The sequence below is a fragment of the Acipenser ruthenus genome, chromosome 16, assembly GCF_902713425.1.
Source record: "Acipenser ruthenus chromosome 16, fAciRut3.2 maternal haplotype, whole genome shotgun sequence".
NCBI classification, from domain to species: domain Eukaryota; kingdom Metazoa; phylum Chordata; class Actinopteri; order Acipenseriformes; family Acipenseridae; genus Acipenser; species Acipenser ruthenus.
This window is the reverse complement of record NC_081204.1, coordinates 8,603,009-8,747,187: the sequence shown is the minus strand read 5'-3', so window position 1 is coordinate 8,747,187 and position 144,179 is coordinate 8,603,009. Positions and strand designations below refer to the sequence as shown.

The following is a 144,179-nucleotide window of genomic DNA, read 5'->3' as shown; positions in this document are numbered from 1 at the left end:
AAAAAGCATTGGTTAAAGCAGGAAATGAGTAACCTAGGAGAGTAGTTAGGAGAAAAGATGTTTCTCTTTGTTTGCTAATTTCAAGCCAAAAATGAAGAACCTACTCTTTGACCCATAAACATGAGGCAAAAGCTGTTTTTATTCCTGCAGCAGAGACTGCAGGAATAAAGACTGCATTTTTGACTATTTTTTTTTTTTTAAAGTTTATTTGATGATGATTGCATTCTTACAAACCATTTCTCCCATAAAAAATATTTTCAGCTGAGTGGGTATGCTTCTTACTTATTTGTAAGCACCAGGAAGCTTGCTCAATGATCTGTCATTGTTGGATTCGCTAGGGTGCTGCTTTTTGAAAAGGCATTGGATTTCTGTGACCTTTAACAAACAAGCTCCCTTGAAGTGTTTTATGCTGTTTCTATACATATCTGAAGTGTGACTAGGAAAAGATGTATACAGTATACAGTATTTTACTCCCAGAGATTTAGATGGGCAAGTTTTGCCCCTTCTGAATTTCAGTACTGCAGGTAAATTACTGTTGTTGCATTTCACTAAGCACCATTGTGGTTTAATTTGGAAAGCGAAATTACTAGTTTGACATTTACATTTTAGACAATATCTTTTTTGTTTTATAGTTTTAAACAGTTATGTTGTCCAAACTACCAGCAGCTCTTACACAAATGATACAGCTTTTTAATGGAAGATAGAGCTTTGAAAATCATGGATTGATTTATTAGAGGATATTTGACAATGATAAACATATCTGGGACAGATAACATTATGCTTGATCATGCTTCACTCCTAAAACTACATTATGAAAGACAATTATACTGTGTATATATATGGGTGTTGAGAAATCGATTTTTCAACTCCAACTGCTTCAGTACTTAACTTTTTTTTGATCTGGGATTCCTATTGCAGCAGTTTACTTCTGAAGCTAATGCTCTTAGACCCCAATTCACAAATGGTTGAGTTCAAAGATCGCTGTTTGCATAATGAATTGAGATTTGTACAATGTGTATTTCTGTACTAATGTATTAAACATTTAAACGACTCGTTTCTTGGCCTCTGTTTGTAACTTGGATTTGCTTTTAGAAAGATGCAATTCATTGTTCTAGCTGTTAATGATTTTCAGAGGCCTCCCAGGACTCCCATCTAAATGATATTGATATCTCAAGGGTCTTTCTCAGTTCCATAAACACGTTTCACAATAAATTAAGTGACTTTATTGATTTTATTTCACTTTACTGGGCGGTGTGCTTTTTAGCAGCTAATAATAATACTTAAAATGGACAAGTATGTAGGTAACAGACTCCCCTGCCACCACTGTAAATTCAAAATTAGAACTATGAGGTTGATGAAAAAGTGAATGAGCATGACTTATCAACAGTACGGTATGTACAGAGTAAAATAGAATAAGAATTAGAAATGGCATTTTTAACCACAACGATTCTCTAGTGCAGGGATCTCCAACCCTGGTCCTGAGAGCACCAATCCTGCAGGTTTTCTAGGTGTCTATACAGCATCAATAGCTAAAGATCTGAAACACCTGTTAATCTTGACTAATTAATCCAATAATTGGTGCAATTAAGTAACTGAGAGCTCGGTTGAAATGAAAACCAGAAGACCCTGCAGCTTTCCAGGACGGGGGTTGGAGACCCCTGCTCTTGCGTTACAATATTAAAAAATGTAAGCGTGACATACAGATATATATCAATGAACGCAGACGGACAACTCCAAATATCCCCAGAATTGGATACTCTCAATAACTTCTGCAAAAAATGTTTCATGACAATTGAATAGGCTGTTCTCCAGAACAAAATACAACACCTAAAAAATTAAATATCAGCGTGAATACTGTAAATTTCAAAGCATTACTCATTATGGCAGTTTATAATAGAAATTGCTCAGCAATGTCTTTTGATAAATGAATAGAATTGCAGTACAGTACCATGCTGTTGTGTAGTCCTGGGAAATATAAGTATGCGAAGCTCCTGCCCCTCACTGGGTTTGTGCTTAAGGCGCTGAAGAATTCACTGAGCAAACCATCAACCTAATGCATCTGCAGTGCCGTTTACAATGACTCAGAGCAAAACAAACACAGGGATTAGGGGGGTCGTTTTCAACGTTATGCTGTGCGGCTGCAAACTAACTAAAAACCTATTTAAAAGTATTCCAGATTACAGAGGATTATAAATCATGCCAAAATCAAGAGTCGGGTTTGACATTCACAGCTTTGCTAAATATTAATATGACTCCCTGTGTTTACCCTTGTTGCAACAAGCATTTTAAAGTTTGCAACTAGCCAGTACTATCTTCAGTTTCCAGTCCTTAAAAGTAAAGCATTATATTAACAGAAAGAGTAGTGAAAAAGTTATATAATGACTTTACAAATTAACCCTGGGTTTTTAGTTTGATACATTAGCTATGGCATCTGTATAAGAGGCTCTAAGATAATAATTTTGTGTCAAGTCAACAAAATGTCAAATGTAACCTAAGTTTAGCTGAAGGAAAATGACAGGTTCATTGAGTAGTTGGAACTGAACACGAATAATTTCAGTCCCATTAGTTCCTTGGGAGTTCTTAGAATTTCTGGAATGGAAATAGAAAGAAATCCAGTTGGGCTCAGTAATCCAAAGAAAACTGAGGAAAAATGTAGAAGCAACCAGATTTTTTGAAATTGTACCTCAGGCACAATAAATAAATAAATAAATAAATAAATAAATAAATGACATACACTGCTGTGCAAGTCTTAGACGTTGCATTTTCCTACTCTGATGCATTATGAGCATCAACAATTTACTCAAAGCCTCCACTAGAGTTTTCCACTATTATAACAAACTTGACTTGCATAAAGAAGGAAAAACATTTCCAAGGTGTATCGAAGCATAATCAACAAGTACAGAGAAACATCATCAGTAATTGACAAACCCAGGACTGGAAGATCCAAAAAGCTGTCTAACAAGGATGAGCAATACTTAAGGATAATATCCTTAAGGAATAGAAAGAAGACAAGCGTTTAATTGACAACAGAACTGGCAGAAGGCAGAGGTGTTGTTGTCCATTACATCAACAGTACGAAGGTCACTCTTGAAATCAGGACTTAAAGGATGTGTTGCAGTAAGAATATCTGTTAAGGGGAACAAGACTAAAAGGCTAAAATATGCACAAGAACACAGAAATTGGACTATGGAACAATGGTCAATGGTGTTTTGGATTGTTGATGGATGGACAATGACACCTGTGCCTTCTGCCAGTTCTGTTGTCAATTCAATGCTTGTCTTCTTTCTAATTGTTGATGCTCAGAATGCAGAATAGAAAAATTGCAACATCTAAGACTTTTGCACAGCAGTGTACATATGCAGGCATGCAGACTAACAGAAAACTAATAGGTTAGCTTTCCTAGAAAGAGGAAAATCATGTGAAACTGAAGTATCAGTCTTGTCAACAGATGGAAATCAAATTAAGGTTTGATTACAAGTACACTGTACATCTAAATTATGGGCATTAGAAATGGAGATTAATAAATCAATATTTTTCAATTAATTTATGTAATTCTATGAAGCATAAAAACATGATAGATACTTGTACAGTTTTTATTTACTTTAGTTTAACATGCTGCTTAATAAATATGTTGCAGGTTGCTGGTATGGTTTTACTGCAGTACAAAAAATATGGATTTGAACCCTTCTAGATATGGAACACGTCGATTGGTTTTATATTGTAGCTAAGTATCAAACTGAGGATGTAACTTTCCTTGCTGGAATGTCTTTGCTTTAACCCAGAGATAAAGCCAGCCTTTGTGATGTCATGATGATAGAAACCACTTACCTGGTGATTAGTGACCTGTCCAATGTCATTATGAGTTGCTGCACTCAGAAGTCAAACAGCCAGAAAAGGTTAAGCCTTTCTGACAATGTGCCAGACATGTGTCTGTATAAAAAATCATTATTGTCTAGCAAAGGGTGATGAATAAAATATTTTATTTAGACTTTGTATATAAAGCTGGATTGATGCTGAATTCAGAATGATTTTAAAACTGAGAGAATAGGAATATATCATTACGTTTCTGTCAATATCCCACGAGATTCCTGGCTTCATATTTACTCCCAGTTACATAATATTTGCAATATCATATCTACAGTAATGTCTTCATAAAGAGTGTTCATAAAGAGAGTTTCTCAAAGTGGTTTGTATTTAACTGCTGGTAGTTTCTTTTCTTGGTTGAGAACAAGTGGAAACTGACCTTTCTGTAACATCTCATCCACATCGTGCTGTCTGTACACATGACATCATGTTCCACTATTCCCAAATAGAATGTACTCCTGTCAGCTAACAAGCAAAGCTGCTGGTGTATTTTGCAAGGCACTACTGGAGTTGATGGAGTTTGTGCCCATGGTAACGTGACAAGTAGAGTGCATCACTCTTGTTCTAGTTCATTTCTAGGTTGGTTTAGACAGGGTCCAGTTGTACTTGTGCTTGAGAGCTTTAATTTACACATTTTAATTCAAGAGAATGAGGATGGAGGGTCGATAATCTTGGTGGATCCATCTGGTTCACTCTCCCTGGCTATCCACGCAGGCATGACTCTTCACCCCGAGGAACAGGAACAGACAAAAGAAGAACCAAGGACTGGCTTTGCTTTGATAATCAATTATCAACACATGGACATCTGTTGCACATTCAGTTTCAATTAGGCAGCATATCTAGTCACACTGATCTGTGTTTTTAGAAATCCTTTAAACGATACAAAATTAAAATACATTGTATTTACAAACCAGACTGTTAATTCCTAAAACTTTTCTTCTGAATATGACAAACATTCAAAGTAAAACTGGGCCAAAAAAAAAAAAAAATCTCTGCCACAATTACATTTGAAAACAATTATTTGCTTCTTTACTGACACATCCTTTACATACATTTCCAATGCTGCAGTGAAACCAGAGGTCAAGTCCAGTTATTTCTCCACAATGTTAGGGATCCTGATGTAGAAGGTCTGGAAGTCTTTGCACAGTAGATAAGTGAATTACATTTCAATGTCCTGATGTTCCAATGGTTTTATCTTCAACATCCATGCCATCACTTGTGGATCACTTCTCATTTCTGAATCTTTTTTTAAGTTTTTGTTTCCAGAGTATTGTTAGTGTGGCTGTAAAACAAAGAATACACTTATTTGGAACAGTCTTGACACACCTTGACACACCATTTCATTTAATTATCAATCAATCAGTTCAGCATTTCAAGTATTATTATTTGTTTATTTAGCAGGCGCCTTTATCCAAGGCGACTTACAAAGACTAGGGTGTGTGAATTATGCATCAGCTGCAGTCACTTACAGCAACGTTTCACCTGAAAGACGGAGCACAAGGAGGTTAAGTGACTTGCTCAAGGTCACACAGTGAGTGAGCCAGGATTTGAATCGGGGACCTCCTGGTTACAAGCCCTTTTCTTTAACCACTGGACCACACACAGCAAGTGCTCTGTCATCTTGTATTAACAAATAAACAGAGGCATAGCTAACAGCTAGTGCAGAATCCTAATGCAGTACAGCAGACAGGTCTCCTGAACCGTAGTCCTTTATCATCATCTGAAATTCACTTAAAAGCAGTCTTTCTGCTAAAGTGTAGAAAGTTATACAGCTTTAATGTTTATTGTACATTCCTCCACTCTGTAGAAATTGCAGCTTAATACACAGGGTCCATGGTAAAATAAAAAGGCAGGGCTGACATGGTAAATGTTTAACTTGCATGTCAATTGCATGCGTGCTGACATTGTAAATGCGTGGAACACTTGTTGCCACTCCATGCTTCAATTATACTGTACATGTTTTACCTTTATCTAGCAATCAGTAAAATCTCAAAATATAGTACATCTGTAGGAATTGTAGAGTTTGTTTCCTATTTTGTATACCAGGAATTTCGGTTGCTGGAGATCCCTGAATAAGAATACAGTAAGTGTCAACCATAATGCATTTCTGTTTCAAAAACCTCTACTAAAATGACTCCTTGCTGTTTTTTTGAAGATGTTGATGTGAAGATAAATGAAAGCAATATAATACAGACAAGCAACTTACTCTTCATGTTCATCTGTAACTTCAAAATTGAAAATGTCTGAACAGGAGCTAGAATGAGAAAAAAAGTTGAAGAAGCATTAACACTGACAAGGACAATAAAAATTAATAGCTAGTTGAGGCACCTTTAGCAATAATAACCTCTTTTAAATGATTAGGATATTTGTCAATGAGCTTTTGGTATGATTAGTGATATTTGACAATTCTTCAATGCAAAATTGTTCTCGTTCATTCAAATTCAGAGGACTTCTCTTGTGCACAGCCTTCTTCAATTCATTCCAAAGATTCTCAATCGGATTTAGATTGGGACTTTGACTAGGCCATTCTAGAACCTTGATTTTATTCTTCTTTAAGATGTTGACGTGTTCTTTGGATCGTTGTTGTACTGGAACATCCAGTTGCTCTTTAAACCAAGTTTTGTAGCGGAGGGTTTCAGATGATTGGCCAATAACTTTTGGTATACTATGGAATCCATTTTTACCATGTATTGGAACTAAACTTCCTGTGCCATTAGATGAAAAACAGGCCCATAGAAGGATATTACCACCTCCATGCTTGACAGTAGGTATGGTGTTCTTTTCTTTGTATGCCTCAACTTTTTTCAACTTTCTGCATGCAAAACAAATGAAATCTGTGCATATCCAATAAACACAGGAAAAACATTGGAAATGGCAATTAGTTGATTTGACCCCTTTCCCCATGAATAAAAAATAAATTGTATCTTGCATTGAATTAAACCCACCCAAACTACTGAGTGGCAGCACATGCCTACATTTCTATTGGAGGACTGTAACACGCTTGCAAGATTTAAAACGAGATTACAATTACTTGAAGTATAGGGTTGTTCTTGCCCGTGAGATTTAAAGCTATATTACAGTACGATAGTATTTACATGCTCGTGGCGAAATGTAAAAAAATGCCTAAACACAATATGCCCGTGTCCATAAGGATTTCACTGTGGAAGACAGCAAAGGAAAGAAGGTACAATTGAAGTGTGCAAGTACTGTCAAGTTAATAGTATGACAGAAATAAAATGCCTATGAATTTTGTAGTAACCGAAAACAATAATTTCATATAGTATATAAAAAGCGAAAGCCCCGAAAAAAAAAAAGATTTACAAAACTCGAAAATAGCTAAAAAATAAGCACCGAAAAATGAAATAAAAAACCAACAGAAGCCTTAAGTATAATGTAGCACTTCAATTGAAATATTTTGTAAAGCCAGATACAGTAAGTACTTTTGTCAAACGAAATGCTGGTATACTATAGTATCCATGGTAATGTTTTTTCAAGAAGGTATTACTACCATTATAGGGGTCACCTGTTTTTTTAAATTTATTTTTTTACATACCAGGTCGATGGTAAGGTAATGTGCTATATTAGCGGGTTCAATGACGGCTTTAGCCATTTGCACAAAAAAGTAAATCAATACTGTACATTTCATTTTGTTGGTCCCACCTATTCATCCACAAAGAAAGCTATTATTTAAACTGATTATGCCCTTTATTCTCTGATAATTATGTAGTTTAAGATTCAAGGCAAACCGTGCACAGACCCTTATAAAAGTTCACTGTAGTAAAACATAGGGGGAACTTTTACAAGGGGATAAACCTCAAGGTTATGATGAGCAGGTGGCTATCTTCATTTTGTCAATGTTGTACATCTACAGCTTCTGACAGCCCAGCACATTATGCTGCATGAATCTTCCATTTTAAAATCAACAATCAAGTTTCTAATTGTAATCAATTATTACAGAGGCACTAGCTCCCACCGTTCATCCGCATTAAGGTTCATCAGTCTAACTTGCCATTCCATTATGATCATCATTAAAACGGGCACACTGTGGCTCATGATACTAATTGCAAATTTCTACAAAACCAATATGAAATAACAGAACCTTTTTAGAGGAAATATGGTTTGCATTTAGCAACAGCCACAAAGCTCCAATTACTCACAGCCCCATATGCTGGTTTATAAACACAATCAGAAGGTCACTTACCTTATAGCACCTGGATTTTGGCAGTGCTACCCCACTTTCAATCAAATGGCTAACCTTTTCAAACAAATTGTTTTCATGCCACATGCTGTAAAGCGACTTATGTTTCAAAGTGTGCAGGGCAGAGATAACTGAATACAAAAAGCCTTGGCTTGAAAACATCAAATTGCTTTCAGTAGACGTTAAATTAACATTTATGGTCAATCATGCACCAAAATCACAATCGTTTCAGGATAATAGTGTTAAGGGCTTTTATCAGAGCAAGTGTGACCTGATCAAAGCATTTTAAAACTATACATAAAAAGCCAAGCTGGGCTCCCGAGTTGCGTAACTGGTAAAGGTGCTCTGCGTGGAGTGCAAGATGCACCCTATAGCCTGGACGTCGCAGGTTCGAGTCCAGGCTATTCCACTGTGGATGGGAACTCCCAGGGTGCGGCGCACAATTGGCCGAGCGCCGCACGGGGGGGGGGGGGGGGATTAGGTCGGCCAGGGTGTCCTCGGCTCACCGCGCACCAGCGACCCCTGTAGTCTGGCCGGGCACCTGCGGGCTTGCCTGTAAGCTGCCTAGAGCTGCGTTGTCCTCTGATGCTGTAGCTCTGAGGTGGCTGCATGGTGAGTCTGCAGTGTGATAAGAATTTATTCTGTTTATTATGCCCAGCAAAACAATTCTAATGCATGCCTTGTTGCTTCATAGCCAAGGGCAAGTCATTGTATCATGTAATGTTCCATGCAGCAGTAGAATTCAAAATCAGAGCCAGTTACAGTAAATGTGGAGATATTGGACTTGTCACGCAGAGTCTTCAATATAAAGTAGAGTGTACAATTCTCACGGGGGTTTGCCTTATTTAGAGAGACTACTTGGATTACATTGGGGTACTGTACAGTTTGCTTCCTTACAATAGTGACCTTTGTGTGCTGCCATTATACAACCACTGTTTCTAACAGTACATGCATGGTTCTTTGCAGTATTTAAGTCTTTAAAAGAATGTAAAACACCAGGTTGGAGCACATTAGCAGATTTGATCCACTCTCATTTAAGTCAACCTCCTAACCCTTCAACAGGCTACTGCTATCATTATACTCCACAAGCTTAAAATCCTTTACTAGATGCTTGAATACAATGAATATTAGGTCCTTGTTTTTTTTTGTATGAAATGATTAATAGACCAACTCTGGTACACTAGCTCAAGTTAACATGAATATACATTACACATGGATTACAAGAACTATTCCTCCCAAACATACAGTAGGCTTATTTATCTTGTTCTTTGTTCCTCAGACTCTAAACTGTACATAATTACATTTTAAAACATAAAACCAGGCTCCAGTCACTGAGAGCTAGTGCATATCAGTTCTGTGGGCAAATTTTTTATATTTAATTTAAATTCAACTCAAAATAGCTTGTGTCATTAATCATAGCTGTCCATTGCCAAGCAAACAGTGCACTTTTTGCATATATCACTGTCTGGAAGGTTTATTAAATTACTTTTAGAATATTTATAAAAAGGGGTGAATTTTAAGAAACTGTCAAATAGACAAAGATTTAGACATAAATGTGATGTTTTTGTTTGCTTAAATGGTTTTTATACACAAAATGATCCTAAAAGTACTCCAATAAAATAACTCAACCTCGTATTACAGATTGCAGTGTCTATTTAACTGATGTAGACAGGAGTGGATCTACACAACCCCACCATTTAAATATTACCAGTCACAGCATTTACTTTTAAAAGACAAAGAAATATACTTGACTCACTGTAACAGTCCCCTCATTTATTGATGTTAACAGCAGTAATTACATCTGCCACTGTTCAGATAAATTGAACTGACCCTTGCACGTTTAAAGTGACCTCTCGTGACTTGGTTAAACTCTGTATATTACCATCCATAACTATTAAAACACTCAATAGTGCTACATTTAGAAATACTAAAAGAAACTTGACAGCCAAAACATTTGTAATTGAATTTACTGAGTTTCTTTTAGTATTACTGAACTTCATATTAAAAAACAGTCCTTGTAAGCAGGCTTGATTACACACAAATATTTCACCAGACATCTATTTCTGTGTCGGCTTCTTCAGTTGTTAAGATGACAAATGTACCTGTAACGCTATTTAGGATTTGTATAAAATTATGATCCATCAAATCGTGTACAGACTTGATGTTGCCAGGCACTCATTTGTAGTCAAGATCAGAAATTTAATGGAACGTTAATAGAATTTTTAATATTACTTTCAACTCCCTTTTTCCATCTTAATTACAAACTCACTAATAGGAGAAAGCGGTGTCATAGAGCAGACAAAATGTAATTCAATCTCCTGTTCAGACAGCATCTGTAACCCTCACAGCTCTCGCCTAAACTAGACTACATAGCACCCAACTGTATCAGTACTTGCATCATACTACTGAATTTATTGTATTTTATAACTGCTTTTATCTGTAATGTGACATTTTGTAATGTGATACTTTGTAACACCTGTAAGTCACCCTGCATAAGGGCATCTGCTAAGAAACAAATAATAATAATAATAATAATAATAATAATAATAATAATAATAATAAAAGCCTCACTGCCTGCTTTTAACTTGGAACATTCTGCTAGGAACCTTGGATTTCAGAGGTTAGAATTATGACAGTGAAAATTGAAATAAACACCTGTTTATTATTAGATTTTTGGACAGACAATTAATTGTAACTTACAGAAGTGCATTGCTGCCACATGGGAAAAAAAAAAAACTTATGTAAATTCGTGAAAACTAACGCGCAGTTACATGAAACTTATGTAAATACTTGAAAACCAACACGTAAATTAGGTAATACGGTAAATTGTTTTGTTTTTGCCCCATGTGGCAGCAATGCACTTCCGTATTAACTGCTACCATATGTGTCTGAATCAAATACTGTAATAGCAATACCTCTGGATTACAGGGAACATTGTAAATGAGGTTAAATCCTACTGCTACCCAAGGAATGTGTTGAGTCAGGTCAAATTAAAATGCCCGCCTGCATGAATCCTGCTGGTCACATTTTTTTTTTAAAGGAGAAAGAGCAATTGAACATTTCTGCAAACCCCTACAACTTGCGGAGAATATGCTTGATTTCATGACCCAGTCCCTGTTGCATAATAGAACATTTAGTGCCAGAAGCGGTTTCTTATGATTTATATTTTCTAGGTACTGAAGAGTCATTTTTTAAATTACACTAGCAACAGGATGGATTGTGTTAGATTTGATCTCTGTGAAACTGGGAAGGAATTTACAGTACCCTCATGACTACTATACACAATGCTAACCACCAAGGCTGGATCTTCTGCAACTGAAATAAATGAAAAGAAATGTTTGGGTTTATTTTGTGCATGAGCTTGCAGCAAATATGCTGTTTTTACACCATATCATCTTTGGCTGCTTGTTTACTTCTATATAAGATTGTGATTTGAAAATGTGTGTGTATGACTTCGTAATGGTGGAGGAACGGAACACGCAATAGAAGACTGTTATAAGAAAGCTTCCTCCAATACACAGACATAGTAGCTCTATTAGCACACGTTGGAATATTTCCAGTGAGATAAGCTTTTTAAACTAGTGGTGACTTTATTTGCAGTTCTTTTTGATTGTGGCAGGATTCTTTTAACTTTTTCCCCTCTAATCATGTTAACTTTATAAAATTTACCGTCAACTGTTAGGTGAGCGGTTTAGCCTCCCTTAATGTGGTCTTAAATCTGACTTGCTGTGCAGATGTTAGCTGGATATGTCAAGCTTCTACAGTACACAAAAGAAGACTTTACCCAACAGGAAATGACTTTGACCTAACTAAAACCCAGATGTTACGTATGCAATTGTTTTCTTGTGGATGAAAGGGCAAGTAACCTACTGAGCTGCAGTAAGAATTGTGGAACCTTTTGTGAGTCATCTGTTTCAATCATAACAGTCAATCTTTATCGTCCAAAGCTTATTAACTTTTCTGCCTGGAGAAAATAAAGTTGCAAGTCTTTTCTAAAACTACTGTAGTGTGCTCCTTGTGCCTGTGTTTGTAGAATTCCCATAGTAACTCTATGAGTCACCAATTATGAATCTGACATTTGCTTAAAATAACAGATGAGGCTGTGTTAATAATCTAGACAGCAGTCTACCTTCCAAAACCTTTTTTAGAGATGTTAATAAAGGGTTCAATAAACCAGCCACAAGTTAATATAATCTTTTTAAAAGGGCCCAGTAATCCCTTCCACTTCAATATAGAACACATTTGCTTTCTAAGCTGCAGGTCAGGTTTGTGATGGTGGTATTGAAATGATCTGCATGTTCACATGTTTTATAATGCATGATAAACACACAGGATAGTTGTGATCCTACCACCAACCTGTATGTCCTTTTCTTTATCATTTCAAGAACTTGTGTGACAATACCAAAATGATACTACACTTGGCACTCCTATCAATTGAGCCGTACTACAAACTAGATTCAGTAAAGCTGGTATAATTTACTGCACATTGTGGCAATGTGGCCACGCCCTTGTGCGTAGTTTGTGTTATATGTTGTATGTTACGTGTTGCGTGTAAATGTTGGTGTATAGAGATGGTACATGGGACATAAACGGGTCTGTGTTTCACGTGTATTTAAAAATGTAGATTTGTATTTAGGCACGAGGATGGCACAAATCACTTCAAGTGCTGGTTAAAATGTAATGTGTGGTCACGGGAGTGCACTTTAATTAATTCACGTGCAGTTGTACTGAGATTCCAACTGAATGATTGACTAGCAATCGAGTCTCGGTACAACTGCATAAAAGCAGCATGTTTTCACTCACTCGGGGTTGGGTGTTCGGTGAGTGGAGAACGGGTGTGGAGAGGAGTTAAACGAAAAGAGTAATAAAATAGTGTTTTCACTCACCGTGTTTGTTCGTTTGTCTGTGCATCCACCGTTTGTTAATGTTAGTGCGTTTTGTTTGTCTATTTATTTTGGCGCAGAGTGCCGTGTCCTGTTTTTGTGTTCTCTTGTTTTGTTTATTAAATGCTGAGCACAACCAAGTGCTCAGCTTCACCAACCTCGCTGTCTCTGTCTGTCTGTTTCTTCCGGGTCTGACGTGTCACCACTCAGCCAACGTTGTGACAACATATACAGCTTTTAAAAACACTGCCTGTGCTGAATTTCATTTCCACTAGCATGCTCACCTAAGATGTCAGCAATCTGTTACACGTCTTACAGTATATTTAAAAGGTATTTGCACAAGGTAGGTCTTTAGCTATTGAACCATTATTTTCATGTTGGAGATGAGGTTTACCTGCTAATTGAAATCATAGATAATGAAGGACTTGAGGGTGCCTGGATTTCATTCATAAGGAGTGATTCATCTTTCAAAGAAACTTCCGATTCAGACTTGGGTTTGTAAGCCTCTGGTGTCGTCACGTCTCTGTATGGCTTCTTACCGTCTAACACTACGATAAAAATGAAACAGCAGATTTAATGTTACTGTCGTCTCTTGTAATAAGTCATTATAAGTGCAAAACATAAAAAAGGTTGTTTCAGTCCAGCTGGATATCTCCTATGCTTTGTGAAATTTCACAAGACATTTCCATGGTTAGGTGGTACAGCAGACACATTCACTTGTCTCTGAAGCCTTTCGCCTCTGAAGGCATGAATTTGTGGGTCTCAACCAAGCCATCAGATGATATTAGTCCACATCACAAAACCACCACACAATTTACCCAATGGTCGGACTGCGGCTTCTGCTATTATCCTTCACCTTTCATGAACCCTAAATTCTCAAGCACCAAGATTCAAACAAAAGCATGCATTCCATGTTTCCCCATGAAGTGTCGTTCTTTCATAACCAGGATTTTGAAACAAGCATAACATACTGCACCACATTCAAGGTCATATTTACCATTGGCTTTTACAGTACTATAGTTATTTTATTCACTTTTGTTACGGTCAGACAGGTAAAACATCTGGGGTTACTCGATGATTTAGGACAATCATATGATTATTACTGAACCCAAAAGCAAAGACACCTGTTGAGCATTCTCCTTCATAAGATCCTTCTTCTATTGGCTCTTCTTTAATCTTCCTTTTTCCTGAATTCCAGCGACCTCTCACCTTCTCAATCAGATGATGAAACTCGCTCTTGTGCTGTTTACCTGAAAGAGGACAAACAAACCATTTCAGCTCCATATGGTCTGGTGGATTTTTACTGCACGTGCTAACTGTTTAAATATTATACTAATTACTGAAGGCATCAGCTTATTCAATTAAACCTGAACACATATATTTTAGTGCTCCTATTTCTGTGTAGTATAGCTTTATTGAACATCTATTTAACATTCTTTAATTCTGTTTTTTTATTTTATTTGGTATAGTTCCAAAACAAAACTGACACTGTAGACTGATGGTGAAGTTAATTTACAGTGAGATTGATTAATAGTTCCAAGTTTCAAATTGTCGTTTTCAACTTTATTTCTCCGGTCGACAAGCAGACCAACAGTGAAGGCACAGTTAGAATACATTACCAACAGGCAACCCTAAGCCTGTCATACCAGTTTCAGATCAAGATGGCCATGGTTGATAGGCTCTGCTTGCATATCCCACAGTGTTCACATCAAAATAAGTGATTCATTTTAATTGGGCCATTACATTTTTGCTTCCTCTTAAGACTAATTTATATAATACAATATGAAAATAGTTAATGCTAGGGCATTTTAAGCATAAGCTGTTATTTCTTTCAAGAAACCTAGAAAACTATGTTTGTTTATTGTGTTTTAGAAGTCAACCCTCTAAGTTTCTGTTTTTTGAAAACAAATGAGCAGTTTTTATTTTTCAGATAAACTAGTAGGATTTTAAGGTTGTTTCTATTGTTACATTTCCTTCAAAAAAAAATACTTCAAATGTCAGCTTTGTATATATAATGTTATAGTTACCTTTGTTATTTAATAGTGCTTGTAGTCACTCTATGCTCTAATACTCGGCTTTGAGCTAGCTAGAGGATCCAAAGGATGACTAACTAGTCGTCCTCATTCTAATGAAATCATGTGACAATGTGACCTTTTATCATTGCCAGTCCCATCTACAGTCTGTATAAATGTCCACAGGCCTGCCATTTTAAACAGGAAACTTCATACCTAATATGTTTCTACTTACAACATGTCAAAATCATTTAGTGACAATGTGCAACTTGTAGCCAAAAACCTGGTAAATGTGCACGCATCTAATGTAACTAGTGTTAAGAACAATTGCAATGGGGAATAATGTTTAACTGAAAGCTGAGCCTTTAAAATGCAGGATACAATTTGACACATCTGGTTTGCAGGCGATGTTTTATGGTTCTCAGAACCAGTCTTGAATACAGAAGCACTTGCCAACTTTCAGACCTGCTGTCTTGCCCGTCACAACAAACTGACTTGCTGTAGAATGCATACCAAATACCAATGACAGTGAGGAACACTACCTGCATAACAAATTCATGGGTCTTGTGAAGGGCAGTCAGTTTACACAGAAGTGTATACTATATTGCAGGAAGAATGCCAGCCCACCATGCCCATTGCAACATATTGCAACATATCTCAATGTATCTATTTTCCTGCTAGGGTTTACAGAAAATAAATAAATAAATAAATAAATAAATGTACACAATATTTCTTGCCTTGCAATATGATTAAAAAAACAGATGCCATCTATTATTTTACTTTACAAAATGGGCTTTGGTTAGTGTTTTGCTAAGCCTGGTTAAAATTGCTTTTTAGAGTTATTTTGAAAGATTAAAATCATAAATCAGGCAGGAGACAGACATACACTTCAGCTTTCATATTAAAATTGACAAATACAAAAAAAAAAAATCTCAGAATCCCGTTTTTCATTTTCAATACAATCTATTAATTCAGATTGTGAATCTATAGCCGTGTACTATATTCTGTCTAATGTGGTACAAACACCCAATTGGCTGACAGGCCAAAGATTATTAAAATTAACAACCTACTGCAAAGGCCTCGGCTCAAAACAGATCAACCAGCATGTAAGCTGCCATCATATACCACCAGATTAATACACGCTCATAGCTTGTCCTTACATAGAGGTTACACCTCACTAGGCAGTAATTAAACACCTTTTATAAGCTTAACATTTTGAGAGTCACATTAGAACTTTTTGTAGCTCCTATTGTATGCACAAAAAATGAAATAAAAATAAGACTTACGGTATTGTGCATGTATTTCATCAATTTCTTCTTCTGTTTGATTCTTTGAAAACACCATCACCTATAAAGATTTTTTTTTTTTTACCCTACAGTAAATCAAACGATCAATGTAGTAAATTACCGTTCAAGACCACATACATAGTACAACACAATGAACATTATTTGAAGATAATTTATAACAACGAACTATGCGATAAAACAAAGCAAGCATCATTCAAGTAAACTGAAACAGCCCATAAGCTTTCCTCGCTTGCATCTATTATAGCAGTGGTACTCACTTTTAACTCTTTCAGTTCATTGCAATACAGGACCTGCTGTATTAGGTAAAGTGAAACAATGGTAAAAAGCCCTTGTTGGACCAGTTAATTGTTGACATGGCTGGAACATTCTGGATTGAAATGGAGTGGTGGAGCCACTGGCAAGTATCATTGCTTAGAGAATCAGACCTACGAAAGACACTACTAGAAACCCTGGACAGAATATTTTCAAAAAACTGTCTTAAATAAAAAAACAAACATACACTATTGGATTGTCTGTCATATTGTGCCATCATCTTCTCATTCTTTTCAACTTCGTTTACAATTTCTTGAGCTGGAGAAAGAGAACAGGTTAAAAAAAAAATAACTCGGCAATCGTTTGAGAGTAGCATTTTGACACTGTACAGAACCACGTTGATACAGATATCAACGCTGATTTATTTAAAACTTTATAAGTTAAATTCCTGAAATTGAAAATTAAATTTGACTCGCACATGGTTTATAAAAACATTATATGTTCTGTTGCTGTAGTCTTTTTGTCTTATATTGTAGTAACACACTTGCAATGATAGTTGAAGCAGAACATCGCTGTACTGTTTACAGCTGTTACCACTGTATAACTCCATTGATCATATACTTCCTTACAGTTGGTACATTTCTTTAGTTATATTAAAAACAAATCTATTGCAAGCAAGTTAGTAAAATTAAAAACAAAAACAGCTGTCATCCAGCTAACAATAGTTTCTTAATAATGACTTAATTACTGTGCTGGAAGAGAAACACAAAGTCTCTTGATTTAAACATGAATTGTTCTTGGTTTGTCCTGTTTGAAACTTAATTGCTGTTTTCTCTTAAAACCGCACCAGTTTCTATTGTTTTAGGCAAGTTACTTGGTATTAATTTATGATTTAAAAGTTGTTTCTATTCAATACGTTAACGTAACAGCAGGTTTCATTTGAATTTATGAAGCAAAATTTGTTAATTCTGTAGGGTGAAGCAAACAGAGACCTGTCTGTTTTTGTATCAATGTAATTGTGGCAATGTGCCCCGCCCGTGTGCATATTATGTGTTGTATGTTGCGTGCGTGTGTTAATGTTGGTGTATAGTCATTGGTACACGGGATATAAACGGGTCTGTGTTTCACGTGTATTTAAAAAAGTGTAGATTTGTATTTAGGCACGAGGAGGGCACAAATCACTTCACGTGCTGGTTAAATGTAATATGTGAGCACGGGGTTGCACAGAATTAATTCACGTGCTGGGATTCAAGTGAATAATTAATTAGTAATTGAATCCCAGCACAACAGTATATATAGAGACACGTAGCATTCAGTCGGGGTTGGGTGTTCGGTGAGTGGAGAACGGGAGAGAGAGAAGGAGAAAATAAAACAAAGTAAGAATGTAAATTAGAAGTGTTTTTCACTCACTGTGTTTGTTCGTCTGTCTGTTTAAGTGTAGTACGTTTTGTTTGTCTTTTTGTTTTGGCTCGAGTGCCGTGTCCTGTGTTTTGTGATTACAACCTTTTTATTTTGCTGTTCTGTTTATTTATTAAATGCTGAGCAAAACCATTCGCTCAGCTCCACCAAACCACACCTCTCTGTCATTTTATTTCCTGGCTCTGGTCTGACGCCACCCACTCCGGCCGTCTTTGTGACACGTGGTGTCCTGAGTGGGATCTACAGCGCCTCCAGGACAGGCCAGAGCAGGAACCACATTTTTGGATTAAAAAAAAAAAAAAGAAAAATGGCAGAAGACGCCATCAAACTGCGGGACTGGATTCTGGAGAATGCTGGGCTGGAGGCCCAGTCTATACCAGTAGCCGTCCGGTTCCTGCGGTTGGTGGACAGCGAGCGATGGGAGGCGTATGCGAGGGAACAGACCGTAAGCACCTGGGAGGAAGGTGTGGAGTTGGTCCTCAGCTACCTGGAGGCGGTCATAACAGCCCAGGTAGCAGGTCCACCAGCAGAGGAAGAATGCCTGCTGTCCCCGTCTCCACCAGCAGAGGAAGAATGCCTGCTGGTTTTGCCTCCACAGCCCAAGCGGGAGGAGCCAGAGCGTCCACAGCCCGAGCGGGAGGAGCCAGAGCGTCCACAGCCCGAGCGGGAGGAGCCTGAGCGTCCACAGCCCGAGCGGGAGGAGCCTGAGCGTCCACAGCCCGAGCGGGAGGAGCCTGAGCGTCCACAGCCCGAGCGGGAGGAGCCTGAGCGTCCACAGCCCAAGCGGGAGGACCCTTAGCGTCCACAGCCCAAGCGGGAGGAGCCCGAACGTCCTACGCCTGAGTGGGAGGAGCCCGAACGTCCTACGCCTGAGTGGGAGGAGCCCGAACGTCCTACACCTGAGTTGGGGGAGCCCGAACGTCCACAGCCCAAGAGGGGGGAGTCGGTGCGTCCACAGCCCAAAAGGGAGGAGTCGGTGAGTCCACAGCCCAAAAGGGAGGAGTCGGTGCGTCCACAGCCCAAAAGGGAGGAGTCGGTGCGTCCACAGCCCAAAAGGGAGGAGTCGGTGCGTCCACAGCCCGACGAGAGGGAAGTCGGGGCTTCCACAGCCCTAGGACCCAAGCTGCCAGCAGAGGGAGAATACCTGTTGGTTCACCTGCTGCTGCCATCCCGAGAGCTAAAGGGGGAGGAGCCATCGCTGCCGTCCCAAGAGCCAGAAGGGGAGGAGTTACAGGCTCAACCCCCTGAATTTTTCTGGGGGGGAGAAGGGCAGGATGCTGGTGTCCCCCAGCAGCCTCTATTTATGCTGCTGAAGGGAGCACGGCGCACACCAGCCCAACCGCCACAGCCTCCCTCTGAGTGGCCAGCATCAGCCCCATGGCCTCTGCCTCCACCGCAAGGAGCAGAGCAGCAGGAGCTGCCTCTGCCTCCGCCACCTCCACCTCTTCCTCCACTAGGAGCAGAGGAGCAGGAGCTGCCTCTGCCTCCACCACCGCCAGGAGCAGAGGAGCAGGAGCTGCCTCTGCCTCCACCACCTCCACCGCTTCCTCCACTAGGAGCAGAGGAGCAGGAGCTGCCTCTGCCTCCACCACCGCAAGGAGCAGAGGAGCAGGAGCTGCCTCTGCCACTTCCAGGAGCAGAGGAGCAGGAGCTGCCTCTGCCTCCGCCACTGCCAGAAGCAGAACAGCAGGAGCTGTCTCTGCTTCCCGTACCTCCACCACAGGGAGTACAGTGGCCGGAGCCCCAGAAAGGGGAGCTGTCGGCCACGAAGAAGGGGGAGGAGGTCTGGAGACCACCAACCCCAGCAGCAGTTTCGCAGCCGGAGATCGTGGGGGAGGTCCGGAGACCTGCTCCCACTGCAGCTTCTTCGCTGCCGGCGGTGCTGTGGTCGGAGCCCCACCAAGGGGAGCTACCGGCTACGAAGGAAGGGGGAGAGGTCAGGAGACCAGCATCCCCCGCAGCAATTTCGCTGCAAGTGTGGACTAGCAGGCTGTCAGCCGTGCCACTACCGGCAGGGGTGCTGACAGCATGGCCAGCCATCGGCCCACTGAAGCCTCCCTTCCCAGCCCGAGACTTTGTCCTGGACTGCTGGATTTTTAAGGGGGGAGGTGGCCGTTGAGGCCATGTGTGCTTTGCACAGTAGGGGGTATATGTGGCAATGTGCCCCGCTCCTGTGTGCATATTATGTGTTGTATGTTGCGTGCGTGTGTTAATGTTGGTGTATAGTCATTGGTACACGGGATATAAACGGGTCTGTGTTTCACGTGTATTTAAAAAAGTGTAGATTTGTATTTAGGCACGAGGAGGGCACAAATCACTTCACGTGCTGGTTAAATGTAATATGTGAGCACGGGGTTGCACAGAATTAATTCACGTGCTGGGATTCAAGTGAATAATTAATTAGTAATTGAATCCCAGCACAACAGTATATATAGAGACACGTAGCATTCAGTCGGGGTTGGGTGTTCGGTGAGTGGAGAACGGGAGAGAGAGAAGGAGAAAATAAAACAAAGTAAGAACGTAAATTAGAAGTGTTTTTCACTCACCGTGTTTGTTCATCTGTCTGTTTAAGTGTAGTACGTTTTGTTTGTCTTTTTGTTTTGGCTTGAGTGCCGTGTCCTGTGTTTTGTGTTTACAACCTTTTTATTTTGCTGTTCTGTTTATTTATTAAATGCTGAGCAAAACCATTCGCTCAGCTCCACCAAACCACACCTCTCTGTCATTTTATTTCCTGGCTCTGGTCTGACGCCACCCACTCCGGCCGTCTTTGTGACAGTAATACACCGAGTGTCTGGATTAACCTAATTTTAGTATTAGCATCACTGACTTCAGGAGGTACCTTCCGTTACCGTGTACATTTTAAAGCTGTGCAAATTTCTAAATTATGTTAAAACTACAATGCAGGCAACAAGACACATGCACTCTCATCTGGACAGTTTTCTTCCATTGCAATTGGTTACAAACCCACATACCTGATTTGGGGTTTAATGAGTCACACTGAGCATTGTACATTTGCACATACTCCTGGTGCCTTTTAATGAGCTGCTGCCTGGTTCCCTGTGTGGAAAGGGTGAGCGCCTTTAGTCTTTTCTTTAGGTCCCGATCAGACAGCAGGTCATAAACCACTTTGGCCATGGGTTTCCTTTTGGCAACAGAGCTGGAAAGAGAGGTCCTTTTGAATAAGAGTTTTACTTTATTATATCCAGTAGCTACTTTATTATGATTATGCTGTCTCTGGCTCCTGTGCCAAAACCTTTGCAGAATAATTTATAAGTAGAGAGAACTTTGTACAGGAACAATTGTGTATATGATTTTAAAATGGTAAGGAAACAAAACAGGCAGTTAGAGATTTTTATAACAAATCATACTGGTTTTACAGTATTTGCCGTGCTAGTCAAAACACTCTTATAGAGTATGTTCATTTTGTACAGTTTTACAATAGAAAGATAATGCATCTGAACACAAATTGAAAGAGTAAAACAAATTGTATTTTTCCTGAATAAATCCAGCAAATAATGTCACAGTTTATACATTTATAACAAAATCCAAGTAAAACAGTTCATAGGGCTCATAGGTGAAAAATAGGTTTAGAAAATTAGAAATACCTCATCTACATTCTTTTGAAAATAATGCAACACTTTGCTTCTTGTGTAATGACATTCCCTACAACACTGTTGCCTGATACAGGGTATAACACAGGGTTGAAATGTGTTTCATCCAGATCACTTTACATAGTAACTTGTCTATTACCTTCTCAGGCTCTCCTTTTTCTCACTCTTCGTCAGACAGATGTCCAGATGTTTGTTGATATACTGCTCAGAAATGCCAAGTCCGCATGCTGGACATTCCACTAGAATGCAAAGAAAGGGAAATATTTTAGAATACCTTGGAGTTTATTAAAGGCACATCATTCTTGGTATCAACAAAATAAACTGGTCAACAACTGTTGCATAGTTCTGAATGCAAAGAGAATCTGGTGCATTGTATTTGTGCTTTTGTAAATTAAAACAACAACAAAAAAATAGATTTGTAAGAATCACCTTTTATAAATTGTTTAACTCCCAAAGAAGTTGAAGGTTGTTCAGGGTTGGAAGACATACTGGATGCAGATCCTGTAGGAATCTCCAGGGGCTCTACCTTAATAGTCTTGGGTCTTATGTCTGTACAGGAAGATTGTGATTCAGGGTTTGCTTTCTGAAGAAAGCTGTTACGTAACGTATTTTCCTGCACTTTTTTCCTGATGGGTCCTTTACAATTTGCCCGGCTTACTTTGCCAGGTGCCTGTGGGGTCTTTGGTGGAGATTCGGAATCAATCTGCAAAAACTGCTGCCTGGAACAAATCAAAAATACAAAACAACATAAAATATAGGAGGCGATATCATCTTAATTATTTGATTATCATCTTGTATAATGCTTTGAGTGACATTAATTATAATAGCCCAGACTTTTCAGGGTATTGAAATCAGGCCAAGTCGTCTCCTCAAAACCCAAGATCAACTCTCAACCACATTAAAATAGTGCAGTATTTCATTTGGATCCTGTTTAGAAGAGTTTTTGGCTTTGGGTCGCAAGTTAAAAGGGTGATCCCCTCTATTCAATTTGAACTACAATCATCTGTGCAGGATGGTTCTATTAATTATCATCTCTAAACGGTTTACAGAAAGAAGGAAAAGAGAGAAAATCATTTCTTGCCTGTTTTGATTCCCTAGAAAGGCAGTGTGCAAATTTCTACATGTCATCACTATGCAATCAACCAAGCAAATCATGCCAGAAGAAAGTCAAGATCCCTTTTTGGAAGTGTACTGTTGACCAGCTTCAAGTATTAGAAAACCATGACCTTCCCATCACTTTAGGAGAGCTGATTTTGAAAGCACTGCTTGCCACAAACACAGAATAAACGCCATGCTTATTTTAAAGAGTACTGCATTAGGACCTTATCTGACTTTCATTAGCTTTAGACGCTTCTACAATCATCAGTGTGTCACTGTTAGAAGTGTGGAATGAATATTGGCTGTTTTTTTCTGCAGTGTTTTGTTAACAAGCTAAGTCAGGAACTGTCGAATCAGTCATTCATTCGATTGCTTGTGCCTTTAAAGGGCGTAGTTTAGAGACTCTTGAATGCTTTTCTAGCTGTCCTTCAAACTGACTGCTGGCTTCAGTCTACCCATCAACATTGCAACAAGCTCTTAAAACCGGCTGACAGGTATTTACCAGTTAATGGAAACGCTGTATTTATTACCTCTCATTTTCATAATTACTAGTGGTTGGTCTCAAGTATTTTGCTGGCTTGACATTTTGAAGAAATAGAGTAGGCAGATTCCTGTTATTCTCCCCTGCACTTTTTCACCTCTGCTCCCCTGCAGCTAGATTAGTTTGATTCCCAATTTAAAAATCAGCATTTTTCTTTTTTTAAAGAATAAGTTAGGTCAGCACTGACACGAGTAGCTTACAAAAAACTGTGGTTTAGCCTGTGTCTAATTTGTATTAATATCACTATTAATTTACCTTTTGTTGTTTTGTTAAACTCATCTCCTGCTTCTCTTTAGCAGTATAATCCTATATGAAGATTACAATCTGTAGATATATGAAATAAAAACCTTGGAGATTAAGTGTTCATTTTAAAGAGGTTTATAAGAGGTAGCATTTAAAACACTTATGCATTCATTTAATGGATTTACCTACCAGGTGCACTGCACTTCAAGGCATTAAAAAAAGGAGATGGGCAAAGACATTTATAAACTGAACATTAAGGACTCCCAGTATTTAGAATTTGTATTATGTTTGTACATTTCAGCTACAAAACTATTTATTTCATCTGCTTAACTTCCACGAGTTAAGATGCTGACTCTTAGCAAGATATGCTGTGGTTCTGCATGAATTTCAATCCTATTCTAATATATCAGAACCCCCCCAGTGCTACCTTAGCCAAACCTGTACAATCCCAGACATTCAAGAAACACATTCTATTTACAGGAACTAATACAGATCTCTGTGCAGCCTTGTGAAGAGAAAATAAATGCAATATCCTAGCCATGGTGTGCATAAGTGCAAGGTTCAGTAGCTCAAGAGATATACTGCATCTAAACACAAACTGCTTACTAATCATTACAAGTTCAATTATACCAAATTGAATCGGTCTATCAAAATGCCAATACTGATGTAATAAAGCCATAAATACCAAATTAACAGTATTAAAAGGCCATGCAGCTACAAATAAGGTAATGGTTATATACAGATCCATTAAAATAATTGAAGTTATATGCTTGTCATCAGTGTGACACTGTTAGAATGTTTTCAATACACAATCTAGAACTATACATGAACATAAAAACCACATTGCATAATAATATGACTTATGTTTATGTATTGTTCTACATATTCAGGGGGAACATGAATCTGGCCACATACTTATATGTGGCACAAATAAACCTCCCCAATAAATGTATATATATATATATATATTTTTTTTTTTTAAAACAAAATTAGTCTGGAATCAGAATAGCTACATAGTTATCCACCCTAACTGTTTATCCACCATGATCAACCTCTTCAGCAACATTAGTATATTATTGAACAGAGAAGATTAGTTCAGATATTGTAGATCCTACCAACGTTTTCATACACTGTGTTGTATGTGCTCCGTGCGCTGCCATTGCTGGCAGTGTCACGTGAGCTGTTCAGTGTGTTGATATGTAAATAAATCCTGTTTGCCTGCGGGTGTATCAACTTCAACCTCCGACTCGCTCTCCTGCCTGTCACTCAGCAGCGAATGCACGCACCCACACGGCAGACGACTACTCTGTCAAAAGCATTAATACCCTGTGTCTTTCTAAACAAGGGATTTAGGGGAGATCCCCAATAAAAGCTGAATCTCAAAACAATAATTGTGTGAATATAGTAATTGTTACAGCTCTGTATAATGGTATTTAAAAAAGGATTCATTCATACGACTTTTTACATATCCGCCCTTACTCTGGTCCCACCACAGTCAGATATTCAACTGATTACTGTACTGCAAATCCAACATTTTGTGAGCCTTTTATTACGCAAATTTCACGACTGAAAAAACATTTTTGCCACTAATATTATCACACTGTTTTCAATAATTGTATAACATTGCACAATATTGATGTGGGTGTAATAGTAATGCTAATATTGTTCATGGGACAACTACACCTCAGGTATGGTGCGGCGGCAAAATGCAGTGTTCTATTTTTCCTATAGGTGGTCACGTGACGTGGGTGGGTTGGAAAGAGTGCGAGGTTGACGAGATAGTGAGATGGCATCGATTGAGCTAAGACAGTCCTGGCTTTGGGTAGTTATCCACTTACAGTAGGGTGGTCAAATGTAATTTCAGATAAAAAAATCAAAATCGACTTTTGTAAACAGTTTTCATCTAACAAACATATCTAAAAAAAAATATATACATTTTAAACGTGTAAGACATACTTTCTTACACACCAAACCTCGCTTTAACTTTCATCCAGCGGCCATCTTGCCGACTTTGAGCTTTCGTAATTAAAATTGGAAACATATAAATAAATTGTTGATGGGACCAACAAGACCACTGCCTACTCCTGGGATGTTGGAATAACTCAAGTCTTTATTAAAATGTGTTATTACCACATGCCTCTGAGTGATAAATAATAAACAGCATTTACACGCCATGTGCATACATTGATATCATCATCAGGTGGTGCTTCAATTTAAGATCTGTAGCCATAGTGTGGCTCATCAGCATTCTTCTAATATGTACAGCAGCCGTGCGCATGTTATTGTTCCAGCTGCTATAGTCGTATTAATAAAATACCCCTATCCTTCCAGGAAAATAATGATGTAATTCCAACTCATGTGACACATCAACAGAAAAATAGAATTCTTCTAATATGTACAGTAGCCGTACGCATAGCAACTGCCTTTTATTTATACCCCGTACTGTTTGGAGTTCCGATAGCTTGACCTACTGAATCGGCAGTATTTCTAGCAATCACTTACATACAGCAGGGTATTAACAAACTGGTGTTTGAAACTGGGTAATCTTATAACCATTTTACAAGTCCTTAGACAACACCATCTTGCATTTATACTGTGCCGTATCATGACATGGCATCTCAAAGCACTTCACAAAATACCAAGAAAATAAAAGATGGCAGTGACAGCATCTTTAATTTCTCCTGGCCTGTTCTTATTCTAGTGTGGTTCGGTTCTATGGGAAAACCAGTATTCTGAGATTATGTGCTTTAGCAGCTAAAATAGCTATCAGTGTGACAAAATAGCATACATTCTTCTTAACGTTCCTTTAAGATACATTCATCATATTTACAGATGCATGTTATTTTTACGTGTTAGTGTGAACATATGAAAGATGTCTACAAAACGATAGGTTGCGGATGCAACCCCGGTTCCCTGAAAGAGAAAATAACCATCAACATGAGATATTGCCGTCAGGCAGCACCGGTAGGCTGAGCTTTTATAGCAAAGCTGCCGATAGGCCCCCACGCCAGCTGCAGTGTAAGCCCGCCCCCCTGGGAGCTTACTTGACTGCGCGTGCGGGGATGCACTTCCTCTTTTGCTCTTCAGGCCGTGAAGGCTACCGGAGCGACCTCGCAGCTTGATGGTTATTTTCTCTTTCAGGGAACCGGGGTTGCATCCGCAACCTATCGTTCCCTTTCAAGTCGAAAATAACCATCAACATGGGATATAGTGTACCCTAGCTGTCGCGAGGGAGGATTCTCGGCAGTAGGACAGACTTACGTCATAACGCAACTGCGTAGGCAGTACATCTAGGCATATGCGGAGCTGCGCCTCAGCGTCTATGCTCGTAATGACACCTGTTTTAAAGGTGGAACAGTCAACACCATGCTATCAACCACTCTATACGTCCGCATCCTGAGGCGTCGTAGAGTGTAAAACAGATGCTCCAAACAGTGGAGCAGAGGAATCCAGTACATTTAACCTGTAAAACCTCATGAAAGTATGCGGCGTAGCCCAACTGGCTGCCGCGCAAATATCAGACACCGGCACCCCTCGAAAGAGGGCCCAGGATGTCGCCATACCCCTGGTAGAATGCGCCTTCAACTGCCCTGGTGGTGGAAGGCCTGCAGATTCATACGCTAATTTAATAGCATCCACTATCCAGTGGGAAAGGCGCTGTTTAGACAGCGGCTGACCCAAAGATCTAGAACCATGGCATATGAACAACTGTTCTGTCTGCCTCATAGTCTTTGTACGGTCAATATAACACCTCAATGCCCTCACGGGGCAGAGCATGTGTAACCGCTCTTCCTCTGGGGAAGAAAAAGGAGGAGGATGGAACGCCATCAACTCGACTGACTGGTTCATATGGAACGGGGATATAACCTTTGGTAAAAAGGCCGGATTAGGGCGCATGGAGACCTTAGAACCGTCTCCTGCAAAACGAGTACAAGAAGGATGCACTGAAAGTGCATGTAACTCGCTCACGCGTTTTGCTGATACCACAGCCAGCAAAAATGCAGTCTTAATAGATATGAGCTTCATATCCACGCTGTGGAGAGGCTCAAACGGTGCCTTGGTAAGGGCTTCTAGCACCACATCAAGGCTCCACGACGGTAAACTGGTCGTTCTTGGAGGCCGCAAGCGTCTTGCGCCTTTCAGAAACTGAGATGCCAAAAAATGGCAACCAGGTGATAAACGGTCAATGCGTACATGACAAGCCGAAATGGCGGCTAAATACACTGTAGAAGGAGATTTCCCTTCATCCAGCAGTTTCTGCAGAAACTGCAATATTACTGCCATAGGACAGGAGACTGGGTCGTGGCTCTCAGCCAGACACCAACTCTGAAACAACTGCCACTTATACGCATACTGCGACCTAGTAGAGGGCGCTCTCGCACTCTGGATGGTCGATATAACTGCAGTCAAAAGCCCTAAGGCTGACAGGCGCTCCCGCTCAGGGGCCAAACCCATAACTGCATGAGTTTGGGGTTCGGATGCCAAAGCTCTCCTTGAGCTTGGGACAACAGGTCCGCTCGCAGAGGGAGCTCCCTCGGGCGACCGTGCAGTAATTGCACTAGACTCGGGAACCATATTCTCCGAGGCCACCGAGGAGCGATCAGAATCACTGTCGCTCGCTCTACCCTGACCTTCTCCAAGAAGGCGGGGAGCATCGGAATCGGTGGAAAGGCATACAGGAGCCCTGGCAGCCATTCGTGAGCCAGTGCATCCACCCCCAGGGGGCTGTCGAGGTCCTTCACCGAGAACCATAGGGGACAGTGCGTGGTCTCTCGCGACGCGAAGAGATCGACTTGCGCTGTGCCGAACCATTCCCAGATGCGCTCTACCACCCGAGGGTGAAGACGCCATTCGCCCGCAAGAGGACCTCCTCTGGACAGGAGATCCGCTGCGTAATTGACTCTGCCCGGCAGATGAACTGCACGCAGAGAGGCTAAATGCGGTTGAGCCCAGAGCAACAGCCGCGTTACCATCCGGTGAAGACCGGGGGACCGCAATCCGCCCTGGCGATTGATATACGCCACTACTGTGGTGTTGTCTGACCGCACTAACACGTGCTTGTCTAGAAGCACTGGCAAGAAGTGCCGAAGGGCGAGGTCCACTGCTCTGAGTTCCAGAGCGTTGATGTGGGCTGACCTCCAGGGTCCTGACCACACTCCTCGGGTCCCTGTCCCGTTCCAGACTGCTCCCCAACCTTGGTTGGAAGCGTCGGTTGTGATAACTTCCCTTCGGAAGATGGGACCCAAGCGCACGCCCTGGCGGATGTTCGACTGAACTTTCCACCAGCGTAATGCTTCCCAGCAGGTTCGGGATACCCTCAACCTGCGGTGCTTGTCTCTCCGCGGGTGCAACGCGAAGGCATTGAACCAGGCCTGCAGAGGTCTCTGGTGTAGTAAGCCCAAAGGAAGGGCTTGCGAGGCGGCAGCCATCAACCCCAGCATGCGCTGACAGAGCTCCATGCTGACTGTTTCTCTCAACCTGAATAGGGAGAGACACCGCTCTAATGAGGCAACTCTTTGTGTCGATAGGGTCGCTTCCATGGACACTGAGTTCAGATGCAGACCCAAAAACTCGGTCTGTTGGCTGGGCACGAGGCGGCTCTTGTCTGGATTGACCTTCAGACCTAGCCGCTGAAGATGGTCTGTAACCATCACTGTGTGCTGTGCCAGCTGCTCCTTTGACTGCGCGCAGACGAGCCAGTCGTCCAGATAGTTCAGCAGTCGGACGCCTTGAGCCCGCAAAGGAGCTAAAATGGCGTCCATACACTTCGAAAAGGTTCGAGGAGCTAGAGACAGGCCGAATGGCAGGACGCAAAACTCGTAGACCCTGCTCTGGAATGCGAATCGTAGATACTTCCTGTGACCCGGACAGAACGTGAACGTGAAAGTACGCATCTGTCAGATCTATGGTGGTAAACCAGTCGCCCTGCCGGACAGACTGGACAATGTGCCTGTGCGTGAGCATCTTGAACGACAACACCCGTAGGTATTTGTTCAGTACACGCAGGTCTAGAATAGGGCGGAGCCCGCCGTCCTTCTTTGGCACAAGGAAGTATTTGGAGTAGAACCCCTGGTCGGTCAGAGCAGGGTCTACAAGTTGAATGGCATGCTTCCTGAGCAATGCCTGTATTTCCACATTCAGAGCTGAGGACTGAACCACGTCCTTCACCACAGTTACCACCAGGGGGTTTAACCGGAACTGAAGGGTGTACCCGGTGAGTATAGTTTTGCGCACCCAGATATCGCTGGTGCATTGTTGCCAAAACAGAAGCTGTGGAACAGTATAGGGTTGGGTTAATGGCTGCCTGGTTTTCTCAGGGCTGCTTAGGCTTCGCTCGCTCACGAGGGCGTGGTCTGCCGCCTCCTCTAGGTCGCCACCCTGTGCGCTGCGGTCTCCCCATTGGGATTTGGCCACGCGCTGCTGTACCCGCCGGGGAGGTCTTAGTACCCCCTGGACGCGGCTGGTGTTGCGGTGGTGTTCTACGCCACTGATGTTCTTGTGGGCGTTTGACCTGGAAAGGCCTACGCGGCCATATCGTAGCCAACTGCTGTGATGCCTCTCTAGCCTTAGCTGAGCTTTGCAGCATCTCTACCACCGCTGGGCCAAATGTGTGCCCCGGTGTAATTGGGGCATCCAACAAGGGAGCTTTGTCATGCTCCTGGACTCTCGCCTGCGAGAGCCAGAGCTGTCGTCTGGCCACCACCAGAGACGCGATGCTCCTGCCCTGGGCCCGCGCGCTAAGCTGGGCTAGCTTGACCAGCAGCTGGGCAATTAGCCCCAACTCCGCTCTCAGAGACACCGAAAGGTAGTCTGGGAGATCCTTTATTAACGCAGCCTGATAAACTGAGAGGAGGCTGGCCAGATTGGACAGCCTAACTGCCTCTGTAGCCGCCGAATAGCCCCTCTTGAGATGCACCTCAGTGATCCTGCACTGCTTGTTAGGGCAGGTGGGGTCCTTCACCAACCCAGAGAGTGTTGGTGACTTCACCAACGCTGCGAACGCAGCGCCAACTGGCGGAAATGACGCCAGACCCGCTTCACTCGCCCCTTGCATGGTAAAGGCAGCCGCCTTATGCGAGGTTGCCGGGGCGGAGGCTGGAGTCCCCCAAGTGGACTGCACCTCCTTAACAAAGTCTGGGAAGGCCGGAAGCGTCCTAGACTGCTGGCCCTGTGCCAAAGGCGACTCAAAAAGAGAGCGCCTAGGTTCTTCAGTAGCAGGCCATTCTAAGCCCAGGTGGCGAGTCGCCCGCTCTACTAGGGACCATAAAGAGTCATCTACGCCTACCTCCATCTCAGACTCTGAGTGGTGGGACGTGAGCTCTGCCTCCACACTATCCTCTCCGTGGAGAGGCTCACCCTCTGATGCATCTCGAGAGATAGCATCCACGTCCCATGCGTCCTGTTGCGCAACTGGAACGGACAGGGGTTGTGGTAGGATGATCGGCTGGCTGTCAACCGGTCTGACTGGCTCCTCTGCGGCCCGAGCTGTGGCAAGGGACATGAGCAGCGATTGCTGCCCCATCATAAGGTCCATAAACTGAGACATCTTATTAGTGAGCTCAGTTACACCACCTCGCCTGTCGCGACGAGGAGAACGGGAACGTCCTCTCCTTCGGGGCGATCTAGAGATCTGACGGGGGCGTTCGCCGCGAGGAGAAGGGCCTCGCATTACAGAAAGGCTGTGGGAGCGGTCTCTCTTACGCCTAACGTCAGGAGATCGTTGACCAGGGGTAACCTGGGAAGGCGAACTCCTGGAAAAAGGCAGCTTCGCTGGCGGGGAAGCCAAAGAAGGCTGCGGGGTGGAAAGGGTGTGTGACGACCCAGATGAAGGGGAGCGATCCCCAACTGCTCTCCTCGCCCTACGACGCAGAGTGCGCGTCTGAAAGCTTGCACATGACGTGCAAAAGGCTTTGTCTGCCAAAGCAGATGCCGCATGCTCCGGCCCCAGACAGGACACACAGTCCTCATGCGGGTCATTAGCCGGTAGCTTCGTCCCACAGGTGACACAGCGGTGAAATGACATGGTGCAGCACGTTGTATGCCGAAGCGTACCGTGCCAGTAATAGGAGCGCCGAGCGTTAAGCACTGAGCACCAAGCGTATAGCTTTAAGGTGCGTTGAGGCGCATGCACCAAGCACTGAAAAGACAATCGTCAAGTGCGTGCACTGAGGCACCGAGCATCGAGGTGCGTGCACCGAGCGTCGAGGTGCGTGCACCGAGGCACCGAGCGTCGAGGCGCGTGCACCGAGGCGCCGAGCGCCGAGCGTCGAGGTGCGTGCACCGAGGCACCGAGCGTCGAGGTGCGTGCACCGAGGCACCGAGCGTCGAGGTGCGTGCACCGAGCACCGAGCGTCGAGGTGCGTGCACCGAGCACCGAGCGTCGAGGTGCGTGCACCGAGGCACCGAGCACCGAGGTGCGTGCACCGAGGCACCGAGCACCGAGGTGCGTGCACCGAGGCACCGAGCGTCGAGGTGCGTGCACCGAGCGTCGAGGCGCGTGCACCGAGGCACCGAGCGTCGAGGTGCGTGCACCGAGGCACCGAGCACCGAGCGTCGAGGTGCGTGCACCGAGGCACCGAGCACCGAGCGTCGAGGTGCGTGCACCGAGGCACCGAGCACCGAGGTGCGTGCACCGAGGCACCGAGCACCGAGCGTCGAGGTGCGTGCACCGAGCGTCGAGGTGCGTGCACCGAGCACCGAGCGTCGAGGTGCGTGCACCGAGCACCGAGCGTCGAGGTGCGTGCACCGAGGCACCGAGCGTCGAGGTGCGTGCACAGGTGCGTTGCGTGCACTGAGCCCAAGCACTAGGCACCGAAGCGCTACACCAAGCGCCTAAGCGCTGACACCGAAAGCGCCGGAGCGCGTGTACAGCACCAGACGATCCACGTCAGCTGACCCGCAAAGCGGAGACGCTATGTGCTCTAGTACTGTGTCTGAGTCTCGAAAGACTAGGTGTTGTGCTGCTTATAAGGGCAACAGTTAATGCACTTGGTGGTCGTCTTCCTTATACTGTATGGGAAAAAAACTTTTTTTTTTTTTTTTTTTATTTGTTTGGACGCTGCAGCAGACACTACGTATAGTGTAAGAACAGTGGGGCTATACTCAATAGCAGCCACGTGGCGGTAGAACGCGCCGCGGTGGGGGGGGGAGACTGCAATGCAGGCTGCACGCACACACACACACACGCGGTCTAGCCTAAGCAAGACCAAGGCTGCAATAATGCGAGTGGCCTAAGGCCAACGCAACACGCGTCCCAAACAATATACAATAAAAAATATATATAACAATATATATATATATACACAAAAACCCAAATAATAAATATAATATAAATTATATATTATAATAATAACAATAAGAAAAGGAAGACGGGAGACCACGAAGACGCAATGCCGAAGCAAAGCGAAAGGAAAAATATATATTAACAAGAAAATATATATAATCCTAAATAACACAGTAACTGAAATAAACTCAGAGAAGGGGTAATTAACCAGCTTCTCAAGCGTAAAGCTTATCGAGTACAATCAGTTAACAAGCTCTATTATCTATTACCTACCGTACCAAGGCTGAAGACAAAAGAGGAAGTGCATCCCCGCGCGCGCAGTTAAGTAAGCTCCCAGGGGGGCGGGCTTACACTGCAGCTGGCGTGGGGGCCTATCGGCAGCTTTGCTATAAAAGCTCAGCCTACCGGTGCTGCCTGACGGCAATATCTCATGTTGATGGTTATTTTCGACTTGAAAGGGAACAGTAATGTTCTTTTTAATGTAATGTTGACATTAAGTCATGTATTAGAAAACAATTATTAGTGGGGCTTGCGAAGCAAGAGTCCCCACTTTAAATCTTCGACATACTTCTTATTATTCTTTGGCACGCTACTCCTCTTACACTGTTTAAGCTAGAAACGCCGTTCAAACTTTAAAACGTGTAGACCGGTCTGGAATAGTGTGCTTGTATACAACTTTTTGATATCTTTAATACTTTTTAAACTATTAAGCTTTTTGTCCTTTTTTTTGTCCATCTTCATTCACTTTAATGGGAATTTTTTCAACATTCTAGAGCTCCCCATTATTTAAAAACTTTTACCAATCAAGAGGTACACCTGTTTTAGTAACCGCACCAACTAAATTTTCTCTAACCTTTTATAAACAACTGAAATTTTGACCACGATCCCTAAAGCAAGCCCCACAACTTTACTTGTAAAGTTACCATCTAGTTATTATTATTATTTTTTTTTTAACTGGGATGATTTGTTGGGGTATTTTTCTGTTTTTCTGTTAATCAATGCCGCTTCAGCTCTTAAAAACATAAATCACTCGGAACATTTTCAAAATTGAACTAGATACCCTTCTAATATTTTGAAAGATACATTTTTAAATGCTTTGTAATTGTAGGGGGTACATATTTCCATGTAAATGTTGTAACATCAATAAATGAAATCTGCATAATAGTATGGGATGCCTTTTCTGACTGGGATGCAACATTTTATATACAACAATGCCAGAAAATACTACCGGGATGCATTTTCTGATGTTAAGACAAGACACAACCACCTTGCACTGCAAAAATCACCAGTGCAGGGGTAAAACTAACTGTTAAATTCAAACTAAAAATAAGAAGGGCAGAACAACAGAGACTGTGTGCTCTCACTTCACAAACTTACCACACTAAAGCACACAGCCTGTCTTAATTACCTGCCCCTCCCCCACTCTGCACACAGCAGAATGTGTTTGTTTAAATTAACTAGATTTTTAAAACAAAAACAGTTTTGTGTTTAAAAATAAAAGGAAGAAAAACTAAATATAAATACCTTTTAAGTGCGTTTAAAAATAGGGGAAAAGGGAAAAAAAACACACAGAGAGAACAAAGAAATGCCCCTCCTGCACTTACAAACAAACCAAGTGCAGGAAGACAACAAAAGAAAATGACAAAAACTGTTTTTTGGTTTTTTTTTTATAACAAAAAGCAACTAAATAAAATTGTTTTTTTTGTTTTGTTTTGTTTTTTACAAAAAAGGTGCAGAAAATACAATATATCAAAATATTCTGAAAATAAAAAAGTTTAAATAACATCACTAACTGAGGAGCGACACAAATGCACGACCCCCAAGAAGTCATTGTAGTACAGGTCACTCCACTTATAACGGACTCCAAGGGACAATGGAAATCAGGACTTTATAAATGAAGTATGTAGTAAACACAATTTGAAATGCTGTATGTAACTCCAAACATACATACCTTAAATATAAACAATACAAGAAAGCTTAACTGACAAAGAATGGGAGTTTATGATTTGTACAAAACACAACCCTGTGGACCGTATATAATAAGAATGACCATTTTACGAATTTATTTTTTCGCTAAATGGAATTAAAATTGTATACGTTTAAACCGTACAACGGCTGTGCCAACAAAAACATAGAAGAATAAAAGTAAACAGCAACTGTTTTTCCTGTCTGACGTCACAAATGCCGTCGTGACTGTCATTTACTGTCCCGGATGTACCTTATTTGTGCAAAATATCTACCTGTAGAACAGGAAAACTGTATGGATTAAACTGTACTGTATGGATTAAACTGCATGTATTAAATGCAAAAGACCTGCCTGTGGAACAGAAAAACTGTACGTATTAAACGAAGTATACGCTATAAACTAGTCTGTTTTAACCAGCGTAATTCCCCATTAAAACACATGTTGCTTGGCAGGGACATGCCTCCTCAATACGTTGTAAACGGAACTCCGTTTTAACAGGATCCGTTATAAGTGGAGTGCACCTGTACATTACTTCTAGGCCTATATGTCTACGGAAACATCCAAGTAAATCCCCTATTTAGAATTATAGTAAATGTCATAGTAAATGTAATTTCCAGTCTATAAAATTCAATCTCATTCCAGTATCGAACTGGGGCTGCGGTCAGTTTAATCTGCAGTATACCATCCAATCTACAACTGGCTATTACCCAAAGGTGAAAGATTGCCTCTGTATCGTGCTTTGTATAATTTCCATTCACTGACCTCCATCATTTCTTTGATAGTGCCGTATAGTGTTCTCCCACAGCATTAATGGTACATCCCGATTGTGACCCTTTCATTACACAAATGGCAAGCATTTTAAAAGTTATATCATTGTTTGGTTTTCCATTATTTTAGCAGGAGTAACAAAAAATTAAAGAGGTGTAATTTCAAACCACTGACTCAAATTCCATTATTTTTTTCGGACAAAATGAAGCTGTGGTGATTTTCACCAAAAATTACATTTTTTTTTCAGTTTTCTAACTGTAAATGAAAAAACAGACCATATTTTCATTTTTAGGAAACATTCTAAAAATTGAACTGATAAGCGTTACATGGACCGACGTGTTCGTTGTTTGTTTGTTGTTTCGTTTTTTCCTCCACATGTGACTTAACCAGCAAATCACGTAATCATGTTATTGTTTGGATCAAAACATTTCCTAATTTGGTAAGGACAGGAGTCGCTAGTTGCTGTGGCAAAATGGCCACTGCTGCCATAATTGCCGTGACATGGCCATTGCAGCGATTGAGAAGGGCACCCAGGGCAATTGCTGCATGGTCTGCGTTAATTTCGAACCCTCTTCTATACATACCTTACAGATCGGAAGCTCTTCACAAGGTCATCAAGTACTCTGTTATTTCTCAAATCTGATTCAGTCACAGTCTGTAAAGATACAAACCATTACATGTCATTGTTGATTTCACCAATAATGAATTGTTTCTAAATGCTAACAAAGTACATTCACAAGACTAACAGCTAGAGAAAGGATTTAGTTATGAACACAAATTATGTATCATAAATAAGGCTTCTGTTTTTCGGGTTTTATTAATTGTATTTTTCGGTGCTTATTTATAGCTATTTTCTATTTTTTTATGTAAATCGTGTTTTTTTCGAGGCTTTCGTTTTTGATATACTGTATGAAATTAATGTTTCCAAAATGCTTGAGCGTTTTTTTTGTGTGTGTGTGTGTCAAAATATGTATAGGAGTAACTCGACAGTACTTGCACTTGCTGTCTTCCACAACGAAATGGGCACAGTCTTCTGGGGTTTTTGTGTGTAGGCATTTTTGTACATTTTGCCACAATTCTGTTTTAAATAAGTCCGTATGTATTTTTTTAATAGGCCATACTGAAGCAGCAAATGTTTTTCAGCTTTAAAATTATGTGATAATTTAAAATAATGTCTGCAAAAGAAACTGGTAATATAGAACAGGATGAGCTGTTGGAAAGGCTGACTGCACATTGTGGGGAATCTGAATAGAGGTAGTAATCTTTGAATTTAAGACCTGACACTTCGATAAAGCACTTGTTATTGGATTGGTCTCTGTTCTATCGCAGAAAAAATGTCCGGTCTGTTCAAATCGTACTTAGGGTACTACAGTCCTTTGCATGTGTAAATATCCTGCATTTTCCGAAAACTTCAATCCATGTATACAGTTGAATTCTAATTAGACTTTTTATTGTTAATCATGTAAACACAGAAAAGTGACGTTTTAAGAAAATCAGTTTTCTGATTCAGTTTTCCGAAAACATTAGTTTTCGGAAAACGCTTTGTCATGTAAACGTACTGATTGACACATTTTAATTCTAATACTATGAACACCGGTGGTTGCATGGTTTGCTGAACCAGCAGGAGAGCTGCTTGAAAATGGCAATCTTAAAGAAGTACCACATGGTGTATATTTTCCCACCAATATTAATTTTAGAGCTACTTTGTACAGAGATTTAGTAAAACAACAAACAATAGTCTACTGTATATCAGTGGTACTCAGTCAGTGGACCAAAGCGATACAGCAAGTTAGAAACTGCTACAGAGATACCTTCTGCCACTGCCTCTGGGATCGAGTTGAAAGTTTTTTTGTTTGTTTGTTTTTTAAATCAAGTTGAAGTAAACAACCTTGAATTATGAGTCTGTCAGCCCCAGTTGAGGTTAGGGGCTGGCAAAAACTATGTATCCAACTCCTTCCAATGGAGGAAGTTAGCTCATGAGTGTCCGATGAAAAGGAAAAAGACACATATAGACAGAACAGATGGCTGTTAATTATACAGTACAATCAAATAAATACTGGAGATAGTGAATTCATTTATAAATGGTAATTATATAAAGCACGATACATTGGACTGGGTGTAGACTGGATGGTATACGGCAGATGAAACTGACAGCAGCACCAGTTTGATACTGGAATGAGATTTAGTTTTAGAATGAAATCACATTTACTGTGATATTTACTAGAATTATAAAATAGGGGAATTTACTTGGACATTTCCCTAAACATATAGGCCTCGAAACAATAGACTACTACGACTGGGATATCACGCGTTTGTGGTGCTCCTCAGTTATTTAAAAACTTTAAAAAAATAAATAAATAAATAATTTATTTTCAAAATCTTTTGATGTATTTTTTTTCTAAAGTAGTTAGTGCAACTTTTTTTGGAAAAAACAGAAATTAACAAAAAGCAACTAAATACAATACATAGCTTTTGTTTTTGTCTTTTGTTCTCTTTGTAAATGCAGGAGGGGCATTTCTTTGTTCTCTGTGTTTATTCAATTAATTTTCTTTACACTTTATTTTTTACTTCAAGGGTATTTGTATTTTGTTTTTCTTCCTTTTATTTTGAAACACACAACTCTTAGTTTTTGTTTTAAAAAGGGAATTACTAAAAAAAAAAAAAAAAAAAAAAATTTAAAATAAAATAAAAAAAACACAATACAAGAGCAATATTTAATACTGGAATGAGATTGAGTTTTATAGACTGGAAATAACATTTACTTAAATATTTACTTTAATTATAAATAGCGGAATTTACTTGGATGTTTCCCTAAACATATAGGCCTCGAAATAATATACTACGACGACTGGGATATCACGCGTTTGTGGTGCTCCTCAGTTAGTGATTTAAAAACTATTTTTTAAAAAAAGTTAATTTATTTTCAGAATCTTTTGATATATTTTATTTTCTAAAGTAGTTAGTGCACCTTTAAAAAAATACATAAATAATAAATAACACAAAAAGCAACTAAACACAATTCATAGCTTTTGTCTTTTTCTTTTGTTCTCTCCGTGCACTTTGTAAATGCAGGAGGGACATTTCTTTGTTCTCTGTGTTTATTCAATTAATTTTCTTTTACACTTTATTTTTTACTTCAAGGTTATTTGTATTTTGTCTTTTTCCTTTTATTTTGAAACACAAAACTTTTAGTTTTCGTTTTAAAAAGCGAATTACTTAAAAAAAAAAAAAAAAAAAATTCTGCCTTGTAGAGTGGGGGAGGGACAGGCAATTAAAACAGGCTGTGTGTGTTAGTGTAGTTTGGGGAGTGAGAGCAGACGGTCTCGTTGTTGTTTTGGTCTTTTATTTTTAGTTTGTATTTAACGGTGGATTTTTGCTCTCTCTTTTGTGTACCCGTGCACTATCAAGAACATATTGACGACAAATTCACACATTTATAAACGGAAATTATACAAAGCACGACACAAGTGCAATATTTCACCTTTGGATAATATCCAGTTGTAAATTGGATGGTATACTGCCGATTAAACTGAGTGAGAGGACCCCCAGTTTAATACTGGAATGAGATTGAGTTTTATAGACTGGAAATTACATTTACTTAGATATTTACTATAATTATAAATAGACAAATTTACTTGGACGTTTCCCTGGACATATAGGCCTAGAAATAATACGACTATCACATAATAATAATAATAATAATAATAATACTTACCAGATTGCACAGTGGGCACTGAGTTTTGAGAGACAAGAACTTCCTTATACATAATGAACAATCTGAAAGCAAAGTACATTATTATATAATGCAAGACTGCATCATTCCAGACAGCTTCATTAGCTACATTTGAGCTTGTCAAAGACTGCATGCAGTGCATGCTGATTAATACGGGCTCATACCAAAGATAATCTTACTTCAATGCACAAAAAAACGGAATTTCTTGACTATACTTACAGTTGTGTGAACACTGTTGAATCATCATGGCAATGTCTATGTAATCAAAACAGATAGTACACCTCAGCAGGGCATCTATATTCTAAAAGAGAAACAAGCAGACATGTTGCATGTTATATCTTGGTGGATTTAGCATCGCAGTTTTTTTTTTTGATAAACTGAATAAGAACGCCTATACATGTAATTCAGTAACAAGCGCAGATAGTTCACGTCTTATAAAACGCAATTGATTTATGTGAAAACTTTCTAAGTCTTCAGTTTCCTACCTTTATACTGTATTGCAAACGGTAACTGTGACTATCAAAAGTATGTTCCAGCATTACAGACACTGACAGGATATTGCGTTTTTCCCTAAGAAGAAAAATGCTTTTATAATTTAAATAATAATTAGGTAAACAAATCGATGTTTCAAGCAAAGACAAAGTTGAAGAAACAACTGTTTACACTTACTTTAAGACATGTCAAACTTTGGGGCCAATCCGGTTCAGTCAAAAACTGTGCCATTCTAATATCGTTAAATAAAACAGTTAACTCCTCATACTTGCTTTTTTAACACAATATTTTCAGTGAAAACCATTCAACAAGCGCGCGCCGTTTACAGACACAAGGAAGTGACGGTGGGGGAAAGTAAATACTTCCTATTTCTACTGTAAAAGGGACTTCTAGGATTTGTAGTTTTTTGTACAAGAGACAACATCAACCTGACGATACCATACACGTACAAATATGTTACAATGTATTATCGAATTGAACGGAGTTAAGTGCCATGTGATGATGTGTAAACAGCAGCAAGAAGCTTTCTCAGCTAATAAAAATGCAGTAATGATTTAAAGTAACTTGTTAATTTGTTGTCATCTTTTATTTGAACAATTTATGTATTTATTAATATTTCAATTCCTTGTACAGTTTCTCACTTTGTACAACAGAAACCCATGAAAGCCTTTAAGTCCCTAAATCTCAATAGCTGGCAGGGAGACCAGAAGATATGTTGCCAGCTGGTTATATGTGAACTTCACCACAAAACCTTCATCCTGATCTAAACACCCCCTGTCAGTTTAGTCCTGGGGCTCTCCGGAGGCTGCTAATTGTGGTGAGCTAGGTTAATAACACCAAACTCTTGTCTAAAAAGGTTAAAGGCATGATAAGCTTGTGAATTAGCCAGCTGCACCCACAACCTTGCCCACTATAGTCTTTCAATATTCAACCCATGCCAGGTTGTTTCTTTACACAACTAAGGACTAAGCAAACGTGGATGAGGGACGCAGCAGAGAGGCTTTTGAGGAAGAATCTTGGGGAGACCTTCATCCAGTAGTGGATTGAAAAAGGGTGAAGATGATGATTATATATATATATATATATATATATATATATATATATATATATATATATATATATATATATATATATATATATCCCTGCTGCAATCTGGATCATGCTGTGTCTCAATCAACAAAAATATGGCTAAACAGAGTAAACAGAAATGTTCCTTGCAGAAGAGAAACCTTCACGCAGTTGTGGCTTTTTGTTATTTTGTCGGCTCAGGAACGGCCCTCATGCATTATGCCTCGCTCAACTTGTGTCAAAGTGCGTCAACCCACATCCTTAGGTGGTCAACCTGGGTACAAACCAGGTATGTGGTTTTGTGACCCAGGCCCGGACCCGGGTAGGAGTGCCAGTGCGAAAGGGGCTTAATACCTACAGAATACCTAGATGTTACAATCTCTACCTTTTCAAGTCTAATTTATCAGCAGTATAACAATGTCAAAATAATTGATGCGATAATTGAGGTGAAATCAAGCATTGTATACCATTTAAATTGAATTACTATATTCATTTAATTTGAGTGAAAGGCAGTCCGTATTTGATACAGACACTTTAGATAACTGATACTCACCATACCATTAATAGAGCAGTATTTTTGCTGGCACACAAGGACACACAATTTCCGTGGGTTAATGGTGTCAGGCTTGCAAGTAGATAAATCAAAGTGCATTCTGTTTTCATGAAAATAAGTACGGTAATTGCATCAACAGAAATATGTCCTCCAAACGGGGCACCATTGAGACAACATCACATCATGCTGGGGCAAAAATGAAGTAAACATTACATTCTAACTGAAAAAGAAAGGTCAGCCTTCCCTAATGCTCCTTTCAATTTAAATACAGATGGAATACAAAGCCGCATTTCCTCATTTTCGTTACAAATGGAATACTGAAAAATAACCCTCCAGCTAAGACCTGTAAATAGGTTACCATATTAGAGATTCTAATTTCTATCTTACAAGACCACTGCATGTCAAGCATAAACAGCCCATTAAAGTATAAAGTTTAACCTTATTCACTGCGTGTCTTGAAATTACTTTTATAAAGTATGATTTAGAAACTTGTTTTTGCAACTGCCTTTATTCTACTGACTGAAAGATGACAGATGGAGATGCTGTGTAGACATTGATCATTTATAGTGAACAGTTTGCTTATTGTGTGCATCACACATACTACAATGCTTTAATAAGGGCCCCCAGGTATTTGACCTTCAGCTTTGCACAACAGTAAGTCAGTTCAAATGACATTGTCTTCTCTTTTTTGAGGTTTGCAATAGTTCTTTAAATATTGAAATAAGACACTGTTTTATTGTTCTATGACAAGGAGTTCAGAAGCTGCTCTTCAGTTCTAGTTGCTGCCATAGATATGTGTAAGGTAGGCTAGATCAGGGCAATGGGCATAGTGGTTCAAACTCTGGTGCCTAAATCTAGTGCTGCAGACATCAGATTTGTGGAATTCTTCCAGAAAGATGCCTACAGAGAGAAGTGATTAAAACCCATTTAGAGCAAGCTATTCCTACTCTGCTAATGAGAATTAACTAAGAAGACTTTACGTTGATTTATGTAGCTCTAGCAGAAGGAGTATACAACAATTAGGACATACACGATCAGTGTCTGGAGAAACTGCATTACATCAAAGTGAAGAGGATATCCAGAATCCGTTCTAAAGGCTGCACGTTTCTATAATGACAAGTAACCAATTATAAGAAGTCCTGTGTATACATGGCCTGTAAATCCCTGTCTAGAAAGATGACTTTTAGATGTCTCTATTGTAAACAGTTTGGATTTTATATTTCTGCTACCCTTAGATTGTTGCTCTACACAGTATATACCTAATGTTAAATAATTTTCGCAAAATAATTCAGAAACAATAGGCAGGCCATTTTACAGTGAGACCTGTAGATGTGTTTCAATAATTTCTAATGTAAAATAACTGGCCCTATATTCACAGGCTATTGCTGAAGATGTTTTTGTTATTTGCTTGCACCTACAGCACCCTGCTGTAGCAAAATAAAGTCCACATGTCTTACTTTTTTGTACTGTACCTACCTCTTTGTGTGGTAAAGGTACATTTCCCTGGTCTTGCCAAAGGGTCTCACTCTGTGCACCACGTGAGTGAGTCTGACAAAGTATTGAATTAAAGCACCAAAACAATGCATTTAATATGTAAAATATTTGTAAGTGTCCCAATAGATTTTAAACATTGCCATATTACAAGTCAGAGTTAATGCAACACAGCAGTGATGTATTAAAACTTACTGACCACTAATGATACTGTATATTAAGATGTGCAGAAACGAATATTTGAAAGACGTTATGCTACAACCTTCATAAATCATTGATTAAGAAGAAATAAAAAAAAAATCTGGACATGAAAATAAGTCTTCTATAAAGTCAAAAGATGCATCTTTTGGGATTTAGCTGGTGTAATCAATCATCCGATATGACTCACTGGAATCCATAAGAGCATGACGTGCACAGTGACTACTGATAACTCTGTTCCAGCAAAATGATCGTGTATTGGAATGGGCCAGAGCTTTCTGGCAGCTTGAAAATTATTATATTTAGCTAGTTCTCTTTTGATACTGTACAGCAGAGTATATATATATATATATATATATATATATATATATATATATATATATATATATATATTTTTTTTTTTTTTTAAGCATCCAATGATTTTGAAATACACATGTTTTAGTACCTTAATTTTGATTTGATTTAAAAAAGAAAAAAAAAAACTTCAGTATTTTGTTGTGTATAAATATGTTGAGGATATTTTATTCATTTCTTTGAGAGATCGATTCATGATTGATGGCGAGCCATAAACCTGTCTCCTGGCAAAATGATGAATGCAAGACATTTTTTCACACTTGCAAGAGTAAGATATATGAAATGTGGCATTTCCTACATCCATAGTGGGGAGAAGTTAATGGTCTTACATGTTACACTTCTGATTGAAGTCGAACAAATCTGAAAATGTGGTATTAGGTAAAGCGAGTTGCAGTAGATTTTTTGACTATGATGGTTTCTTTCACATTTTCATTTGTCATTTGAAACATAGAACTGTACGATTCTACAGCATTTACAGTTGTGCCTATTTGCTTGGTGCTGGCCAAGGTTGCCCCAAATCATTTTTACCTTACTTTGGCAACTTACTTCTCTTACTGTATTGAGTTTTGTTTTCTACATTTCACCTAAGAGTGTTGGGAACTACAAATTAAAAGTGAAATGGTGCTTTTGGCTGATTTATACTTTTGCTGCGCCAATACCCTGAAAACACGTAAACGATCCTTGCTGTATAGAGAGTCTCTGGCAGTTCTCGCTGATAACTTGGTGAGAAGAACTACCGTTCCTCTCATCAATTAAACCACAGAACAACTGGATGTTTCTGCTGAAGAGGCATTGACAACCTAAGTGAACGATGCACTGTTTTTCCAAGGATTGCTGTGTTATCCAGTTTACATCAGTAATCAGATTGCTAGATGTGACACAATGTTCTAAATATGTTTACTACACTGTGTGCTTCTCTTGATGAGAACATGAATTTGTGTGTGGGTGTCTGTACTGTTGGAGGCAATATGGTACATCTCAGTATGGTTCCTATATTTGCTGTCTCCATGTACTATTTTAGTTGTTTGGTAGTTCATATTCGCCTGTTAACACATACATATAAACACAGTAACACAGTATAGGAAAGGTTAAAAGTGTGTTGTCTATCGAAGTAGCTAAATACTTTAGAATAAATTACTGGTTTCCTGATTAAATATTTTAATGTATACACTATTGATTGCACCGATAAGCTCAGGGGTCCAGCTGAATGCTAACAACATGACCTTCACAAGAAGGGAGAAAAGACAATATGTCAGCTTTCCTCCTCGTAAGGCACCTCAGTGGCCTATTTAGACAAGCCGAGGAGCTACCTGGGTGGATGACCTTGATGTGAGCTCCTTTTGTGATTGCAAGCGGAATTGCTATCAGTTTATGCATCGTCTTGTTTTCCAATGATATAGCCTTAGCACACTGTAGTGAGAGTAGTGTGGGATCATTTCTGTTAAATGCAGAGGTGGTATAGAGTAATCTCGAATTAAAAGACCGTAAGTGCCAAGCAACAAACAGAAAATAGTTGGAGAAATCACCCTCATCAGTTTTTGTTCAGCCTCTGGTACATGTAGAAAAATAACCATTTCATTTTTGTCAGAAAAGGGGCAGTAAAATGTTCATTGTCAAACTGTAAACACTCACTGATATTGTGTACACTTCATCATTTCATAGAATAGGCAATTATTTCATGTCAGGCATTTTGACATTTCAAAGGAGAAGTCATTTATTTCTCTTGCTTCAGTTCCTTCTCTCATATTTATTTTAAACATGAATTATAATGACTCACATCTGCACATAGACGTTTTGTGTGAGGTATAGTTTGTTTCCATCTTTATTTTGAGATGGCATTTTTGGCCTACACGGCATTTATGTTTTATAAAGGCATAATATTTGCCATTTATACAGCATGACTAAAGTCTCAAACATTCAGTTTGGGATCTTAACTTATGTACATATTTGTCATTAGGGGCATATCATGTTCTATAGAAGCTGCATTATTTCATATATTTCCCTACTAACTTCATCTTTTTACTTAAAAGTGCTTAACATATTTATTGTCACCCCATAGTAGACAGCTTGTTTAGGGCAGTGATATGTGGTTCTTTCAAGTCCAACTGTATGTTTCTGACACAGACATAGGCAATTTCCAAGCAGGCAGTTCTGCCATATGTATATTTATTATAGCAGTAATTAATGAAAAGGTAGCATGTGCAAAGGTTGTTGGATACACATGCACACAAGGACTACAGGTGGGGGTGAGTTCTATCTGGTTCTGTTTTATGGGGGAGAGGGGGCGACGTGTCTTTAGTCATTCATTTGACCTTAGTTTCACACTGTGAGCTCTTGCCTGTGCCTTTCTTCGGATGCGCTCCACGATAAATAATACTCTGTTCAATAGTTATCATTGTTTTTATCGTTTTACCACCAATCAGCACTGAAATTCTGATATAATAAATCACTTAAAAGATTTCTGGTTGAGTTGACAAACTACTTTATCTTCATTCCAAGTGATCTTCACCTCACTGAATTATTCATGAAATCTCACAAAACTTTAGTCATCAAGAAACAAAGATTAAGTAATAGAACCCTAGTTAGCAGGCATTACCACCTGGTAATTGACTACAGGTATTCACATACCAGTGTAAACAGTTTCACCTCTAATCATATGCAGGAGGACATAGCTGCAGATTGTACTCTGTATAGAACATAACGGAGAACCAGTGAGGTGTGTGTTTGCTTGCTGCGGACACCCTGTAAAGACAAGGTCAGCTGTCGACCTTGGTTTAAAGAACGATGAAATGTCTACCATACCTGAAAAGAGATGGCATACTATACAATTTATACCAGTTCAATGCTTCAAAGATATGAAATGAATAATGGATAAAAACAGTACTAACTGATGTGGTTTTAACTGGAGCTCAGCATGCATGGGCTCCCCAAGTGTTGCTAAATCTTGACGTTCCAGTAGGTATTGACAACCATGTTTTTTGTTAAATTTAAACTCTTAAGTCCCAACTATTTTGACACAGATGGTTATTCAGAACCAAGCAATAGTTAGCAAGTACCTGATCCCATCAGAATAGTTGCTGCCTGCTTTAACTGTTACTAACATTTAGAAGCACTGAAGATACTGCTCTGTCATGTTTGACTTTGAAGACATTTCACAACCACATGAAACACCCTTTGATTAATGTATTCATGTGGAAAGAACTTGAAAACAGGCCGGATTTTAATAACCTGCATTCAAACTTTCACCTTTCCAGCAACGTATTGCCTTAGTGCACAAAACAACCAACTACAACTGAACTGAAGAACATAATTGCTGCAGTGAAATACATAATAGTAGTGCAGATTAGATGGCAATGATACATGATCTCTTGGTTAAAATGCAAATGAACATATTCCGAAGGCAACAATCTTATATCATCTTATATAACAGCTGAATGTCAATACTATTTATTTATCCCGCAGCCCCAAAGCTGTCACATTGATTTCAGAAAGCTTATTAGTCCAGGTGAATTCCTTATAATGCTAGCATGGTCCGGGTAAACAAACAATATTAAGACGAGCATAGCATAACTTGTTCATGGTCTTAGATCAAACTGGATGTAACATCTATGGGATTTGTGCGCTTTCAAAAGATATGAATGAACACAGGAAAGACAAGAGGGGTTCCCTACCCATATTATTACTAATTCAGTACAGTACTAACTTCACAGTAGTTACTTGTAAAGCAGCCTATTGGTGCAGTGGTTGGAGTTAGGTACTTCTGATGAGGAGGTACTGTTGTAGCCCTTGGCTGGGATTAGATGTTTCACCTTCTCAGTATTAATCTAACATGCATGATGTGACTCCACTTAATATATTCTTGGTAGAATCTTCACCCAAAACTCCATGTTAATGTTTTAGGTATGGGCCATGGTGAACTCTATACTGAGGCTCACCAATCTCCGCTCTGCAGGCAACCAGTTCTCTATCCTGAACAATGATAACTAAAAACATTAAACGACAAAGAGATAACTGCAATAACCATGGATTGCTCAAAGGGAAGATTATTAAGCCAATCTTTTATTTCTGTTCTTCAGCATTCCAAAGCCTTGGGTAATATGTGGTTGAGGTACAGTACATTAGACACTGACCCTATATGATAAAATAAAATAAAAAATGAGCTGTTAAGACAACAACTGCCAGTTGGCAAATAAAGGCCATTTGCAGACACTTAGCTTTGCCATTGCTTTTAATTAGCTCCCCAGATCCATTAGTGAAAACCTAAATTACTGTTGGCTGTAGATGTTTCATTAATAGCTAATGTGTGGGGGCGTTCTCCATACCCCCATGCACCCACTATCTGTGAATTGGCAGGAGCCAGACTAATCCATTTGTTGTTGGTGCAGCTTTTGGTTTTTCTCCCTCAAGTGTTGGCTCCTGTGAGAAGAGACTTTCGTCTAATATCTTTCATGAAAAATAGAGCTGCCTTCTGACTGTCAACATCATTAGTCTTATCTTTCCCTTCACTCATTGCCTAAAGTCTTCTGAGAAATTGACCTGACTCATTTATTTCCATTAACTATTTGTTTTGGTCAAATCTGCAAAAATAAGCTCCAACTTCTCGTTCTCTCTGTAGGAGCCTTTGTCGTAGCTGCTGCTCAATGTAATTATGTGACTTGGCCTTCATACTGCTTTAGGGTTTTGTCTTCATTAAAGAAGCATCTGTGTTTATTCCTTAGGAAAACAAAACACACATTAACAATGAAAGCAGTTTCGTTGACCAAGGTGGTTTCTGGATTTCTGAATGTTTGTGAAAATAAGTCATATCGTGTACATTTTACTTGGTATTCATGGGACAGCCTGACTGCAAATCTACTGAAGTCATGTAATGTCTTTGCATGTGATTTTGTTTACCAAGCTGATTGCAGCCACAACCTTTTTTGTTGGACATGCCGATTGCAATTTTGAGCTTTGACACTGTGCAGCCATTATTTGAAGTTTTAGATTGATTACAATATGCCCAAACTACTGGTTCTGTGATTGAACAGCAAAACAAACTAATTCATCAAGCTATAAAGGGCATAAAGGCAGCCTTGAGTACACTGGCAAGCAATCGTTGATGTTGCAAAACACTGTAATAAAGAAAAACACTGAAGAAAACAGCAAAGACCTTACAATGTTCTCCACAGTACAAACAGGATTATATTTCTAAAGTTATGTTACCGGTACTTAATACAGATATACTGTAATGACACAATATCAATCTTAGACACACATGCACACCTATCAAATAACCCTTATGAAAGTTTACCACTGTATTTTTCCATGGTAATTTTACAGTTTTCCCATGCTTTCCCCTTGGCTATACAATGCATTTAATATGTTTTGCCGTGCTTTTTAATATGCTTTACCATACCTCTGTGAGTTTTACAATACTTACCTATGTTTTATTATGCTTTAACTATATATTTTTCCACTTTACTACGGCAATTTTTTTAAAGGAAAGTACATGAAAAAATGACTAATTATGGCCTTCAATAAAGATTTTCGTTTATTGCTGGGATCTCGTTTTCTCCAATTACATTCAACCATGCACTGTTGCCATTAGATATGTACGAGGAGGTTTGTGTGTTTGTGAGTTTGTGAAATGCTACGTAACGAGACTCCTGAGATTCTGCTGAGAGCTGTGCTGATTTTAGACCAGTTTGGTTATTAGAGCATGTTTAAGTTTATAACATGTGTGAAGTACAGTATTTCATCTCATATAGGCATTTGCTTATGGTCATGCCACTTTGAAATACCCTGATCTCATCTGATCTCTGTTGCTAAGCAAGGTTGGTCCTGGTTAGTACTGGGAGGAGAGACTGCCTGGGAATATCTTGTGCTGTAGGCAATTTATTGTTCTTTTTTTCAAATTCAATTTTACTATTAAAATGTCCAACATTTTAATCACAGCATCATTTCTGTTAAGTATAAAAATGAATACAGTAGCTAATAGCTGTTTAAATTAAAATACAAAAAAATGCTTATATTACTTAAGTAACTTATATTACTTATGAAGGCATTGCTTCATTGCCTTGCCTTAAAGTGAATGAAAATATTTACCATTCAGAAAAATAGATTATTTACTTTCTATGCACACGTGCTGGTAAAATGCATCTCAACTGCCACTAGGTTAGCGTTTAATATACCGTTTCTTGCTTTGTTAATTATTAAATTTGATTTTGGGTTCCAGTTAATTTTAGCTTCACATGCTATACCAGTTTGCCTGTGAATTCACAAACTACTGTTGACTTGGTACTGACATTTCGATCTTTATCTTTCACTTGAATTTATTTAAAATGAAAACTTCCCCCTCTGAATATATATGCAGCCACTACATCGTGGAGATAAAGATTTCCAGAAGATGTATTGCGAGGTAGATACAGTCCTCACGGTGGCTCCTGTATAATGCATTGTGAGGAATTTAAGATACTTACAGCTACAGCTTGCTGCCCTCTAAAGGCCTCACATAATAGTACTGCTGTACAGTATATCGTTTGAAAGAACACTGTCATTTGATTTTATTTTTACATTTCATAATCTAATAGAAAAATATACATATCATAGAATTCACAGAATGTTAAGTGGAAGCCAAAATGCTAATGATCTGGGGCCCTTAACCACTGTAATGATATGTTTTATTTAATTTACTAATGTCAAAAACTTAAGCTATATTCACAATTTCTGTAATTACACCTATTTCATATTTTCCTTTTATACTTTAATGACTTTTGTTTTCACATTACTTGTCTCTTTAGGCAAGTTAACTAATACAGTACATGTACACTGACTGGCCAATGGGCATGATAGTAGGTACCTGTGAAAGATTTTAAGGTGTATCAGGCCATGGGTAACCCGTTGAGATAAACAACAGGCATGCTACAGTGGACCAAATCACAGAAACCTTCAACAAAGGACAAGACACCTGTTTCCAACAGAACAATTGTGGGCATCTGTACCTTTAGAGTGACAGATAAATCCCTAGATTCTGTAGAAAAGGCTGAAGAGATTATGAAATCTCCATTGATTTTTCTGTTTTGAAAAGGATTTAGGCAAGCTGGCCTTCATATTTCAGAGACGTAACACAATAGCTGTGAAAGTAAATCAAATGCTCTGGACAATTGGGCAAGGCAATATGGAGAGCACGTTTATCCTGATCCTGAGGCCATAATCTACCATCTAAGAGCTGCCCTACAGAAATATGGGTTCCTGACAAAAAAGGCTCACTTCACACGGCAACTGAAAAGCTGGGGTCTATTTATTTTGTATATGAACAGCGTCCAATCTGTATGTCTCCACATTTAAATAATGAATATAGGCTCCTCCCTGGTGTTTTGCACTGGCACAGTAATTGCATACCTGTTGGAGAGTATTGTGTGTGTGTTGTTTTTTTTTTTTGTTCATGTTCAGGAAAAATATGTTTACATAAAATCAGTGACCTCATAATTAAAGTGAGCTTGTCAGTCACTAGATGTGTTTTAAGACATTTCTGTTGCATTCCTCCGCTTACTCATTCTTTATCACTCCCCGACTCTTGTCTCTCTTAAACTGTCATAAACACAATACATTGTCATAACATGCTTTTACATTTTGACACAATGTGAAGTTACACTTAAAATATGTCATGCCAAAGTATTTATGAGTGGTGTGTGTTTTTATGAATGGTTTTCCAGTTAAACATAGCCTGCTCGAAACTGATGATGAATGCTACATGTATTAACTGGAAAATGTGTTTCCACTCATTTCAAGGGAACTGGCGTTTTGTTTTCTTAGAGACTAAATAGTGGGCCATTTCATGCCAAATCAACAGATGGCTCCTGGATCACCATCCAGGAATGTGATGAAATTACCAAGGCATGTCCATTAGTCCATTATACTCTAATCCCGCAAATCGCAGGAGTATTTTATAGGATAGGCTTAGCAGATACCACAATTCTTTACTTGAAATAAAATCTGGAATGGCAGTCGCTGTACTGAAACCACTGACAGCTGGTGAGATGCTCAATGTTGTGTTTGTTTGTGTAAGGGGATTATTGTAATCTGAATGTGCGATACAGCAGCCAAGGCCCTGACCAGGCAGGGCACCAATTCCTTTTGTAGTGTAGGTGTAAAGCCAGTACACAAGACATAGAGACAACTGGTCACTAGCGGTTAACAAATGATACTGGAAAAGGATATGTGATGAAAAGATAAGGAAACTAGTGACATTTCAAGCATATGTTTTATCTACCAGTCTTATAGATTTAAAAACACACAGAATAGAATGCAGTTTAAGTTATACTAGCTTGATGTCAATGTCTGGATATTTTATATTCCATTTTTTTTTAGTGGTGCATTGTCTTATTTTTCTAAAGGCATGTGGTTTCAATCCAGCCTTAATTTTGATAGCTCGAGATACAGCAAGTGATTAATTCAGTTCACTTGTAAGGATTACATTAAGGATTACAATGCACAAACAAATTATAATCTGCATTACAACGTAGATGGAGTAAACCGAGTGTATTGCTGTTGTATCACAAATTGCTTTTGTGGTAGTGTTGTAGTAATACTTATCACCACGTGATGGCGCTGCTGTGTCAGTATTGTTGAACAGAAAGCATCACGAGCTAAAGAATGGCAGTAATAATGTCGCTAGTGTTAATAAGATACAATAAAATGTACAGGGAACAAATAACAAACCAAATTCGAAAAAAAAAAAATGAAGCTGTATTTATTCAGACATTAGGATTCTCAACATCCAACTAGTGGCTTGGTGTTCAATACATTACAGACGATCCAATCATACGACCATTAATGAATATCATCAGACATTACAGAAAAAGAATATATCTAAAAAAAAATAACAGCCAACATCACAGAGGGTCAGTCATTTGTTTTCATTCTTTTCCTCAGTTTGTATATCTGGCTCAGCCAGTATAACAGCTTATGATAAGCCTGGATCAAAGTTCTGTTAGCCAGGAAGTGTTCTCTCATATCCTTTTAAATACAATACTGCGATTTTATTAGACATTCCTTAAATTACAAACCCTATAGGTTAGTTATAGGTTACAGCAGAAAAAGTGCACTACATATTGAATAAAAGGTTTTCAAACAAGGCTATTTTTGTCTAAAATTTTAAAGAGTTGCCTATATGTGTCAATCCAGTGGAATGGAAACTGAACAAAATGGCTTTTACTCTAGATAAAGATTTCCATGGGAGGAGATCTACTGTATTTAATGAAAATGTCAACATCAAAGGGAGTATGAGACATTGGAGACCTTGCTTGTGTTATGGACTTTAGTTATCATTATTGTCTTTAAAGTGGGGATATAGTAATAATATCTTAATATGAGAAAAGATTCACACTGGGTGAGGAGAATTTTAACGCCTACAAAAAAGTACAAATATATTTGAATTTTATTAAGAACATAATGTGCTCAAAAAGGCACTTGTAAACATAAACATACAAGATGATATATTTTGCAAAATAATAACGATGACTGTGTATTAGTATGTTGTTTTATTGTTGTTATTGGTAAAGAAACACAAAGTAATATACATGTAAATTCACTGCTGTGCTTATGTTGAATATTGGAGATGTTAATAACTTGACTTTCCTTGAATTCTTTTATAGATAACACTTCAATAAAGTAGAGGTTTATTTAAATGAGAGAGAGAGAAAATATATATAACAAAGTGGGAACTAGGCCTACTATTTAGTTAAATACACTGAGAGCCTGCATATTACATTTGTTAATGTAGTCCTTACACTGAAGAGGCTACAGTACCTTGTTTTACTTGGAAAAGGGGTGCAATACCAGTCTTGGACACTTGAGGGCACAGTGAATTCTACTGAGTTCACCCCATGGTAACCGTTCTCCCCATGGAAATACAGGGTGGAAATACATAAGGAGTTTTATATGGAAAGTTGGAGGTCTACATCTGGTAGAGGGAGCCATTTTAATGCAAGAAATATCTTTAAACTGTTGTCACACGGCCAGTGGAAAACTGGCTTAGAATTCAGTTTCTGAAAAGCACATGCAAATGCACACTCCAAACTGTTGAAAGTTTTGAAATACAGGAGGAGAATAGAAAGGTTTAACACATGTTTTGTTTTGTGTTTTTTTCACATCCATGTTTCACTGTGAATAGTAACAGCTTAGTTTCTGAGAAAGCAATCCATGCACTCGAGCATGTGCATCATCAGTGGAAGCCCAACCCTATGTTAGGATATCTCGGTGGTATTAGAGAGCTGCCTGTTTGAAAGGGAGGTGCCTGTGTAATTGGATGCTATTTGAACCTGATTTGGAAACTGTGCTCCAGAGATCATGAGCAGATGGTCACTATCACTAAGATGACACAACCTTGGCTCAAGATGAATAGGAGCACTGCAGACTGGCAGAGGCTCCTCATAGAGCAGGGTCTCTTCTGATACTGTATGCTCTTATTGAGCAATAGAATTAACATGGAACAAAGTGTGTCTTAAACATTGCAGGTACTGTTCATAGTACAGGGGGGATAGGCTTGCATAAAACAGTTATCTTAATATCATCATCAATAGACTTTGTAATAATGGACCTACATAGAATATTGCTTATTTGTCTTTAACATTCATGTTTTTTTTTTCTTTTCAAAACACATGGGCAAACTTATTACAAAAAAAGATCTGACTCTACCACAACCTTACAAAAAGGGGAGACTTTGTCTTGACAGAATTGCTAAGGGAGTCTGAAAAACTAAATGCCTTGTAATCAAGGTTCAAGAAAATAATATTTTGGAAATAAATCAGGTGTCGCAGAATGAGTTCTATCCCTGTTTCATTTGGGCAACTTCAGTATGACTTTGGTGAAAAAGTAAACTTCCCTTTTCCAGTTCTACTCCCACTTTTTTGTCCAAAAAAAAAAAAGTGAATTACTAAAATATTTATGACTTTCGAAAAAAATTATTATAGAAAAAGGGACACAATATTCAAGTAACACAGTGACACAGTATTCAAAACCAAATTGCAAAGAATAGATTCAAGTTAAGGTTCTTGTGCGTGTTCTTAGGAAAGGCACCACAAACAGTCAATTGTCAATTGTTACATCCACAGCAGACTAACTGAATGTCCATGTAAAACATCTTCCCATACCATATCACACGCAGCCTGCGATGCTGAAGGAAAATGAAGGATGATGTGTAGAATGACAGAGATGAAAATGTCAAAGACGTCATTGATGTGAGATTGAAACATATTCGGAGTACCACAGTAATGTCATAAAGTATTTTCATCTTCAGGAATATGAGGTGAAACTTTAGTGAAGTCACTACACACTGTTAACAATGTACATCAGGAATGTTACACATTTTACATTGTGTTATTTATTGTCACATTAAGCTATGTAGCTGCTAAGTGCAAAGATATGGTGAGTAACCAGAATCTACCAGATTCTAGTTTGTTACGTTTTTTCTTATTTTATTTTTTTTACATTGGTAACAGTACTTTCCAGTATATTTTGTAGCAATACAAGCAATATTTACAAGACTAGAACAGGCAAGAGAGAGTTTTAAGAGGATGACAAATCATACGCATTAAAATTGTTGCAATTTGGTTGCATATAAATAAAGCGTATCATCATCATAATAATAATAATAAAAATAACTTAAACCCTTATAAAAATTTAACTATTTAAAAAAATATGTAATTTATATGCAACTGAATTATATACTTCATTCTGTTTTTCCACTGCTGATGAAACGGTTTCACATTAAAATTAAAGGCTGTGCTTTAAAAGTCAGATAAGAAAATGAAAGATACATTTTCACGGTAAACTAATACAGATTTATTTGAGTTTAGCCCTTTATACCTAACAACCAAATCCTGTGGTATATATCTCTACAGCAGATGCCAGCAACACGTTTGCTCCTAGTCTGGGGAATAACAACATTATTTAATTATCTTCTATTAACTTTTAGCATCAGCTGACAGTGCCATGTAAATCCTAATCCCATGTATTATGCCAGAGAAAAGAACACTGTTTCTACTGCCTAAACTTGATAAGCGGGATCCATAATTTCATAAGCTTGGGGGACCCTGCTCAGCATGCCTTACTTTCAGGTAGTTTGTTACATTTGCACTTCCTACTGTGCTGTAGGTCATTTCAACTCAACAGTGTTTTCAGAGTTAAAACATGTCACAAAGCACGTCATTCATTTGAGAAAGCAGCTGCCAAGTTGGTATTGAAGGAGTGGGGAGAAGTTCTGGCTAAAAGAAATACTTGAAATCCTTTGAATCTGCATGGTACTGATTTATCTGACTATTATCACATGGTACGTGCTCCTAATCCTATTTCTGAACTCATGGATATTTGAAATTTAATAATGTCACAAGTATATTTCTCTGAGCAAGCCTAAGGCTGATAATGAAGCCAGTATAAAAATGTGTGCACCGTTAAAACATTATTTTAAGATGTGCAAGTTTAACAGATTACCTGATGACTATGGAAAACATGTTTCCAGATTTAAAATGCTAAAGTGAAATACTGAAATGGTTTATAAAAATATAAGCACCATTAAAATACCCATTAGAATCAAAGGTAAACATAACACATTTAATAAATATTTGTACTTTTCTAGTTAAATACATCATTTTAGGTTAAATGAGGCAAACATCAAGAGATACAAACATTCTGTGTAGCTACACTTGAAATTGTGGGGAATTAATAAACATATCCTGTTCACTAGCTACCAGCAGTCAATAAAGCATTTCAGTGATTTTGTGCAATATTCCAAGTTTCTATCAAACACCAGAAATACAGTTGTTTTTCTTTCCTATGTTCCAAAACTAGTGCATGTACTGTACAAAACTATAGTTTCTGTAAGTGCAGTAGTCATTTATAGCACAAGCAGAATCAGAAGCTTTCTTTGTCATTCGTGACTCATGCTGACCATGCAAAAAAGCAAATGACACAAATGCAATGCTTTTTGTTTATTGTGCAGTTTTTTCTAGTGAGGAAATGCCATTCTTGTCTCATTGCCTGTTCAGTCTTGGTCTGTACAAGGTAAACACGTACACAAATTACCTACTAATTGAAAATGTACAAGTTAAACTACATATTTTACCACAGGTTTCTTACTGACTAGTTTGTATATTGTTTCAAAGTTTGTAGGACAACTCCATGTTTTATACACTTTGCTGTGCTGTTACTTTAATATTTATTAGTATTCATTATTCTACAAACAAAAGGATTATCACTTCTGAATGCATCTATATACAGCTCAGAGGCTGACAACCAGGGCCTCAGCCACTGAGATAGTCTTTAAAGTGAATTCATAATCCAGTTACAATAGGAAGCCAAATCCCCAGATGCTTCTGAACTTGGTTTTGATGAATGTTTCAGCAAGATAACATGGCCAACCTTTTAGCTTACCGGCACAGAATACAAAGTAATGCCTTGGTCATTTTGTATTCCTTGATTTGTTAAGCAAATCGTGTTGTCAAAAAAGGTTTCAGGGTTTGATGTTTTTTTTTTTTCTTGTGAGGTACAACTACAAATGGAATAACTGAAAGTTATGGTATGTTTTCCAGTCGTGTGCTGTGTTCGTCACACTGCATGACACATTTATGTTTAAGAGGTGATTCTCCATCAGGTAGCTTTGTTTAAAACAGGGTAAAAGACTTTAAGCCTCTAAAACCCCTTTCACACTGGCATGATCTACCTGGGTCAGAACCTACCCGGGCAGGAACCTGTGTCATGCAGGTCGGGAACACGATTTCACACTGCATTTGATAAAGCAGGGTTGACTTGGGTGACAGACGCAAATACACAATGCGCGTATCAATGCCCCGGAAGCAGTTTGTTACAGACTCTTCCATCCAAGCTTCTCTGGATTGAACCATCTGCCCAAATGTTGATTAGAGCAACTGTTTCTTCATCCCTGCTGCAATCTGGCTCATGACGTGTCTCAAGCAACAAAAATCTGGCTAAACAGAATAAACAAAAATGTTGCGGAAGTGAAACTTTCACGCAGGCGTGGCTGTTTGTTATCGCGTCGGCTCATGAACGGCCATCAAGCATTTTGTCTCGCTCGACCTGGGTCTGACCCAGGTACGTGGTTTCACACTACGTGGGATTGTGACCCGGTTAGCCAGGACCCAGGTCCGGACCCGGGTAGGAGTGCCAGTGTGAAAGGGGCTTAAGATGGTTTCCATGGCAACTGCAGTTCAATTAAAGCTCCATGGGAGGTCAGACAAAAATAAAAACATCCACATTACTTGTGTCACCATCTTACAGAGAAAAGACCTTGAGAAGAAATTGGGGTTTTCTTTTCTATCGTAGCCTGCTTTGATCCAGTAATGGGTTTTCCCCAGCTACATTGTGCCAGACTTATCAGAAGAATTGTTTGGGAATATCTTCTCAGTTGGGGTCACAGCTGGACTGCCCATTCCTGAGCTGCTGCTGCTGCTTGACCGGTGCTGGACCGCTGGCCTCGCTGGTCTCATGGGCGGAGGCCTCAACTGGGCACCTGCCAGCCTGGCAGAAAGGGCCGGTTTGAAGGTGGTCATCATCTCAGTGGTGGAGCTGGTGCTGCGCCTCATTGCAGCGTCTGGGTCTCGAATCATCATGGTGTGCAGGGGGCTGGGCGGCTCAGAGTTCACAGTGCCTATCTGTGGGTTCTTCATGGGCTCCAAAGTGTCCAGCACGACATCAGGAGCCTGCTTCACAATGTTCTGTCTCTCCAGTTCCCTCAGCTCATGGAGTGCAGTGCTCATGGTTTTTTCAATGTCCTATGAAAACACAATGGGAAAGAAATTTTTGGAAAACTCAATTGTACCCATTAATTCACAATGTCCTACACAATGTACATGTCACACAATCACTTAATGTTATTATTCCAGTCTAAATTTAGTGGCTGAGGTCCACAGGATATTCATATAAATTCATCTCATCTTGGTAAAAAAAATATATAAAATTGAACAGATGATGGTTACAATAAGTACTGTACTGAAGTACTACTGGAACAAAAACAGTATATATTCCTAGCCATTAGACTGAGAGTGTACATTTATATATTTCTTACCTCAGCTAAGGCTTCTGCTTCCAGTGACTTGTGGTCTCCGAGGCTGCTGTGCCGCGTGGAGCCATGAGTTGGCCTCAAGGGATGGCCTTCAGGCAAGGTCTTCCTGTCAGGGTAATTGATGCTGCCAGCGCTTCCGAATGTGGCCAGCCTGCGCTTATCTGGGCTCTCTATGCGGCCTCTGTTCACTGAGATCTTGTGGGGGCTGCTGGGGCATGCAGCGGCTCTTGGAGGGGTGTCAATAGCAGGGCCGGTTCCTCTGGGGGGGCTGTGGGTGTCGGTGCCACTCCTGCGGCGTGGGATAGCAGCACCATCTGATCTTATCCGAACCCTGAGGAAGAGATGTTGGATACCATGAAAAAAGGAACTTCATTTTCAGTGCCTTTGTTAAGCCATGTACTCTCAAGACTCACTTGATAATTCAATATGGCATACTGTATGGTACTTATACTGAAAGCTTCCATTAATTAACCATTCGGTCCAATGTAGGTTTAACTCCTTGTTTTGCAAACAACACAGGGATGAAACACTACAAAACTGTGATCGTTTTGCTTAGTTCACAAGCCAAACAGTGACACACACACACACCTGCCCATAACGCCTCCGAAGCTGTAGTCTGGTAAGTGCTCACAGGGGGACTGGATGTCATTCTTTGATGAGGCCTTGTCGTCTAAAAGAGGACCGCTGCTCGCCTCGCTGTCTGCCTTCTGGCTCAGGCTGTCAGAGAATGCGTCATCCCTGGGTACAGATGAGAGCGAGAGGGGCAGGCAATCCTGTCAGCTTGGGGCAGTCACAGTTTTAAAAAGCATCCTGCAAAACCTGCAGACAGTCTTTAAGCTCAATCCCTTATTAAGATGTTCTAAGGCTTGTTTGCAAATATTTACTAAGCTAAAAATGAATACTTTAATTTGAAAACAGATATAAAATTAAATGGGTTTAATATTCCATGAGATGGTATACATGTATGCACTTATTACTGCATCGTTATATTTGGCTTGTTTAATAAAGTCACCATCGCCATCTCAGAGCAAACCTGAACAAGGTGGACTTTATATAAGGTGGCCACATATACTTGCAAAGTTCTTGCTTTCAATTTTTATTTTCTGTATCCAAACATAATTAGTTGTTTGGTATGGCAATGCAGAACAGTTATGCAGCAAATTAATGCTCAGTACAGCTAATATAATGTTAACTGAATTTATGCACAAACGTAATAGTTTATCAAGCTGAGTGGTTACACAATAAATAGATCCTGCATTTGTAAATTTAACAGTTGCTTTTGCCTACAAAACATTCACTAAGAAGGCATGCATTCAATTATAATGGAATGCAATTAATGGCTTGTCCTTGAAACTATAGGAATACTTGTTTTAATAATGATAGGCTATCTGTGCACTAAGCATTAAGGCAATAGAACACAGGCATTATTAACTTCTTCATAAATAAATGATGGGGAGTCCTGTTTTAACTTGCAATCAAATGCATTTTACTGCACTAATTGATAGGCACACATTCATCTATTTTAATGGCATAAATACTGGCAGTGCTTGAGGTATGCTAATGAAATTGCACAGATTAGATAAAGTTGTAGTGTGTATTTTAATCAGTGTATAATAACAGCTTTGATTTAGTTGCTGTCCAATGCAATTGCAACTATACACTAGTACTGTATATACTATTTAATCAATTATTAATACATGTTTTAGTTTAAGCCTTTATTAAGCAAAGAAGTAAGGTTGAAACAGTAGAAATGGTTCTGTTTCTTTTCCTTTCCAGCTCCTTTCCATCTAAACTTGTACATGTATGTATCAAGTGGAGTTTCCTAAAGCTTATTTTGGCATACTAGTAAACCAAAAGAATAGAGTAAATTAATAAATAATAATAAAAACATAAAAACATTCACATGGGAACACTGAACATTCATTACTGGTCACACATAAGAAATCGTATAGTCATTTCACCTGCATACTGCATACTGTTTTTTTTATAAACACTAATCCTATTATTAACACACGTTTGATGGAACAGGATTAGAGATGTGAGACTGAGTGCAGTGTTAATGGTGAGTATCGCGCTGGTCACAGGAAGGAAGTGCAGTCAGTGCACAGTTCAAGCAAGCTCCTGTACTTACATGTCTTGCACGACAATGTACTGGTGAGGGATCAGCCCGTCAACCCCATTATGACGCCCTTCCCACCAGTCCTCTGAGGCTCTGTGGTAGAGCAGCAGTGATGCTCCTTTCCTGAAGGACAGCTCCCTAGGGGACCGCCCAATGTAATCAAACTTGGCGATGGCTTCAATCTGCTCAACCTCTGAAATAGAGACAGATATAGAGAGGGGTAAGCAAAGCGGATTCAGTTAATTATTTGCAATGTATCATTACTGGGTCTGTAAAGCACACACTTGCATGTTTGACTTTCACTGATCATTACTTGATTCAAGCAACAATAGAGAATTATACAGAACGAGAGAACACACATAATAGGATATTAAACATGTGAGAAATGAAACATTAGGACAGTGTAGATGACATCCTTTTAATAAAGTGGGACAATAAATCATGCTGCACTACTTAGAGCAATAGAATCCCCACTACTTCCTTGTTACTTGTCTCATAAGAAATTCCCAGAAAATTCCTAACTGTAAAGTACCAAAGAAACAACCCCATGACTTAATCTCCATTAATAACACCATTAACATACAGTATTCAGAGTGTCCTGTGGGTTTTACATTTCACAGTATTGTTTGAGTAATCATGTGCTGTGGTCCTCGTTAGGATGCAATTTCAATCTATTCTTCTCCAGTTGCTTCTTTTAGTGAAATATTAATGACAGATAAGGAATCATGAGATTCCCCAAAGGAGGGAGAGATAACCAAGCCGGGATATGACGATCCCTCCCAGCCTCTGGTTTACATGTCTGTGCATTGAGGGAATAAAAGACTTGGCAATTGGATATTCACTCCTGAAGGCTTTGTGTTGCTTTAATGACATTCTGAATTCCAGATCACATCCCAAAAGGCTGACTCCAGCTTTTCAAAAGAGCAAACTCCAGCTCCTATCATTAATATGTCCTGTCCCCAATGATGCCCTCAAACATATTACCCAACCTTTTCAGCAGAGCCCCCGTTTGCACATTCCTAATCAGACTCAGACCCCCAATTAACTACTAGATAATCCACAGCGGCAATAGTTTGGAATCCCGTTTATGTAACAGAACGTCCACTATCTATTAATAATGGCAGTGGAGGATTTGAATGTTATTATAAACCTGAACAAATGCATTTTGTGTGGTTATATTTTGGTCTAGATGACTCAAGCTGCTTGAAATGTATGTTGTTGTTTAAAGGGAGTTTCTCGATTCTGAAAGCCCGTTAGCTTTTCGAGGGCATTGAAAGCTTTGAAAAGTATAAGAAACGTCACCAGGAATTAAAAAGAGAAGTAGTTTTATTTGAAAGTACTTTTATCTTTGAAGTCATCATATCAACCATGATTGTGGCTTTCTGACAGAGCGCATATCTGTACTCTTTGTAAGCTGCTGGCTTTGTTTGATTTGAAGCAATGGATTTGATGTTAGCTTAGACATGATGACCCTAGATACCCTGCCTCAGTGCATAATATCAACAGTCTATCTGTATTTGAGATTCTGAACTGACAGTGGCCTGGCTGGATATAAATCCAATGTCTACAAAATAATATTACTCGCTGAGGACCCTGTTCTTTTTTTACAGGGCATGTTCTCAAGGGAAATAAATAAAAGCGACAAGTGTAGACTGCATATCCTCGGCACACAAACTACCACTTCATTTATCTGATATTCTATAACTAATAGATTTGGAAAATCTTTGAGGCAGTTTGTTGTGTAATGCAGAGATTGGGCATGGATATGTAGTTGGGTTGCGGAGCACATTTCTGGTACTTGAGAACATTCCTAAATCCTTATGTTTTACATACAGTAGACAATCCCCTTCGACCCCGGTGTAAATGGGCTGCAGCTTGCATGCTTATGATCCCCACTGGGGATGAAATACCCTGCGAAGGGAATGCAGTGGACTCCAGTGGGCAAATAGTGCCTCCAGATTTTGTTGGATTTAAAGCATTCAAATATCCAGCAAAATGACTACCACCAGTTAACAAAAGTTAAGGAAATGGTTTTAATAAGACAGCAGGAATACCTTTAAGGAAACTATGCCACAATGAAATATGTCTAAATAGTCCTTCGAACTGCAAATGGATGGAAATTATGAAATTATCCATTCTCTGTTCTGACAGAGTGAGGTGGGCACTGCCACCCAGGAAAGACACATGCTTCAGTGTTTTCTATTAATCAGCTGAAAGAGTCAAGAGGTTAAGTAGATGTATAAAACAAAATTGCTCTGCTGGGAAAACTGGATTTAATCAACCAGAAAGCACAATCAGTGCTATTAACACAGCCAGTCAAGTGTGAAATTGCCTAAATAGTGGGAGACAAAATGCAACCTTTTGTATTCCTGTTAACACAACTGCATTAACAAAGAGAAATAAAACTCTGCACTTTTAATATCAATATTTAACAAAGCAAGCTTTGGATTTATTACATCTATTATTTAAGGTCGTGGAATTTGTTTAACTGTTACGATCTTAGCTGTTGTTTTTTTCTATAGTTAATAAATATTAAATAAGTGCAGGTCATTTGTTTTTTAAACAGGCTTCAGCACACGTTAAACAAACATAGAGGTGACAGAGGATTAAAACTATTTTGAATACAAATGTACAACAGGATTTTAATGAATCCCTTGGAGAAAAATTCTCTCAACCTGTCCTCAGACAACAAGAAAACAAAGCATGCCCTTGGAGCTGCTGCTGCAACCATGTCTAACAAAAGACTAACATCAATCATCTGCAGAAAAAACAGTGACAAGCTGTTCCAAACCCATACTGTTTAAACAGACACAGACCTATACACAATGTAAAGTGATCCTTCAAATAACACTGTTTCAAATAAATACACATTTTCTTCCCTGTGCCTTTATTTATTGAATACATGAAGATTTCGGTACACAATATCACTACATTGGTTTACATTTAAAAACATTTTTTAACTCTGGACCACAATGTAATATGGTTATGGCTGCTCATAGCGCAGACTGTACAGTATCAGTCTATTTGCATGATTCAGTCAGTGCACTGAGGAGAAAGAAAGAAATGCGGGGCTGCCCCCAGGAGACAGAGCTGCGAGCCTGGAAGAAGAGAGAGCACTGGAGTTCAATGGCTGGAGCACTCCAGGGGAAGCCTGCCAGAGCGCAATCTGCACAGGGCAGTATTTCCAACTCCAGAAAGGATTTGGTTCTCTTAAATCCAGTCCTGCCACTTCAGAGTAGAAAAGGAGCTGACAACAAAACATTCAGGCCACTGCATATTATCAACATAAATTATTTACGGTTACTGAAAAAGCAATTTTCTTTTCTTTCCTTACAAGAACTGTAATCTCTCTCTCTCTCTCTCTCTCTCTCTCTCTCTCTCTCTCTCTCTCTCTCTCTCTCATATTATGTATGTGTGTGTATATATATATATATATATATTTTTTTTGAAGAAGTAGAAGTAAAATAATATATTTCAAACATATAACGAACCCATAATATATGCAGAACAGAAAAGATACATTTATGTTAGGCATTCACTGATAAAGGTATTAATCAGTTTCACCTCTGTGTTCGTTTTGGTAAAAGGGTTTTAAGAATGAATTCATGTACAAACAAAGCTGTCATGCAACTACTAATAAATGGGTCATGAAATGTTTTTGTAAATGTAAAATATTGATTCTTCTGAATATGCTGGGGAAACTGTGAAAGACACACTGATGTAAGGTGTAGCTTCCTTAGATGGTCAGTAGGTGGCACAGTCTTTACACAGCAAACAGAGTTAATCATGTTGTTTCCACAATATGAGCCCAAGAGTATCTGCAGAGCAATCTGTTATGAATTAAACTCGCTGGAAGACCCTCTGATGAAATCATAATAACTCAGCCTTCTTGAAGAGCAGGACAATGAAAATGACACTTTCACTTGGCCTGTAGTTTATGTAAAGTCCAACCGCTCTGGCTGTTTCTGTGCTGTTTTCCACTGCCCAGTGGTGCCACACAGATGCATTTCTCTCAATTAAAGTTGTCATTTACACCTAAAGTAAAGGACAAAACCCTGAATTGAAAAGGGAAATATGTGTGACAGGAATGGGACAACAGTTTAATAACTAAGTTGTCTTCCTGCTTTTAGGTTTCATGTCATATTACACGCAGGTACAGGTGAACAAGTGAAATAAAATACATTAAAAAAAACAAAAACACATTGAACTTACCGTCATCACTGGTGTGGGGCTCAGTGCCATTGTCATGGTCATGGTCAATAGTACCAGGTTCACTATGGGGGCTATCACTGCAGTCAAGGAATAGAAAGACATGCCAGGGGTTCTTCATTATAGAGGTGAAGAGTCAATTAACTAGGTTCAGTTTGATATGTTTATAACTCTTCCCCTGTTCCCACAACAGTTACTTACCAGTACTCTTCTCCTCCAGTCATGCATTTCTCATACACTGGCCCGTCCAGCTCCCTGTGGCTGGGGAAGATGGCTTCATTATGCATGATAATGGTCTTAATGACCTCATTGACATGGGCCTGGCAGGCAACAGGGTCCTGCCCATCTGGGATGGGCATCAGGGTGGGGCCAAAGCAGATGGCCAGGTTGTAGGCATCCATCATGTTTTCATCACTATACTGGGATAAGCTGCAAGGAAATGAAAAGAAAAGATAGTCTATCTTTGCCATTCACTTTCATTGGGATTTTAAATCATGTGATCCTGCAGTAACACACTTCTGTATGGACAGACACACGCCATAAAGTATATCATTATTTTAAACCCTGCACGTTTTTAAATGCCCCCTGCAACTTGGCTTTAAAATGAAACCAAATAATGTGCAATCTTTGCAGAAATGGTGTGAAGATGTTTATCTGGTAGAAAGATATTTTTAGTCCATGCAGAATACAATGGATACCTGCTGCTTCTACTACAGAAAGGTGAAAAAGGTTCAGATAATAAAGCATGGGACATTGTTTCATGAACTAAACAGAAATGAATATCGCGAACATTTTTTGAGTGCACATATATGTTTTTTTTGGTTTGTTTTTTTGTCTGAATGCTTTGGTTGCATGCTGTACATACACATAAAATAAAGGTTTTTAAAACTGTATTCGAATTGTATTAGCTATTCCATCAATAGATGTTCAGCTCCACTGGCGATTTTAAAGGTCAACAGAAAAAAACAGAACAGTACAGTGTGAGGCGCTTTGAATCATTCATGTTGTGACCATTTTTTGGAAATCATTTCCAATTACTACAGCAAAGTGGCAGTGGCCAGTTATTAAAAAATAAATAAAAACACTTGAGGCTAAAGATGTATTTTATTTCCCTGGGCACGCAACTGTAGCAAAGTCTATAGAGCAAAGCTTATCATACCCAGCAATGACATCATAGTACAGCTTTTTTTAACCCCTGTTTAAATTTGACTTACTGGTTGAGGAATGCAAACAGGTATCTCATGACGATGATGACGGTTCGAGGCAGAGGCACAATGAGTTGCTGGACATGGTGCACTCTTTCAGCAGAAGTTTCAAGTTCTACAGGAGGTAAAACACTATTACCTTGCTGACATTTTAAATAAATATTTCTTAGGGTGGTAGAGTGGTGGCTATTGGCAAGCTATAAGAAATAGTTACTACTGTACATGTCATAAGATAAAGGCCTATTCATTTTAGTCACTCGCATAATAAATGAGCGTTCTATTTTGTAACCTTAGGGAAGTGCCAGCTGGTGATTTAAAGTGCTTACAACCTGTAGTTAGTTATTACACCAACTCACTATTGTGTAATCTATTGTGTTTATTATACAACAGAATATGTGTGTAATATATTCTGTTTGTCATATTTAATAATATATTTACACATACATTTTTGTATTATTATTATTGTAATAACCTTATATTAAAAAGTATATACATATACAGATTTTTTAATATTTTAAAATATACATTTTGTCAGCTTATTTCAACATATTATATTATTGCATTATATTGTAAAACATGTTAATATACATTTATTTCTCTTTCGGTATATTTATAAAATATATAATTCATATATTTCTTTTCCATAAGGATGACTTGGATTAATAGAGTATTTAAGTCATTGCTTCCTTGATTCAGAAAATGTAGCAAATAACTTTTTCACAGTTTAATTTATATGTAATCAAAATGCAGGCCACGTTCTCTTGATTCAATAGCACTTCCATGGGTTATGTAATGCATCTCTGAGGAAACAGATTCTCAATACCTTATAATGAGCTTCGGGATGTAATCTATCACTCTGCTCCTGTGATTCTACTGCAGCAAGCACTTTCTGAAAACTGCTGCCTTAGCTACCTCTCTGTGGTTACTTTGTAATTAACCTGTAGAGGGGTTACTGCAATACAGTTATAAAATGGATCTACCATATCTAAGTTAAAGAGCAACTTGGTATGTGTTTACATTTTCAGTTATTTTACCAAATATTTTCACTTGCTATCATTTTCTGTTTCGGTCATCACATCCTCTTATAAAAAAGAGCTCTCTGGACTATGTCTAACATCCTAAATATATTACACTGGAGTGTAACCATTGCCCCCCTGCAACATTTCTCACAGGGGAACGGGTAATACTAACACTCGGGTGTACCAGATAGACTTGAAGGTTAGACATGTCTGAGAGCTCTATTGAAGCCACAGGTGTGCATTATAGCCCTGAGTTTAAAAAAAAAAAATCTCACCAGGATGTGATAACTAAAACAGAAAATGATAAGATATCTGATTTTTCATGTCCTTATCAAGTTACTCTTAAAGTAATACCAGATTTGGCAACAACGCAATTTACATAGCTTACTTACAAAATAAGTTTCCATTTGGAGAACACAGATAGATTAAAGATTTATAGTCCAGTGATTTGAAAGACAAACAAAGTGATAGAATGCTTCAACCTTATTGTTAAAAACTCAATCCTAATATAGCATCAGTACGAAACATGTGTATAGCGTTTGTTCTGTATAATTGGTCGCAGCTGGTCAGTAGTCATAGTTTTCTAGCATTAATCCTGAGCCCTGAACACTGTTGGAGTGTCATAAAGAAGGCTACTCACTTATGGTTGACATCAAGTCAAGGAACCTTTCCTTAGGAAAGAGTGGGTTTTCCAGTCCTCTGAAGTAGAGCTTCAAGACCCCAGCAACAGAGTTAATGTCATGATCATTGTGATCATCAGTCAAAGGGTCCTCACCTAGGTTAAACATAGCAGATACAATGAGACAACTTACGATATTTTTCTAACAGGCCACTCATCACTGGTTCAGATACAGACAATAATCTATTTAGCCATATTGAAGCAACCGTGGTAACAAATGTAGACATCCATATTTCAAGTTTCAAGTCAATAGAGCAAATAGATAATAACTTAATAAAAAAAAGGATTTATAAATTGAAGAAACCACATAGGTTCCCATCCTTATTTAATTTGTTTTCAAACACACACATACAGATACATATTTACGTTAAAGATTGTGAAATGTTGTCTCCAAATTATCTTTTTTTTATTTTTGAATGCAAAACACATTATAAAGCAATGCTTTTGATCATTACTATAAAACATAATTGGAAAATCTTTGTGCAGACTAACCTCTTTCAAATGAATTTTTAATGTCATTTACTTCAACCTGAGATCCAGGAACTCTAAAAATACCCTGCTGTTGAAGACCTAGAAGAGGAAAAACATTGACTTCTATTAGTGGCATTATTAACTTGAAATTGAAGTGTTTTAAAACTGAAAGCAATCTAGATTCCAGAACCCTTGAAAAATGGGTAATGCAATTTTGTTTTAAAGATTTTCAGACACCTCCTCTCAATGTCACAATCATCTTGTATAATGGTTTGGCCTTGGTTATATACTGTAACCTTCATCAGGGACTTCACAGCAGCTGGGAAATGAAATGACTAGTAATACATAAATGCCAGGAGGCTACAGCCAGGTTCCATTTCAGGAGACACAAAGTTGCAATTTATTTATCTGATTCCATAAGCATAATCCAACCTGCTTCTGAAATTGACAGAATTTTGCCTGACGTGAGAGCTAAACTCTCTCATCTGCAGTGTTAACTAGTTAATTTATATCCCATTGATCTTTCTCAGCTGCAGGGAATTTGAGGCAGATGTGGGAGGGTGAGCTAATTCCTGTTTGATGCTTGCCACGCTCCCATTTTGGTTTCTATTACACACTAATTTATCGCCATTAGAACAAATTGCGAAGCGTGACATACTGAGGAGAGGACATCTACCATTCACTTGAAGAGAAACAATGACCTATTTTGCACACATATAAAATCTATTTGAATCAAAGGTAAACAATAACACATTAAATGGAGCTATTGTTTTAAGACATTTTTAGCATTCTACTGCTAGGAGTCAAATGGGTATTTCAGCAAATCTCTGCAATTCTTTGAGGGACTCCTGGGTGAAAGTGGGTGTCACGCAAGCTTTCTTGCTCGTGCTCCTCAATCCAGACCTGATGGAAAACTCAGTACAACTCACACTGTGCTAAACGATGTGGTGCAGCATTTTAAAAATGAAACATAATGGACCGGAATTGTCCAAAGTGATAGAGTAGTAAATACAGCAAATAGTGTGACATAAACACTGACCCACGGTGCCACCGAATACAGTGTTCCCTCATTATTTCACAAGTGTGGTTAACTTGCGTATACCATATTATGCATGTACTATAATGTATTGTTTTCAATATTATATCAGTTCTTTATTTTCTTCATGAAATCAACCATTTCATCTGCTTGCTTACCGTACAGATTGATGTACCGAACACAGCTTTCCACCACAAGGGGGATGGCTTGGCCTGAACCCTGAAAAATCAAATAAAGGATGATACTCTTGGTCTGCTTATGGAACAAGGAAAACAACAGAATGCAAGGACGTTGCAGCACATGACAAAACAGGGTCTGTAGGCTGATATGTTTAACTCTAAGAAATATTAACACAGGCAGTCAGAAATGCAGGTACACTTTCAGCTGTTTATAAAAGCAATGCTTTGAGTATTTTCAAACAAAAAAGCCTGGATGAAAACCTTAAAACATTACTTCATAAATGTTCCAGTTCAGACAACCCTCCGACATATACTGGGACAGCAGTGAGAGTTGCTGAAGGGTATTTACTTACTGAACTGAAAAGGTTGTTTTGTATTATTAAAAACTCTAGTTTTATTTTAGAAAATTGACATACTGCTATGCCACCTTTATTTTTGGTAACAATGTTTCCAGAATCCAAGGTTTAACTTTAAAATCTTGTACTGTACATAAGGATATTATCCTGATCACGATCAGTACCAAACACAGCCTTTACGCATAAGTCAAAGCCTGTATGGATGAGGCTGTATACTGTACAGCATATATAGCAGTTAAAGCTCTGTATTCAAGGACTCCTGTTTTGAGAGGAGACCCTAATTGGCCAGTACCTGGTTTCTGGTACGAGCATTCCTTCGTCCTCTGGTAAAGAAAGCAGCACAGCAGGAAAACAGAAGAGGGGAAGCAAGAATCAAAACAGTTAAAGAAGCATACAGAACATTCCGTCAGGGAGGCCAGGAAGCTAAATGCAATGGCAGCTTTTCAGGATGAGATGCTGGTGAGGGTGCTTACAGCTGTAGACTACAGAACCCGAGTCCTTGCATTGTTCTTGGATTATGGATGTATAAAATAAACCTGTACGTGGTATGCTCTAATAGACAAAACTCTTAAATATTAATCTGATTCATATGTTCAGGTACTGAGAACCATGTTCTTCTAATAACCAGGAATATTATTTAGTCAGATATGCATAACTTATTTTGAATGGCATTTTAAAATGTTAATCTATATGAATGACTTTAAAAAGAAAAAAGAAAAAAAGTTTCCTACCCTGCAGAGGCAATAGTACGAATAGTATGGTTGACATTTGCTGATAATTACATTTGCCAGTGTTTTAAATGATAACTCTCCAGCTGTAACCAACATAACCGCATCCAAAGGCCACGGAAACAAAGCACACAAGAAGGCAAGATTAATCAAAAGGCACACAGTAAGGCGAGAGAGAGAGAGAGGTAGGTCAAAGCCACCACTTATTTAGCATTCAGGGACTCCCGAGCACGCAATAATGAGTACCTCAATGAAGGTTTCCATATTGCCGTTAAACAGTTTATGATTATAGACTGATCGAGGTCTAGGCTTCCTCATTTTCTGTGGTTTAGGGGGAAGAGAGGGGGGCCTGGGAAAAATGGAACAAATGCAACACATAAACTGTAATGAAGACAGCAAGAACTTACCCTCTGAGTTTCACAGAAAAAAAAGTGTATACTAAGGCTGTTATTTATTACCCTAAATCCAATTCAGTACTAATTTGATGCATGCATAGTACACAGTGCCACTTACGGCTAAAATGACACAAATATGCTATAGCTACTAGTATACTATACACCTTAATGTCCAGTATGCGGGACACAATGCAATATAGGGGTTAACTTTGCATACAGTGCCATCAGGGGGCCTGATGTATTTTTTCCTACTAAACATGCAATGACCTCCTATTCTGCACAAACCCACTGACTTAAAAATATCGGTTTGGATATATCTGTGTATCTTTTTCCTTTAAATTTACAGTGTTTGCCATCAGAGTACCATTTGGAGAAAATATATTGCAGAAAGTCAAAGTGCTGATGCCTGGAACTCAGAGGGCAAAACGAAATTGTTCATATATCAACACATAAAACCAATGGTCCATGAACGAGAGTGCAAGAATGACCACAAATCTACGACACACACAGTCCTCTACAATATAAATGCAGTCTGTAAAAAACTAACACCAAACAAACATACAACAAAACAATTTACATTACAATGGATATGAGCACAAGGACATTCAAAAGGCAACTACCAAGAAGGAGAACAAATAAGTTAACTATTTAACATGCCAAACATTGGCAATAAACATCATTCAATGAGCTGTTACCACATGGTCACAATATGTGCTTTAAATGTATTTGAATCAGCGATGAGCAGAGGCAGTCTTAAACAATGACCATTGTAGGAACTAGGATGAGACATTAGAATTCATTTTGCATAGGGCTTTGACCAGGTTCCAGGTAGAAGGGATGTTTTGGTCACTCTACTTAGGCTGTAATTAAACCCAGAGGAACTGGCTGCCAATTGTAGTCACACATCTGGTGCTCTTGTTAGGCAGGTGAGAGGAGAGCATGCTGTGTGTGTGTGTGTGTGTGTGTGTGTGTGTCGCCCTGTCACTAGGAGATGGTTGGCAAACACTTCCTTCATGAAGCACTGCCCGCTGTGTCACATTATAATAGTAAGGAAGCCTGCAGCTGTGTTAGCCTTGCCCTCCCACGAAGCACTGCTTAGGGATACAAGGCTTTTTCATTAAGCATTAGCCCACTGATAAGTGCACTGAAGTGTCATGTGCATTTTTCAGCTCACTGATTCTTACTGAATATGGGCCACTGAGGATATATATATATATATGTATGTACATATATATATATATATATATATGTATGTATGTGTGTGTATATATAAAACAATGATGTTAGTTCATGTTCGCTTACCCTTAGTGATCGAGTGAGTCACATTAGGCTAATTTATTCAACAGAATGTCACAAGGACATAAATAATCTTTTTTTTTGTTACTTAAATTACTAAAATGTGCTTTTTATTTTTAGAAAAAAAGGAATGACATGCGTTCCTTACAGGACAAGAAAGAAAACCAAAATAGCACAGTAATTGGGATCATATTTTGAAGATCAAGGTTCAGAGGGATGTTTACAGTTGTGAAAGAAGACACACCTCAATGTTAGGGTAAACTAAAAAGAAACATTGTAATAATATTGTAAATACAGCATTACTACCTTTCAAAAATGTCCCAAATAACAACAACTATGAAAAGTGTGTGGATCTATTTAATGCTAACACAGCATAAAATACCAAATACACATCAGTTATATTTATTACAGTTGCTGTAAGCCAGAGGTAGCAACATTAAAATACAACCCTAGGGTTATAAAATTAGACACACATTTCAATGAGACGTTTCTTTGTGTTTTGAAAAACATGGTTAAACATGTGTCTACTTTAGTTTCTTTTAGTTTTGCTTAGGTATGAAATCTTATGATTGGGTATTTTTTGTTTTAGATAATGTCTCTAGGAGTTGTGACACAATGCTGTCTAAACTCTGGTTTCAAACACAATCACTAACACTGTGAAATTGCACTAAATTGAGCTGACACAGCACTAGCGGGCATGCCGGAGCAAGTCAGCTGGAACATATTGTTGCAGAAAATAACAGCGATCTTTTTTAACATCAGGCTAATTATTTGTAGTACCGTTTCATTGTCAACTGTATTGGGGTTTAAAAGTGAAAAGGCAGGCAAGCATCACCCAATCTAATATAATATCATTCTTACCTTGTAGTTCCACACTCAGTCCTTTCCCCTGTAATAAATACATAAAAAAGAATGAATAATTATATATCTTTGCTTTTTTATTTGTAGCGGCAAATGATCCTGAACCATTTTTCAAAACCTTGACTTAAACTTAAAAAGTCTGTAGTTTGGGTTGGAAGGTGGGACAGTTCTTTTCTAAACATCTAATTCCAATTGGATTTATTTCTTGTCCTTGGTGGCCAAATATCTGCCACCTGTACTAAGCTAACAGCTTATTAGCAAGTAAACTCCAGAACCAGGTTAAGGGTAGTAATGAGTGTTCAATTCTCATGGTTAACTGGTTTATTTAGGTTTACCTGTACTGCTGGAATCTTTTTTTTAAACACAATTAATTGCAGCATTTTCCACTGTATTGCTACCCATCTCCGACTGCAGTTTTTATTTTTATTTTTTAAATAAAGTCAATAACAATAGAATGGTTCAATCTTATATTTCATCTGACAATTCCCACCAGTGAAGTGTCTTGGCCCATTTAATCAGACACTGTGAGCTATTCATATTGAACACCATTGGAGATGCAGCAGCAGCATTTGTTATACGTGACATTCTGTGGTTCCCTTAGAAACCTGAGACTGAAAGCATTAAGAATTGGGCATGTCTTGTGTTAAGGCAAAAAGTCTAAGATGATGGGGGAGATAAATATTCTGATGACATCCAGCTGTGTCTTTTCTAACTCACTGATCTCTCTCTACGAGACCTGTTGATATGAATGAGGCGGACAATTCCCCCAACACACTCAAGGCAGAAGGGGTTATTCAATTCAAAACATTCATCTTAGCCAAAAAAAGTACTGGGAATTAATCTAGACTTATCTGTGCTCCCTGACTGAATTTTTATCAGGATACTGAATTAAAGGCAAGGCAACTTTGCAAATCAAGTTGAAATTTATTTAGCGTTTTGGCAAATTAATATTTAAATTGGCATGACATGTAAAAGAATAGTAAGGGATGGTAAAGGAAAACTGCTCAGAATTGCAATGAAACGTGATGCTTGTGTGTCATTTATCATGTACGGTGCTGGTTCCCGCGTGCTTGCATAGTTCTGCCAGATATTTTTGTGATGAATTGCTCTGTGCAATTCTCCTGTCACGCATCACCTAGAAAAGTTTCATATTCAAGAACATTATATACTCAAAGCTTCACAGGATGGTTTGCTTCATTTAACATAATCCGTTTCTGTTACAACGTTTTATAAAAAATGCTTTCAGGATTGCAGCACCATACTTCATATGTAATCATTGGGCTAGTAATGCAATCATTGAGTTAGTCTGATATAACATAGTCTTGTTTGATGTAGTCTCCTATAATTACAATTCAACTTACATTTCCACTGTTGAGATACCAGTTGTGTCCTAGATGTTTTGTTATATATATATATATATATATATTAACATTAAAAGAGCTCATTCTCAGGAATAATGTAATGTATCATGACAGTTTTAATTGGTTGTTTAATTTCTTTTAAATATTTGCATCAAGGGTTAATTAAGATGCACTTAATATACAGTAAGTGCTTGTAGACACAACCTGTGAATCATGTCCAGATACATGAGATCTAAATGTGCTATTACAGAATAACAATAAAAGGTAGACATGAAAAAATATCATCTCTTAGAAAAAACCCATTCAGCGTGATTTGCATTATTACTGTGCATGCAAACTATTTCCATCCCCTGCTCCTTAATGTGATTTCATGTAAAATCATAATGAAAACAAAGAAGGATTATCGAGGGACCTGCCAAAACTTGTACCAGTAATGTCCCTTTAATGTCAGCTAGAAAAGCTTTTCTTAGCGTTGCAGTTATAAAACATTTTGTCATTTTTCAGAAAACAATTTCGAGCACACAGCAGGCAGCTACACTGATTTCTCGGTGCCATTTATATTGGGTGCTTAAGTCTCAGGGGGAGCTTTGCCACTGCTGGGAAGTAACTCTAAATGGTCCTGCAAGCTAGCCTATTTCAGCACCTCAAACCAGCTCAAGCTTTTCTGAAGCCGTATTTCCTAACCAGATGATTGTAGGATAGTGAACATAAAATAAAAAAATGAGAATACACCAAATCTGTCACCGGTCTGAATGGTTTGACAGGAAATTCTAGCCAGCAATTAAAAATTAAGAATCAAGCCATTGAAAACAGCACCATACGATACAATTCATGGTTGCACACTTACAACACTGAATCACCTACATTAAAAAAAACCAAAAAAAAACCCATCAACATCTGAGGCATTCATTCCTGTATTGAACTTGGCACATTGAAATTTTTTTTTTTTGGTGCTGATACAATGGGACATTAATTGACCATATGGGCTTGTGTCTTGTTTAGCAAGACTTCTGCATCTGTGTTTTGGGCGCAGCTGGACTGGGGCTCCCCTATTACCCATTAGATTAATACCTGCAATAAGAACAGCTGCTTGGTGGCCTGCTTGGCGACTCTCTGTGATTCATTGGGTGTAGCCAGCATTGTGAGATGCCAGAGTTAGAACTGAGGGGACAGTTGTGCACCCAGTATCAGTGCCTGTGACCTAATGCTGTGGTGCTTGCTTTGGGATCTTTTCAAACAGAATAAAGGCCTGATCTAAAAGCCTACACAGTATTTACTGTATCATAATTTAAAGAGTTATTTCCCATGCCCTTTTTCATTATCTTAGCAACCCTGTTGCCATTGATACCTCCTTTGTTCTATATACAAAACAAATGCTGCAACACTGGCAATTTGCCATGCAGCCCTCTATTCAATTGGATTCATCTCATTAAGAAGCTAGGAGCCTGCCCTGAAGATATATGTATTTTTTTAAATCTTTTGATTTCAGGAGTATAATTAGGTAGCGATAGGCCGCCATTGCCCTGGTAGACTGGTAAACTTCAACCCGGTGAATAAATTACATAAATCACATGTCTTACCTTCTCCAAGGGTTTGCTTAAGTAGGTCATGTTTGGCCTGGAGTTTTGTGATGAGATTACTGCCATTTAGGTACTCCTTGAATTTCTGTAAAGGGAAGTGAATGGTTTGAACTGGTTTTAAAGATCAATAAAATGTTCTCATCATATTCGATTACCAGAAGACCTAGTGATTCAAGTCAGTTCTCTGTACTTTTTGCATAGTGGGTGAGTGAATAGGGGTCAATTTTCAGCATGGACTTTCGGAGGATCAGACCCATATTTGGTTCTCTAAGCCCTCCTCCTACAGCCTTTATATGGTATATACCATAAAACTCCCATAATATGTGTAAAAACATTGCCCCTTTTATTCTTTCGTTTGATCCACTGTGGGAGGAAGGGTGAGTATGGTAAGACACCACCCGCCCTCACAAATCTCTGAGCTCTGACAGGAAAATCACAACTTACTGTAAAATAGAAGACCTCAGTTTCCTGCTGGTTGGACCTCCTTTTCGCAATGTTGATTTTACTCATGTAGGTCTCAGAAGTAGCAGACTTGATGGATTCAGTGGAGCGGCTGTGCTGGAACGCATCCGACACATCGAAATCTTCAACAGTTAACATGTCTTGCAAGGTCTGCATTGTAGCATCCAGAGTCTTTCGAACCTGGGAATGAAGCAGAACACTATTTTGTAAAAGCCTTTTTGGAATGGGCTGCGTGATGTTTTTTTCTAAAATGTCAAATGCAGTTTAGAAAGCTTCTTTTTATGCATCTAGAGGATCCCTTCTAAAGGTTTTTTCAGTGTCTCTAAATGGGAGGGAATGGGAATCCTTTACCGGCAAAGACAAATCTTTTTTTATAATACATTTCAATATTTGAGGCCGATTTCATGCAAAAAAATGTGATATATCTGTGAAAGAAAAGGGTGTACTTGTAGACTCAAAACACCAAATTGTGTGGTCCCTACAACAAGTCTATGTTTGAATTGTCTGGAGACTCTCCGACATCCCTAAAATAAGGTAGATTTGTTCTTGACAACAGCAATCCATTCAAGTTTTGTGGGACATTAACAACTCATTTCAAACTAAAGATTTGGTTCATGTTCTCCACCGCTGTGCGATATTATAAAACTGCAATAGAGACAGATACAGCGTACACATGACGAAACATTAAGCAATTTCAGTGCGGTTTCAAGTCTTTTTTAGCAGATGTGTTGATATAAAACAAAACCTAATTTTATTAAAATAAGATGTGCAATGAGATTGTGTACATCCAAGAAAAACAACCTTTCCATTTTTTTTATATAAATCTCTTTAAAAAAAAAATTAAATAATAATAATTCTTCAATCTTAAGACAAAAAGCACTGAATGGGCGTCAAATGTCTTTAAAAAAAATTGATATTTTTCTACACCAGAAATTGACACAGGTGAGAGTTATATTTGCTGTAACTAAACTGGCTTGCAAAACAAAATGTGACCTTTAAATAATAGTACGTCTAGCTGGACTGCTCTTTCCTAAAGGAGATGTTATGATCATTCCCTGCATTAATGCACACTGACCTGGGGTCAACTCTTAGTCAGACTAAGAAAGGTGAAAATGAAAGCAGTCTGACAGCTGTAATGGTTATGTGTAAAATGCCTCCGGGACATTTCCGCGCAGTGTACAGTGTAACAAAAACACATATCGCTGAAGCAGTGCAAATCAACACTTCTTTGTCAGTTATCAGATACAATAAAGGTGAGAAATGAAACTGTAGATTTGAGATGTAGTCAATCAACACAGTGGACATCCAGTACTCCACATAATAACAACAAACATCACAGCTAAAAACCCAAGAGTAACAACAAAACAACAATGAAACTAATAGGGAGTGTTTTGTTCTGTTCATTCTTTTCCCTTGGTGTTCAAAAGATTACCTCTTCATTCTCTATTTTAAGGCTTGCCAGTCTGGACTGAAGCTGGTGATAGCGCATGAGGAGTTCAGTCTGAACTGGTTGTTGGGCGCTCACCTGGCACACCTGTAAACAAATCAAAGCACAGCATAAATAATGATGAACTACAGCTGACACAGGGGCTCCCGAGTGGCGCATCTCGTAAAGGCACGCGGCCTGGAGTGTAGGATGCACCCTATAGCTTGGAGATCGGAGGTCCGAAACCAAGATATGCCACTGCCGACCGTGGATGGGAGTTCCCAGGGGGAAGGCCAAGCGCTGCCCGAGCAGGGAGGGGTTAGGTTGGCTGGGGAGTCCTTGGCTCACCGCACACCAGCGACCCCTGTGGCTGGCCAGGCGCCTGCTTGCCTGCCTGTATGCAATTCAGAACTGAGTGGTTCTCCGACGCTGTAAGTTCTGAGATGGCTGCACGACGGGCTTGCAGAGTGAAAAAATGTGGATGGCTGACGGCACTTGTTTCAGAGGACGCATGTGTTCATCCTTGTCTCTCCTGAGTTAGTTCAGGGGTTGCAGCGGTGAGCCAGGTTGAATAATAATTGGGCATTCCAATATTTGGAGAAAATCAGAAATTAATGAAAAATAATTGTTAAAAAATAAATAAAACTACAGCTGACACAAACAATAACTACCCTCAATATAAAAGACCTAATTGATTTGACTAAAGTATAACCTGGGCCCAAAATGAATGTCTGGTTAGGACCAGAAACAGTATGCATTGTATTTCTGTTACAAGCAATACTTATTTCAAATTAGTTGTAGTAGTAGAAAGTTACACAAATGTCACACTGTGTGGTGTAGCCAAAAAATAACACATTTTGCAAACTGTAAAATGTGCCCTTACAGTTAATTAAAATACAGCACACTGTTTTATGACTCTGGCCAGTAACACTACCAAAGAATGACTGCATCTTGACTACAAAACTCTTGGCATATTATATGTTACTATTCTGGAGCACAAACTGTTCTGTTATTGTCGGCTATAATTAAAACACAGTTTAAAGTACGGTACCTCATCTCCCATGTGGGGTTGATACTCAAATCTCACTGGCGGACAGAAGACCTGGTTGTGCATGTCCATTATTTTGTGTTTGTCACTGCGTGCGTCCAGGTTGTCCACTGCATTCTCAATGATGTCCAAGCCCTCGTGCCTCGAGGTCTCCAGGTTGTACTCAGCAGAGAGGTATGTCCTGAAGGTCCTGGCGAGACTTGCGTGATAACCCATATCACAACACTGGGAAAACAACCCATCAATACATCATCAATTTGATTCATAAATAAATGTTCTCTGTGTCCTATATTTATATTTCCCTTCACACTGTACCTGGGTCTCTCATGTATTTATTACTCTAGTGATAGGATGGAACCCATAACAAAAAAGCAACACACCAGAAGCCACCCGTGGTATTAAATTGGATTTCATTATCATCATTTACAGGTTCTTTTTATTACTTTGTCACCCCTGATTTCAAATTACTTGACACTGGCAGTAATAAATCCTTCTACAAATTACCTTCACTGTAAAACGCAAGATAGTATATGAAATAATGCTAGGCCCTGACTAATTGCCGTCAAACAACAGCTGTGTATGTCACAAACTGACAGCACAAACTTTAATGGAAAAATACAAAGGAACTAGACAGAACACTGCTGGTTAACTACTAGAGATACTGTACTGGTATTCCCCATTTACACACATACTGGAATGGAGTCAGCTCTAAGCATATTTATACAAAACAGACATTAGATTAAGTGTTGTAAAATCAGGCTTAACAAAATGAAAAATATGGAGAACATAATAATTGGGACCAATGGGAAGGTGCTTGGATTGCCCAGACAGCACGCCTACTCAATTTCAATACTAAAAAAAAAAAAAAAAAAAAAAAAAAAAAACCTTAATAGACCCTTAATAGATGAGTTAGAAGAATGCTTTCAACTTGCTCTAGGACCTGGCCTACTGCCACCAGTGGACCCAGGTGGAACCTGTATCAGCTGGTTGTTATCTGTGCAGAAGGAAGGCCTGGACATCACCAGACATCCCTGATAAAGTGGTAGAGCCATGTTGGATCATTCATTTATTACATGCAATTTAGTTAAAAGCAAGCTTATGAAGCCACATGCCATTGATACGCCCCACAGGCAAACAGGATTTATACAAAGTGTACAAAAACTTTGTTAGGATCTACAATCTTTGAACTAATCTTCTCTGTTCAATAATAAACTAACATTGCTGAAGAGATTGATCGTGTCGGATAAACGGTTAGGGCGGATATGTGACAGGCGGATACGAGACGGATTACTGTATGTTACATAACATGACTGAATCAATACATGTGAACCATAAAATCTTCATTAATACTAAAAGGACAAACATTTTGAAAATATAATCTTCAGAAGTCAATCACTGGCAAACTGTTACATTCAGGATTTTTTTTAGGGTTTCCGGTCAGTAAATATTGGTGATAAGATTTTTTAGGGAGATTCAAGAGAGTTTGACATAAGCAGCAGTAGTGCGTGATGAACATTTTAACCTAAGAAGCAGTGATGCGTAGTACAGCTCTAGCTTTATCTGTCACATTAAATAATTTGGAGACAATTGTTAGTGAATCATATTTTAAACCTCTAAGGTCATCTCACACTCATGTGGAGTTCTGTATTGGGTTCTAATACCATAATAAAACAACATTTTATTTATATCATGTTAATGTCTGTCAAGTTATTTTAAATGGTACATGATGACTCTCACAACTTAATATATGCTAGAACGCAACCACTTGTATCACATCAAAATACAAATGCTTTTTAATTATTTCTTTTTCAGCTAAGATCAGGATTTGATCCCTATTTGCATGAGCGCCACACAGCAGCTCTTTCACAAGTACAGTAGAGCCACTGGGGACCCCTTTAAAATGCTCATTATATTAACATTTCGTAAAGCAAAGCTTCAGTCTTTTATCCTTTTTGTTTTGTTTTGTGTAAAGGAAAGCACTCCCTCTCTTTTCAAACACGGTGACACACATTTGCCCTCTGATGGAACTTGACAACTGAAGTGTATTTTATTGTGTACATCTAGTTAACAAGGACAGGCATATAGTTTTTCTTTCATGCTCCACCTACATAGGCTATTTACCAACACATTACCATTTGAAGCTACATAACAAAGCCACTGGCATACAAACACACAGGCACCTCTGTAAGTGCATAATATTGCAGTCCAGTGCTGACAGATATAATGCAGAAAACTGGGGCTTTGAGTCCAACCATATAAACTAATAGGGGTGTGCAGAAACTGTCTACAGCTTTGGTATATCAGTACGGCAGTCAAAATGACAGCATCCCAGATGGAAAATATTCCTCCAAGTTGCTTTTAAAACACTTGATGCAAGTTAATTGCCACTGATTTATATTCAATCTTCTAAAGTATATTTTTTAGAACTAATAAAAAAAAACATAATTTGATAAGTGTGCCCATATGTGACTACTGTACAATATGTCATTTTCTTCACTGCAGCTACTGGTTTTAATTCCCAAGATTTCCTCCTCACGGTCACACCCACATTTCTTGCAGATTTCTACTAACCCTGCCATTAGCGACAGAGCAGTAACCACAGAAACTGATCAGCCAGCAGCTCTTACCAGCAGAGAGATTCTGCGCAAGACGGAGAAACAGGGGTGTGGCGTTTGACCTGCTATCCTCCTAGCAGTTATGGAAAATACTAAATGTGAATACAGCACGAGAGCAACAGGCACCTTTGGGATCTCCAGTTAGGCTCCATGAAATCTGACCTTCAATTACAACAGAGCGAGCCATCTGTATCATTCTTTAGATTTCATTTCCTCTCCATCTCTACATGTTTATAAAGCTCATGCTCCTCGATGGGAAGCACTATAAGATCAGGGTGCCGACGCACCATTGTTTCTCACAGCACTCTGCTGCTCTTCTGTTATCCCTGGCAGATAAGAGGTATAATTAACAATAACAGACAGCAGTGTGGCACTCGAGTTCCATGCTTGACTGTGTTCCCTATAGATTTCACTTAACAAGGAAATGAGACAAAAAGACATCTGCAGCCTCAAGCTAAAAATTGATCAAGTAAGTGAGGAAGAGGAGATTCAGTTTCTATAAAATATGCGTTTCCACTATCATAACAACTGGGAAATGGACCAACTCAAATTGAACCATCAGTAATAGTTTAAAATGTGACTAGTTGTGCACAATTATGAAGAGGGACCCCAAAGGTAAATGTCAAAATTGCAATAAGTTCCCACAAATTACATCCAATATATATATATATATATATATATATATATATATATATATATATACACACACACAGTATATCAGCATATTATTATTTTTTATTTCTATTTAAATGTATTACTTGTTCAGCATGATAAAAATGACCTTCGATTGTATACTTGCTATTTTATCTTGAAGGGATGCAGAAGAACAGCCCAAAAGATTGCAGGGTAATTCACCTCAGGGTAGTTAATATTGCTGCCTCATCAGAAGCTTTTTTATATTAATTTCACACTAATTAACGTAATCCTAAACTTTTAAGATAAATAAGTCAGGAAATGCAACGATCAGCAGTTTTAGGGGGATTAACATCATTTAAACTGCCAGAAGCCAGCTAAAAAGCAACTGTAGGGTTTAAAAGAAAACCTTTGCTGTTCTGTCAGAAATATTCACACACAAAATATTAGCCGTGAAGCGAGTCGATTAGCCACTCAGCCCAATGCCAGATTGTTTTCTTATGCAACACCTTTTCTTTAGCTTATGCCTACATTTTATTATCTTTTAAGGATGTTCAGCAATTCAAATGCATGGTCCTTTAAGATTAGCAACATATTCCACCAGGTGGCATTATGTGCCAAGTAAAAATCCCATTATAATCAAATGCATCAAATGACACCTTGAAAGGGGGTAAACCATATAAAAACTGCCATCTTTCCTAGAGCACAAACAATTTCATCTGTAGTAGACAGTAGATGAGTTAGGGAACGCGCAAGAATGTTAACTGATTCACTTTAGAAATCGTTTGCAGGATATCAAAATATATCAGCAGTATGCACAGAATTGTGTTGAATAACGTATGACATACAGATGGACAGATACACCTGCTCCAAACACCCCCAGAAGCCAATACTCTCAATAATGTATGTTAAAAAATGTTAATACTAAATTTCATCACAAACGGGTATGGAAAAATGTAAAGGGTGACATGTATAGGCACCGGGGATAAGTCAGGGATCATCGTGCTCAGCAATAATGATAATACTTACCTCAATCATATCAGAGACATCATGGATGTAATATTTTGCCACAACAGAATTGGTTGCTGCCAGGTTCAACAGGTAGTCGTTTCTAGCCTTGGTGCACTTCAGCTTGTTTTCAGAATACTTGGCTTGTCTCTGCAACGAGTAACGGCAGCAGCATGTAAAAGCATTGCAGGCTTGTTATTTTGCATTCCTATCAAAAAACTCTTGCACAACAAGATACATAGTATCAAGTTTTCAACCGCCTGGGTCGCAAATGTCTAGTACATTATAATTTAAAGCAGGCTAACTCCTTGACCTTGGGCATTTATATTGCAATGGATGCCTCATTCCAGCTAACCCTAGAAATACCCTAGTTGTGTTCACAGCATCCTGCCACATGGCCTAAGCACCTGCAATGTATAATATCACTTGACCAGACTGCTTCCAAAACCAGCATGAAACAACCGTTTCCTATATAACTTAGTTCATGGCACCTGCAGTGAAAACTAAATAAAAAAGGTTCTAGGGTAATCAAGAACATTATTTTTATAAAGTAATTAACACTGATATACGTGCATATTCCTCAGTGTGCCATGCGTTTTCATTTAGTTTATTTTCAATATGAATCTACAATTATGTGTAATATATGGTGATTTTGTAGCTGTTCAGATCTGCCAGATTTAGCCCACACAGAGCATCGAGCAGTTGCACTTGCAAGCATCCGAATCCAACAGGTTAAACCACATCAACAATGTCAATAAATAGAGCCAAAATGTAAATTAATTTTTAACGGCGATCTATAGAATTTATTATTATTATTATTATTATTATTATTATTATTATTATTAATAATAATAATAATAATAATAATAATAATAATAATAATAATAATGAATATAAAAGTAGCAATACGTATAACGCAATATGGCAAGTTAAACTAATTAGCCACACTTTATACACCTGGGAGTGTACTGAAATTAGCTAGCTGCTTAAAAAACAAAAAGATAACACTAAGAGGGAGAGGATGGCAATTTAAATAACCATTAAATAGCCTATATTTAAATGGTTTCATTAGTCTTATCAGTACTTGCACTTAACTGCTCCACACTTTGCTGTGTTTTACTACTGCTCTCAACTATAATTATATTTTCTGTATCTTGTACTTGATTTTACTCCTAAAGGAAAAGGAATTCACTTTTTTCGTAATTACTCTTATTTGAAATAATTCTTATTCACTTGCTCTTAATGGAATTTACTCTTATAAGCAAATATTTTTACTGTAAGTTTAACTGCTTAGTCGAACTCGCTCTCAAACTTAATTGAACTGCTCTTCTCTGTAATGTGATATTTTGTAAGAACCGTAAGTCGCCCTGGATAAGGGCGTCTGCTAAGAAAGAAATGCATAATAATAATAAATGCTTTGTGTCAGCAGCGTGTCACGTTTATTTTGCAGACAGTGCCAGACACTAAACTTTATTGACCAGGACTCTTGTATTACCTAATGATCACAGCAAGACAGGTGTTTCCACACCAGGAGACGCCTCAAGCAACTTGTTATTAATTACATAACAAACCGCAGGGACATGGAGAAAGTATGACAGCTGTCATGGGTTCAAAGCTGTGTTATAATGTAGGATGTGTCAAGGTACCATTTAGCTTAAAGGTACCAATTAAAAAATGTTTCAGCCAACCAAGGACTGAGACATTTCACAAATGACTTAATTCAAAGGATTCTGTGCCTATACTGTGTGTGTGTGTGTGTGTGTGTATATATATATATATATATATATATATATATATATATAAATATATATATATATATATATATATATATATATATATATATATATACAGCACCTTCTCTTTCATCTTCTCAATCTTCTTGACCGAGCTGCGCCTCTGTGGCCGATCCTCGTGCCGAAGCAGGTTGACATTCAGCTCTCCTGACTTGCTGAACTGCTTCTCCTCCTGCTTCTCTGCCTCCTTCAGCTTGCTCTCGGCACTCATGCTCTCAGTGTGGTACATGTGGTAGGTTTTCATCACCTACAACGGGGAAACAGTCCTTTGTTAACATCTGAATGTCCTCGCTGATTTATTTCCAAAATCAAACTGGGATATTTTTTCCATTTCTTAGGTTAAAAAAAAAGGCTTGTATAAACATTTGTCTTTTGGACTCATTGAAACCGAGATAGTGAAGTAAAACCATGAAGGCATTAACAGAAAAGTGTCTCTGCTTTCTTATAGTGTTACACTTTAAGTAGTCAATGGTAATTCGTTTATGTGTACAGTATCTGGTAATAATGCACATTTGGTTGAAACGAAGAACCTGAGCTGTTAGTGGTCCCTGTGGACCAACATTGCGATTTACAGTACAGACGTAGGGCATCTAGTTTTGACAGCTTTTTACACTGTGGAATGTTGACCAAACTCAGAGACAATCTTGTGGGTAAATAGAGAACCCACAGTAGGAGCAAATGGCACTGCACAAAGAATGTGTCGAGAATAAGCTACCGTCAATGGTAAAATCACAATGGGAAGACAGCTCAACAATACCACTCTCCAGATCTCCTGTTCAAATGCACTGGCAGAATTTACACAGTGCAGCATACTCAATTAATCTAAACACGAGTAAGACAAGAGACCAAAACCGATGCTTTTAATCAACCGAGGCAGTGTTTATGTCATAAAAGTATCCAGTATCTCTATCTGAAATCTGTCCAGTTGGTGTCACATAGGAAACTATTCAAACAGATGAAACAGAACAACTAGCATGACCAAATAAGAATGTGTGTTATTTAATAATAAACACAATGGGAGTAAGCCACGTGCTCTCCTAAACCACACTTCTGATCTTGCTGCACATTTTGTCTTTCGGTTTCATAGCTCAATGAATAACACCAAGTGGACCTTTTGAAATGATGCCCTTCCTGACACAGCCTTCCCTGCTGAATCACAGTTTATACAAAGGGATTTATGGTTCAGTGGTAAACAATATCATGCCTCACATGCAGCAGTCAGCTGCTAGTCAGATGCTGTACTGAAGCAGGAATTGATGGAATGCATTTCACCCCAGGTTTCCTCTGGGCACACAGGCCTGGGCTACACCCAGCAGAGATCACTGCCAACAAAGGCTTTCGCTTTTACCAACATTTAGAAAAAAATAAATGAATCTCAGATTACATTTTTAAATCCTATACTAAACATGTTCACACATATACAAGAAAAATATCATTGTACAACATCATCATGTATAGTACATTAGTACTATGTACTGTAGAGCTTTTCCATATTATACAGAATATAGCTTTTTATTTGAGAAACCTTATATGCATGATAATACAGTAATACATGCTTATCAAGACTCTTAAGACATACAGTACTGGAGACTGCTATATTGTTTGCAGTTCCCTTTATATCTCTTATCAAAGGATACCTATAGACATTGCTTACAGTTTAGTAGTTTAGAGCAGTTTTGAATGACCATTAGCACTATGTATTAACTAATATGTCCCATTCCCTATCAAGAGCCCAGAACCAACATCTAACAGTAATGATATGTTTGCAGTGTTACTTTCTTTTACAACGACCCCCCTTTGTGCATTGCTGTAGTTTTATTTATTTAAAAAAAAAAAAAAAGTTTGCTAAGGCTTGTATTATATGTTTCTGTATGGCAAAGCCAATAGCTGACACGCTGTCATGTTTTGATTCGATTAAACTAAAAACAAATTTTGTGTGCTACAAACCCATAACCCATAACCACACACAAAGAACACCTTTGCTATCCATCCATCTAATTTCAAAATGTTAGCGCTCTTCTTAGACCTTTGTTTAATGCCCTGTTGCATGTTGGATTGCAGACTGCAGGCCTTATTTGATATTGCAAAAACATGAGACCAAATTGTACAGCTCCGTTTCAAAATGCAAATGCAAACATTCATCAAACATCCTCTTAAGAGAAAAAAAACAATTCCCACGGATGTGTCAATGCATTAACTTTGAACAAAATACATTCACAAGTTTGTGGTTTCTTGACCCTAAGTTTTGGTAACGCCGTTAACAGTGTATTGTGATAATGAAACCTACTGTGGAAGGGTACTCTCATTCTGTCAAACTTCTCAGAAGGCAAGCATAGGGGTAACCTAGCAACACTCAAGCACACTGCTGCAATGCAAAGGGCAGGAAACTGATTTGCAAGAAGAATGAGGGTAGCGGAAATGTACCTTGCCTTAGTCACTCTAATCACTTCTCAGTATGAAGCACTTTGTAAGTTAATGGCACATAGCAGCTTGCTTGGCAGGCCTGCATGGCTTTCTAAGCTACCAATGCAAAGGTTTTTTTCTTTGTTTGTGTTTGAAGTCTGTGGTTTGAGGTGGTAAAAGTACCCTGAACACCATATGTGTTATCTCAAACATGCAGGCATTTTGCAGTCAATCTTCAGATGTATTTGTAGCTAGTAAATCTTACATAGACTAGTGAAAATACTGAGCACCTCTGCATGTATTCTACAGTACAACACAATAAGTAACCAATGTCGCCACTTGTACATTATGCTGCTAATATTGTACACATCTATAAAAAGCTTATTAAATTATATGGCTATTTTATTCAACATTGTTTCAGCATAACATGCAGATCACTTTTTACATCACATAAAACAATCACTCTTATGCCAAGAAAGGCAGATACTAAATCTTTTTGGCATGAATAATTTATAATTTGTATTTTGAGATGAAAATAAGCAGATTGATTCTCTAATAATGTAACTGTATAAATTCAAGCCACGATTAAAATTAATGATAAACACAACAGTGGTTCTCATAGTGACCTATTCTTTTAAGAAGTTGAATGGAAACCTAACTTAAAAAGCATGTACCATCTCAAAGATGCATAATAATATTTTATTATGTCCCCCTGAAATAATATAATAGCCCACGTTAGTCTTTGTACCTGTGAGGTAAATACATCCCAGGTAAGATTAATCATTAAATGGTGATCTTCTGTGACTGTCACTCACTGCTTCATAATGTTAATACTGTAGCATGGGGACCAACAGGAAATAGAGCATGAGGCAAGCATGAAAACCTGCCATTCATGTGACCAAACTGAATGGACAGACCTGATCTGATTTGGAGAACTTTTCCACACTCCTTTTTTGGAACATGTTCCTCTTGTTCGGCCAAACAGCCCGGTCTGCTCAATGAGCAGCTCCATAAACATGTACCTGCTCACAACAAACAAGTTGTTGCGTCTCACGAAATGACACTTTAAAATGCATTCTGCGAAATGCTCATAGAAACAGATATTTACCATTTTCTACAGTGCTAAAGTAGGTAATTTAATCACAGTGAAGAGTGCAATACTAAATAAACTGTTCCAGGCATCTCTCAATTTAAATGCAACTCTATTGTATGAGGTAAAATGATAAACTTTATGAACATACTGTAGGTAGTTTGTTTCTAAAAATGAAAAGGTAGGAGTATAAACTGGAAACCGTGAAAGCTGTGCGAGTGTGGGTGGATGAGTCATAATAATTCACGCTTTTTCATTTCAGATTGACCACCATTGAGTAAACTCCTCTGTTCCCAGACACAGTGAATGTTTTTGCAGTGTGTCTAAACACGTTGAAAATGAGAGACATTGCAGAGACCAACCACACTCACTCAGAAAATATTTAATGCAAGTTTTGCCCTCTGCGAAGCAAGTGAAGAAGTGCCTTGTGCTGATGACATTCCCTGAATCAGTAATCTCCTTTAGTGGTGGTTCACTCTTGGGGTAAATAGAAATGCTGCAGAGGCTTGAAGTTTGGCCAGAACCAGCACAGCTTCTTCATCAGTGAGGACTTTTTATAGAGACACCTCTAAATGGTTTGCCCTTCACATTTACAAAATAACTGAAAGAAAAACACAAAAACACAAATTCCTGACACCATCATCAAGGATATTATTTGATAGATTACAGGGCCCTGCTACCCCCAGGCTGCAATGCCATTGGCAGAACTAGGCACATTATCCAAAGCAAGGCCTTGTCTCTATAATGTGTTTGCTGTATTTCAAATGTCAAAATATCTGTCAGACCTGTAGATAATAGATTTCTAACTGACTTAATGATATCTCTTTACTCACAGTGTAGAGTTCATTTGTGACCTTCCACAGCTCCTCATGCATCTGCAGCCCAATTTCTTTGCTCTGAAAACAGAATAAAGGGATGTTCAGTCTTTGCATACCATTAAAACACAAAGCGTTTGAAAGCAAAAATATCTTCTTAAAAAACAAAAGTTTGCTTTTCATAGTGCTGTGCACATGTAAGCCCACAGCAACACACTTTAATCAACCCCAAAAGAAAACAGCAGTTATTACAGTACCAGCAGGCCTATGGTCAGAGAAAAGCATGTATATATTATTTACGGAAGGTTGTAATTAAATACAGGTATGAGGCAAGGCTTCACTTCTCTATTACCTTGTTAAACACTGCCTTGAAAGACTTCTAAAAATAAAAAGGTTGAACAAAAAGTATGGGTGTTGGTTAGATAGGAAATCCCCAAATTCACAAACTTGTCACGTTGCTTTATTTTCTTGCCTAACAATATGAATGGTATTTCAATACTCCCTGATTTTTGCCACAGTACTGTAGTTCTGGTTTGATATTATTAATATCAATGATGAGTTTGGAAAGTTTCAGTAGCTGTGGTTATACCTGAGTTCACACACATTATATAATCACTATGCAGTTGGGAAGCTAATTGTTGTCCTGTAGCTGGGGAGCACCCAGGAAGGTTTTAGCGAGAGAGAGTGGAAGTGGAAGACTTACAAACAAACCCATTTTAGAGAATCTGAACAAAACAGGAATACATGGATTAGAACAGAGCATAGGGGAATAATGCAGATCACCAAACCTACGAAAACCCACTATTTATCATTAAAAAGTATTTTTAAAAGGCATGTTACATTTGTATTTCTTACAATGATGTGCACGGTGGATATCTATTGCTCATTATTTGCTTGTTATTTACCATGTTTAACAATTAGTGCTTGCATTAAGACAGTTTTCTGATATACAGTATTAACTAGCAAGAGATAAAATGACAAAAGGACAATAAAAATATATGCAAGTCTCCAACTTGCTTTTTTTTTTTAAATTATCTGCTGTTGTTCAGAAAACACAACCAGAGACTTGAAAAAGCTGGAAAAGACTTCTCTTTATCTTCTGCTACATCAATCCCAATCAAGCAATACAATCTCGCCTATAGGATGAGGCCCAGCAAAAGTGCTAAACTGATTTCTATAAACCCACATTGTATGGAATAAAACACTGTGGTTCTCTCCTGCTTTCCAGCTCAGTTTTGGGCCCTCAGGATTCTGAACATACAGCTGGACAAATGCGGCAAAACACTCCTAGCAGGCTTCCTCTCTCTCTCTCTCTCTCTCTCTCTCTCTCTCTCTCTCTCTCTCTCTCTCTCTCTCTCTCTCTCTCTCTCTCTCTCTCTCTCTCTCTCTCTCTCTGGCAAAATATTTGACAGAATGCACTGAGAGAAGCCTTCCTCTTAACTGCTAGCAGCTACTGACTGCCTTTAACATTTTGAGTTAATTTATTACACAGAGAGGATCATTAGCTGTGCTTTATACAATAATATACTCATGTGCCATTCTCCCCCAAAAAAACAAAATGTTGTGATCTTTACATACCAATAGATACAACAAGTATATTACCCTGAAAAAATATTAGCAGAGCCATTTTAGCAGACCATGGCATTACCAGTTTTGAACTGTAGCCCCGATATAGTTGCACAAAGGCACTGATACGTTACTGTAGTAGAGCATTGGATTACCTAATGCTTCATACTGTTGCAGTACAACTGGTACATCTATTCAATTGTACCATTCAGACCAAGCTTTTGTATGAATTTAATGTCAGGTCTTATGTTGAACAGTTCTGATGTCATGGTTGGAAGTCTATTTGGTCTTATGTTGTTTATATGTTTATGTTGTAGTTGCCTCACTGTTTGTTTAGCACTTTTGCTGTAGGTTTCTGGGCTAGAGTACTGCAGATTAAAATTAAAAACGCCATAATTTCAAATTGCATTGCTGTATTGCTACATTGTATTGTATTATAGTTCATTCTCAGCTTTTACCAAGTGTAAATCCAGTTCTACTTCACCACTCCATTCTTCACATGTTCACTGTGCCTGGTGTGAGGAATAATTAGTCACCTCTTCTTAAACTGTAGGCCAGATGTTTGAGGTTTGCTAAACCAAAGGGTCCACCTAGTGACAGCACACCGTCCTCTTGTGACTCACTGCATGCCCAGCCCAATGCCTCACATTCAGTTTTTTATCGTTATGTGTAGGAACTCAGGAAGCATTTATTTATTTTAAATGATTTAACAAGGCTGGCTCATTGAACTGCAAGGCATGTATATTCATGTGAGACCTTGAGCTAAGACAGTGATTATGAGTTATGTATGAATTGAGTAAGATCACTTATCACAACATTACAACTAAAGTTCAATGTCCTTTTAAAAAAAAAACAAATGCACAATATTGTAAATGTTTTAAGCACCAGAGGAGGGTGCAGCCATAATCAACAGACGGACTTAATATACATATTGTACCTATTGTACATACTGTAGATATTTGCAAACCCAAAAATCACGTCACCTATATTTGCTATGACAGGTCTTACACAGGAATACCAGACAGAAGCCCTGGCACTTCACATATTTATAGATACACTTTAAATGTGCTGCTTGAGCTAGTCGGTGGCTATACTACCAGATGAATTACAATAGATATGGTGTGGGAGCATTACATGGAAGGCAATTTGTGGAACTGTGAAAATCTATCATCATGCTCTTTATTTAATGTTATAGGCATTAAAGCCAGCTCAGAGCACTCAGCTGCTTAATAGCAAGACACAGCTTGAACTGCGCATTTGACCTAAACTGTGTTATGCTAGTTTAGGAACATAGTGACCATGTCTGATTTATTTAGAATTGTTTGCGATGGCAAACATTAGTAATTCATGCCAGTTAAACACTTGGGCGTTGCTGGCACAGACGGGAAAGTAGGCTAAAGGAGGGGAAAAAAGGCAGCGTAAAACAGTCATCCACAGGAAACCTAGTCAGGTGAAAACACCAAGCCATGTTTTGCTAAGACCTCAGAAATCTCGCCATGTGCTGGCTTTATTTTCTTTTTGACTGCGTGGCAGGGGGGAGTCCTGTTGATAATATGTTTTTATGAAAATTAAATTTTCCTACAAAGGCTCTTACTGGTTGGTTTGTGTGAATCAGGATGTGACAAGCTGTCACATTTATAATATAAAGAACCTCTAGGCTCTGCTATTGTATTAGTATTCTGGTCTGTGTCGCCAATGGCCAATTATGTTTCAGCAGATTACATTTCGCACAAGATGATGTTATTTGGGTAGCAAAGAGAATTAAAAGATAGACAAACACAGGTTACCTTCTTGAACAGCCTGATAACATCCTCGTTGATCTGGGACAGTCGAACGATCACATTGTTCATGTAGATATCGTTGAGAGTGGCATGATCACGACTCTCTCTCCTCGTCTGATTCAGAACCAGGTACCAGCAGTTCACAGGTGACAGGAGGTGTTGGTCTTTTCTGGAACGTAAGAACAACACACTAAGTCATGATATGATACAAAACAGTACCACAATACTGCTCGGATCATTATAAAAGTCCATTGTAGTATGTATTTCTATTACTGTGTGTTGTAATGTGTCCTGCTGTAATGCCTCTCTTGCAGAAGCAATATTATTCTTGTAGTCACTGGACGTGTGCTTCATCATGGTATTAATGAACTGTAGTGAAAGTGCAGTAAATTGGTAGCATAGTCAGTTTAATTTCTTTAATGACTTCACTAAGGTCTGAGATTATGGCAATTTTGAATGTTCGGTATTTAAACTGTGAGATGGGTGTAGGTACACCTTGGAACCATTCTGCCTATAAAGGGGGTGTCTACAAATTTCATATACCACTAGCAGGAGGAAGGGATTATCTACAAATCTATGGGGGTTGATTAAAATGTTACAACATTGTACATTGGCTCCCTATTTATGTTCCAAATTCAGTAACAAACAGGCTTGTGTCAAAGACATCCATCCAGTTCACATCTGTTTTTTTCAATTAATACAAAAAATTACCAGGATTTTTTTTTTTACGAGGGTTTCTTGGATGACTGAGAGTCTAGCTTACATGCAAAGCACTAAAAAAGTGGTAAGATCATTAAAAAAAGAAAATTAAAAACAATAAACTAAAACGTCTGAAAATGTTGCGAGGGGACAGTAAGTTAAATGGAATAATACTACAGATAAGGCATTCTCAATTTCCTGTATGGAGATGATGTCTGAGATTTTATTGATTGCACAATTGCTTTAGGGTCATGATCTTAATAACCGAGGACCACATTTTTAACTGTATGTCTGCAGCTTTTACTAGTCTTTCCTCATTTCTATCGTAATCATTAGAAGGTTAGCGAATTTTACATCAATCGGGTTCTTTAGAAAAAATAAATTAAAGTCACAAATGTTTATCACAGTAATTAAACAATAGGAAGATGAGGGAGCTTTAAAAAGATCCTTCCTTTAATCAGAGTGGAAATGGAAATCATTTCTAATTAAATTGGTATCTAGCAGGGATGCTACTGAACTCCATTAACTCAAATTCCTTTTACCCTATTTTAACAACTACAATTCCAGACACATATCACAACCTCAGTGTCAGAACCTATTAGAAATGTATTTTACCATTACAGCACTGCCATCTTCTCTCTGACAGATGAAATGAGAGACTGTTGCATCTTGATTGGTTTTAGATGGATTTTTTTTGTAAAATGTGGGTGTATAGGCTTCTGTGCGTGGGTGCAATATATCAAATTGTATAACATGGCTTGGGCAAACCGAGCCCTCTGATTGGCATGTAGAGGCATGTAAAAAATCTTACAACAATGCACTGCTTCACTTAATGCCCCACCACACCAGAGGCATGGTATATTTCATAGTAATATTATTATTCAGAAAAGTTGATGGACAGTTTTAAAGCTTAAACAGTGTTAATAAAAACAAACATCTACCTGTCTATAAAACAATTGAAAATGAACTGTAAACTCAATTAATCAAAAAGCAATGCCTTTCTGGTTATCGACACAAGAAACAAGTGGTTTACAATAAGTTTAGACTTCTATACACATACCACAGAAAGGGTTCAAAAAAGTTTTCCACTGTGCGCATATGCATGTTCCTGGTTTGGGAGTTTGCTAGGGCAGGCATCATTCTAATGAACTGAAATGCAAACAGAAGTCAAGGTCAGCTACTGACCTCTTCTTCATTTCTATGTGTTTGAGGGAAGGGGAATGACAATATTTATGATAGGTACTACTGGTGGAAGTCTTCATAAGAAACACAATACAAACCCTTGGGTACGTTTTCCAAAATAATTACAGCCGATAAGGGCCTGACAAGAAAAGCAACGTATGTAAACTTGTCAACTGTGGAGTGCAGTTGAAGTTCAAGAAAAAAAAATATGTTGAGTTTTTAAGTCACAAGGGAGTAGTTCTATACATATTTTGGATAGCCACACAATAATGAAACCGGCTACAGTTTCTCACCCGATGGATGCAGACCACTTCTCAAATTTCTATGCAGTTAGAACAGTCTTCGAGAAACCATACTTGCTACATTTCCAGACAATTTTGCAATAGTAGTAAAAGTAACATGTTCTATAATACACTACTGGCCCATCTGTGTGGAATAAAACACATGTAATGGCACAATAGTAGCAAGAAACAACTTGCAATTGAATCATTATTCTCAGTAGTCCCTCGTACCGTTAAAATGGCAATAATCCTCTCTGCCTTTGCACTTGCTTCAAAGTGGAGCCCTATGGATACAGCTTTAGATGGAATAGATTTGATGGGAATAATTTGTTTTTAATAATTTAATGTTGCCATCTTATCAAAGCCTCACCAAAGTCAGCTACTAAACTGTACATACTGTAATGTGCTATTTATAAACAGGGCTATGTTTGTAACTGTCAGCTTCATTTCAGTTTTCCTTGTCACACTGGATCTGATACAAACAGACCTTTCAATTTTTCTGTATCATTATTCATAATCAAGTCTCCTTTAAACTGTGCTGAGAGACAGACCAGACATTTAAGAGACCAAACTGTCTTGAATTTAAAGATTTTGTCTGCACCATCTCGAACTTTCATTCATATAAATCCAAACATGCTCTATTTTGTGGTCATGTACACCGCTGTGCAAAAGTCTTAGACATGTTGCATTTACTCAAACCCTCCACTAGTGTTTTCTACTATTATAACAACCTTGACTTGCATAAAGAAGGAAACAAATTGAGTGAAGTAGCTCACATCACTTGATTTTCAAGGTGTGGTATCCGAAGCATAATCAACAAGTACAGATAAACATCATCTGTAATTGACAAACCCAAGACTGGAAGACCCAAAAAGCTGTCTAACAAGGATGAGCAATACATGAAGATAATATCCTTAAGGAATAGAAAGAAGCCAAGCGTTGAATTGACAACAGAACTGGCAGAAGGCAGAGGTGTTGTTGTCCATCAAATCAACAGTACGAAGGTCACACTTGAAATCAGGACTTGTTGCAGTAAGAATACCTCTGTTAAGAAAGGGGAACAAGACTAAAAGGCTAAAATATGCACAAGAACACAGAAATTGGACTATGGAACAATGGTCAAAGATGCTTTGGACTATTGATTATCATATATCTCAATTTTTAAAATTTAAATCAACCTTTCAGCTCGTGAAATAGCTTGCACACATTCTTAAAATATATTCATGCCCACCGGTCATTTCATAAACACTGAATATTGAATGGATGCAGCATATAACATGTTGCCTAATAACCTGAAACACAACTCAGAATCCATGCCAGTCAGTTACATTCCTCTTATGCTCTGTTTAACCTCCATATACATTCTCTAGTGTGTATAATGAATGTAGCACACAGCCTTATAAATATGTTATGCTCACTGAGATCCTCAAGCAGTTTAGCCTTGCCAAACCACTGAGACATTCCAACTTTGTGCGATTCTCTGCACTTGTATTCTCAAAGAAACGTGAGCAGAGAGAACACAAGGTCTTTTGAAAGATGGGTCGTGGTGCTGAATACGAGGCACCTCACTAACATCCTTATCCGAGTGACGCATGTCACTTCTGCAGTGTCTACTTATAGCTTTCCAATCCCCCTGCCCTGAAGCTTTCATTTCCACAAGCTCTGTTAGCAGCCAGCAGGTAAGATTAAAAAGGTTCCATTTCATAGAGTTCTCCTTCGCATTTATCTCTTTTGAACTTGTTACAATGAAGGACATAGTTGATGATCAGACAGTGAAAAAGAAAGCTCTTCGAGTAAGGATTGTCTCAGCTGAAAAACACATAAATCCTCCTTTAGATTTCAGCTAATGCATCTTTCAAGCATATGTTGCGTCAGGTTAGCATCCCTGCTAGTCTCTCCCCCTATCCCTCTGGCATGTCTGATGTGAGAATGGATCACTAGGAGCTCATTTGTGCCAGATGAATGGTCCTCGGAACATGATGGAGAGTAAAAGCAACCAGGTCACTTCCTGACCTCAGATGGGAATGGCTTTGGACTGTCCAGTGGATGGTTGGGGTATCAGAGGGTTAATGGCATGTGGAGTATTTATAAAGCATTAGTGTACCGGTAGATGCATTTAGCGCCATGTGTGTTATCTTAACGAATATATCCACTGATTAGAAACTGTGATTTCCTCCAGCGTCAAACAACCACTCTATAAAAAGACATATAACACAAACAAACTCAACACAAAATAAATAGCTTGAGCTACAAGGCGGTGAATTTACTATGTAACACTGCATCAGACTAGACAACATTTCTGGTTTACAGTCATGTGTGTTTTTCATGCCTTGAAAAAGACTTCTAGTCAAAATGCTTGTCATTGAATTTAAGTATCTTTTAGTATCTCTAAATTCAGCACTAGTGAGTGTCTGTATAAGAGCATAGTATCCAACTTCTAGATTCCCTTGCATCAAAAATGTTGACAAGCAGCAAATACACACTTAAATAATAACTTCAACTGCATACCTACTGCAGTAAAAATGAAAAGATATATGTGTTAAAAACCTTCCTGAGTTTTGACTGATGATGCTGTACCACTAATGAACCATACCTTTTACCTCAGAGAAATAATATTGCGACTTGTTCTAACAAGATGAGAGGCTGGTAATCACAAGATAATCATACACCCTCCCCCGATTATAAGACTTGAGGTTCTCTGTTCTGTACGTTAATCAGCAGTCTATGTAAAGTCAAATCAGCTATTAAAATTTTAATAGGAACATGCAGATTTCCATCAGCCAGTCAATATCTCGAGCTACTTGTGGAGCCTATAAATAATTCATTACATTCTGGTAGGAGTCATTATAGAAGCTATATATTTGCATATTCATTGAGCCGTGTTAATAACTAGTGAACAATAATATGGTGAGCAAGGTTTGTCCCTAATATTGTGTTGTTAAATTCCTAATTTGAATACATTATGAAGCTTTGAGTGAATTAAATGCTAAAGCAATTAACTGTGTGCCATAGATTGAGAATAAATATTCCAACCATTTAAAGTCCATTTAAAAAATAAATAAATAAAAAAAATCCAGAAAGTATAATAGGTTTAGTAAACAACATTTGCAATGTATTGTTTTTGAAAAATTCCAAACATGCTGTGTACTTAAACAGTAACCGAATACCAAAATAGAAAAAAAAGAATTGTTCAACAAACCAATGGATAATTATCTCTTTACCACTTCATGTTTTTTGTTGTTGTTTTTTTAACCAGAACAATGTATTTGTTTCACTAAGGAATGCAAAAACAGTATGATACTGATAATATATCTCCTTAATCTAAAATCTGCAATTGTTCAGGATTTGTTCAATGTGTTTAATTTGTGGTCACTTTAAAGGTAGTGCTGACTTTGACTGTACCAAACTGCATGGCGGAGAATGCAAATGTTAAAAACTAAGAAGGCAAAGACAGAGAGAAGCCTATAGCCAATCAGGGCAGTCTTTACATTAAGAACTTGCACTTACTGTAGAAGCTTTTAATGCTGCACACTATACTGTATGCCCTGTAAACTGTACTGATACAGTGTATTCTGTCAAAAAGAAACAAAGCTCCTGCATCTGCACACTTCTTCAATGTACAATGTAAAAACAAAACAGATTACTGAATTTGTCCTCAAACACAAGACTCTCTGCAAAAAAAGGCTTGAAGTGTATTAATAGCAATACAGCGGCTGAGTTGTGCCTGACCTCATGGTTAGAGCTGTCTGGGAACAAAAGAAAATATGGTCCCTGTAACGAGTTCCATTTTCCTATATCTAACTGAAGAGCTATGCAATTTGTAATTCAATTTATTAATACCAGTGACGTGACAGTGCTATTTCTCTTCTGTATAACAATTGGAGAAAATGACTGTATTATACCTTAATATACTCAAAAAGAATAAAATAACTAAAAACAATACTCATGAACTAGGCGTTGGGACTTATTTAACTTTTAAATCCATAACATGAAAGAATTAAAACTGACTCAATCATTCAACTGTATTTCTAAAAAAAACACCTGAATACACACTTATTGATGCTAATACTAAGTACAGTACTGTTTTGTAATAATTTGGGGGTTCTGGTTTTGTGAGTCCTAAATTCTGTTTCTAGTCTGGCTTGGCTCTTTTGTTTTCCCCTTTGATAAAGCTGGTGAAGACATCTACAGTAGTTAATTGCTTTTCTGGTCCCATTCTGGCAAAGAAATTCCTTTAACTTAGTTTGTCAGATGAGTAAATAAGAGTCATTAAATGTATGGAACAAAGACAGCTCTTTCACAAGAACAGATCTTCTGTTTTTATCTTTCCATGCTGGTGCTGGTGGCACATTTCGTTCTTGTTTATTTCTATTCATTTTGTATTTCTGGCTCAGATTGCAGCACAAGAGTGGCCCAGTTCTTCAAAATAATGGTGAAAAAAAACTGAAAAAGAGGAACCTAAGTCATACAAGGAAAAGCTAGACCAGATTTGTTTTTCCAAACAGCCCTAGATACTAGTCAGATTCCCCAAATTCTCTTGGGGCGCAGTTGAGGGAGGTTTTGATGCAGAAAGCTGTACCTCAACCCTGGGGACACAGCTGTAACTAAATCTACATGTCTGTGGCAAAGTGGTTTGTAGTGCGCAGCTGTAGAGGTGATGCAATGCTCCAACAATAACACACAGACAGAGTTCACGGTGCAGACAGTTCTTTTATTTTTCTTTTTCCCAGTTTTGCACCGTTCAATAATAGCGCTGGCAGCTACACAGCAATGTGTAGTTTGCACAGTGAATTGGACTCCCGTGCTGGTGGTGATTACACAGTGATTAGTGACTTGGTGCAGTAGTTGTAATCCAGGTTTTAATGCTGGCTTGACAGCGACAGCTCCCAGGCGTTTAGCCGGATAATAATTACAAAAAAACAGTTATAAACACAAACAAAATACAGCACTCAGTTATCTTATCTCTGTACTCCTTTTACAGGTCCGCTCATAATCATAACAAAGGAACAGATCGCTCGGCCACACACCCTGATGTCACGCCCCCATTGGTAGAGAGTGCAATCACGTTTCCTCCAATCCACGACTGACACATCGCCTACCGCAGTAAGGCGCTGACTTCTAGTATTGTGGTTTCGTCCCCTTTTTGGATGGCCAACTTCCGACTAACCCTGATATGAACTGTCAAACCATCCAGTCCGGGGCACACTGTTCTTGTTAAACCGTACCCTCACAGGTCAGGAGGGAGATTGTTGACTCGGATTCATTCGCTCTCTGTCACAATGTCTTATTCCATTCATTCAAATTTCACACAGAATTATTATTTACAATGTTCACTTCCTGCATAACTACAGGCTTGGTAAAGAAATCTCATAGGCTAAGTACAGTTAAAGTCTAACTGATTCTCATAAGGTAAGACTGGGAAATGGTACAAGAAATGTATTACAGTACATCAGACTCCAAGAAAAGAAAAACTCATATTTTATTAATAGATTAAATCTAAAATGATAACAGTCATGGAGCTGGGGAACCATTTCCTCCTGTCTACCTGACTGCAGCTGTTTCATAGATCACAGTGAAGCGAATAAAACGCTAGTTGTTCAGTAGTATTTCTTAAAAATCATGATAATGATCACTAATCATTCATGAATAAAACATACTCTGAAATATGAGTCATGCTCTTCCTCCCTAGCAAACAGCAAAACGCATAGGGCCTGTCACAACCAAGCTCCAATAACTAATTTTCCCTCAGAATAATGATGTGGTCATGTGCAAGTTCAACAAGAATTCAGCAAACAGCAGAAAAAAATCCTGCTGATCAAAACCAGTTGCTTTATGCAAATCCAGCTAAATAGACATGTGTAATGTCTAGTTATGTCTAATTACTGAAGCTGTTTAGAAATCGACATCACAGTACTATACAAGACATCTTACAAGTTGACCACCTCCCGTATTTGATAGATTCCATTCTCAGCTGACTGGGAGGATGAGGAGCTGGCTATTAATGCCAGGGCTTGGATTCTAAACATTCTGTGCAACAGGGCACAAACCACATAGAAAAAAACAGATTAAACCAGTACCTGTGGGGTTAAAAAATACTGTTAGAATATTTTAAAGATGAACACGCCCTATTTCTCTCTTAGAATACTCTTGCTTCCACATCTAATGTACAGTAAGCTGCCTGTATAAAAGGTAAGGCACGAGCTAAGAAGTTTATTCCTACTGTGTGTGCTAGACTCTCAAAGCTATTTACTTTAAATTGTCAGTAGCGCATTTGTTTCTGTAAGGAAAAATGAGGTCAAATGAAAATGTCTGATTTGTTTATTTCTGGTTTGTTAACTTTATAAGTTTTTTTTTTTTTAACTTTCTCAGAATAATGTGCTCATGACTAATTTCAGTAAAGAGCTTTGATAATGTACAGTAGCACTATATGCTCTTCTACGCAAATACCCATTTGTGTTTAAACTGGCAAATGAGGAGAACGCTGCCCTGCCTATCAAATAAGTTGAGTTGAGCTACATTGAGCAGAGCTGGCACACAACTATGTCTGAAAGCTGTTTCCCGCAGTATGTACAGTTTGGGGTCCCAACATAGAGCACATATTCTCCAACAGCTGTGCCAATTATACATTTAAATCCCTGCTGCCTTCAAAGATCTCCAACACTCTGGACAACTAAAAGCAGCCCAAGTGTTTATGAGTGCAGGAGTGGAACATATTGTACAGATTTATAGTAGACTGTGGGTCTCTTGGCTAGCGAGGAAAATCTGTTCTCTGTTAGGAATCTCCTAGTTAAAGTTTGTTTTGTTTTGTATAGACTCTGCATTGCAGCTGTTGTTTTAGTAAGACAGCATAGTGTTGTTGGTTTTCTACACCAGATCTGAAATACGAAGAAAGGGCACATAAATGGATATTGTTTACAAGCTCAGAGAGAAATCCATTGTTGACAAATGACCCCAAATGTTCATTGATCTGAGAACTCCAGTTAAAGTCACTTAAAGTGAATATGTGAATGTCTTGCAGACATACTGCCCTGACGTATAGGACAGCCTTGTATACTGAACACAGGCTATTTCAACACAATGTAATTCACCCTACAGTACTGCAGTATAAAATCTGTATGTGCTGGGACTTTTGAATATTATTCTGTTTTTCCGTTAAATTATTGAGTCTTATGTGTACAAAAGAAGCCCAGTCTGATCTTTAGTAGAGATTAACAGTATTGTTTATTGAAGGAGGTAATAAATTACATGCAGTCATAAAAAAGACTTACAAGCTGTTTACATGCAAATGTGCCCAAATCTTGTGCAATTATTTGAGTTGCACCATTTAATTGCACTACATTGACAATGTCTGCCTGTTTGCTTTTCTATGAGTACATTGAAATACATACATTGAATAACCTAAAGAGCTTCTACTGTAGGTGGTGCATGCACACACACATACTTAGATGATTTAATGGAAATTTGTGGTGTTCGGGAATGCTGTAATTATCTGAAGTGAGATAGTGCCCCTTGAGCAGGACTGCATTAAAAAATAATAATAATAACAATAATAATAATAATAATTTTTAAATAAATGTATAATTGGATCTACTGGAACCCCAAAGCAGCCCAAACCCAGTGGGTTGGCGGACTGGAGGACCTCCTCGGTGGCCTCGAAGAACAAGATTGGTGTCTTATGTACAGGGAGTTCGGGCGCAAGGTGCTATGCTGCCCCCTCCAAGAGGAAGAGGAGGAGCTGCCTGCCCGAAGGCTGGAGAAGACGAGGAAAGGAGTCGGTGCCATCTCCAGCGCCAGAGAGGGTGGTGCTGCCTACCCGACTGCCAGAGAGGGTGGTGCTGTCTGCCCGAGTGCCATTGAGGGAGGTGCTGTATAAATCGATAAAAAGGTAATGCAGAGGCTGCACTGCTTTGACTTACTTGAACTGGTGATGCTCCCTGGAGCTGCGGATTTTGGAAGAGAACCTCTCTGCCAACTTATCCAGGCTCCTGGAATATTCCATCTGAATCTCTGCTTTCCTGCGGAAGAACTCCTGTAAGTCCTGCAGGAGCTGGATTCGAGACTCAGACTGCTGCTCCAGGCATTTGAACTGCTCCACTAACTGTGCACGGATCTCTGCAAGTGAGGAGGACAAAAATGAGGCCATTAGGTGCTTTGCTGTTTCCTTTTCCAATAGTGTTTTTATATAGTATATATCTGTCATTCATATTAAAGAGGACCTATTAAATTACTTAAAGATGACATCAGCAGTGTTGTCTGTCAAGAACTAAGACTGTGTCCATGCCTGTGGAAAGATTTATGTCTGTGTCTTAGCTGTGACTATTCCAAGAACACATAGCTGTATGAATTTGCAAAAGGAAATTCATTCTGCAGTTTATTTTCATATTCACCACACAAGATTTGTGCAATTAGTTGAGAAAACATCATTGTGATATACATTCCTCAGCTGAAAATCACGTGCAGGGATGAGGAGAGTACAGCATTATATTTCTGAATATTCCCCTCCATATACAGCTGACACTTGATTATCCAAACCTTGATTATCTGGAACTCTCCTTCATGTCTCCTAATATAGTCTCAATTACTCAAAGCACCTGATTATCACATTAAATGTGTGCTGCCAGAGGTTGGAAAATGGAGTGATTTCTGTATATGAGAATGATATTCTTGACATTTACAGGAAGTCTGTCTTCCTTGGCTTTAAACCCCTTTATTACATCATTAAAACCATAAATTGTGGTAGAAAATTCTCAAACAACATAATTATTCCACACAGGTTATTTATTTTTAGTTTTTCTGCAGAAAGACAAGCTTAAAACATTTCATATCATCCTGATTAAAAAAAATAAATACATAGTTCAGTATATTTTAAATGTGCAAAATGGATCATATTGTCAAATTACATTTTAAAACCTTTATCAAGAACATCTACTGTAGTGCTTTGGGAGAGATTCATAGTCTGAGACATCAATGTACAAAGCCAGAAGAAACTCCTGAGTATAAAATCTGTCAAACCTCTTGATCCATTAGGTAGCTGAGTAATATAATTGTATAATATATGGTAACCGAACACCTACCATACTTCTTGAGATCGAAGATAAAACAAGATTACAATACTCTGAAGTTAATGGAAGATAACTTTATCAAACGCAGTACCACTACTGCATTACAACGGAATTGCCATTGGTATGCTTGTCACTGCAATTCTAAGCATTTTAAAAACATAAATGGTAGCAAACCTTATGTTAATACATATTTTTTTATAGTATGGCAACAGCATAGCATGAAAACCAAATAAACTTTTTTTTTTTTTTTTAGCAAACTGTCAGTTTAAATATGTTATTTTTAGAAAGCTGTGCAGTCCAAAAAAGCCCAATGTATAAGCTCAAATGTCAATAAAGACCTACTATCATTTGCTGCCTGCAGTTAGTCTGTTTACATACTGGATCATTTAAATATACAGGATCCCTTTCTTCCTTTTAGTTGAAAACCTATAATATAAAGAAAATTAGATACTAAATATTATAATCGAAAGCAATGCTTATAAATTATGAACATTATAATCTATACTGCCTCTGTAATTAATTATCAGATGGTAGTGGTTCATAACATTGCAATATCATTGGCATGGCAGAAAATGGTACTGCAGTAATGTGTCATACTCCTAAATACAGAATATTACAGTTCCAATATTGTAGCATTGAATAGCCTTTGAACATATTTTGGTGAACAAGTTTTAGACCATTCTCCAAAATAAATGGACATTTCTGTAAAAATATGTCCTGCGTTTTTTTTTTCTTGGAGTACATTTGGGGCACGTAAATGTTGAGCTACTGCAAAGTACAAAGTTAAAATACTATAGGCTACAGCAAGAAAGCAAATACAAATACTCAAGCCTCAGATGAAACCTGCTGTTCTCGTTTCAATCAAAATGTACAGGAAACAATCTATCCAAACCTCAGAAAATAAAACAAATACTTAAGGAGGATGTTATTTCAAGTATATGGTGCCAGAAAGAAAATCTTCACTGTAAATTAAAGTGAACTGTTTCGGAACTTGATGGAATTGCACATACCCACTGCAACTGCACATACCCACTTTTGTTTTCATGGGCATGAGGGAGGAATAAACTGAGCCCAAAATAATGACCCCCGAAGAGGAAACCGTCCATTTTAGTTTAAAAAACAACACAACCACTTTCTTTGAAACTTAATACAATTTTTCATAATGTGCCGCCCAGTCTGATGCCCTGGCACTAAGTAGTAATCTCTGGGTAACCACTGTGTCCAAACCCTTCCTTTACAGCGGGCCATCATTCCAGTCACTGTATCTGTGGTATACTGCTATAGATACCTCATCTAACAAGACCCAAGTGTCCATACTGCCTGGCTAAAAATAGACCCTGTTACCCATCACTGAAACCACTCTTTGGGTTTCGCAATGCTAATTTTAAAGTAGTCTTTTTTAGAATAATCCAATGTGCTACAATTATACAACTGGGGAAATTCTCCAATAACAAACCTTGACAATGACTGTTAATCAGCGCGTAGTCCTACATGTATGCAAAATGTGCAGTTACCTGAAGCACCAAAGGGCACTTTAAATTACACCAATCAAAGACATTACAAGGAACAGGCTAACACATAGCAGTTTTATAAAACAAGTTGAATTGAAACAAATATAACCAGATGCTCAAAAAAAGTTGTTCAAATCATATTGCATTTAAAAACTGCTTATTAACTGGCCTTTGGGCAGCCATAATAACAGCAATTCCAATGCCAAAATACTGTAAATCCTGTAAGCATATAATAATTAGTACAATATGATTTTTTAGTCAAACTTACTCAGTATCCCTTACCAGCATCAGTCTTTTTACTCCACACTTACCATACTTGCCATTTTTAAGGTGAGGCATCTTCAAGCAGATGACACCAACAACTGTTTTTTTGGTGGGTTTTGTTGTTGCTGCAAAGTGCCTTCTGCTGCTGCTGCCAACTTCAGCTACTAAAGCTGCTGCAGCTCCAAGGAGCTCGGCTTAGTCTGAGCTTCTGCCAGCTTGGCTGGCTTATGAAACAAGACACTCTTTCTGTTCGCAAAGCCGGGAGGGAGACAGTTCCAGCACTGCACTATGGAGTAGATTGTCTCAGACCTTCTGCAAGTGCAATGTACTGTACTTTACCGCATGAGTCTAAAGTCACTCTCATTCCTTATTTACTAAAAACATTCCATTATTTTTGTAGCAGTGGATTACAGTACATAGAGATGTGGATTGCTGGTTTATACCTATTTTACAAACAGATAAACCTTTTCACAAAGCATTTAACTACAACACTTTTCTGAATTACCTATATTCAAAATAACTGAAAATTGTGTGAATTATAGCTGTGCGATTTCTCACCCCATTTAACTGTTGTGAAAGAACTCCACTCAGCAGACACGATTGTACTTAAAACACTATGATTCTGGCTAGTAACCCTGTATAAAGTAAGCAAAATATCAACAATTACAGGCTGCATACTGTCCTCCTGAAAATATCTGGCACTTTTTAAAATTAAAATAATGCTACGAGAATTGAACATACTGTTAGGCTGATACACTATCAACTGCAGTGTTGATTATCAGCAGTCATGGCGTGTGGAAGGCCCTGAGGCTCTCCGGAAGCTCTGCTTAGTCTCCAGTGGATTCAGCATGCTACACACTTCACACTCCCAGCTGCAGTAAGAGCACTTGTTTCCTGTGCATTATCTTAATTACCTTCGATAGTTACCTTCACTAACTAGTCCTAGACCAAAATCCATAACAAAGACTGGTCATGACTTTTTGTAATTATGATATCATTTTCAATAACAGGACCTGTTTTTTTCCCCACTATTTTTTAAATGCACTAACCTGTTTAGCATACATTCATCAATTGCATTATGTGAATTGTCTGTTGTGTAGAAAAAGCATCCTTCAGCAACGAGAAGGAGCATCAGTAACGACAATAGCAGGAAATATAAGATACACAGCCTCTGACCCTAAGCCGCGCTGCAGCTGTTGCGTGTTACTTAGATATAATTTACTGTGCGTGAACTGTGCACTTGAGGAACAAAAGAAGACAGCATTTGGAAAAGCCCTGGTTTGCAGGAACTAATCCAGGATTGTAAATGCAGTTCACAAAAGTAAAAACTTTGGGTAATAAAATTTTAAATCTTTTCTTTGTGACTTCCTGAGTTTTCTATGAAAATGATGTTACAGCCCAGACAGATTTTATTTTCTGTACATATGTGGTAAAGCATTACTGATGTTTAAGCAATTGAGATGGTAGCCATGTTTTGATTTAATTTATGATCAATATTTACTGGAAGTCACCTGGTTCAGTCAGTGTTTTTTTTTTTTTTTTTTGGTCTGTATAGTGGTTTTTAAGTGCTTCCTGCTCTCTATTGCCATACAAAGCAAAGTGATAGGCTTTATTTTACAATGAAGATGGTCTGGGTTTTCCTTTATTTTAGAAAGTGCATTATTGAAAACGGCCTTGTTTATTCTGAAAATGCTCCAGGAAAATGAGTTCCATTGATTTTAGTTCAGCTATAATATAATTCAGGGAGTGCAGTGAGACTTAAATCAGTTGATGAATCTAAGTACCACAGTACAGACAGGACTGCACAACAGAGACTAACATGCACAGTTATATATTTCATTTTCATAACCTTGGTTCTCAAATTCGAATTATCTCAGTGGAGGTATTTAGATTTTAGTGTCTATAAAATGATACCAGACATCCACCAGATTGCTGATAAAACATGTATCAAAACTCCTAACCCCCTCATCATTAAAAAAATTAAAATCAATACAAAATAAAGCTCCATCTCTCTTCAAATAAGGGCAAATGGGAGGCAATCAATTAAAGCAGTTATGACACAAATAATGGTGCACACACTACAGATTTAGTTTTGCATCAACCTGCATCATATTTTTCCCATTAAAATGCTATTTGAAGCATGCACAGGCATTTGTGAAGCACAGAATGGAAAACAATTATACAGTAATCCATCAATAACAACAAAAAGAGTTAGCAAACATTTTGATATGTCCCTGTATGGCACCAATACATGTAAATAGCAAACCTTATGCAAAGAGATGGCAGTGCAACCAACATGATGAATCGTTTTATTACTATTTGTGCAAAATGATTGACAGTAGCTTGTATGTAAATTAAATGCACGGCCTTCTATGTGTGTCTTAAACTATATCACCTGCATGGAAATTCATATTTTACACAAAGACTTAATGTAGGCGTGAAACCAAAAAGCAAACCTCAGGTTTTTCTACCTCATCTTAAACCAAAGACAAACCATCTGTCAAGTCACCTTAATGATGTCAGCCAGTCTAAGATCCCCCTACTCAGCAGCTACTTCCACAGTAACAGTGAAGAACCATAGTGTTTTAGCAACCATCACATTCTCTGAACCTGTCATCTGACAATGTAGAGCTGGGAAAAGCACCTCTTCCAACAGGCCATTTGCAAAGTCACTGTGCCCTTAGCAAAAACATTCCAATCAACAAGCTGGATATGAATATTTACATGTTATGAAAGTGCTTTTGAATCACATCAGTACCAACATCAGTGTAAGGGTTTTGCATATCAGCAGTTTAGGAGATTATATAATAAAATCTAAGCCAGAGGCAATAGAAGCTTTAAAAAATTAATTAAGTTCTGCATTATATGACAAGTGCTTGAGACCTTGCACAAGTAAAACTAAATGGAATTTAAACAGTCTAAACTGCCTGCAACACAAAGCCTTCGTCCAGTTGCTATTTCTAAAATAATGGACCACATAAGAATAGCAATATAATATGGTTCAGTAATTGTCTGAAAGCACAAAATCAGACCACAATTTTCTCAAGGTTGAACTGATGGTTGGAAAACCAAACCTATACTTCAAATGTATAAAAGACAGATGGGTCATTATGGCTGCCTTTCAACGTTCTGCACTCAGTAATGGACATTTGTTGACATTTCATTACAAACTTAATGAACTAAACTAGTGGCAATGCTTATCGCCAACATATACCAATCTACCATTTCCCAGTCTAAAGGGTTATGTGGAGAGAAGTGAAAGGTCCCTGGCTATCCTACAGCAGAATAGAGTAAACACAATCACAATGTGGTCTCTGGCTGTTTTAAACTTGGGTCATTCCTCAGTTAGGCCTGCATGATCCCATCATTCTTACTAACATTTTAAATAAACAACAATGTTGAGTAAAAATACCAAAATGATTCACATCTAGGCATTACCTCTAACTGGAAACATCAGAAAAGGGTTAGAAGTCACTTGCAGTTTTCACAGCTATTCCACTGAACATTATCAGAACAGTACATTATATTAGAATTGCCATATCTAAACTTTTGATATGAGGAACTATAATAAGAAAGATACAACTTGACAGCCAGAAGCCATTTCTAACTTGTGAAGTACAGTCAGCACCGTCTGATCGGGATACTGATAATCGGGGTTTCTGCTTAAATGGGATAGAACTCTGAGAGATGGTTCTTTCCAATGCTATTTACGTCGTTTATGGGACATCACTTTGTTTAATTGGGATACAGCATTTTCAAGTGATGAATGGAGATGGCTTTTCAGAGCAAGAAAGTTTTGAGTGACACATGGCAGTCCTACGCTATAATTTAATAATGTCCAGGCAAGAAATGGTTCATGCTGAACAGCCTATATTATTTGTATTGAATAAAACTGTAAAGGACATTATAAACTACTTTAACGCTTATAGGCAATCCAACTTGTTTTTTTGTTGTACCATTATCCCTTTTTGTGGTGCTATCTGTCTCTTAGAAACATCTTGTGACTCAATAACAGTCCTAGCTTGTGAGCTCCCAATTTGAAAAAATGGAAATCAAACAGCTCCTAAATAGGGTATAATATAAAAAAGTATATTATTTGAAAAGTAAAAAAAAAATAGATGGAAAAGACCCTCATAAGGACTGAAGTATATTACAGTTCTACAGTAAACTCTCCATCCTTGCGACCATCACCACTCAATGACCAGATCACCATTACAGCAGGAGATCTCGCTCAAATAAAACAACATTTCTATGAAGTCCATTCCACCCAGTTTCCTTACAAAAAAAAGTTAAACTAAACAAAGTCCTGAAAAGAATAATGTTGCCTCTACACTACTTACAATATCTATCTGGCTTACAACCTCTTCAATATAGCTCACACACTGCATATGATTAACTTTCTATGGACAAAACTTTATAGAATACCAGAAAATGGGAGATAAACATTCTCAAGTAAATACATTAATGAATGAATTAATAATGTTAGCTTATGTAAAGGCTTCTCTTGTGGAAATTACTTTCATTCATCCCCAGGGCTACCCTAACTGGTCAAGGTGTTTCCCTGTTTGCTTGTTTAGTGCTGCACTTTCCTTCCTTGTGGAGTTAATCCAATGCTCAAGTACATTATCGTATTCCAATGCTTTGCTGTTTCGGAAAAATAGGATCATTTCCCCATTTCACTGACATGCCAACCAACAGTCATCCAGCTCACATTTGCAATGAAGTCTGGGATACTAAATGATACATGCTGCTGTTCAATTTTAAATGCCAATTTAAAGTAAAGACTGAATCACAGATTTTAGAACACACACATACGCCTTTCTTATAGCACTGCTGGGTTGGTTAATCTTGTTTTCTTTTTGGGGTTCTCACTGTTTAGTGGTTAAAAGCACTGATATTCTACAAAAGAAAAGAAAGTACTTCGCCTTCAGGCTTGTGTCCAAATTGCTGAAGCTACCTTTGAAGAATGTTAACTTCCTGAAAAGGGTCTTCTTTTTGATGTGGTAAAACTACTAAAGAGTGGAATGTGTTGCCAAGGAATTGACATTATTGAAGGACTTCAAGATTCATAGAAATGGCAACTGTAGTGTATCCTTCAGAGACAAACCTAAGCTTATGTTCTGTGCTAATTGTACTTAGTAATTTCAATAGATGTTTTCTGTAGATGGGCTATGCATGACTTAATTACTGTAGGTTACAGGAGGTTTACATATACTGCATATAAATCATTACTGTATTCATTGTTTATTTTCTTACTTTCTGAGATTTTAAACAAATATGCTGTATTTCCATGATCTAATTGACAAAGAATGTGATAACATTATTAAGAACAAATGTTTTGACAGATGGAAAAATACCTCAGGAGATACAACTGAAAATCAAAACCTACAGATAATAAGAAGTGTCCAAGGTGGTCAACTAAGAGGTAGAGTGGATAGCAAGATCAAACAGAGAATTATATACGCCCAATATAGATGCACTGAAATGCCTCGCACAATTAATAGGACCATCTGTGGCCATGTGATGTGCTGTATGGACACAGAAGTAGGTATATGTATGGATGTGGGTATTTATGTTAGACAGTTCCTGATTTGATGATTTACAGTGATGGTAAGAAGGCAGAGGAAACCGAACAGGAAATGTATTCTTTAAGACCAAATGAGGTCTGCTTTTTCAAATAAACCTTCGATCAAGCCACACTAAATTATCTTGAATCTTCTTTCCGGGCCCAAGAAGGAGGTAACTGACCCCTTTAATCCAAAAAATCTCTATCAAATAACACACTGCATAGCTGACATATTGCAGTTTATTTATGGTAGCCACATTGCCTAAAACTGAAAGCTGGTAGTTTTAATACCAAAAAGAGAAAAGACTTGGAGCAGGATGCCAAATATAACTTACAAAGCCTTTAGTCTGCAAGTACAGTGTATAAGACATTAGATGAGGGTAAAGAATCTTTGCTAAACTGGCACCCTTGATCACTAACTATGCAAAGACCAGGAGGCTTTTTAACTTTCTTGATATTTAATTTCTTACCTATTTAATATCATGTGTGTCTGCATGATTCTCTATTGCTGTTTTTCCAACAGAAATTGCTTCTGCAAAGATTCAACTAAATTGGATTTGTGTCTCTCAGTATGAATCATAAGTATAATAATTATACAACACACCTATTATAGTAGATCATTTCAGAAGAAGTTCAGGATGAAAAGAGGAAAAACATGGTTAAAAGAGATGTTTTTGTCAAAGGGCCTTAATGAGGATCTGATCTGTGAAGAAAGTTTCTCTAGAAGTACTGATCACAAATGTCTCCTGGAAAAGGTCAAACAGCTTTCAGTAACTGCATTAGTTATTTCTTCTTTTTAGCACATCCTTCAGGATAAAACCTGGCAGGTAAAACTAATTCACTATGCCTCCTCATTAAATGCAGACAAAAATTGACAAATTAAATTTAATGAGCAAAAATGTCATGTGTCCTACCAATCTCTAACATTAAAAAGGGATTTATAGGGTCACTTAACCAATTAGGACTGAATTATCTGACTTGAAGACTTCAGCGATGTTCTGTGCAAGTATAAATTATTGCCATCAGCATTTCTTTGGCTTATGCTGCATTTCATCCTCCTCCCCTCATAAAAAAATGGATTTGTGAGATAAGACCGAAAGAGAGAGAGCACCACATACAAAGCTCACAATCACAAAACATTATTAATCTGTATTTGATCATGCAAACAACTTCACCAAATCAGGTAAGGTAGGAAGCAAATACAATTTTACAATAGAAAAATATTGAGCAAGGTATTCAAAAGAGATCAGAATTTCCCCACAAACCTTTTCACAGACTTGCAAATACATGCAAGGTATTCGCAATAGTCTTTGAATATCTGGCCCACAGCATTTTAAATGAATTAGAATTTTTTAAACATGTTTTCTGCTAGAGGAGAGGTCTCCTAAAGGCATGTTGGTAGGGCGGGTTGCCTTTGAAAAATCACAGTGGGTTGTCTACTGTATAGTGGTATAGGAAGATTAAGGCCTGAACCATTGCTATTGCCCACACACATTACATTATAATCAATCATGCAGTTATTAATATAAAACAGTGGGTAATACTTAGAATATTATGGTTACAATATGAATCCTAATGGAATTGCAGAATATCTGAAAGCTCTCTGTTGAACTAGAAAATTCAATAGAAAACAAAGATATTCTGATAACTATGTTAAACACGGTAGATACAGTAAATGCATCTTCCTTCAGACCCCTGTTCATACACTTTTAGGTATCAAGCACTATAGAGCTCATGAGGGGCTGGCAATTATTACATATTGCCTGTCCAAAAGGATTGATTTTCCAATATAATCACTGCTTCTTCTGAATGTTATATGAGCCTAATGACCCAAGGGAACCTAATGTACACTACAGGCATGCAAGACATTCCTTTTAGAACGATACAGGTCAATAAACCCTGGCCATATTACAAACATTTAAAACTTCGGCATTTTGCTTAGGTTTGGTGCAAGTACCATTGTTGCTGAGTAATGAACACATTACTAAACAGAAATCGTTTGACGCTAATGTGTCTCATCAATCAATTTGTCTAGCACTGCGCATAAATGCTGTCCTGTTCATAATATACTTTGTCATATTGTAAAACCAGCTAGAGGGGATAATCAAAGGTTATACATTTAAATACAGGAGCCGATATACAGATACAGCAATGGACGCCTTTCTCCATGTCACACACACACACACACACACACACACTGGCACACGTGACTGACACACACACACACACACACACACACACATCAATCTTTATACTGTATTATATGAGGAAATGCTGGTTTGATATTTCATACTGTATTCCATTCTTAATAAAACACCTGCTAGGAGCCTATTGAACCAATGCTGCTTTGCCATTTTTTTCCACGACAAAATGTAACTAGATTCCATATTTCAAAAGGGGCACCATTTTTTTCCCCCTTAGACAGGAGAGAAAGAATATAACAATGATCTGCCCCATTCCTGTGTATTTCTGTATGGAAATGTAGGTAAAGTGTTGGAGAAATGTATTATCTTCTAATGGTGGCTGCTCCCATAACCAGTTTTTAAAAAAATGGATGGATTCCTTTTGCTATGTAAAACACATTTTATTTGCTAAACATGTTATTTTGGAGAGCATTATATAAATCTAAATGATCAATTAGATGATCAATTTCCTTGTAAAAAGGCATACCTGGGGCTTTCCACTTAAGAAAGGATAATTACATTTACTGGCAGGAGAGCACTGCAATCCTACTGAAAGTACATGGGGTTCTCTTTGCAAAGACTCCCATTCCAGTTACAAGTGACATGTTAAATGATTATACATATGGGTATTAAACAAGTTTAAGACAGGACCTCCTTTTCTATGCACGTTCTGTACTAGTATTTGCTGAACAGCCTGAAACACTTCTGAATGGCTCTTTAAGTCTGAGATAATGGGGCCTGGTTTGTCAGGAAAGCAGAAATACTTCTTTATTTATAGCACTAGCAGAGACACTGGGTCATAGTCAGAAAACCAAAACACAGCCTTAGAATAAACCCAACTGAACACAGTCTTCCACTGTATCTAGACAAAAAATCTATTTTGCTCCACGTTCCTGTCTTTTAATAGATGTTACCAGATCATACCCTCTCCAAACACCACCCTAAACAGTTCAGTACAAACTGCATGCCATTAGACCTTTCTGAAATGCTTGATTCAATTTAACATTTTGGTCCTATTGTTTTTAACAATTTCTCAAATCTAAGTAGACTTCAAAATGTGAGTGAGATTGTACCACAAACCAACAGGCAATCTTAGCCCTGAACAAATGTACCTTAATATTGATAATGGACAATGCTGGCACAGTCATTCCTAAGATATGTATCACTTAATATTACTGCATCATACATTTTTATCACCACCCATCCCCAATTAATAACAAAATCAAATTAATGGCAATCACAGGAGCAAATCCAGTGTATTTATAATTGAAGGCTTGCTTTATATGTTTTTACCTACTAGTTTTGTAATGTATCTGTTTTGGCAAAGCTCACCTATTGCTGTAATTAAATTGGCGATTCAATGAAAAGACAGACAGTCTGCTTCATGCAAGTACAATACAAGGAGTTTGAATGAACAAACATGAAAACTGGAAAGCCATCTGTTAATACACCAGAAAGCTATAGGGTCTGCTGTCTGCCAGCTTGTCAATGAGATTCACAGGAGCACTCAAGCACATACACATGAAAGCACTTTCCAAATGCAAGAGCTTTTTTGTATGGTTTTGTGGAGAGCTATTGTACTCAACAGGTTTTTAAGGAACATCTGAGATCTGCCAATACAGAACTACTGAAGACTTGACAGGGTTGCTGTTTCAGTAGGCACTCGAGCACAGTTTCTCTCACATTACCTGTATATTCCTATACAGACTTCCAGTTAAGCTGCCAGTTAAATACAAAGATTATTAATGGGATTGGCATTATAATGACAAGCTCTACATACTTTGTATAGTTGAGTATTTGACCAATTCAAAAAATGGTGCCCTGATTCCCCTAATTTCAGCCACTATTATGGTTTCACCCAAGCAGAGGTCACCATTGAACCCAGTTGTTCTGGGCAGAACAACTGTTATTACTGTAAGCTCAATCATTCTTAACATTACTGTGTCTACGAAGATAATATGTGGCTGTCCAGTAACTGAAAATCTAAATATTACTTTCTGTAAAAGAGAAACAAGTGGCGCAGACAATCACAAATATGACTGTGTCTTTCACTGTTTGTGGTCAATAAAAGTGTTAGGTAACACATTGAAAAAGGAATACATGAACATCCGCTGGCTTGGTGCAGCTAGTAATACAGGAACTCCATTTATGTGTAAGACAGACAGCAAGCGCAGCAGAAAAGTCTGTAAACGTGTACCCTCAAATAGGCATCGAACTAACAGACACCAGACAATAGACTTACCCATGTATAAAAATATACACAAAAATATAGAAAGACCTGCCATACAATAGAGGCTTTAGGACTACAATTGGCACCATTCCTCAACATGACCATTCCCAAATGCCTCAATTCATATTTACACAAAAGTGTGCAAGAATGTTAGCCTGTCTCATCTTGTAGAAAATCGGTGCATATTTTCTCTCTACTATTTTTAAGGTACTCCACTATTTACCACACATTTGCTTTCAGTTGTGCTTTCACCCACTTTTGCTCATTTATAACAATGCGTTTGCAGAGTACACAGAAAGAGGCTTTCGAACACACACAAGAAAAAAATCTTCAGTAACCATGTAGGACAAAACAGGCCTGGGCAAACCAGAGCAATAGTGAGGCTTCTCATCCAGCGATAGCTGAGCAGGCCTGTGTATGACAGTACAATCAACTAGGCTTCACAAAACAAGGTCCTTCATAATCTATCAGTACCATTAACCTGGCCACAGCAGTGTGTCAGTATTGCTTTGGATTAGACGCCACTGCTTGGTTACCACTCAAAATTGAATAGCAACACAATATCCAGCACACCAATATCAAAGTAACATTTTAAGAGGCCATAACCTTCAGTAATTAACTTTCTACTGAAGCAGCTACGAATACATAAAGGGACCAGTAGTACCAGTGCTCTAATTCACATTTACAGTAATTTCTTACATGCATACATAGAAAAAAAAATACTACCAGTACTGAAGAACAACAAATTACCATCTTACTTATTATCATAATTATATGGTAAATGTATATGTATTCTAGCAATATTGATTTTTGTTTTTAATAAAAGCTTTTATTTACTAACAGCAATAAATGCATGTTCCTTGTGACTATAGTAGGACATGTTTCCACGGATTTCCCCTTCACTATGCAGAACAACTTGTAACTTTCACTATTATCTGCTGTATTATTGAATTGTGGTTTGTCACACTTGAGAATTATTGTATTTCTTGTTCTTATTGTATGACTTATATTGTAACACTTGAATGTATTTGTATTTGCTTGCGATTGTAAGTCGCCCTGGATAAGGGCGTCTGCTAAGAAATAAATAATAATAATAACTTTAAAAGTGGTTCAAAACAAAAAAAGAAAAACAAAATCCTGTACTTGCAGCCCTGTCATTAATTATTCAGCTAGCCCACTTGCCAAGAATGACTCAGGAACTGGGAAACAGACAGATTTCATACAATCATCATAATAATAGGCCAGCATGTGCTAACAAAACTTTTATCAGATGGTAGAATACTTGAATGCACCTTAACATCTGAGTCCTGTCTAGCCACATCAGTAAGGGAGGCCCACTTATCTTAACCTTGATTGGTTTGAGGTGTAACATATGTTGTGGGGCTCTTCCTATTGCACTGCTCCCTTGTAAACTGGACAGAGGTAATTGAACCACCACAGAGTTAATTACAGACACACGCTATGGAGGTTATTTTAAAACTGTTGTTAATGTCACTCTGAAGGCTTCAAAGCTAATACAGTCAATTGTATCAGCAGGTAGAAGCAAAATAACTAACAGCAGCTTACAGTACACCACTGTGAACCTCAAATATAAATGCAACATAATGCAAAATTAGACTTTCTGCATCAGCTGTATACTGTATATTGCACCCCCGGTCTGGTTTTGGGATGCAATATATATATATATATATATATATATATATATATATATATATATATATATATATATATACACACACACACCGTAAATACAGAAATATAAATTCCTCAAAAAAAGGTTATTTAACTGAAAGCATAAATGAAAATGTTTAAACCTTAAAAGCTATTTGCAAAGTATCAGTGTGTCCTCCTGTCACGCTTGATTACAGCATCAGTATGCTTTTGTTAGCATTAATTCAGTCTTCAAAGCTGGCTCTTGGATTTTTACAAGTGACTCTAACAGCTGCCAGATGGAATAATAACCAAGGTTAATCTAGGGATTTCTGTAGTGATATGTCACTGTTTACACCATTAAGGCCCATTTGTAAACTATCTGACCCACATTTATGCCCCATATTACCAGTTAAATGTAATGGAAAGAGGCAAAAAAAACTAAACAAAATACCATTGATATTCCATTGTAAAACCTTTAAACTAAGACAATTAGCAAGCCACAGCATTTCCTTTAAAAGCTCAAATATTGAGTCATGATACTGCAATATATTGCTTAGTACCACTGAAGTGAGCGCATGGGCTCCTAAACCACTGCTCTAAACCTTGAATTTTTGTTTTTGTTCTGGATCTGGAGGTGCAAAGTTTCCTTATAGAACATATTGTTATTTTCTAAATGTTGGTAAACACAGATCTAATTTATAGGTTTTCTGGTAAAAGATAATGGAAACTAAACAGCCTCTTCCATTGGTTAGCCTGCAGAGGATGACATCATTCCTGTGTAGTTTGCCAACAGTGTCAAAAAATGCAGCTGTTTTTTTTTTGTTTGACTTTTCTTTTTTGTTGCTTTAGCAATTATCTGTGTTATTTATTTATCTGTATTAGAATCAGGAAAGAGATTAACCCTCTTTTTAAAAGGCCTGAGGGAAGACTTTAGTATAAAAACATACAAGCACATGTCTATCACTGTCACAGTCCAGTTTGTGAAATACCTTAGGTAACTTATCTTTTTCTATGAGAATTCAGGTTTGTTTTTGTAACTGGCTTAATTAACTGGTCAACTTAGAACTGAAGTTCCATGTGTCAAAGTATCAAACCAGTATACATGGTACCAAGTCTGAGCAAGAACCAGTTGTTCATCTGGTAATTTATGAAATTGTGTTTGGATATGTATTGAATTTACACTGTTGAATTTACCCATGTAAAGCGTAGAGCCATAAGCATGGCCTAACAGGCTTAACGTTGGTTGGCACCCTTTGTATTCACTCCCCCTAATGAGTACAATCTTATGAACCTGTGTGGTCTCTTTCTGCAGAAAAGGATGCTGAATTTAGATAATTATACTGCAGTAAGATTAAATGGAAAATTACAAGTACTGGCACTTCAAAAGATAAACCTTTACAACAATCTTGAAATACTTTGAACTCGTTGCTTCTCTGCTTTACTTGACTTTAATGCCTTGGGCCTATATGAGCTGGACAGACAATCTACAGAACCCTAAAACTCATTTAACTGGTTACTGAAATGTGAATAAATAATATACTGGATATCTGATGCTTTTGCGTCACAATACCAATAAGAACAAGGCTGCTACCTGTATTTTACTTAGGGACAAAAAATAACAAAACCTTTTTAACCTCTTTAATGTGGATGTTAAGCTATAATTGCAGCTTGGGAGAATAATCAAGTAGAGCTCTTCCCATTTCTTCCAACTCTTCAACTCAACCCCTCCCTGAGTTCAGAACCATCTTGCATCTCGTCTGCCATGGGAACTTGCTATAGACATGCTACTTGGTTTTTACTTTATACTGTTAAGCAGGGTGTGTCCTTAACATTTCAATCTGGTCATTTTAACAATCCTTTATTGTTCTGGGTGGTGGTGGTTTGTGTTTTTTAAAGGGACCTTTTACTGTTAATTTCAAGAACTATACCTTTACGATATAGATTTTCTAAAGGTTGCTAAACAAAGGCAGTTCTACCTGTCAAAAATAAAATGTTAATAAGTTGTGCAGTTAGCTTCTTCAGTTTGGATTGATGTCTTTGACATGAATCTGAATCATACTCTTTAAAACTGCTATGTACTATCTGAAATCCAGTGGTGTATATTGCTAATGTTAATTGATGCAGGTGCAAGTAAAATTGAATTGTTTGATTATGTGTCACTGCTTCCACCAATTTTTATATTGAGCTTTTCATAGTGAAATACATTTCAATAATTACATGAATTCATTTACCCAGATACATTTTCAAATGTACCTCTGCAACCTTATTTCTTGATCATTTTAATAAATGTATGGTACTCTAGTTCTGTCATTTTAATGAGCTTCAGTGGTGCACTGAAGCCCATTATAATTCAGAACATCCTTTCACAACTTAAGTGCATGTCTATCAAAATGCAAACTGGAATTGTGATGTATAAAATGTACCATCTGAATATCTTAGATGGGGGTGCAAGTAAAGTATGAAAGTCATTAATGTAGCAAAGGAAATTTGTAGGCGACAAGGTTTGTTTTGAGATACATGGTGGTTGACTGTACCAATGGCCTTTTATAGTTGGAGAAAATAGAAAAATTAACCTTTTACAGTATGTCTCATATACACCATTGATATGTTAAAAAAATATATATGTATGGTAAATAAAAAAATACATTATTTGCTTATGGGTTGAAATATGTGTTTGGTATCATTAGAAAGCTGTTAAAATCATTAGGTCATTTAAAGTGGTCAGATAATTTAAAGAGACCATACAAGTATCAGTTATACAAAGTACAGTATTTATGGAATTTGTCAGCTGACTACAACCAAGAACCCTTTGGTCTAATTGCATTCGTTTTTAGATAATACAATCAAACACTATTGAACTACATCACCTTGTTTATTTGTATTGTACATGGCTGGAGAGTTATTTAAAATGTGGCTGGAGACTTGCTCATTTACAACTCTCTATGCTTTACTTTTCATCCACTGAACAAATGAGAAACTCATGTAGGTCCTTGAATATCAAAAATATCTGAAAATATTTTAATATGATTAGGATGGCTGGTGATCTGGAAATGATATTGTGTTGAACATTTTGTGTCTGTTGCATTGTAATTACTGTGGATGATACCTTTAAAACCATGTCATCCAGTGTTTGGCCAGACAATCTATTTTCAGTGTCTGACAGAGTCTGTCCTCTCACAGTACAGTACTTACTTTTGGCAGGAAGCCTGAGCTATTTTTTTAGTTCACGATTTGGCTCATTCAGGCATTTTTATATAGAGGCTTGCATAGTTCTAGGAGCGAGGCTCAGCTTGCTATGCTAATCCTATTGGTTCCTTAACCTGTATAGTCCAGGCTCGCCTTCCAATACTTGTTCTGCAAGCCTTTCTCCTCCCCCTTCCCACTGCCTCCTTTACAACTGTATCTCCCTTCTGGGGGTCGGTGGTCCTCCATGATCCGGCCTTGGTGACCTCTGACCGAAGTCGGAGGTCGCGCCCCAAACGAGGGCGGCTCCTATTGGTCCAAACAGTCAATCCTCCCACACTACACTTTACATCTTACAATGCTAAGCTGCGATCTTTGAAATGATGTTATGGTGACTTCCTGAGACAGGCTTTTTCGTAATCTTCTGTCTGGTGTTCATGCAGTACATCCTGTAGTACAACAGACTGCATCCATTAATAGAAATTCAGAAGAAATTAAACTTTCCTTTGACTACATTTAATAAAACAAATCTGAGAATGGGTTTTCACCTAAACAGCGAGTGAAAAGAACAAAACACCTAAAACCACAATGCATTGTGTTTTACATGTTAAAGTTAATCATAACCCAACTAAATTAGCTCACTGCCAAGATAATTAAATTGTAATTTGCAATATACTGTATGTGCTTTTTAACTACTTCCCCCAAACAGTGTTACAGGGGAACTGTGCCATACTTGAAAAGATAAAACAAATGTAATTCTGTACAACATTTCAAATCACGTCTTAAAATGTATCTGTGTTTGCACTGGCTTAACTGCTGTGTAAGATGCATTTGTAGGGAAGATGCTGACTTAAATCGCATTGTTTTGTATTGCCAATATGGCAAACTTGTATACTGTATCCTTTGTATGTCAGCCATATAAAGGAATTGTTATTAAACATTAAAAGTGTTGCTTTTTAAACTTCAGAATTGTAAACCCATTTACTACCAAATAAATGTTTCTTTGAAAAAATCAGAACCCAAGTTGTATTTATGTAATTTGATACATTACATTTAGACTTAACTTATGCTGATAACACAATTAGAGCTAGTTATCATAACAATATACTTAAAGAGAACATTAAACAGGTAGAGACCAGTTACAAATGCTACAACAAATGACGAAGACCTCTAATTGGGGGCAGACCCCTTGTAAAAAATAACGTTTCAGCCACCCCCCTCCCACCACCCCCCAACCAATTATTTGGATTTCAAAGGGGTCCTCTCGCTACCTGATAAAATCAAAATGAACACAAGTCTGGCACACTTCCAGATACAAGCTTTCATCAAGGAGAAAAGGTCTTTCTTTCATGCTAATGCCTCAGGAGAAAGAAAAAAAAAACAGCATGTTATGGATTATTATTTTAAAGCAGAACACTGCTGGTTTGAAGTCCATATATAAAGAATTAGGAAACAATTTATGTCTGAAAATATTTCCAGTGCGTTCATGAAATAAAACTGTGTAGTGAGTAGTTTACATCTTGGTCTGAAAATCCGAGACAGAAATGCAATTCAGTAAATGGTCTCCATAAAAAAAAATTATAAATAAATCGATTTTTCATCCGATTGAAATTAACATTTTCATTTGCATTATATAATCTCCCTGTAGGAAGGTTCAGAAACTTCCTCTAATACAATCTTTTGTTTCTGTTAATCCCTCAACAAATGAGTGTAGTGATTTGACAAGTAAAAAATAACAATACCTAACTTAAATGTGTATGTTTTATTTTGCACATGGGCACTTTTAACAGCTTGTGTAAAGGTTAAAAAAGAAAACATTTTTATAAAATCATACTTCAGCTTCAATAAGTGCATTTGGCATCTGCAAATATCCAGCACCGTCGAAAATTCAATATCAGCCAAAATGTCTGAGATTGTTTGTTTGGTTTGGTCCTGCTCCACAAGGCTTAAACTGCAGGAGTTTTACACACAAGGCAACACTGGATATTCAACCTTACAGGTGTAGAGGCAAGAACAATATGCCAAACATTGGATAACTCCCTGACAGCGCAGAGCGACTCACGTTTTTCCAGCATGTGGCACATGAGCTTTATTCCATTTTACTGGACATGTTTAGAGAACTAAATATATATTGTTTGGTCATTTAAAAATGTGAATATCACTATTATCAATACATCTGACACATTTTTGGCAGTATAGCCATCCACACGTGTCAGATATGTTTGACACACATTGCAAATGACTATCAAGTTAACGTCAATTGCCTCAAATTAAAGAAACAGAAGTGGCGAGGTTGTGTGCACTGTGCAGTGTGCCGGGGAAGAGAAGCCCATAACAATATACTTTGATGGTGATTTGTTCAGACACACAGATGGCCTCACAATTTTAGAATATCTGCTGAAACGCAATTGGATACAGAATAAAAAACACATTTTTAGGCCTCCTGTATAAAGCATTAAATGCAATGTACTAGTTTCTGTATCCAAGACTTCTAAAGTACCAAAATACATTCATCAAACACAATTTTCATTAACAAATAAATGTCATTAGCAACAATGCTACTATTGTCCTCTTCAGCTGTCACAGTGGCACCATGAGTTGAATTATGGTAGAGCTTGTTGAACATTTGCTTGGTTTTGTTACTTGAGCTTCCCCGTCTTTTTTTCTTCTTTGGACAGGCAATATTAGCAGAGGCAGTGAAAAACCTGTGTTGAGAATTAACTTTAAAATGCCAATAAACCTACATAGTGATATGTTATCCAACACTGAAAATAAAACTTAGTATCTGGAAGCAGAGGTACACAAATCATTCACTAATTGCTAAATATGCTAGAAGCAAGACAAAAAAAATGATAAATGATAAATGAATCTATCCATCCAATATTCATTTATTCATTTATTTTAATCTATGTAATTAAGCAACTTCACAACAGGAAAATATGAAAAACTGGCATCCAGAACTCTCCCAAGAGCCCACTCTTTCCAGGCCTCTAATGGAAGGCAGCCAACAGGACAAGCAACCTGCTGTCTCCCTACCAAGCCCAGCAGGGCAGTGAGACTCAGAGAGCAGGCGGAAGATAAATAATGGACAAATCTAATAAAGAGACAACCTCCTGATGCAAACGGAAACACATGGCCAGGATACAGAATGATTTAGGCTCTGAGATTTGTATATTTCCAAATACTTTATTCAGCTAATTTTGATTAGAAAGCAGAAGAACGTCAGTATAAATCCATTTACTGGCTGTTATAAAACTGAATACACAGCCTGTGAAAACAGATAACTGCCTCAATGTACAGTATACCACTGTCATCCTGTTAGTGTGTATATGATCATATGTTCTGACGAGCTGCTTATCCATGTGGGATTCCTACAGTAATTACTGCCGGCTCTGCTCATCGGATTAAAGAGACTGCACATGTACAGTTTGGAAAGCTTTGCCAAAATCCTCTGTGAATTTTGAACGGTGGCGATAAAAGAATGCAGATTTGTGCAACTTGGAACTCAGGTTTTAATATCTGCCCCTTGCTGCCTGCAGTCCATTTGAGTGAGGCCAGTTTAGTCTTGTTTTGAGAACTTCCATTTTGAACTTCCATTCCGCACATTAAAACTGATGGTTTCTGAGGCTCCTCGGTTTTATTCTGCTTAGCATTTCTCTATTTAAATGCAAATCATGTCTTTTCTCTGAACAGTTTGAAAACACTAGAAGAACTGCTGAACACATGTGGCGGAGGGCCTCATTTCTTCAGAGTGATCTACATTCATTTTTATGTGCAATACTGTGACACCCCACGTTCAAGAGAATCACAGTATATTGAAACAGGTTGAAATAATTCAACCCCTGTGCATTTAATGCATATCATTTAGCCATGGTAGTTGCATTCAGCTCAAATTAACATTTCGGTTTTATTGGAATTATTCTAGTGCAGTTAGCAACTTAAAATCACATTGACTATTTTCCAGAAATATAAAATACTTCTGGTTTACTTGGCAAAATATGATCATTTCTGCAGTAATTGTGAAAATAAAACAACTGGTTGACTATAAAGCTCAGGCCCAGAATGTTTACAGCTTTCTATGTACTCTGTTCTATCAAAATGAAAATGATAAGCATTCAGTTGGTTTGGCACACCCTTCCCCCTTCATAATTTTTTAGCGACCCGGTCTGCTTAGACATGCATGTTTTATTAAATGTTTGCTAAACCCATATATGCACTGTATGCAAACAACATAATTGAGGCTTGCATGCACTAAAGGGTTTATAGTCAGCAAAACAACAGATCAGTCAACTCATGCCTGCAAAGGCAGACAAGCTTGAACTGATACGAGATGCAATTTTAATTAGCTTAAGAATCAAGCTTCAGAATCAGAGCTTAAAAGCTCCTGGAAAGATGAACTGGTATTGTCGCGGCAACAGTAATGCTTCTGAGTAAACAAGTATTGGGGTGAGGTTGGATAAAAAATGAGTTGCTCAGGTCTTATGTTTTTTTTTATTTTTTTTTTAGCATCACTAAAAAGATTAATTGCCTCAAAGCCATTGCAGGGTGTCCCACAGTATTAACACAGGTTAACAGCAAGAAACTGCAAACAAGCAGTTTTGTTACCATTTAACTAAATTGTGATTATTAATAGATTGCCAAGTTGTAATGGAAATCTAAATAACTATAACACATTCTTAAAGTAAATAATGGGCTTTAGGATCGTGCTTCTAAACTACACACTATTTAGATTAATAACATAGCCTCATATATTGCTGAATTATGACATTTTTTTTACACAGACAACATGTTTCCTTGTAAAACCATGCTTCTATTTTAAGAGGATTCTTTAAACCCTGTAAATGTTTTTTTCATCCATCTTTGCTAGGGAAACTGTGCATGGAATATGGACCAATGACCAACGGCAACAGAAAACGTGAAAATACGATATTTTAATATCAAAGTACATGGAACACATTGGAGTACTTGAACAGACAAGGAATTAAAGACGTAATAACATTTACAGGGTGGAAACAATACATGAATACATTAGGTACAGCAGCACAGCATTACAAAGGTCCAACCAGTGGTCAAGTAGACCATGTCCAGTTTTCTGTGTTATAAAGTTTTCTGTGTTATAAAAACTGTACAGTATATACAATAATAGACAGGGGCAAACCTATGTTATTTACCATGGGCCACCCTTATATAAATGTACTGTTAAAAAGCATAACCAAGTATAGTAAAGCAAAGTGAAAGCTGGTAAAGCATATGCAAGCATGGTAAAGCACAGTGTGGTATATAGTAAAGGATATTAAAACTTGTAAATGATGGCAAATGAATAGTACTAGAATGGTAAAAGCATGGTAAAACTACAACATTACTGTGCATAAAACATGTATAAGGGCCTACAGTAAGTGGAATCAATTGCATGCATACATGTATACGAGAAATGTAAAAAAAAAATTAATCTGATTATCTTTTTAAAATGCTCTATGCATGCCACATAGTGTAACTGGCCCAACAAACAAAAACCGTTTAATAAATGCTGAATTCTGTCATCATGCACACTCAAGGCATAATTGTCCTTAAACCATTGAAAGAAATATGGAAGGGATATAAATATTCAGTCAGCAGTGAATCTGCACTCAAACAGATTCAAGATTTGTGAGTGGAGGTGGATGTCTTCCAGCATTAAGTAAAACATGTATTTCAACAGTCACATGCACTGTTCAAGGAGGTTAACTCAGTACTTGAAAGCATCTCAGGTCAAACAGCTGAAGGATCACTTCTAAACTCACCAAGTTGCATTGCTTTCCTATGATAGCAAAGTTGAATGTTTAAATGGTGTAGTTTCTGTATTTCTAAGCACTGCTATAAGATGACACACTTGACTAGTTTCCACATTGCACAAGTTGAGCCACAGGTGATGCAAAGCAGAGGGGTTAGTAAATTACACAACACAGTACAGTAGAGAAAAAGAAACTATATTAAGACCTGGCACTGTTTATATAATTGAAACAGACCACATTGTCTGATAATATGAGATGTCAACTACCTTTTAGGTCATGTATGCAGTACTAGGAAAACTTAAGACTCTCGTTATTGAACCAAAGTCGTAACTGTACAGTATATTCCGATGAAAATAAATAAGAAGTTTTGGCGATTGTACGAAGAGTGTGTTTTCACACTCATCATACAATAAAGTTCAAACCTGTTTCCAAAATTACATTTTCTCCTGATATGTTATTATTATTATTATTATTATTATTATTATTATTATTATTATTATTATTATTCAAACAAATGCAATTGATTTAAGTGAATTCAGCATTTCCAACTCAAGTCTCAGATTTCTTTCAACTTGGATAATCACGTTTGATTAGCTCAAGTGAAGATTAATTAATTAAAATCAACCCTTTTTTCTTTCCCTCCACATGGCATCCTGTTCTGATTACCTCTCCAATTAACCTTCAGTAAAAGAAAACAAGAAATGAAGAAACATGACTGAAAATTTGACAGTTGTTTAAAGTCACAACAACTAGGAAACTTGGCCCCTAATAGGTTTTCCAAAGGTAATTTCTATAATAACCTCAAGCAGATGCTTTGAAATTGCTGTGCTGTATGCTAATGTTCAATTCACTTGAAAGAAAACATTGTTTACGTGGGTTAACAGGCAATATATTCTACTGGCACAGAAACTAAACAGATTTGGGTACAACATACAGAGTTATCTTGCCAGTTCTAGAAGAAGCCTTTACATAACTGAATAGTAACACGTTTACAGGGAAAATACATTTCCAACCTGATTTCATAAAATTTAGCTGATGTTTACTTTAACCCAGTTTCACTTGCTTTGCTAAACACCTATATTTTGCGACAGACGTGTAAATATAGTGAAAGTCATATTTACTGCAGTCAAACGAACAACCTTTCCTTAAACACCAACATGCTTTCCAAAACCCTTGGAAGAAGCCAGAGACCAATAATCCAACTGTCATTTGTTATAATGTATTTTCTCTATAGAAAATGTAATAATAATAATAATAATAATAATAATAATAATAATAATAATACTTTTACCTTTAACATGGTTTTGCTTTATTGTTTTATTTAGTAGGAAAACCCATTTAACCTTGGAACAACATCCACTTGTGACTAATTCTAGCCTTTGTCGTGGAAATGCACAATGCACATAAAGAGAATGGAGGTGAGTTGACCTAGATATGAACACAGATTTTCCAAACGAAAGATGGTGATACAAGGTCCCAATAAGTATATAACACCCACGATATTGTCACTTTAATACCCATCACCCATACTACTACAAAAAAGTTACTGACAACTAATATTTTAGATATATGCTATAGAAGCAACAGGACAAATCCTTTAAGATATCCTAATCCTGGCCAATCTTAACAATTACAATATTAGTAAGGTAGATTTGTGAACTATCACACTGGCCATCTGACTCTAAAGCCATGTTTCCTTTTTCAAATATTTGAATAAGAATACTGTACTAGTCTTTTATTTCCACTCCAAGTACATTAACATACCCAAAGTGGGCGGTATTTTACTGCATTCTTTGCTGCTATTTCACCTCAAGAATGGATCTCTTAAAATGTTGTGTGTCTGGTATATCAATTGATTTGATGAGCAAATAAATCACAAATTCACTAAGAGACTTGAATGCAAATAAATGTTGGTTTTCATGCCCAGTACACAACTTTTTTTTATATCCATCTTCTTCTAATTCAGCAAATATTATTTAGTCCACTCCCAGTCCATTTTTTAACATAATTCAATTGTACAGTGTTTCTTTATACTGAGGTCTTTTTATTAAATTTGTATACAGCGTTGCATTGATGTGGTTTGAAACTGCCATGTGGAGTTCTAATAAAGCCTCAGATACTTTGCACATTGAAGAAGCAGGCACAGTTTTATCTTGCACTTGTAAAGCTGTGGTCAGGGACTTTCGCGATGGCTTGCAACATTTAGTATTATTGCGATTTCATCTTGAGTCTCTAAAGTTGAACCGCATTTTACAGCGTATGAAGAAGCAGAAACAAAGTACTGTATTATTCTTACACCCGAAGAAAAGAAAACGGAAAGAGACTTTGCCCTGAGCACGTCTGCATAGATGCTCTGTCGTGTTAAGATCCCTTTCCACATAGTCCAGTCCCTAAAGCTACAGCATCCTCCATCAAGGCTGACTGTATCATGTCCTCATACACAATTTATATCACTTTACTGTGGAGATTTATAGTATGCCTTTTTTTACAGGGAAGGTGAAATTGTCTATGTATCTGTAACAGAAAAAAATGCACATTTAATTGATTGGCCAAATATTTTAATACATTCAAAAATGAATAAATATTTCAAAGGGAGATTTTAATGTCAAGTTGATATCTTGTATCGAGGGAAAACAGAACACAATGCTTTTAACTTTGATATCAGATCTCGCCATTACTGTGCGCATACAAATGTTTTAACCCTAATTTGTAACCCTCAGAAAAACACACATATAAAGTTTATATGTGGGTCAATATAAAGTTACATTTAAATAAATAAATAAATGTGACCTTTACAGTGATTTGAGCAACACACAACTGCTCTTGATATTTAAATGCTTCAGTGTTGGGCATTGCAGGGGGTCAGATTTAGTCTGGCTCCTCTCAAGCTGCTTATCCCATAACAAACTCCCATCTGTCCAAGGAGGGATACCCAGGAAGGCTTCCCACTCCAGTCAGTCTGCATAATTGAATTGAAGTGTCATCCAGTAAATCAGATGCAGCACAATATAGTGCAACGTTGTACCAATCATGACAGTCACCAATGCGGAAAAAGCATTCCCTTGAGGTAATGAAAAACAAACGCTCCATCTAGTTATTCTCCATTGGTAGTAAGTGAATAACAATGTGCTAAAAATGTTCCATCCCCAGTTATTTTGCGTTTATTTATCAGTCTCAATACTTGGTGAAGGGTAGCACTTCATGACGGACACATTTACTTACAAACCACACTGCTTGCAGTTTTTTGTAAAATTTGGTTTGTATAACACAACAGCCATCTGCAAGAAGTACAAGTAGCTGGGAAATGCAAAAAGTCAGTCGTAGTAATAGCTTGTCTTTAAACTCAGCCGTGGTTTCTACTATCTACATAATGTATTATTCCACTGCAGTTAAATAGTAGACACATATGACAGTGAGGCGATATAACATCTTTAATATGCTCTGTTAAACCACAGAGATGATTGATACATATGATACAATTGAAAGATTAGCAAGTGCTACTTTCCTGCGTGTTAATAGTGCTTCCTGCATGATTGCAAGCAAATGTAAAAGCTGAGAAATGTAACCAGGTTAAATAAAGAAAAAAACAGAAACTGGCTTTATTTAACACAGCCAAGTTTGTCTTCTTCCATATACCAGCCTAAGGACCAATGGAAAATGAATATACAAAAACCTCTTAAAGCCCATGGAAAATTCCATCAACCACAGATAACAGCATATATTGCATATGCAGGAAACACCACTAAAACAAAGAACTCATACACTGTAGATGAATATCTTTATATATGTATTTGCATATCTTCAAATTAATTAAAGACCCAAGTGCTTTACTAAAATGAAATAGGCTCTCATTGTACTGTTACAGACAATATCAGTTTTTGGGGGGGGGGTTTACAAACCTGTAAAGCCCTGTAACACAGGGAATATCCGAGACCTCACTGGAAATTTATTTTTTAATAACTCTGTGCTGTTCACAGTTGTAAAAAAAAAACCCCAAAAAACATATGAACTGTTTTTCCACATTCTATGCATATACTTCTCATTGCTGGGATCCAGGGTTATTAAAAGGGGTATTATTACCTCAACTTCTCCTCAGCTGCTTGGCTGGAATTCCTGAATTAAGCAGTCAGCGATCCCAGACTGCCAGCTGAGCCAACGCTAAAGGAAATATTACTTCAGATAATGCATGAAATATGTATTGGCCACTTATAAACCAGATCAAAGGTCACAATTACTCAAGGCTATGTACATTTATGTTTATACTATTTTTGGGTAGCACCCAAGGGTATCTGCAGTAGGTACTGAGTTTTAAATAGATTTCAAAGGAGTAACCTTATAAAAGTATCAAATGGTGTGCAAATAGTTAATTCTACGGTAACAGTGCATTATATTATCACCCGTTGTCTTAAGTACAAATATTGTAGACCAAGGTTTCTTCATTATACATCCCCCAAGTATCAAGAAGAATGGCTTGGATTGAACTGATATGTATTGCACGTATTATTGACTTGTTTCATGTTCATTAGCTTTCCATTTCTACTAAATACAATTAAGCCTCCACTGAAACAAGACAATAACCAGATTAACCAGACCTGACTTCTGCTTTCCTCCCTTGACCTGCCTTTATTGGCATACCTCAGGCAGCTTTTTATCTGTGTAAAAAAACTGACCTGGTTTCCATTGCCATCTCATTTTTCCCGCTCTGGAATCGTTTCTATATGGACATATATCTCTTATGGTTGAGCAAGTTAACAGACCTTGGAACCATTTCAGCTTAAGTGCTAGCAGTCTCGGGGGGGGGGGGGGGGGGGCTCTGAAATGGAAATGTGACTATTCTAACCAGATGCTTATATGTGCAATACAAGGGGTCTTCCAAATGAGGCTGTTTGCACATCTGACAACCTACTGCTGTTGTGCTACACAAACAACAGGAATGGGTGTCCTCCCTCTACAGTGAACGAGTAGGGTATTGGATCTCAGTGTGTATGAAGAGATTAGATTCATGAATTAAAACAATACAGTTATCCAGGAGGTCAATGGTCAGAAAAAGCCAGCAAAAATGTATAAGCTCATGTATCACATTTTGTATTGCATGTTTTTAAAAATGCATTAATGTCCCTTTCAATAATCTGCACAGCGACAATCCCACTTGCGAACTGGAGTTTTCCTGTCATTTGTTCCATCCCAGCATGACATTCAAATCAATTCAATCTTTTTCTGCGCCTTCTGCATGCAATATAAGACAGTTCAGAGTACATTTATTAAGAGACAATAGCATTACCACCTCTGTGTAAAGGACTCTGCAAGTAAGTAAAGGGGATTGTGTTCTGAAAGTATAATATTGTCATAATTATCATTTAAATATTTCAATTTGGGATTTTCTTATTAATAACTGGTTCTCCTAGTCAATAGGGTGTGCTGACTGCTTGATGAACTGATCATAACTCAACTGGCTACCACCACAGTTTATATCCATGCTGTAACCCTTAGGCTGTATGGTGCCTCTAAAGGGTGGCTGTCATTTCTCATGAGGGGCCCGCCACTGGCAGCACAGCAAAGCAAGAGTGATCGTGCCCTTAATCCTGATGGTCATATCTGTCCTCTTTGCTGATGGATTTCTAGAGCTCCTGTACCTCTTTGACATGCACCCTCTTTCAAGAAGGATGCTCCTGCGTGGGATTAAATGTGGCCCATGTATTATATTGTGTATATCTTCCCACAATTACAGATTCTGAATCTTTGAAGGGAATCTCCATGGCTATAAGGCACTAAGGAGTACTGTAACATGTACTTCTGTACAAAGTTACTGTAGCCCAAACATTGCACAATACAGAAGTTTATTTAAATAACACTGCAGTACAATAGTTGTACTTTTCCCTCTGGTTCACTTAATACTAGAATTTTACAAGGGGGGGGGGGGGGGGTCCTTGAAAAATAACATACACTGCTATAATTTAGTTAAGTATGTTAAAAAAAAAAACAAGACCAATCTTCTCAGACAGGGGAAAGTTTGTATTAAAATGCTGCTTTTGTTGTGATTATTGTATTCCATCATTCTTGTTGGCAACTACAAAGGCTTAAAGCATAAACAATGGAACACAATTACAAAGCCCCCTTTCAGATCCACCCATCTGTCTGTGTGCTGAACCTCTGATAGAAACTGATCGACACCGCAACAACCATTCTCCCCAGCAACAAAGCAGCACAATGCTACTCATTGAAATGACACAAAACAAGCAGCAACAAGACAGACCCACACATTAGAGGTGAAAAAATGATGATCAGCATCCAGACTAGCAGGCAGTCAAACTGTCTAGTAACAATTGAAATTACTGATGCTAACAGTGTACTTTAATAAGCACCTATATTTGACAATTGGGAGCATTTGAGGTGTTTCTGGAAGGAGGGAACGTTTTACTGATAACGAGTAGTGTTTTCTACTACAGTAACATATTGCCAACCACAGTTTTCTTAACATAACACTGGCATATGTTTCCAAAATAATAGTTCAGCAAATCATTCACCAAATGGGCAAGTCTATATATGTAACTGAGACAGAATGAGTCACAGATCTCCTATCAAAGGTTCTCCTTAGAGCATGAAGGCTGAGCGATCTAAGTACGGTACCTTATGAACGACATGCAACTGTCAACACGTTCAGCGGGCGTACACTTCCATGGAAATGACATTCCCGAGTCAACCTCATTATTCCACTTCACACCGCTGCAATGCAGCTTTACCATACCATACAGCGGCACAGACCATTTGTAGAGTCTGCACTGTCCTACTTCAAACTACAGGTTACCTACTCTTGCATTTTCACAATAAGAGCAAGCGTGCTGGAGAGATAGGGGGGGAAAAGAACGATCATACAGCGCTATTAAACACAACCAACCTTTCACTTGAGTCTCGTACTCTGTTGTGATCTCCTTGTCCTTCTTGTATTTGGTTTGAGATGACATGATTGATTCCAGAGATCGGAAGGCTACGATGCGACTCCTAAGAAGTCCTCCTAGGTTGGTTCGCTTCCCCTCGATTAACTGGACGTTTAGTCGGTTCAACAGCTCCCAAGACTGAATTGTTATACTTATTAATACTAGAAATCACAAATCCTTTTTTTTTTTTAATTCCCCTTTTGGATGTCACTACCGTGTTTGCCAAATGAGACGCGTTTCAAGTAAAACTTTGCAGAGATTATTTTTTTTTTTTCATGGAAATCTATAACAACAGTATATTATTTGAAGTCGCAAAGCAATGCTAGTGCTATGAAAAACAAGGGCTCCTCCTAATAACGTGCCATCCAAAGTGCATCAGCAGCAGCCTACTAGTGGAAGCTTCTTGAACGATTTCACCCAAGAAAACAGTCAGATTGCGAAAGATCCCACGTTATGCATCCTTCCATTCTTGGTGCATTTTATTTCAGCGTGCATAGCTAAAATGAGAACTATGAAGGCGCAGAACAATCGCTGTGAATCATCTGAATAGCTCTGTGCACTGAAGATTTTTTTGCTGCAGGGTGAATTGAGAGAGACGTCACAACACGCTCCTCCCATATTTCTTTTTTTTATTTTCTTTTTATAATCACAGACACATTGTAGCCACTGGCGTACTCAGGCACCAACTGCAAAGGAGCGAACGAAGTTAGTTGTGTGTACTACACAAACAGGTGAAGGACAGTTCAAAATAAAAACATAGGGGAGTGGACGACACCAACCAGCTATTCTGGTTAAAATGTATTGTGTGCAACATTACGTTTCGATTTTATGTCCAGCAATCTGGCAAATTACAACATGCTACATGATTAATGTAAACCTGCACTCCATGTAAATAGGTAGACTGGTTGCAGGATTTGGCCTTATGTAATACCTTTTCCACGTGGCGTGTACATGTGTGTGCTGATTGTAAAACCTATTTTAAAACATGATGGTTTAACAAAACTAAAAAGGCAAAGTAGGGCATTAACAGATCTTATTTGACAGGGGCTGCTGGAGTGGTTTAGCCTCCCCAGATGGGGTCTGAACTTCCCAGATGGGGCTGCCGAAAATAGCCTGCATTTATTGAACTTCTTTTTATATACTACATGCATTATAAATAGTGTGCTTTTAACAGGTACACCTGACGTTCATAAGCAAGTAATAGCCAACAGGTGATCATGAAGATACCTTCATGCTCACAGTCATATTGGTTCCTACATTGTGATAGCTAAACCCATGCAGGGTTGTGCCAGTCAGACAGTTTAGATTATGTCAAAGAAAAGGGAAAGGACAACAATTAAGGCACTTTTTTGTTACAAAACAGGGTTAATAAATGTTGGTAGATTCACAAATCTTGCCATACTGTAATATATATTGTGCCCTAAACAAAATCGAATCTAAACACATGAAAAAGAATAATCACTTACCAATATCTATGTGCACAAGTTAAATCATACCTGCACATACATATACCAAATATGATTGATACAAATACATTTTTCAGTTTATTGCTAAAGCATGTACAGCCATGTAATCTTTCATCAGTTCCATTTTAAACACCTCAGGTTATTAGGCCACTCTACCTCTTTGATTGGGCATGGAAACAGCTAATCCTGTTTAAAATGTATTTTTATTTATTTGTTAGAACGCACAATTGCTTCTGTTGTTTTGATTTGTTGTGCATACATGTCTAATTAAAGACCAAACTGGTCTAACATTTTCACACATGGGTACCTATTGTTTCTATATAACTGATTAGTGACCAGAAATTACAGCCAGCTGTTTTCATGCTGGTTAGGATATAAATGACCAATCCTGAGGTGTTCTAATACATTTGTACACTACTGTATATTTTTATAATCCCTGTACACTGAAGAGAAATACAAAGTTTGTTAATGAGACTCTTCCAGTGTTATAAATGGTTAAAGAACACAGTAAACTCTGTCCAAACTGTAACTATAGCAACCTCACCACTCCAGCAATGCTAATACACATTACTTCCATGGCAGTGGCCTCCATTGCAGCTCTGGAAGCAGACGTAATGTTTGCTTAAAGCAAATCTTCAAAAAAAGAAAATTCCCTTGCCTGTTCATGTCTGACCTTCTGCATTAATGAGTTTGGACACAGAGTAATTTCAGATATACTTGATATGCATGGCCAGTGGTCTTTCAGTGTAGAAGATGGTGTTGGTACACACATTGTGTGTGATCAGCCCTCCAAGCACTCAACTGTGAATTTAATGGGCTTGTATGCAGGGCAAATAGTATCTGCTGTCCATCAAGCCTGGCTTCATCTGCTGCAGCCCTTCCAGACTCAACTGTAAATCATGGGCCAGTGTAGGCAACACTGTAGGTCTGCGAGTTTATCTATGAATTCAATAACCAGGGCTAGGTGACATTACTCTTTGGAGATGACCATTTGAGTATATATGAGGAGACTGTACTTGACTGTTGGTATGTCTAAGAATTTCTCTGTAGTTACTCTGTATATCTTAAAATAGAGTGTTTAAAGATATGGATGAACAACAGCTGTGCAGTACCCCATTTTTCTGGCTTTACATGGTTCACATATAGTCCCTCGGCCAATTGCAGTTGCTGGCTTGCTCCTTATGGTGATTGAATTGCCAATTACTATACAACAACCGGACACTACTCTTCCATGTTTTTCTATGGAGCTCATCTGTGTTGTTATTACGTAATAACAGAAAATATGACACTACAGTATAGAACTACAGGGGGGAAAAAAGCACTGCTTACTTTAAAAACACTCAAACCTGACTCTTTCAGTGGACTACAATGATTATTTCAGACAAACAGAGGCAAGTAAATACATAACTTCAATGCCAGTAACCCTTAAATACACTTTACAAAAATGCATCCTTAGATTTAGCTCTCTACTATGTAATTCACATTGTCACCTTTTTGGTATTCCTCCATCAGATTGCCTCAGTTAATTATTCCTCCATTACCTTTCCTGACAGCTATTATTCTCTAGATCTTCTGCAAAACCACATGTTTATCTTTCAGAATTGTTTCTGGAACCGTGCATTCATGCTATTTCAAACTTCAGTGTTGGGAGTTCTTTTGCACTTGAAATCTGGGTATTAATTGTGTTTTGGAGCAGGCAGTCACTGATAATTGTGGGTCACACTGTGATTTCCTTCAAAATAATTAAACACTGCCCTAGGTGTGGTTTCCAGATGCTGATGCAGCACAAGATAATATAAGCAGCATATTTAAGGTTATGCAAGCCAGCCTCAAACAGGCTGCTACCTGTTTTCCTGTATTCAGAACAAAAAATGATCCCCTTAAGTCATTTAAAGTGATATGCGTTAAAATGTGGGTGTAGTTCATTGTGCTTTTCTAGAAATGCAGAACTGCTTTACAGGCATGTGTAAAACATGTGCTCACTCAATTATCTTGTGATTGTAAGAGCTACTTTTACAACCAAAGACGACCATGTTTAATTCATCACAGACCATACAGTATTTGATTAAGCATTAAAGCACAGCAAGGAGGTCTCTACCAGCAAGCACAGACCACCAACGATAAGTTAAAGGCCACAGGGGAAGTTGACTAAAATGTATACAGTAGGTTAAAAACTTTGGTTTGCACCAAAATTCTCAATTCACGAATAATGCAACCATAACTTTGCCCTCATTGTATAATCAGTCTAGTGTAAAAAGATACTCACTTTAGGTATCAATATACACAGTCAGTAGATCCAGAATGAGTAACTATTGTGAAATCATTGTGACATAAATACAATCTATTTGAAACAGTGCTGCTCCAATTTAACATCATTCACTTTCATATGAAATGCCTTCTGTCATGTGGCATCTATAGTTCCTAGGGAGACACTCTATATAAAACGGGCTTAGGCTACTCCTTTTTATAACTGTACAGTCACTGGGCAGCCTTTTCTGCATCAGAAATGTTTGCCTGAGGCATGAAATGATGGAATTTGGAAAAAACAAGTTCCTGAAATGTGTGGCTGTTGGCTGTTCTTCTGTTAATAATAAATAAACAAATAAATATGGTGCAGTAATAAATCTATAGTATTTTAGAACAATGACTTCCTTGTCATTTTTATGTGTTTCATTTCATGTCCTGTGTCTGGATCGGTATTTGTGAAAATATCAATAGCAAAGCAAACAATTTAGATTTACAGTAATAGTTTTTGAGTAAAGGAGAAAAGAGTCTACTTTATTTCTTCAGATCACACACACACACAGAGCCAGAGAGATACTTTATCAGATTTGCAAATACATTTTCTGTTATGTCCGTGCTTTCGTACCGTATCTTTTTCCACTATTTACCTTTATCTAATTCAAGGAAACCTGAATAACTGGTCACCAAAGTGAATCAATATTTGTGACAGCTTAAGGTTGGTCATAGGAGGCTGCTTAGTTCAGGTTACTGAGAGACTTTTACTGCACAATATCTCCCTAAATCCATGACTCCTTGAGGCACATAGTCACATAAGTGGTTTACAACTGTGATCCAAACATTGTTTGCCATATTTGTGTATTACACCACTATATACCCAGTTGGAAATATTCCACAGTTTATTTAACAAACCATGTCTATTATCATGATTGTGGTTTCTTGGAATGGGGCACTATCACTTGAATCCACCTGTGATAGAAAGTATCTGTGCTGAATATGCTGTAGCCTGCATGTAGGCCTCAAGGTACCCTCTGAGGCACTTTGAAGGCTTTCCCTTTTTTGTTTACAACAAAAAGTCAGTGAAGCCCACCTCCTTCTCCCCTCATTGCTAGGCATCTCAGGGAAAAAAAAGCCTGGGAAACTATGACTTCAGTTTTTAAGGCACAAAGCTTCATTGTCCTGATTCTCAGTAATTCATTCTTAAGGCCTCAGTGTGAGCCAGCTAACTTAGCACCAAATACATACACAGTGAAAAGAATGCTAGAAGCAAGGGTTCAGTCTGCACCCTTACAGCCAAAGAAAAAGAGTTCAATGGAGGCGGATTATGAGAAAAAAAAAAAAGATTTTTAAATCAACAGGGAAGCCAAATATATTTTGGTTTTGGTTGTTGACGTGTAATTATTACTTAATACTTATTTTGCGTTTTATTTTCTTCCGTAATTTTCCGCAACACTCATTAGTGCTAAATTTAGTAATACTTAGTGATATTTAAAATAAAGTGGAACAAACTTTGCTTTAAATGTTTAGAAAGATCTATGGATTGTAGGAAGGGCAGAGACTGTCAGAGTGTGTTTTGACATGACATGGGTGCTAAAACACAGGTTGTATTTATTAAAAGTAAGGACATTAAGTGGTCTCGACAGGAACTTTGCATATCATACGGGCAAGTTTACAGGTGTCTTTTTCCCTCCCTTTTTCCCAATGTGATGCTAAGTAAAAAAATGGTATAATTTCCTCAGTCGGGAGTTTAAAATGAAGACATGGACATGGAGACTGCAGGGACCAGTGGTTAGAGCTAAGAGTTGTGAGCAGTGAGGGCAAAGGTTTGAATACCTAGCATGACCTCTGGTTACAATCGACTTACAATCGTAAGCAAATACATTTCAAGTGTTACAGTACAAGTAATACAATAAGAGCAAGATAAATACAATGACTTTGGTTCAAGCAAGTACAAGTGTGACAAAATATAATTCAATACTACAGCAGATAACAGTGACAGTGATAGTTACATCAAGATATGATTAACTACAAAATACTACAGATTAAACACTTGCCAGATTACATTACTCTGAAGTACAGGATTAAATGCAGTAAAATAGGGGGCAGATAATATATATATATATATATATATATATATATATATATATATATATATATATATATATATATATATATATATTGAAACACCCAAGCCCCCCTTTTGTATTGATGTCTACAAAATGACGATAAGGTACAGTATATAGACTTTCAATTAACAGCATACTATACATAACACACAGCCAGCACAGCACTCAGTGCCTCAAGGGTTCACAAGATGTGTTAACAATTTCAGCAACATGAGCTTGTCTTTTGTCCTTGTAAAACAGCTTTCATTTGTGGAATAATTACATAAACAATGGCTAACTCATCTAAAAAATAATAATAATAAAAAAAAAACAATAAAGACAGTGATGTAAAAAAAAAAAAAAGATTTACTGTGACAATGTACTATATTTTACATTTATTCTCAAGAGCTACAGATAGAACCTGAGGTCAAAACTTGTTGACAATATAATGGTCTGTGTGCCACCCTCTATAATGATGCTCAGCACCCCCAAGCTAACAGTGTAGTGACCCTGGCTGCTGTGCGTGCTTCTGGAATGTGTGTTTGCCTTGTTAATAACATTTTCAGGCAGGGAACCTTGGACCAGGTCAGCTGGAACAAATTTAAAAATGAGCATGTGTCAACATCAGGAGCTTTTACATTTGTAATATTCAATGGCAAATCAGTAACACCTGATACAGCTGGAGCAGGGACAATTGTTCTGAAGATATTTTAATACATATTCCTAAATATTTTCCTAATGATGCAAAGACACGCATATACTCACACACTTTCCAGCAATGTTTAATCTCTCCAGTTAATGTCAGTAACGTGGATATGAAACTCATTCCATTCACTAAGAAAGCCTTTGCCACATGGAATGGAAGATGCACGTGACTTCAGAGGATTCTCTGCAGCTCACATTAAATCTGACAAAAAGCTATCCTAAAGTATTTTAAAGAAACTGTAGGGATTTTGATTACAAGTATTTTTTTTTACTACACCATATAATAAATTAACTAAAGCAGTTTTTAACACATTATTTATTTTGAAATCAGAAACAGTACAGCCGTTTCGTACTCAGTTTGTAAAATTTAAGAAATTCAGGAGAATTTAAGCATTTAATAGTTATAGATAGTCTTGTAACATGCAGTTTTTGTTAATTTTTTGTGCAAAAGCTTAGTGAGTCTAGTACATCATAGGGCCTGATTCAATTAACTGTAAGCTGGGAAAAAGCATTTTAGGAAAACATAAATGTATGCAAAAAACAAAGCAAATGTGAGGTGACTTATATTTTGATTCGATTAACACATCATCGATATTGAATCAAAGTAAAAATGAATCCACATGCTCTCTCTGTTTATTTAATGAAGTTTCATTTTCGTGAAAACCCTTCACCAGTTGTGGAAGATATTTATTCAGCCAAGAACTGATGCATATTCCGGCTTAAATCCCCAGCAGTCTTAACATTTAGAAAATCTATTAGTGGAGCAATGTGATGCATTCTGACCCAACCCTTGTGTTCTTGGAATTGTGTTTGACCAGAAGGGACAGAGAACTATTTATGGGCTGTGGTCTATGGTAAAGCACAGGAGATGCTCCAGTGTATACAGGTTTTGAACATTTGGAAAATACATTCATAAAGGCTATTTACTTTAGTTGTAATAGGGCTGCAAATTGAATGAGCAGAATATCAAGACCTACCCTTGCTTAACAAATTCTATTGTATTTTGGTTTTAATTTAAAACCAGACTTCGATGAATGAAAAGATGATTATGATTTATGAAAACCGAAGAAAAAATAATTACAGGTTTAAAGCATGGTTACAAAATATATACAAGTTTAAGAGCTAAACAAATTTTATAATTACAGACCTTTATTTGTTTTTGCATTTAAAATAACCAAACAGCTTGATGAAAATCTATGTATGCAAAAGTCATTCAGCAATTTTAATAGTTCCTGGTTCATAGCAGTAGAACTTAAAAAAAAAAAAAGGTCTCACATCTGGATTTCAGATGCAGCATGTGGGGAATGGATAATTTAATGTTGCAATAAAGTGGGCTCAGTTTATGATTTAATTTTTCCAATTATATCAAAGGAACATTACAAGTCATCTTGGAAATGCAGTAACTGCCTGCAATTCTACCTTCCAGAACAGGTACATTAACTTACTGCTCTACAGCCCTTTACTGCTGAGACTATTCACTAAAATAACCATATGCTTAGATTGGGAAGCTCTTCAGCAACAGTAGCTTCATTAAAAGAAAACACACTTCTAATGTCCCTCACATGACTGATTTATTCAATATGGAAATTAAATTATTTAACAATAAAATGCTAAAACTCCCTGTTGCAAGCCAGTTTCAGTCAGTCAGCTTACTAGTAACATACTTTGACAGAGAGCTGATATTGATAGTAGGCACTGGAGTGCTTCTGGAAGGCCTCTCGGAATGAACCATTGTGAAAAACACACTTTACTGCAAATGTCCAGATTTTCCCTTAAAGTTTTATTCAAAGTAATCATTCCATGCTGTTTGTAGAATTTGTTTTAGTTTTTTTTTTGCAAAGCCAGGCCTCGGGGAAAATTAGCCTGCTGCGACAACTAGCCCTTTCAAATCGTATCTATTTTATTTATTAGTAATTTGTCTCATCATTGAACTTTGAATCTTTTAGCATTTATCTGTTCCAAGACAGAAATCTAAAAGAAGTAAATTATTTTGCTTAGTCATATTAATCACTTTTAAGCTAACCTTTGTAAAGGAGAGAACCACCTGAGACTGTGCCATGTAGGCTGTGGTTGATCCTTCAGTGTTGAAGAGGACAGGGGAGGGTAACAGAAGAACAATAAAGCCAGATGCTCTGTCCCAGGACCAACTCCATTTCTCCCTGACATACAGCAGTGTTGGAAGGGATGATTGAACCTTCAGGCATAGGCTAATGAGCTGCTAGGCTGAGAGCTAAAGTTCTGAGCGGTATTGATAAATAATAATAACAAGAAGAATCCTGAAACAGCTCCTCAGCTAAACATTTCCGAGACTATTCATGCCTATTAGTAGAATGCTCAGACCTAATAAAGTTATGATTACTATATAAAAGCAATTATATTCACTATTAATAGTAGCAGTTTTATTTACATGCTTATTTGTCTTTTAGAATGAAATAGCATGTTTGTTATATCCTGTGTTTCTTTTAAAACTTGAAAATATGGAAATGAACAATAGTACTTTGTTATTATCCTGTCAGCTACATCTACATTAATCTAAATATTTACATTTAAAAGAAATAGTCTAAACAATGCTTGACTGTTCGATTCACCTAAGATCACCTGACGTGACATTGTGACTTCTTGATCAGTGACGGGTGTATTATATTGTCTCTGCTGGCAGTCTTTTTGAAGAAGGAGGGGGGCCATGGGCAGTGTTCAGTGTGGACATAAAATGATTGTTTGCAACCATAACCCTTGGCAACGAACGTGACATTGAGTTGGAACACCTCTTCAGAACTTCTGGAGGAGGCTGAAGCAGAACAACAGAAGCGGCAATTGAATAAACCCAAAACAGCATTGATTGGCTCTGTTGCAATATGTGTGGCCAGGAAGTTTATACAGTTGACAAAAAAGTGGGCAATTGGATTGCTGTTTTCTACAGTTAAACTCAAGTCTTGGAAAATGTATAGTGTTCTTACTTGGAGTGGGATTCTAGATGATAAATGACATGTTGTTTAAAGCAGTGACCCATTTCTCTAAGAATGGTAAAGCTTCACAGCATTTCCCTCACCATATTCGTGAGACAAGATAGAATGAATCAAAGATGTCACACTATTATTAAAATAAATCTGTGAATCTTTCAAAGCCAGTTCAGTGTTGTGCATTGCATTAAACAGATACCACCTAGATAATGAAGACAGCTATACCCTTCAAGGCATTACATACCATTAGCAGTACAGCTTTTGTTTCAAATAGGCTACAGACTACAGTATTTCAAAATCCAGCTCCAAGCTTCCCCACTGCAGAGTGCAATTGGTTGGGTCTAAAACAGTAAACCAGTGTTATTTCTCTACTCTTTACATACAGACTTCTTGTTGCAGCAGGATTCTAATTTATGCACCAGGTATTACGACCCCGCATGAAACTTAAAACCCCTTTAAATGGTGTCAGATGGCACCCCAGTACTGCACAGGAAGTGCATCTATGGTGCTGTGGAAATTACGAGGGACTGGCAAGAAAGGTGTTAATGCTTATGAAAAGCAGAACAGTTTATTAAAATGACCACACTTGATCAAGGACTGTAGTACCCGGCTTTGAACTCAGTATTAAGCCAGAACTTTAATAGTAGTAATATTGTATGTATTATATACTTCCATATACTAACAGCGTATGGTGTTTATAATATAAATGAATACAGTACAGTATGTTAAATACAGTGTAAGGGAGATCATTGTGTTTTGTGGAAAATAAAAACACCAGTGCCCCCAAAATGACAGCAGGACAGCAGTTTCTTTTGGCAGAAAATAATACTTTGTGAACTCATGTCCCTGCCAAAAATAATTTATAACTCTGGCTAGCTCTAGCTGTTTTCGTAATTATAAACATAACAGCAGCCATTAAACACAGAAGGAACTTCAGAGAGAGTGAGCGAGAGATAGAGAGTCAAATAAGCAAGTCCGATAAGGGTTTCTGTACGAGCGTGAAGTCAAGTCAAGAGTCAGAGCACATGTGTGGTGTCTGGCAGCCATTGGCATGAGCGGCCGCCAGGGTTTCAGAATAAACACGAGGGAGTGTAGGTCATGGGTTACAGAGCACACTGGCAGCTCAAAGGACCGTTTCAGCTGAGAGCAACAACCATTCCCATCTGGACTCCAGATACAAGTCATGTGACCAAAAAAGGTTGAGCTTTTTTTCCCCTTTAAAACAAATTGGCTTTAGGAGTTTTCTCCCAACCAGCTTTGAGGATGTACTGAAAGGGCCTTGGGATCTGCAGTATATAATCTTTCCTTGTGTAAGTGCTATAGATCTGCCATTCACTTTTATTGGTGTTTCAAATCCTGCTACAGACACAGTTCACTGGCACTGCCACAGAATGACTCATCAAGTCACACCCAGCACAGAAGCAGCACAACCTGCATTTTTTAAAAGGTCCAGAATCGTATGTAAGGAAAGCTATGGCACTTGTTAAAGAACAGCTGTAACTGGAGGGCATGTCACGTGTACATGAAGACAATAGTGCTTAATTATACAAACCTTGCGGTCTCAGATTGGATCCATTCTGAAGACTCTTATCTCTTTGTACACATGAAAGCCCTACTATAAGCCCTATTGTAAACAGTATAGAGTATGTCATGTCA

General features: G+C 37.9%; 2 protein-coding genes across 6 annotated transcripts; both read right to left on the bottom strand.

The window, feature by feature from the left end:
- Positions 1 to 3,634: 3,634 nt before the first annotated feature.
- On the bottom strand, positions 3,635 to 40,024 carry LOC117412105 (E3 ubiquitin-protein ligase RAD18-like). Of its 3 annotated transcripts, none has more exons than XM_058988700.1 (13): positions 39,664 to 39,725; positions 39,398 to 39,479; positions 39,161 to 39,222; positions 36,030 to 36,100; positions 21,976 to 22,265; positions 21,686 to 21,785; positions 20,908 to 21,107; positions 16,764 to 16,834; positions 16,244 to 16,304; positions 14,070 to 14,195; positions 13,340 to 13,493; positions 6,071 to 6,118; positions 3,635 to 5,146 (listed from the first exon to the last, which is right to left on the bottom strand). In XM_058988700.1, the coding sequence occupies exons 1-13, from the start codon at positions 39,715 to 39,717 to the stop codon at positions 5,113 to 5,115; spliced, it is 1,353 nt and encodes a 450-aa protein (XP_058844683.1). In that variant the 5' UTR covers positions 39,718 to 39,725; the 3' UTR covers positions 3,635 to 5,112. The 3 variants fall into 3 exon arrangements, with proteins under 3 accessions (XP_058844683.1, XP_058844682.1, XP_058844684.1); XM_058988699.1 differs by lacking the exon at positions 39,664 to 39,725 and adding an exon at positions 39,848 to 40,024 and having other exon boundaries at positions 3,636 to 5,146; XM_058988701.1 differs by lacking the exon at positions 39,664 to 39,725 and adding an exon at positions 39,848 to 40,024 and having other exon boundaries at positions 3,636 to 5,146; positions 20,908 to 21,092.
- A 12,022-nt stretch (positions 40,025 to 52,046) lies between these two features.
- Positions 52,047 to 133,690, bottom strand: LOC117963457 (SLIT-ROBO Rho GTPase-activating protein 3). Of its 3 annotated transcripts, none has more exons than XM_058988696.1 (22): positions 133,007 to 133,665; positions 102,605 to 102,800; positions 92,533 to 92,695; positions 89,198 to 89,260; positions 84,933 to 85,118; positions 83,100 to 83,228; positions 78,826 to 79,047; positions 77,781 to 77,882; positions 76,331 to 76,528; positions 75,887 to 75,971; positions 72,946 to 72,973; positions 70,640 to 70,742; positions 69,289 to 69,349; positions 68,116 to 68,193; positions 67,585 to 67,719; positions 65,935 to 66,040; positions 64,922 to 65,149; positions 64,724 to 64,800; positions 60,524 to 60,704; positions 58,981 to 59,130; positions 58,396 to 58,723; positions 52,047 to 58,102 (listed from the first exon to the last, which is right to left on the bottom strand). In XM_058988696.1, the coding sequence occupies exons 1-22, from the start codon at positions 133,071 to 133,073 to the stop codon at positions 57,686 to 57,688; spliced, it is 3,303 nt and encodes a 1,100-aa protein (XP_058844679.1). In that variant the 5' UTR covers positions 133,074 to 133,665; the 3' UTR covers positions 52,047 to 57,685. The 3 variants fall into 3 exon arrangements, with proteins under 3 accessions (XP_058844679.1, XP_058844680.1, XP_058844681.1); XM_058988697.1 differs by lacking the exon at positions 70,640 to 70,742 and adding an exon at positions 69,958 to 69,988 and having other exon boundaries at positions 133,007 to 133,661; XM_058988698.1 differs by lacking the exons at positions 52,047 to 58,102; positions 58,396 to 58,723; positions 58,981 to 59,130; positions 60,524 to 60,704 and adding an exon at positions 60,713 to 64,546 and having other exon boundaries at positions 133,007 to 133,690.
- Positions 133,691 to 144,179: the final 10,489 nt, after the last annotated feature.

Bases quoted from the DNA above. Each gene is read 5' to 3' on its own strand.
- LOC117412105 (XM_058988699.1), bottom strand. From the start codon at position 39,901: ATGGCACAGTTTTTGACTGAACCGGATTGGCCCCAAAGTTTGACATGT. The intron at 39,480-39,847 runs GTAAGTGTAAAC...TTTCTCTTTTAG, and splicing joins AAAGTTTGACATGTCTTAAA to AATATAGATGCCCTGCTGAG. The intron at 16,305-16,763 runs GTATGTTTGTTT...AAATCTTTATAG, and splicing joins ATGACAGACAATCCAATAGT to GTGATGGTGTTTTCAAAGAA.
- LOC117963457 (XM_058988696.1), bottom strand. From the start codon at position 133,073: ATGTCATCTCAAACCAAATACAAGAAGGACAAGGAGATCACAACAGAG. The intron at 89,261-92,532 runs GTAACCTGTGTT...TTCTGTTTTCAG, and splicing joins TTATCAGGCTGTTCAAGAAG to AGCAAAGAAATTGGGCTGCA. The intron at 79,048-83,099 runs GTAAGTATTATC...TTGTTTTCCCAG, and splicing joins ATGTCTCTGATATGATTGAG to TGTTGTGATATGGGTTATCA.